This window comes from Cenococcum geophilum, assembly GCF_001692895.1.
Source record: "Cenococcum geophilum 1.58 unplaced genomic scaffold K441scaffold_57, whole genome shotgun sequence".
Lineage (NCBI taxonomy): Eukaryota > Fungi > Ascomycota > Dothideomycetes > Gloniales > Gloniaceae > Cenococcum > Cenococcum geophilum.
The window spans coordinates 646,138-748,177 of NW_027137615.1; the positions used below are offsets into that span (position 1 = coordinate 646,138).

Consider the following 102,040-nt stretch of genomic DNA (forward strand, 5'->3'; position numbering starts at 1 on the left):
AACCTCGTCCGCTTTCGCGTTTGTTAGGCAATTCTTTGCATAATAACCTTTCTGTCCGTAAGAGAAGCAAGCTCCTTAATTACTAAAGGCCTGTATACGGGGGTTACTATATATAAGCCGAGTATTCGCTAGACCTATAGCAGGGCTAGCCGCACGGCTAGCTGCTGAATTGGCGGTAGGCTATACGGGTGGTGCTACGGGGGTTGCCGATCGTGCCAGGGCATTGTGGGCCGTTCTTGTATTGCTTATGGTCTAATTTAACGGGTTTCTGGCTTTGTACCGTTTGGCGCGTGCCTTAATTCGGCAAAGGCCTTAGTTAATAGCCAAGCACTAGTCCATAAGTTCCTTTAGCGTCTATATAGTAGTAAAAACTAGCAGTATGGCTTGCTATAGGTCTAGGATAAGCTTATCAAATAGGTCTGGCATTAAATCTTCCTAGGGAATTCGAGCCTGGCCGGCTAGGTACAGAAAGCGGGTCTAAAAGGCTAAGAAGGTCTCTATCGTTTTTATATTTAGGCTTTTATAATTAAGTTAGGCGTTTTATACTTTAAAGGGGTCCTTATAAATAGAAGACAGGTAGATAATTATCTCTTCTTTAGAGAGGAAGGGCTCTGCTAAGTCCTATGCATACCGCGGACGTAGGTGCGTCTATACATCCCTACCGGTACGGCCGAAAACGTAGGCCATTTTAGCCTAAGTAGTAGGGAAGTAGTCCGTATTAACTTTAAGCTTATCCTATAATTAAAGCTTCCAATTATTAAATATAGGGTTGGTTCCGTCTATAAGTAATAGGGGGTTTATAACCTTTACGGACCGTAATAATGCTAATACTATACGTTAGGCTAGAGCCTTAAGGACTATAGTAAGTCTCTAGGTGTCTAATAATTCCTTACTAGGCGTAGGGGGTTCTCTGGCTTTAAGCAGCTCTTAAAGTTATTTAATTTCGGCATTGGCTGCTGTAAGCTCCACTTAGGAGTTTAAGTTAGTTGCTATTTCACTATTAGAGGTATTTAAGGGTCCTACAGCTGCTTTGCCGGCTGCTATATTTCTTAGCATCGTGGTATAGTTATTAGGGTAACCTTTAGTAGGATTCTGCAGGGGTTTTAGTCTATACGTATTCTATAGGTCTTGTTATTCTTTTCTATTCTTCTAGTTCTAGTAATATTCTTTAGGTCTAATTCTGTGTTCTATTCTGGTTCGTGGTCCGTAGATATATTTAAGTTCCTTCTTAGGAAGAAAGGGTAGTTGAGCTTTAGATAATATTAGCGACTTAGTTAATTAAGGCACGAGCACAGCAAGAGGGACGCGTAAGCTTGTACGATTGGTAGTCTATAAACGAGGATCTAAAGCTAAAGAAAGGAAAGGAGAAGAAGAGCAGCGCTAGTCGAAGTAGGGTTCTTTTTATGCGGTCTTCTAGTTACGTGACCGCGAAGTTCTGCCAAGTTCTGCCAACCAAGTTCTGCTAAGTTTCTGCCAGTGCCATAACATTAACACCCTTTAGCGTCTTCCCTATTAACGCAGTTATAGGCATTAATAGCGGCTAGCGAAGGCGCGACAGGATTAGGAATAACTTTTTTATAAGTAATAAGAGCTAGGAGGCTAAATAAGGGGCCCAACCACTAGCTAGTAATTAATGTTAACTAAGCAGAAAAGGAAGTAGTAGAAAAGGTAGTAAATATAGAAGTAGTAAAATAAACTATTATATAGGGTATAAGTAATGTCCAGAGGCTTACGGAGGCTGCAATTAAGGACTTCCGCGTATGGCGAGCGAATGATAGCGCGAGCGTTATTAAATTTTCGGTGGAAAAGGAGAAAGAAGCCGCGTTCCGATAGACCACTACTTATTAGCTTAAATCACATATCCCTAGGGCGAGGCTTATTGGACGTAAGTGGCATACCACAATCGGTTTTAGGTAGTTGTAAGCAGGTAGGTAATTAACGCAGAAGTAAGAGTTGCTGGCTAAAGGAGGAAGCTGGTAAGGAAGCTTTTGCGGGGGCGCGTAAGGAAGTTACTAGTTATGTATAAGGCTCGTCAAATCGCCCGTGAGCGAAGTCAGGAGGGTCGCACCTTGTTCTAGGCCACGATCTCGCAGTTTACTGTTAATCAGTTAGTAAGCTGATTCGAAAACGGGTATACGAAAGGCGTCTTGGTCACACCAATTCTACATACACCATGGCTGACGGCAATAGAGAAGGGGTGACAGCTGAGACCCAAGCGCGTCCGCCTCGTATTCTTTAACGAAATAAATAAAAGTGGATCCTTTTCTACCCAAAAGGAGTTCAGGCCCATGATTTGGTATTTAACATACAGACAAATTTTGAATGTAGAGCGCGTGGTTGTAAAGTTATTAAGCTATAAAGTTAATTTGAGCATTTTATTCAACTTGGTCTCGACGGGAAAACGGGAGATTTTTGCGCCAAGTATTAAAAGGATTAACGCATACGCCAAATCACTGATGCTCCAAAAATCGCATCGCGTCCCGAATAAATTCAAACATTCTCATGATCGTACCATGATCACGATAAATCTCAACGTCCAACCAATGCGTAAAATGCTTCTCCACCGACTCGAACCTCTCGTCGTACAATCGCGATGTATCTTCCACGATAGTAATATACTTCCCATCCGAATCGTAAAAATTCTCCTCGTTCCACACAAACGGAAGTTGGAACTCGTCCACGAACGCCATAAACACCGCCCGATTGAAATCATAGTTATGCCAAAACCACTTCCCCTGATTGATCATACGATGACAGACAACACGCAACCGCGACTCAAACAACACCTTATTAGCAGCTGATAGATCATCATAACATTTCTTTGGAATGTTACCCCAATACCATCCCTTCGGTACTGGTACTGGCTGGCTCTGTAAGTCGTCCAGGTCCTTCTTCAGCTTCCTGATGTCGCCACTGGCTTTCGCCAGATCTGCAGTCAGAGTCGCGTTCTCCGCTCCCAACCGCGTCACTTGCGCTTGGAGTCGTGCGTTTTCCTGCTGGAGCTGGATGCTGCTGGTACTACCTCCTCCTTGGTTCGGATTGTTGTGTCCTACAATCGGCACTTCAGCATGTCACCAGGTCCATCGGGATCAATCGTTCTACCTATGTCCCGGCCGAACGGGAGTGTGGAGATAGGATGTTGTGTGTTGGCTTGGCCTGCAAGAAAACAACTTTTAGTAGCCATTATGCAGCGAAATTCATAATTATACATAGCAAAAGTTCTTGCATACTAACCCTCTCTGCCCTCAATAGCATCGTCTATAGTACGTGCTTTAGCTACCTCAGATGCAGGTATGATTGACATAATCTCCTTTGTACATGCAGCTGCCGTCGCGGCGGCATAAGGTTGCCAACGCTTGTTCTTGTGCGAGTCCGCATAGTCGCAGATGCCCCGGATTACAAGGCACGGAAAACTGTTCATTAGCCCCGCCGCTTCCATTTCAAAGCAAAGAATACCACCGAGCTCCCCGCTGAGTCGATCTCTTGTAACGCCATCTTTTACGACCTGATTACCGGAGGCTATCGTCCCGTAATGAATTACAATCTCCTTACTTTCACGTGCATCCCGCTGCTCGGTGTTATCCTCGTCACATCTAGCGCATGTAGGCCCTCCCGTATGATTGTAGGTCGATTTAAATAGTATATCTGGTCCTGTATTCTCGTATGCAAAACGTGGTAGGCGAGTAATCGTAGATAAGTACGTTGAAAGTTTGCCTCTACCCCTATAGTGATTTGCTGCTAATTTAGAGACTGCGTGTAGTAGGACTGTTGGTGGCGTATTAAGGTAACCCGTCCGTATAAACCCATTTGGTCCAGTTTTCCCAAAATCATACTGGACTACTCCCCCATGCTCCATTAACGGTTGGCTGATTACCACATCTCCAAGCCGTACGTCTGAGCTAGAGCTTGGGACCCCGCCGCCAATGCCTACCATTAGACTGAACCGGATCGCTGTGAATTTTGACTTCATCTGAACGGCTACTGCAGTCGCAGCACCAGGACCAGTTTGACCTGCTGGTAGACATGCGATAACAGTATTATGTTCGCCGATACGCCCGAGTGTGTAGAGGTTGGTGTCGTTAGGGTCTTGGGGTGGGTCTCTATGCTCCTCATCTAGCAGCTCCGCCGCCGCAGCTAGCTCGATCGGCAAGGCACAAACCCATCCCACCGTATAGTCTTGAAAGCGGAGGTTTCTTTGGGCCATCTAAATGTGGGGGGAGGCGAGATAGCTGAACGGCTCCAGCACGGTTACAGCCTGTAATGTAACGTGGTACACGGGGTTTTGCATGAGCCCTAAGTTTTGCTCGAGCTAGTAGACCGCCTCCCTTTTTAGGCTAATTGATTTCCTAAAGTAGAATACTAGTACCTCCGAGCTTTAAACATTAACTTTTTAATATACTTTTCCACACCTTAACTCCATAAAATTTATTACTAGATAACAGCTATACCCTCCAAACCTCGTGTACTAGATACAGAAGACCGTCTGCAAGCTGCTTTAACGGCCTAGCAAATTAGCGGCCTTTATCGCAGCCAAGAAGCCTACGCGAACGCCCATGTAGTTACTCCCTCTACTTTTCAAAGACGTCTCCAAGGTAAATACCAACCTTATTAAGTCACCCACGTTAACTAATATCGTATTATATTAGCTGGCAAAGCGGTAATTATTTAATACTGTATCTATCTTTTTAATGCTAGATTTCTATATCAGATCTATATAATCTAGATAATAGCCTCTATTATCCTATATCGCGAACACTCTTACCTCCCTTAGTACTTTAAGATTTAACCACTAGGTAAGAACTAGGTTAGTTACTTTCTAAAATAATAGGCTAAGCTTTAAATCTACTATATATGGTTAATTAATTAAAAACAAGCTATTACTAATAACAGTCCCGCCTTTATTAGAAAGTTCTTTACTAACTACTTTAATGCTAAGACCTAGTATAATATTAAAGACAATAATACTTAAAATATAGATAAGATAGGTACCTTAATGGGCTATATATATAGCGCTAAGGTTATAACATTATAAGGTAGGGCCATTAATTTTAAAACTATTAATAGCTCTAAGGAGTAGGTCTTATAGATTAATTATATTAGTATAGGGGGAACGACTATACTATATTTTATTGTCTTTAAAGGCTATATATATAGTAAGGGAATATAAGATAACGCTTGCGAAGCTCTTAGCAACTATTTAATTAGCCTTAGGAAAAACAGCTAGTTAAATTAAAAAATTGGACTATTAAGCACTATACCCAACAAACTAAGGTATAGGAAAGGGTAGTAGTAAAGACAGTAAAAGAAGGAAGAAATAGTAAATTAATTAGCTATTAACAATTAGTAATAAATGGCTATAGCAGCTATATTAACGTTAACTTCGTTAAGTACTACTAGAACTATAAGATTATACCTATATACCTACCTCCGTATTTAACGCGCCTACCCTAGCCACTAGATCTTGTTATATATTTTACTTTTTAAGCATATATACTTTACTTAAGTTAATAAATATATAGCTTATAGTATTACTAGTATAAATAAAGGCTATTTTATAAAGATTCTTAACGCGATTTAGCCGCAAATTTATACTAAACCTTTAATAAAAAACGCCTTTAAGGCAGTAGGCCTCCTCCCCTATAACCTAAATTAACCCCTTATACGCTGCTCTACTTAGCTACCTACTCCTCTATCTTACCTAGCCAAGGCAACGATTTTATTATTACCTCTATATCCCCCCCTCCTAATAGCGCCTTTACTTAATCTTATTACTAGTAAGTAATCCTTTATTTAAAAACAACTCTAGAGGCCTATATTAATTTGCTAATATAGTACCTAGAATCTTTAAAGGATAATCTTAAGTTGCTATAGGTAGAAAATAAGGAGCTATAGCAATATACTAATAAAAGGAGGGAAAGAAAGAAGTGGAAGTAGACAGTACTCTTTAAAGAGTTAGTTTTTATACTAGCGGTAGCTTAGGAACTTACTACTACTAAAAAAGCTACTATAAAGACTAAAAAGAAGCTAAGATAGCTAGAGATAAGCTATAGAAAAAGCGTTAAATAGTAATTACACTTAAAAGAGAATAGGTAGAAGCCAAAAAGGAAGCTTAAGAGATTACCGCTAATATAAAAAGCTATTTATGCTTTTTTATTTTTTATTTTTATATCCGTTGTATTATACTATGTACAATACTGCGCATACAGCCTCTAGGCTATGGCGCTATAGTTCTATATACATAAATCCCTTTAGGTAGCTTAATATATACTAGTAGCTATGTCCTAATAGTTTACAAACCTCTAAGCTAGGGGTTTACCACTCCCTAGTAAAGTACTAGGTTGCTAATAACTAATAAGTAGTTTAAAAACAGTAGAAAAGACTATAAAAAATTACGAAATTACGAACCCCTAACGCCTACTCCTGTCCTATTTATAGCTTATTTCTGTTTTTTTGCTCTCTAATATCTGTCTACTAAGAGCCTAGTAGGAGTTATCTCCCTCTAAGGATCCTGCTGTTATTAGCCACTTTTTAGTAGCTATTCCTATTCTATTTAGAAATGGAAAAAGTGCCTCCCTTCCTTTCTTTGTATAAAATACTATTTATACTTTATAATAGAGAGGTAGGAGACATAGTAAAGGTAGCAAAAAAGGTATTTAAAAAAAAAGGCCTTAGATGTTACTGCTAAGATTACTTACTAGAAGAATACTACTAAGACCTAATTAGCGGCTATTAAAGCGGCTAATTAATAGTAGTTATATTAATTAACGGCCGAGACGCTCTAGAAGTAGGTAAAAGAGTCTTTTTCTATATAGGCCGCAGCTTAAGTCGTTATTAAATAACTTTAGAATATAGCTAAAAAGACATTAGATCTACTAGATCTACTAAATAACCTTTAAAAAGACTAGGACGCTAAGCTAATTAATAGTAATTAGGGCTAAATTTACTAGCTAATTAAGTCCTAAAATATTAGAATATTACGAACTATATATTAGCAGTAGTATAACTACTAAGAAGAGATATAAATAGGTTAGTTAAAATAGTATAAAAGGCGCTAAAACTAATTAAGCTATAAAATAAGGGGTAGCTAAGTTATATAGGCGGTTATATTATAGGGTTAGTATATAGAAATATAGAAATATAAAAACGTGGGACGTACTAACGTACTAATATACTAATATACTTAGTATATTTCTTAGGCGTAGTATTATAAATTTAAAGGACCACAGTCCCTGCCTAGATAGTTCTCTTCTTTATAGTAAATCTTAGAATATAATTAAAGTAAATCTATTAAGTAACCTACTCTACTAATTATATTTATGTTATTAACTTCTTATTTACCTATATACCTAGCCTATTAATAAAATTACCGTAGTATTTCCGATAAGGCTTCGTTATATATTTACTACCTAGTTATAGTATTAATAAAGTTAAATAATATGCTATTTAAAGCACTAGTTATAACGCTATCTACGGCAGTAACTACTTTAGGCTTAGGAGGAGATACTAGTATAAGGGATAATAACTTATAAGTAGTTACAATAAACTAACTTAGAAGTATTATAAAGTAAATAATTACTGCTTAATAAGCTATCTTATTTAGCGCTATTTAATAGTTAGTTATAAAGTAAAGCTTTAAGAGAGCTATAGTGAGCCTATTCCTAATAAAATCTTTATAAATTATAAACGTTTTACTAAGTAGTAGAGGTATAAAGTTTCGCGACTTTATAAGCAAGCCTTCTAGATATATAAAAAGGCCTAAAACTTAGGCCATTTAATAATCGAATAAGGAAGATTATAAGTAATAATAAGGTAATAGAGAGAATCTAGAAAGTCCTTCTCGCTTATAACTTCCCTAAGGATTTTTATAATCTTTAAATCCTTTCCATTATTATCTTGCTATTACTTTATAAATAAGGCAGCTAATATAGCTTTAGCCTTTCTTGGTATATAAAGGAATCCGTGCTTATTTTTTAGGTAATGCCCAAAAGTAGTAGTGCCAGAATTATCCCTAAAGCACCGCTTATAGTAGAAGATCTCTTAACTAGAATTGCCCCGATTAAGCTTACTAGGTAGAGGCTTTAATAGGGTATAGGACTAGAGCTCCTCGTCCTCTTGTATCTTCTTCCTTTTAGCTTTAGGTATATTAATTTAGTAGTAAGAATCCTCGCGGGCAAGTATTATATTATTAAACTTACGCGAATCGTAATCGGTAAGGAGGGAAATAGTCTCGGTTTTTTCTTCTTATGGTCGCTTTCGGGTAGAGGCTTACAAGCGTAGACGTTATAAGGAAGACATGGTTGGTATATAGATATAAAAATATAGGTAAATAGTAATTAAAAAGGTGCTCTAGATAAGATACGCGTCGGCGCATTTTAGTAAACGCCAATCATCATAAAGGAAAATTAAGAGGGAACTTGATTAATACCAAAGCTTTATTACTACATTCTATTCCTACGCGTTCTTACCGCGGGTAATTATATTGATTATCATAATCACAAGGTTTAATTGTGATGATGATTAGTTATATTATAAAATAATCATAGCTTATGAAACTAATCAAATGATTATGTGCATCCCTGGCCCTTCCTTTAAGGAGCCTACCTCTCCCCGCAATATTGCACCACTAAACAACATGGTTGGCAACAGTGGTCATAGTCAAAACCTCGACGATCCCGTCAACGACTTGGCCGAACATGACGATGACGGCGATGATGAAATGATGAGCACAGCAGCGACGAGGACGACAGCGACAACAAAGACAGCGACGACGGGGACGATAAAGATAACACTGATAACGGCGATGATGACGACGACAAGGGCAGCCGCAAGGGCCGTAGATATGCGGAGCGACAGAGACTGTCTGCATCCGTCCGCGGTGACTCAGCCCCGAAGCATGCTGCAAAGCATCGTGCCCGGCGGCATCGCCGTTCCTCTTCAACTTCATTCATAAACGAGTCCGACGTGAGCAATGCGCATACCAGCAATCACCAGCTGATGAGGAAGCGTACGATAGTTGCGCAGAGGCGTTGGTTGGTAGCAGCAACGAGTCGGTCATTGGAAGCGATGAGTCGATCAGTGACTGCAGCGAATGGACCAGCAGCGGCAGCGAAGAGTTATTTAGTGACGTTGATGAAAGTCGGACTTGGCTTGACTCTATTTCCTGGAATATGTAAGTTTTGGACGCTAAGAAGAACCAATCTAACAAGAAACAGTAAGACCCGCGTAGCCATCTCAGACAGTCATGCGCATGCTACTCTATCGGTTTCACTCCAGGTCTATTACGCACAGCGTTTAAACTATACCAGAATCACGAAAATGGCCCAGGGTTCCGGTCGCAAATTAGAGGAACTGATATACTGCGTCAGAGCTGCTAGTGGAAACGAAATGCTAGCAGATGACACAGCGTTTATTCCTTTCCTCAGAGACCGCTCTCGCTTGCCACTTGACCCAATAGTGGTGGTATTAAAGCCTAGAGTGCATTTAATCTCCTTCCAAGATATGGGAGCGGACAACTCATTCTAGCTTCTACGCAGCTTATATGCTTTACCTGCTCAGCAGCGTCATAATCTTGCTATGGTATGGTGGGAAAGCATTGTCAGCAATTATGAGGACTTCAAGTTGTAGTCAGGGTTATAGGACTTCTCATGTGAGATATTTTCCAAGCTTTCTAGATGCGTATCAAAATGCTCCCGCTGCCAACGCATGCATGCCCTTCAATGCTGGACATGTCCCTCTCCTATTCCCTATATGGGTCCGTCGGGACTTGAAACCGCTTGTGCCCGCTAATGAACCAGTCCAGCAACGCCGCAATAAGAACCGCGGCCATAATCGGGCCCGCGTAGTTGAAGTTCTTCGCCGTAACCGGTAGCATGGACGGAAACGGCAGCCAGATGATCATGAAGATGCAGTAGCAGACCGCAAAGGTATTGATTGGGATCCCAAATCGACCTAGCTTAAACGGCCCGTATGAAGGATGTCGCCCCTCGAGCTTACGGAGGAGGAAAAATAAGATCGGAATTAAATATGAGAGGTATAGCGAAATAGTAGAGAGAGATAAAAGAGCAAAAAAAGCGGCTGTGCTTCCGACGCTAATGAGGCCAAGCAATGCGCAAATAACTGAGACCAGCCCGAGCGCTCTTATCGGTATGTGAAGGGTAGGGTGAATCTATGTAATATTAGTAATAGTTTAACTTCATCCTAGAATTGTTAGACCTACAACGCTAAAGAACGAGGAAAACGGAAGTCCGTTGTCCCTTGAAAATGCCCATACAAGACGTGTTACAGATGCGAATACGTTAAATAGACACACCGTTTCCGGGATAATTATAAAGCAAGTCAATATAGTAGCTCCTGTAGCCGAACCGGTTGCTTGGAGGTAGATCTCTATTACCGGATATCCAGTTGGAGTCGTTAGTGCCGCTATAGGATCACCTATACAGAACAACAGGAGCAGGATAAACCCAAATGCCAGAATTGAATTCATTATAACGCCGATAACCATGCTTCGTGGGACGTTCCTCGGTGCATTTTTCATCTCGCCGCTCATATGGAGCGCTCCATCGTAGCCTAGTCACGGATAAGTAAAGTGAGCATATTAAGGGAATTTTCCCTACCTTACCAGATAGAACAGCAGTACTAGTTAACAAACCAAGGAACCACTGAACCGACTGGTTCGACCAGCCACTCTGCCCGAAGAAGGATTCGGTGAAAACGAATGACGCAGAACTCTTGGGTGCCATAACCGCCAGAGCCACGGTTGTCGCGATAAAGAAAATGATGTGTAGAACACCGCCAATCAACTCGATTCCCACTAGAACCTTCCTCGCATAGATATTTAGAACAATAATTAATGTAAGGAATGCCCACATTATCAAAGTGATCTGCCATCGCTCTGGAATGTATGTTGGGTTGTTCAATCCAATTAATCCTTGTGTCATTGCAGCACAGGGATACACTGTTGCGGTGAGGAATGCGATCCAGGCAAAAATCTGTAGGGTTATTAACTAATTCGGGCTTAAATGTTGTGCGGATACGTAAAGCGCTTACCGTTAACCATCCTAGAGTTTATCAGTTAGGGATCCATAAGAAGTCTTGTTCATGACTGAACTCACCTTGGATTAAGCTCCAGAAAGCGGGCGTCATAAAGCTCGGGGCGTATAGGCCTGACCAACGATATTGCGCCCCAACCACAGGCGTTCTCCATGCGATCAACAAACAAGAGGTTTAGGGGGGCTCATAGAGTTACTCACATCGACGCCATTTCAGCAAGGCTCAGGGCGATACCTGTCGCTCCTACGGACGCAATAAGCATTCCCCACGCCAAGGCAGTTGGGCCTCCATTGAGTAAGCCGGCACCGAAAGATATGCCAACAGCCTCCCAGGAAGAGAGGAGCGTGAGTCCGAAGGCCACAGCAGGGAACAAGGTAATGAACCTCTACAGAGCGATTAGAAGCTGCAGGAGACACGAGGGGTCCGTATTAACTTACATCCAGCTGCTGCGTCCACGAACCTCCGCGCGACTCATCCTCTGGGGGAGAACCCGGGCCGTTGTGCACCGCGCCCCCGTGAATTGCCAGCTCAATTGGCGTGTCCTTAGCCATGTTGAGAATAACAGTACATGCGCGACAAAGTGGGAGACGAGAAAGTTTAGGCTGTCTTATAAACGATGGACAGAGGCTAATAAGATATATCTCTGTGGTGGAATCAGGTGGTTCATCGCCTGGTCTAGCTCCGCATGCAGGGTTGGCCTGCAATTAGACTTTTGCGAGTGGAGCTTCCCCGTTTTCCACGAGGGACCCGGGGAACCGGGACACTTGGCTAGTGGAAGGAAAATCAGCCGCACGGCCCGGGCTTTGTGACCAGGGCACACTAGCGCGGCGAGGTCAATTGGCGTGTCCTTAGCCATGTTGATAATAACAGTACATGCGCGACAAAGTAGGAGACGAGAAAGTTTAGGCTGTCTTATAAACGATAGACAGAGGCTAATAAGATATATCTCTGTGATGGAATGCAGGTGGTTCATCGCCTGGTCTGGCTCTACATGCAGGGTTGGCCTGCAATTAGACTTTTGTGGCGATCACCGAGTGGAGCTTCCCCGTTTTCCGCTATAATTGACGAGCACTGGAATGCCTGCAGAACAGGGAACCGGGGAAGCGGGACACTTGGCTGGTGAAAATCAGCCGCACGGCCCGGGCTTTGTGACCCGGGCACATTTAGCGCGTCGAGTCACGCGAACCATCCTGGAATCTGGAGAGTTGGGAGGGACGGAAAGATCTGGCCAATTCAGTGCCACCTCCCTTTCTCTCCAATGGCATCCTAAGAATTTTGTGCCGCATTTTCATTTTCGAGGACGATAAATATGGTCGAGGGATGGCAACCATGTCCAACACCGGGTTTCTGAAACCTCATCGATTTCTTGCAGACATTTGTCCATTTTAAACTGGTCCGGCATGAGCGAGTATGGCACGCCATATCTGGAGAACCGTCTGGGAGCTGTTGTGCTGACCGTCACGTATACACTCATCGCTGTTACAATATTGCTTGCCATAGCTCGCTTCTACGCATCTCTACGGTGGAAGTACAAGGTTGGATTCGATGGCCTTGCCTTCCTACTCGCAAATGTAGGTCATTCTGCCTGTTCAACGTCGGACAATGAAAGACTCTAGATGGGCCGCTAAATCATCTTTAGTTTATAGCCCTAGTTCAGTCGATTCTGCTAGGCCAGGCGATCCACTATGGCCTCGGAAAGCATGTACGAGACCTGTCATCTACCTCGCTAGATAGATACTTCAAGGTATGTAGGCTCAAATGCGGCTATTAACTAGTTGTCTGGTTTGCTGACTGCGATCCGTCCGCTAGTATGATTATATAGCTCAACTACTAGCAGTCGCAGCCCAGGGCCTAGCGAAAGTGACCTTCGTTAGCGTAATTGCTCGAGTGGATAAGAGGCGGCCTACGCAACGAATATGTTATAGCATCCTCGTTCTGTCCCTGGCCTGGATACTCTTTGCATTCTTTACGATCGCCTTCCAGTGTGGGCTGCCTCACCCTTGGGTGTTCAGTCGTAAGCGATGCACTGCCGGAGGCAATCTCTATTACCCGGTCATCGTACTCAACATCCTAACGGACGCCTTCCTCGCTCTCTTCTTCCTCCCAGTGATATGGAGGCTGCGGATGGACAAAAGTGAGCGTTGGAAGGTCATAGCACTATTTGGCTCCCGAGTCTCGTAGGTCCCTTTTCACGTATAAAGGAGTGGGAGGAAATCTCTAACAAGAAGTCATAGCGTCTGCGGCTTTGCTATTGGTAGCGCATGCGTCCTGCACTCATACATCTTCTCTTCGGACATAACTTGTAACGTCTTTCCATCTCCTAAGGCTTGATCCCGTAGAGCTGACAGAATGATGGGTGTAGTTGACGCTGTTGTTCCTACTATCCTGAATCAACTAGTCATGAACGCTTCGATAATTTCTGCGGCCCTCCCTAACATCCATCGTTTACTCGCACAACTCCAAACCGGGCAGCTTATTGTGGTCATCCCAGAAAACGAGTTTAATATGGCTACCGCCCCAAAGTATTGGCGTCGGCCGCGTCGACCCCGTCGGCCCGCGAATTATACTAGCACGAATGACAGTTCCAAAGCTACCACATCACAGTCCTCGGACCGGCTTAATCTCACACCTGATAATTATGGTCAAAGCTCAACGCACATTTCTGTAACAAGAGATCCCGAAAGTCTTAATGGTGAATCGACATATACGGACTATATCACCGAAGATGATGTTACTGAGGATGGCAGCACTCGGACTTTAAATAGGTATACTGTTCGCAGAACAAGAGAAGTCGTAGTTAGATATGAGTAAGAGCCGACTTGGAGTGTCAGCTATGCGGATAGGTGGGTATACTATATTACAGGATGTCAATCAGCCAGAGCTTTAGATATGTTACGCTAGCGTCGCAGTGCTGTTAAGTGTCTATTATGCGTATTGGGAATATCTTTGTATATTAATAATTGATTTAATTTACCGCCCGTCCCGGTCCCCCTAATGGGTCCACGCAGGCGCTTTTAAATCGGGCAATCAAGCAAGTAGAGGGGTGTTTTGCTTACTTGCTTGCTATAAGGGGTATTTTATCCCTTAGGTGTATCGCCCAAGGGCCGCTTAGGGGTAGCCAAGGCCTATCCGTAAAAGTAGATATAATTCCTTCGCCCAGAAGTAGTTTTAATATATGGTAGGAGGAATATATATAGAACAAGCTGAGCTGGGGCGTCTACGGCGTGAACTAGGGCGATTTTAACGTGGTGTTAAGGTTAAAAGCCTAGGGGAGTTAACCACGTCCTTTAATATTGCTATATCTACCCACAAGAAGTTAACTTAGGGTAGCTTAATTAGACAAAGCCTGCCTATTTAGCTAATATATACGTTAATATACGTTATATAGAATCAATCTAAAGCAGCTATGGTTCAACTATATTAAAAAGTAGCTATATTCTATAATACCTGACTGCCCAATCAAGAAACCACCTCATATTAAATTACTGTGAATGTGGAAAATGGAGTTCTCACGGCTTTACACGTAAGTTTGGGTGCAAAAAACGGGGATCTGCATGCCAAGGATTCTAATTCGTTTTGACAACGACAAATGGCCCACCATACAACGCATGCAGTCGAATTAACCGTCCCGAGAACACCCTGATGCCACGGTGTGCTAAATTTCATGTTACACCGTTTGCACACTAACAAACGGTTGGCAGCGAGCAATGCAAGTGGTCGGGTAGCTGCAGACCAGTGATGTCAGCGGTTAGGTTAGGTTACAAAAATGAGGCCAAAACCGATCCAAAATTCGGATTTAGGCTACTAACCGGTTATGTAACCGGTTAAACCAGATCAACCGGATAAAATATATAGATTTTGGAGTAATATAGTGTATAAAGCGGTAAAGGTGCTTAAGGAAGGTATGGAGGAGTTGTATAAAGTAATGAAATAGTATATAGAGGTCCTATAAAGCTTGCAGGACATCAGCAGTAATATTAGCGATCAATGAGCAAATTAGAACGTCGTACTTACTATCGCGAGTCTTGGCATGGTGTTAAACGACGATTAGTCGTTAATTATAAAACAATAAGGGCAGTATATGGGCAGTAATAAGGGTAACGCGATAAGGGCAGTAATAAGGGTAGTAATAATAAAGGCGACGCGTTATGGGCGACGTGATATAGGCAACGCGATGGGGATAACGCGGTTAGGAATAACCACCATAACTTCATCAACTCCATCAAATTAACTACATCCAATGGATCTGGTCATCTATAAAGCCTCAAACGGATTAACTAGGGCGTTACTACACGGCAATTTTAAGCCAATAGACGAGGCTTGGCTCCCTTAGGTGACGTTCGCCCTTACCCAAATCCTTACCACTAAGGCCTTACTGGTTCCTGGTTACCTGGTTATCGCTAAAACTTCAAAACCGATCCAGATTAAGCCAATAAAATCGTCTAACCGGTTAGGCTTTGAATTTTGGTTTAACCGAACCGATCCAATGAAGTAACCTAACCAGTGACATCACTGCTGCAGACAAATCTCGTCTTACGTTCCACCGGGTCTCACAATTGATCCAAGCTTGTCAAACAACAGCCAACTCCCTTTGATGGGCTCTAACTAGAGTTTCAAAGGTAATAAACGCTATAGCTCATCACCTTGGAACAATTCCAGCCCCATCACAGATATATGTCTGCATTAAGCGTTGTTTACCTCACGCATCGAATAGTGCGGGTTTTGAGCAGTTGATCATCATTATCTCGGATCCTTTTCTGGACTTCCTCCGGCGGCCAATGGTATCAGCTATTGTACATTTAATTTTCCTTTTAGATCATGTGATGTAACAGAGCAAATCGTAGTGCTGCTTAGATTTCATCAGGTTAGCTACACTGCTCTCCATCACGAGGAGGAGAAAGATGACGAACACGTCGAACACTCCGGGAGGTCAGTTCAGCCCGTAGATCTCATAGCCTTAGGATACATTGGTTTCGACTGGGCCTCGCGGGTGGCTGCGAGGATTGTAGAATGGTAAATGAATGAACAAATAGCGTTGCAGAGACCACCCCTTTACGTTACTCGGCAACGATTAAGACAGCGCTATTATTCATATCACGCGGCGCCTACCTAATCATCCAGACTCACCGTCTGTTTCTTTTGCTTCTTCCAGCTAACCTCTCACTACTTAATCTCGCACTGACTACACACAGCACCTTCAAGCCACCGACCGACTATTTCGACTGCAAGAAGAGATGCGGTGAATTCTGGAAGTCAGAGGGTTGACATAGAGCATAACACGAACAAGACCTCGGAGGTCCTTCTGCCAAATCAGAAAATTGGCCTCGATAGTTGGCAATCACCAAAACCTGTCACATTCCAGGCTTGTCGCCGTGGCCGGGCATCGGTGGTAGCGCGACTTACTAGGAAAGGGAGGAACGCTTCACATCAAACATTAACCTTGTCAAGTGCTCCCACACACGCTCGGTCGAGACGTCAAGTCCTAGGCTTTAGCCTACCAGCGAAGTATCCTAGGCCAAACAAGATAGCTCTATTAAAAGCCACCCACCCCGTAACCCAGATTCCAACCAATAACCCCCACACTGACAGCCTAGCAAACCACAACAATCCTAAAGAACCGAAGACCACACCCAAGATAAACCAAAGTGGCACCATGAACCGCTCCGTTCCAACCGGCTCAGCGAAGCCTCCAGTTGTTAATCATCAAGGCCGTCAGAATAGTCAGCCTCAGTTTGGTTCGTCCTTAGCTCATAGAAACACTCGGTGTCCCTTAAACGGTCCGTATGCTGCTCGCGGTACAATGCCAGCTCCTCCCACTCGACCTCGGGGGCCTTCTAGCTCACCTATAATTCGATCACCACCCCACAATAACACCGCGAATGGAATGAGACGTGAAAGCCCCCCTCGCGGCAGACTGGTTATGCGGCAGGATGATGACTGGCGAACATGGCAGGATTTGACAGTCAAGCTGATGAGACTGCCTTTGGGCATCATGACACTCGATGTCTACAGGCTATGCTCCACTGAAGGAAGCATCCAGAAGATCGATCTTCAGGTCGGCAAGGCGGATTGCAGTGCTTTCGTGGAGTTTCAGTAAGCTTTCTCAATCATGTCAAGATATGTTATAACTGCGGGTACTAACTTCGTACTAGCCCTCCACCGCGGAGACCATTTTGGGAATCCAGGTGTTACATGAAAACTCCTGATGGTCAAGTCCCCGTGAGGGCAGATGTCATACCGAGGAGGAGAGTCTTGACTCATCCGAGCCCTGTCGACCCACAGATTAGGTATCCTGAACGTACTGTCCTCCATGCGGACTCTTTGGATTTCGGCTTCATGTATGATGAGACGTCTATGATGCGAATGAGGACCATATACCCAACTCGTTCCAGGCCCGTTCAGTTCGTCCTAAATCTGCTACGTAGGGAAATTGACATCCAGTTCCCTCTGCATCTTGAATTGTCACGAGAAGCAAGACGGTATCAGAACAGACAAACTGACGTTCACAACTACCGCTTTCGTCTGCCAATTGCACAGTTGCAGCGCATATACGAAATCCCTGACGGCGAAGAAAAGCGCACTCTAATTATCCCATTTGATCTGCCTCCTGCCTTTTTCCGGCAAGTGCAAGATATCGAATCAACCCATGACACAATGCTGCACTGGAATAATTGGCAAACCTGGCTCCGTCAGACAAATGTGCTCAGTGATGAGGACCGAAACCCCGTTGCCATTGAGCCTGTCATGCTGCAAAACGAAAGGGCTATTATCGATATTGGTACGTTTTAAATGCACTTTATTAGCTGGCACTAACAGACACAGGTCGATGGACCACATACCGCTTCGTATTTAACGGTTCTAAGAATGATAGGACAAAATATGCCGTTATTCGTCGTGCTCTTACCGACTACAACATTCAATTCATCACAGGCCGGAAATTTGACCTCAAAGATAAGCGAATGGCTGACTTTTGGGATATGTTAGACATGTCACGGACGAAGCCTTCATATGGCCTATCCGCATTAGAACACCTCAATAGCAGTACTATACCGTTAGATTTCGCTGTCAGGTACCAGCTGGAGGTATGCTTATCCTACGGCTGGTTGAATGAACACAATATTACAAAAGAATTCCTAAAGAAACTCTCAGCCATGAAGCCAGAAGGTGCTAAGTGCATCCTGGAGAAGGCTGCGGAGAGGCAATGCCGGATCTACGACCCAATGGAGGTTTTCGATTTACCGGTCATCGAAAACTCCATGCGAAATATTCCTAAGTACTGCGTTTACAATCGTGCCGCCACAGTCACCCCATCTATGTTGTATGTTACCATGCCTACGGTGGAAACATCGAATCGAATAATCCGACAATATATCGAATATGAGGACCGATTCCTCCGCGTTAAGTTTACCGACGAGAAGCAAGAAGGAAGAGTAAATAGCCAGGACGACAACAAATTCGATGAAATATTCACCCGGATCAAGCGTGCGATGACAAATGGCATAGTTATTGGGGATCGCCATTACGAATTCCTGGCCTTTGGCAACTCTCAATTTCGTGAGCATGGTGCGTATTTCTTTGCCTCTACTGACGACCTAAATGCAGCCGACATTCGCACTTGGATGGGCTTGTTCAGCCATATCCAGATTGTTGCGAAGTACGCTGCACGTCTTGGTCAATGCTTCTCCACTACACGTGCCATCAATGGAACTACAGTCAAAGTTGAGACAATGCCAGATATTGAGAGGAATGGGTATAGATTTACCGATGGGGTGGGTAAGATTTCTCGGTTCTTGGCTATTATGATCGCTGGGGAGTTCGGTCTTCCCAATGCTGCTGACGACTATCCTTCTCTTTTCCAATTCCGGCTGGGAGGATGCAAAGGCGTCTTGGCAGTAGCTCCGGATGCGAAGGCCAACGAGATCATTATTCGCAAGAGCCAATACAAGTTCGCGGCTACTCATCAGGGTCTAGAAATCATCCGTTCTTCAGCATTTGCAACGGCTACGCTGAATCGCCAACTTATCATCGTCCTCTCTGCCCTCGGAGTCCCTGATCAGGTATTTGTAGTGAAGCAGCAAGAGATGCTTTCTGATTTGAGCGCTGCTATGACGGATGAGACTCTTGCTCTCCAAAAATTGCAGAGGAACATTGATTTCAACCAAATGACATTGACGGTCGCCGCGATGATTCTAGAGGGATTCATGGAGTGTAAAGAGCCTTTCGTGATGTCAGTGTTGCAATTGTGGAGAGCTTGGAATATCAAGTTCTTGAAAGAGAAGGCGAGGATTGTCATTGAGAAAGGAGCGTTCTTGCTTGGATGCGTTGACGAGACTGCAACTTTGAAAGGGCATTTTCATGATCCACAGTCCCGTCACGACGCCACAAGAGATGAGAAACTTGCGACGCTTCCAGAGATTTTTATCCAAATTTCAAATACGGACAAACGAGCCACATACAGAGTTATTGAAGGTATCTGCATCCTCGCTCGGAATCCTTCGTTGCATCCAGGCGATATCCGGATTGTTCGTGCAGTGGATGTCCCCGCGCTGAGACATCTGAAGAGCGTTGTTGTGCTTCCGCAGACGGGAGATCGAGATGTTGCCAATATGTGCTCTGGAGGTGATCTTGATGGAGATGATTACCTGGTTATGTGGGATATGGATCTTTTGCCGCCTGAGATCAACCATCCTCCAATGGATTATACCGCAGCAGTACCAACCGAAGTGAAGGGTGAAGTTACTTTGGACCAGATCACAACATTCTTCGTGACATATATGAAGAATGATAGCTTAGGTAGGATCGCCAATGCACATCTTGCGCAAGCGGACTTCAACGACCTGGGCGTGCGGGACCAGAAATGTAAGTTTGTAATATTCCACCAATCCCTCATGTTGCTGATATATTACAGGCTTGGACCTTGCAGAATTGCACTCTTGTGCCGTCGATTATCCTAAGAGCGGCGTGGCTGCGAAAATGCCGAAACATCTAATTCCTCGCAAATATCCTCACTTCATGGACAATAAATATCGCTCAAAGGATAGAGTTTACCAATCAAAGAAGGTCCTGGGCCAACTATTCGATCAAGTCGAACGAGCAGATTTTGTCCCACAGTATGAAGCTTCATTCGACAAGCGCATCCTAGAGGCTTATGATCTGGACGAGGATACTCTCAAGCGCGCTGCAGAAGTGAAGCTGCTCTACGACGCAGCCATGCGCCGAATTATGGCACAGCATGCGATCCGAACCGAGTTCGAGGTCTGGTCAACTTTCGTCCTCGACCACAACCGGGAGAGCAAAGACTACACCTTTGCCGAAGAGCTCGGCCGCACCAGCCTAGCGCTGAAGCACCGCTTCCAAGAAATCTGCCGCGAGAAAGCCGGCGCGCCCTATCTCACAGACTTCGACAAGCTCGGCCCGTTTGTAGCGGCGATGTACACCGTGACGGCGAGAGACATGACGGAAGCGCTGGAAGAGTGCCGCAAAGTGAAGATCGTGGGTGACAGAGAAGTGCCGGTGACGAAGATAGACGTCAAGCACATGCCGCTCATGAGCTTTCCCTGGATCTTCGACAGAGACTTGGGCAAGATCGCGAATGGCGCCGCAGGCGGAAGGGGTGCTGCGACTGTCGCTCTGCAGGGTATCCGGCGACGTGGTGGCAAGAAGGCTATGTTCGCTGAAGTGGTTCCTGGCCAAGATGTTATTGAGACCCAGGGCGGGATCACGCATCGTGGAGAGATGCTGGAGCTTTTTGAGGACGCGAGGGTGCCTGAGGAAGTGGATGATAAAGTGGATGATCATGTTGCTATGGTCGAGAGAGGGATCCAGGGACCTGCACTAGAGAAACGACAGATTTCCGAGCCGTTCATTAATCGGACTGTCGAGCATGAGGACTGGGCTCCTGAAGTCGACGTGCTTGAGCAGTTGCAGACGACGAGTGAGTACAATGGTAGTGACGCTGGAAGCGCAAAGAACGAGGACAGAGCCGAGAGCCCTCGGAAAGAGCTGGCCTTGGTTGAGCTTGAAGAGTCCTCATCTTTGAGACAGAAAATGTGGGAAGCGGAAGGTGGTACGTTATCCGAGCCTCCGGTCAACAAGACAGGCTATTCCGGGGAACACCTTAGGCGGTCAGTCGAAGAGGCAAAGGCGGCAGAACCTGAATCACATCATGAGCATATGAGCCAAGAAGCTTCCTCTGGAGACAGACGCCTGGCTGAGGATGGACCTGGCGAGATGCAACTAGACCCCATCCAGTTGCCTTGTACTGTGGTGTCTGTAGACTCCGTCTCTACATCGTCTGAAAGCCTTCCTCCTCCAGCAACGCCTTCGAGGTCTTCAAGTAGATCCGCACATCGTGCCAGTATTGACAGCGAAAGCTTTTCTCCTCTGCAAGAAACCATGGTGGACTTCCTGGACCTTGATGACGAAGAATGTGAAGACCTCAATACGATTCAGCCACAAGTTAATGGCTCAGAAAATCTTGCGGAAAGGCTTATGAACCTTGTGGAGACTGATGCTGAGGACGACGAAGAGTGTGAGGAGGTTGTGCTTGATGATAAACCGAGTGCTTTGGAGACATTGGCTAGGATTGTCAACTAGGGTTGCTGGAAAGGGATGAAGGGGGAATCTGGAGAGAGGAATCTGGAGAGGAGAATCTTGGGTTTGCGGGGGCGTTAGGGGATTGATCCTTATGACTTTCTGAAATTTATCTTAGGGGGTTTGCACATGGGGAGGTAGGGATATGGGGCGGCCATGTCCACTATGGGATAGGGTTGGGGGTTGCATTGCAGGTGCGGGGAATTAGTTCTCTGGATGGTGACTTGATATTCTTTATGGCGTAGCTTAGTAGAAAAAGCCGGTCGTAACCTCATCCCCTAAAATAACTGTGAGTATTATGTTTGCACTTTAGTGGACATTGCACTTGCCTTCTGTTGAAGATGTTTAATTCATCAAATGCTCCTCCAGATTGGCATTTTGCATAATCTATTAACGACTTCCTTAATAGCTCTTGAAACATCAAACTATGTCATTTCTCCACCCCAAAAAGCTTTTCTGAACTGTAAAAATTTTAACATCTTCTAGCCGTCACAGCACCCTCACTAGCCCAAACGAGCTCCAATTGAACCCCTCCAGCCGAGAGCGCCTCCAGGCCTCCCCGCTCCCCGAAATAAATAAAAAACTCCGCCATGCCACCGTCTCGCATCCCGCCACTTCTGCAGCCCTACACGCGGCTCCCGACGAAAGACTCTCTGATCCTGCTCACAAGCGTGCTGGGCGCGAGTACCAACTGGCTCGTTATACGGTTTTTGTGCGGCGCGCTCTCGAGCGCGCATGCTAGTAAGGATGGTGGAGATGGCGTAGGCAAGTTGAGCGATGAATTTTCCGGAGCAAGGGAAGAGGAGGGGGAGAGTGCGGTGGTGCTCGCGAGCTGGATGCGGGACTGGGAGTTTTGGAGGGCGGAGGGACGGAAGGCTGGGGTGAGTAGCAGTTTTGCGATCCTCTTGCACAGACACAGAAGGGATAGAGAGGGTAGAGAGACACGCAGTTCAGCACGCTGATTCGGTTTCTTGGGAGATTGTAGGGCTTGGATCTCGCACGGCTGGCGCAGCAGAGGCGGTTCGCGTTCGTCGACGGACTGACGCATCTGTTCATGCCGCCGGTGGAGTCTCCGCCGTCTGCGTCGCCCGCGATGCCTCAGCAGCAGCAGACGACACCACCTCATACCTCACCACTGCCGCTCCGCGCCCCCAGAGCCATCCCGCCGCGCGCACCACTCGTCCCGGGCAGACAGCCTGCCCCAGGAACCCTAACACCCGCTGCATCGAGGCCTACCGCCGCCGCTACTACCACTACTCCCACTCCCTCGCCGCCGCAGTCCCAGTTCAAACTCACATCCCCCTCGCTCCACCACACCGAAACCGTCATCCAACAAGCCATCGCGCACGTTACGGCCCCCTCCCCCGGCAAAAGCTCCCCGAAAAAAGTCCTCCTGGTCCTCGATAACCCAGACCTGCTCCTCGCGGCCGCCGGGTCGCTACCCACAACCTCTCCCTGTCGGCAGGATCACATAGACGCGCCTTCCCTCCTCGCAACCCTGCTCCACCTCCGCCAGCACGTCCACGCGGCCGTCGTCGCGCTGGCAGCGGACGCGCCGCTCGTGGCGCCGTCGTTGTCGTCGGCGGCGGCGGCCCCGCTACTGCCGCTCGAGACGCGGCATGCGGCGTTGGTGGTTGGGGTTGGGCATGTGGCGGCGTGGACGATGGGGTTGAGGTTGTTGGATACGGGGGTTGCAGCGGATGTGAGCGGGGTGGTGAGGATTACGAGGGGGGATGCGGATCTGGAGGACGGTGACGAGGAGAAGGGGGAGAAGGGGGAGAAGGAGTTGTTGTATTTTGTTGGGTGGGATGGGGGTGTGAGGGTGTTTGAGAGGGGGGCTGGGGTGGGGGCTGGGTAGTGGTAAGGCTGGGTTTGGTGGATGGGTATGCACATAGATAGAATGAATGGCGTCAGTCGGGCTTATTCGGTGCCAATTGTGAGAATTGTCAAGGCCATGCAGTTCCAGCTTGGGCTGTCATCAACCTCACTCACTCACACAGTCTATCCATCACCGGCAAAGAGAATCTCTTCTTCAATATCTCGCGCAAGGCGAAAGCATCAATGAAAAGAAAAGCCTGAGGCAGGCGGACCAGCAAAAATTGCGCCGGTGAAGCCCCCGAAGGAGATTCATACCAACCCATCGCCGCGCTGTGCAATGCAGGATAGTCTGGCAGATCGACCGTCTTCTTGATCACGATGATCCCAACAAGGTCTATGGAAGTCAGCAGGTGTTCAAAAAGGTGGCTGGTGGGCTGGGGAGAGAACTCACAAGTATGAAGAAGAAAAGAGGAAGTTGGGTGGGCGGACGAGATTTTATACTTGTGTGGATGCGCTAATCGCGGTAGTGGCTTGGCACTCGCTTATGCGAACTCCGCCAGAGCCTCGGGCCGCGTCTTGGAGGCTCCGAGTGAGGGATTTTACCTCAGCAAGCCCAGACGCTTACCTCAGCAGGCTCAGACGTGATTCTGTTGGTGCGGATTTTCAATCGGTCCGCAAGCTGACTAACTACATTTATGCGAAACCACTAGAATCACGTCTGAGCCACTTTTACAACGGCAATATCCGCGTTGCGGAGGTTGCGGATATTGGAATAACTCAGCACCAATATTTTATATTATTTCCCAAAGTTCATCAATTGTACAATAGAACCTAGGCTTTTAGAGTGCATTATTTTTATTACTTAGGTATTTTTAGGTCTTATAATCATTTTTGTTAAAAAAAAACGCGTTATTAGCATTCCGTAACTATATATAACTTTATTAAACGCTAGCTAATATATATATAATCTATATAAATCTATAATAGCTACCCTAGAGAACCTTAGGTAGTTATTGTTTAGGTAGGCCGTATAGAGGCTCTGTGTATAAAAGCTCTACACGAAGCTCTGCGTAGGAGGCCCCGCACGAAGCTTTACGAAGCTCTACACAAAGCTTTTATAGAGCCTCCGTAGTAGAACCGTTGTACGCAGAACCGTCGTACGCAAAGCCGTCGTGCAGAGCCTCCGTATATAGAGCTTCGTGCAGCGCCTCACAGAGTACTCCGCAGCCCTACCAGTTAACTTAGGGCGATCTTGAAGGTATTACAGGTGGTAAGAATGGTGGTAGGAGTTAGGTACTACTCCATATAGTACTCTAGTTCTCGGCGATAATATTTAACAGGCTTTGGACGGTCGCATTGCTTCGCCCTTTTAGATAGGCTTTGCTAAGGGGTCCTTTGGTGCATTCCAACTTTAATTTTAACTCTCCTACCTATACTATAATTAAAATCAAGACTTGATTAAGGTGGCGCAGTCACAAAAGTTGCTTTTTACTGTAGATGCATACAAGTCAAACACACGTGATATTCTAACTTGAAGTGGAAGGATCTAAGCTTGTTTGCGTAGGGGGTGTATGCGTATCAATTGGGGGGTGTACGCGTATCAAAAGAATGGCGGATGAGGTTCGCATTGATTACTATGGCGGAAACACGGAATCCGCCACATGTGGCTAGAACACAAATCGCTGCTCAGATTGGTCAGCACCCACCATCGAATACTTTATTCTCACTTCCTCCATCTCCACAAGGGTATGGCCAGAGCGGGTCGGCACCCTCCCTGCTAGCGCAGCCGAAGCTACAGTAGCACCACTTAATCTAGCACTAACAAATTCCGCCACTTGGGGCGTGTAGGTTAAGCCACTGAGAATATTGCCTATGCTACGATGCTATATAATAGGCATGGCGTTAATATCCTCGCTTAGCAAGGCGACCTAATAGATTAACGCCGGCCTGACGCCAGCATATCTCCCGCCCAGGGGGGAAACTTATATTCCCTACCTCTATAAACAAACATGTGGCCCTGATAGAAGATACTAGAATCGGAGTGGCAAATAAGACGTCTATATAGGTACACGTTCCCCTTAACCCTCTATAAAATAGAGATATAAGGAAAATAATATATATTATTTATAAGACCATTATAACCTTAATATATCACTACTCTACTATAAGCTTTAACCCTTTAACCCTTCTTTAAATTGAAGAAATGATATACCCCCTGATGAGTGTCCTAATACAACTTTTGCATCCCAAACAGCCACACAAGTTGCTCGATAGTTAGGAGGAAGCCAAAGAATATTCCTCCCCTTCTCCTTTACCCAATTATTCGACACAATTAGAGTACGCAACCGCTCTAAAGAATCTAGCGATACCTTAAGAGAAGTTATATCCACTACTCCCCTATCTGTTTTTAGGTATTGACCCAAAGTGGAGAATAAAAGGTTATTAATAACCACACCAATCTTGAGCGTCTGTAGGGCCGCTCCCGTAACGGCGTCCCAGAGCCTGACCGTCCCGTCGTGCGAGCCTGACGCCACCAGCTTGCCGTCCGGCGAGAAGGCCACTGACGTGACCCAGTTTGAATGGCCCTCGAGCGTCTGCAGGGCCGCTCCCGTAACGGCGTCCCAGAGCCTGGACCGTCCTGTCATCCGAGCCTGACGCCACCAGCTTGCCGGTCCGGCGAGAAGGCCACTGACGTGACCCAGGCTTGGAATGGCCCTTGAGCGTCTGCAGGGCCCGCCTCCCGTAACGGCGTCCCAGAACCTGACCGTCCCGTCGTCCGAGCCTGACGCCACCAGCTTGCCGGTCCGGCGAGAAGGCCACTGACGTGACCCAGTCTGAATGGCCTCGAGCGTCTGCAGGGCCGCTCCGTAACGGCGTCCCAGAACCTGACCGTCCTGTCGTCCGAGCCTGACGCCACCAGCTTGCCGTCCGGCGAGAAGGCCACTGACGTGACCGAGGTCTGAATGGCCCTCGAGCGTTCTGCAGGCCGCTCCCGTAACGGCGTCCCAGAGCCTGACCGTCTCGTCATGCGAGCCCGACGCCACCAGCTTGCCGTCCGGCCGAGAAGGCCACTGACGTGACGGTCTTGAATGGCCCTCGAGCGTCTGCAGGGCCGCTCCCGTAACGGCGTCCCAGAGCGACCGTCTCGTCGTGCGAGCCCGACGCTACCAGCTTGCCGTCCGGCGAGAAGGCCACTGACGTGACCCAGTTTGAATGGCCCTCGAGCGTCTGCAGGGCCGCTCCCGTAACGGGCGTCCCAGAGCCTACCGGTCCTATGGAGCCTGACGCCACCGCTTGCCGTCCGGCGAGAAAGGCCACTGACGTGACCGAGTCTGGATGGCCTCGAGCGTCTGCAGGGCCGCTCCGTAACGGCGTCCAGAGCCTGACCGTCCCGTCGTCCGAGCCTGACGCCACCAGCTTGCCGTCCGGCGAGAAGGCACTGACGTGACCCGGTCTTGAATGGCCCTCGAGCGTCTGCAGGGCCGCTCCCGCAACGGCGTCCCAGAGCCTGACCGTCCCGTTGTCCGAGCCTGACGCCACCAGCTTGCCGTCGGCGAGAAGGCCACTGACGTGACCGGTCTTGAATGGCCCTCGAGCATCTGCAGGGCCGCTCCCGTAACGGCGTCCCAGGAGCCTGACCGTCCTGTCGTCCGAGCCTGACGCCACCAGCTTGCCGTCCGGCGAGAAGGTCACTGACGTGACCCAGTTTAAATGGCCCTCGAGCGTCTGCAGGGGCCGCTCCCGTAACGGGCGTCCCAGAGCCTGACCGTCCTGTCGTGCGTGCGAGCCTGACGCCACCAGCTTGCCGTCCGGCGGAGAAGGCCACTGACGTGACCGAGTTTGAATGGCCCTCGAGCGTCTGCAGGGCCGCTCCCGTAACGGCGTCCCAGAGCCTAAACCGTCTTGTCGTACGAGCCTGACGCCACCAGCTTGCCGTCCGGCGAGAAGGCCACTGACGTGACCGGTCTTGAATGGCCCTCGAGCGTCTGTAGCGCCGCGCTCCAATTTACTTGCACTCTTGGCTTCATTTGGATCCAGGTAGGGATACACTTCTCAAATCGTCTCCGAATGATACTCTTCTCCGGAGCAAAGATGAGGGCCGAGCAATATAGCTGGAGGGGTGCCTGTTCAATTACTAATCGATTATATAGGACGAATCGCTTCGCATCATGGACAAACATGTATAGATTGGGACTTTTATCGGCCTAGGTATAAATTAGTTAGAATCACCCAGTATACTCCAAAGAGTCTTAGACTTACTGGAATTTGAGCCTCTAAGGACAATATCGCAAGAATCCCTTCTGAAGTCTTTCCCATCCAGCTAAGGGCCTCAAGCCAGTGAAGTAAATGCTCCTGTAGAAACTGATGTACTTGGTCGTCGTCATAGGGTTGAGTACCACTCCTTTGAAGATGCTGGACCCAGTACTCACATGCATACTGAAGCTCTGCCGGAAAACAACGTGCGAGATTCTCGGGTGGGACTTGTGCCACTCTAGCACCGGGATCCCCTAAGCCACACAAGTCTTTTTGGTTGAGCTTCTGAGACATGAGCTGAATACAGTGATTTACCATCGCTTTATGCGCCTTCTTTTCATCAACCCAGAACTGCGGATCGCGGCATCTCTGCGGGCTGAGGAGGAAATCGCGCAATGAAGGATGGTGGGGTCGGACTGGTTGGGTTGGATCTTTTGGGAAATCAAGGATTGAGTGGAGGTCCCCTAGCGTCCGCCCAATCTCTTCTGTATCAATGTGTAGCAATTTAGCTAATGAAAGGGTAGGCAGCGACGAAAAGAGAATAATAATAGTTCCCAGCGTCTTTCTAAGAGAGTAATATACCTCTTCTTTATCTTGCTCATCAAAGTAATCTCCGACAGAACTCTTAAGGACCGTTGTGTATATTCTATTCAGTTCTTCTTCAGGCTGAGTGGTAGGAGCGCCTTCAAGGACCAAAGAGAGCCTGTTCGAAGCCAATTGTCTGCCTTTACTAATGAACCGACACGCAGTTGATGCCCAGATAAATAGACCGGCGCTCTTCCGAACTAAATGCTTGATAGCTTCATCTCCTGGCCAATTCTTAGTAAGGGCGAATTTCTGCTGAATATCTGAAAGAGCATGCTGCAGAAAGGTAAAAATATCACCGTCAACAATGGACTGTGATATGTTGTGAAGCACGAAATCCTGACGATCCTGGCCAGGGACGACTAAAAACCCATGTCGGACAGGTATGTCTGGCCTGCTTGTAATGAACACCCGGAAATGGAGACGACCTAAGTGTCGGGAATCACTCAACAGTTGAAGTACCTGTCTTACGTCGCTTTCTTTATCGCACTCATCTAGCGCATCAATTATGAGAAGTAAAGGGGCCTGAAACGAACCAGCTTCCAGCTTAGATAGTGGTTGCAGAACGAGCTCATTCCATTGATCTTTTAAGACCGTGCCGGCGATGACTTCGTTGTTTGATACCGCGTTAAGGAGTAAAGACTTAAAGGCGGCGCATCTCTGAGCCAGTTGTAAAGCAATAGTGCCAACAAACTTCCCTGTATGGCTCACGTCCCCGCCGCCTCTTGAGAAGAAAAAGCTTGCCATAAAACATTCTTTGTCATAGTATTCGCGGGCTATTGTGCGAGCTATGGTAGATTTCCCTACCCCCGCCCAGCCACTTAGCCAAAAGATATATCTCCCGTCATCTCCATTAGCCCATGTATTAATCTGCTTAAGGATTTCGACTCGCGTGTTATGAAGGCAGAGTGAGTCATCGTCGTTTCCAGCAGCGTTAAAGGACGCTTGCGGAGCGAAAGGGAGCAGTTGAAGTGGATCCCCTAAACGTAACAACCAACATTAGCCAATTCTGTCAATAATTGCACAGCAGTATACCACTAAAGACGCTAAATTACCTTGGTTTATGTTATAAGTTGTCTGCCTGCCTGATTCCGAGGTTAGCATAATATCAACCTGCTTGAACATGACACGTACCAATGATCGTTGCGGGGCCCGAGACATCTCCACCAACCACAACACCGCTGTTGTCGGGAATCGGGCCAAAATTCTTCGCGCTTAAGATCTCTATTGGCTGGTCGCTCATTTTTATTGTTGGAAAGCATAAATATTAGAGGTAGAGCCGCTTCTAATGAACGGTAGCTGGGAAGACAGCCACGAAGTGTCTAAGGGTCATCTAGTGCCCCACCTTCAAGGCTGCACCAAATCACGTCCATCGGCGTAAACACGTTATTAGATTCCACTCTATGGCGAATAAGCTTCCCTAATGGACTTCTTTTTTATTCTACTCTTGTGGGGACGGAATTTAGTATTAGTACTTCTTAGGGCTGGAAGCAGCATAATAAAGCGTTTCTCTATACAAACAACGGGCATCGCGAGCGACGGAAGCAAAATTATCTCGCAATTTTTCAAATAATTTGGTGCGATAGGACAAAATAGCGGAGGCGCAATGGTTGCCGCAAACGTGGTCTGATTATGGTGGGGCATAGCGCCCGCCTACCCCACCATATAACTTCTACCTAGGTAATACCTAACTTCCTGCGCTGTCAGTGTTTTTTTGCTATTTTGCTACCAATATGACCGAACAATATGGATTGGCAGACCCTCTTTTCAATACCCCAGAGGCAAGCATAGAGTATGTACAAGGCATCAGTGCTCCCCTCAAGCTTTAACTAATGAGAGCAGCATTGTCTTCATACATGGACTTGGTGGCGATAGGGTTAAGACTTGGACATGGGAGGGCCATGACAGAGTGCTATTTTGGCCCAAAGATCTCTTGCCTCAAGCCTGCCCAACAGCTCGCATACTTTCTTTTGGTTATAACGCAGATTTTGCTCATTTCTATCCGTTCTACGGGCCAAAGTTTATCTCAGGGCAGTTGACTATTGACGACCACTCAACTGCACTCTTCCAGAGCCTTATCGGCTTGCGTGAGACAACCAACACTGTAGGGAATAGGCGCCCATACCTCCGTGCACAGGAGGCAAGCTAACAATATAACTACCACAGTTGGAACGTCCCATTATTCTTGTCTCACACAGCTTAGGAGGTCTAGTATGCGCCAATGCATTAGCACGGCATCACGGAACGGACCTGGCCAGCACCAGCCTTGTGGAAAAGACAATTGGAGCCGTTTTTCTTGGAACACCGTTTGAAGGATCTTCGAAAGCGAAGTGGGCAGGCAGGGCGCTTAAGATTTTAGACTGGATTAGCACGACACATAAGGAGGATGTGAAGGATCTTGAAGAACGCTCAGCAAAGCTCATGAGCATCAACGATAACTTCCAGAAGTTCCTGAAAGCACGAGATCGGTCGGAAACAAGGCAGTTTATGGAGGTAGCTTGTTTCTTTGAGCAGTATGCCATATACAAGTTGGGGAAGAAGATTGGGACCATCGTACCTAAGGAATCAGCTTGCCTGCCAGGGATTGACCCACAATCGATCCAGGCAAACCATGTTGACATGTGCAAGTTCGAGGATGAAGACAGGGAGGGATACAAGAACATTTCACAGAGGTTGAGCCAATGGATCTCGGACCTTGACAGGAGACTTAGAGGGTCTGCAGAGGAGAGCCAGGTTTGACATGTCTTCACTACACCTAAAGCTAGCTAAGAACGGATAGAAATACTCGGTCCACATGGGGGACGTTAACTTTAGAGACAAGATTGACAACAACCGAGGAGTGGTGATGGGCCATGCTTATAGCACAGCCACAGACGGGATTAGAATAACTGGGAGTAGTACCAGTGTACGGAGTCACCTATTCTCATAACAGCGAGATATCAACTGACGAAGTACATAGAACACGTACCATGGCATTAACCCAAAGGATTTTAGGCAGACCGAGGGATAGTAAAGTGTCGGGAACAAGAGTGATTGTACTTATAGAGACGCCGCAAGGTTTGCCGTTAAGCCGGAGTTTTTAAGAACTTTAGAGCTTTATCAGATTTCCTATTGGAGAAGCTTCTAGATACATCCATAACACGATGCCTACATACGTAGTTGGGTAATTTGCGACTGTACAGAGCAAAGCTTCTAAAATTCTTAAGATTAGTGACAAGATAGCTAGTAACAGAACCACCTTTAAGCTTAAAGATTTGCCACCCTTAGGTTTCAAGGGGTAGACCTTAATCACGCTAGCAGGGAGGGCGGCCGACCCGCTCTGGCCACACCCTTGTTTAAGAGGCGTGGAGGCTACGTACAAGCATCAGGCGTAGAACTTTTGAAAGAGGAGGATATTCATCTCGGACATTCTTTTAATCGAATCCTAGTCTTTCGTTTAGCTAGTTCCCGCTATAAGGCGGCCCCTGCGGCCCACCGAACGAAGCCCCGGAGCCCTAATGGCTGCTTTAACCCCTAAACGCGTATCAGCAATACTACCTCTAGACCCGCCAGCAGCTCCACTAAGACGTACAAAGAAACCAAGCGTGAAGGTGTAAGAGGCCTAGCAGTTACTAAGGACATAAGCCTAAATATTAGCACAGTTTAAACAGTAGACAACTACACTATAAACCGGACTATAAGCTATATAGCATATACTGCCTCTATTCCCTATAGTAAGAGTCTCTACCTTACCTAAACGTAAAGGAGGAGGTATTAATTATAATAAATTTTATCGACTTATTAAAAGCCTTAAAGAAACTATAGTATAGCAGAGTAATATTATTACAAACCAGAATAGCATTATTAAGAGCATTAGAAATAACCTTATAGACATTAAATTAGAATAGTAAAGCCTTAAAAAGTAAAATACTAAACTCTAAAAGGCTATCTGGTCCTTATAAGCGTAACTAAACACTCCCTTAGCTCTAATATAATTATAGGTATTAGTAGCGGCTAGTAGAGGTATAGTAGGGTTAGAGATAACCTTACTATAAACAATAAGCGCTAGGAACCCTAAGGAACCCAATTAGTAGCTAATAATAGACGTTAGCCGAGCGGGTTTAGAGGCAATAGAGAGGGTAGCTACTATTAAAGTAGTAAAGTAAACTATTGCGTAAGGTATAAAGGATGTTAAGGGGCTTATAGGAGCTATACTTAAGGACTTCCGTATATAGCAAATAAGCAATAGCGCGAGCATTATTAGATTCTTAGTGGAAAAAGATAAAAAAGCTACATTTAGGTAGATAACTGCTTAATGGCTTAAACTGTATATCCCTAGGGCAAGGCTTATTAGACTTAAGTAGTATATAGTTAAGGCGGACTAGGTTAAAGTACCTTTAGCAATAGATATTAATAGCAAAAAAGTAAGTAAGTTAGCTATAGAGCGCTTTAGGGTAGAGAATGGGGTAGAGGTATATATAATGAAATAGCTGGGATAACTAAGGCCGCGCGGCTAGCACGTGTTAGTGATTATTAAAGTAGCAATAAAGGAGGATGTAGAGAAGCTGCTTATGTTAAACAATATATTATTTAGGGAAGGCGCAATTATTATATCACCATTTAAGAAGCAATATACCCCTATAGCATGCTATAAATATAGAAGGTTTAGACATAGGGCTAGAGACTATATACGACCTAATACGTGCGAAATATATAGGCGGGAAGGCTATCTCCGGTATAAGACGGTAAATCTATACTATGTAAACTATTAGGGTCCTTATTAAGCCTTATACCGTAAATACCTAGTATATAGGAAAGAGATAGATAGGATTTTTACACAATAGCGCTATAAATAAAGAACTTTAAATCCTCTAGGCGAATATAAAGAAGTATAGGGAGGCGTAGTATGCGCTATATAATAATAAAGCGCTAGCAGACTTTTACTTTATTCTAGGCTAGGAGCCTTACTACTTTCTCTTAGATAGGGAAGTAGTGCTAGCTAGCTTAAATCTCTAGTAGATAAGGTTCGTCCTAATAGGTAGGTAGTAGCGGTATCCCCTAGTTAGGTTATATATTTAGGCATCTAAAGAGCTGGCAGCTATATAGCTATAGGTAGATTTAGTAGATATTACGGTAGTAGTAGCGCATATTAGCTAAAGGAGACTTATAATTATGTCGGTATATATTTTAGATAGATATTTAAGGAGAACTAAGGAAGAGAACTTAGAGAAGCTCTCTAGTAGACTGGAGATAATTAATAGGCTAATTTAGGGTAAACTATTACGCAACCTACACACTAAGGTAGTAATTATAGGTGACTTTAATCGGTATAATCCGCTATAGGGAGGAAGTTATATTAGTACTATATTAACGTAGGAAGAAAGCGCACTAATTATTAACTTTATAGCGGACCGGTTACTCTAGAGCCTACTTTTAGTAGGAATACCTATATTTAAAAGTAATATGGGGCGAACATTAATAATTAACCTTATGCTTGCAACCCTAGGCCTAGCAAGTAAACTAGTAAAGTGCGCTATTTAGGAGTATAAGTACGGATTAGACTATAGAGCTATTTATACTAGCTTTTGGGTTAATATAAACACGTAGGAGAGCTAGGAGAGGCTACTTATTAAAAATACAAACTAGGACAAGATATAAGAAGACGTGGAGCAATAGAAAGAGATAGGATTCCTTATAGAAGATATAGACAAAATAGTTAACTGCTTTAATAGGTAGGTTAATAAAGCCCTTAAAGTATACTGCTAATAGGCTAGACTATTACCGTATATAAAAAGATGGTGAAATAAAGACCTTATAACGCTGAGGAAGTTATATATATACTAGAGGAATAGGAATAGCGTAATACGGAGGTAAGAAAGGGATAACCCTAAGCTATATAATATCGCAGTAAGAGCAAAGAAGCTCTTTTATAGGACTATTCGGCGATATAGGAAGCTCCATTAGGACAAATTCCTCGGTAATAGTGACAATATATAGAAAGCGTTAAAATACCTTAATCCGTAGGCTATATCCGCGTTTACTAAAATACCACTAATTAAGAAGGATGGAGGATAGGGAGAAGTTATTATAGAGAACTATAATATTATAAAAGAACTACTCTAGGCATTCTTTCTAGTCCCGCCGCTATATAAATAAGAGAAGGAAGCTATAACTAGCTATAACTAATTGCTATAGGAGCCTATCGCTAAATATAAGGTTAAGGTAGCTGTATTTAGGGCTAGCCTAAATAAGGCTCCTAAAAGGGACGGCCTACTAGCTAGGGTATAGTAAGAGCTGTGGCCCGTACTAAGTAGTAAAATTACTACTCTCTTTACCAAATTACTTAAGATAGGAAAGGTACCCTAGGAATAGAAGGTAGTAAAGATTATACTACTATAAAAGCCAAAGTAGGGGGACTATATGGTAGCAAATAACTATAGGCCAATCTCCCTCCTTCTAACGCTAGGAAAAGCACTTAAATCGCTAGTAGCGGAGAGAATAGCATACTTAGTAGAGGAACATAGCCTACTACCTAAGACGTACTTTAGAGCTAGGAAGTAAAGGTTAATAATATATACGCTATTATATCTCTATAAGGACGTATTTAGAGCGTAGAGAGGAAAAAAGATGCTATCTCTAGTATTATTTAATATTAAGGGTGCGTATAATAATATAGCTATAGAGCCGGAAATTAGGAGATTACGGCAGCGTTAGATACCTTAGACGATTATATAATAGGTATAGGACTTTTATACAAACTGTTAAGCCTATATCCTAGTTAATAGATATATATTAGAGGTATAGGCGCTTCCGTAGGCAGGTCTCCCATAGGAATTAGCACTAGCCCTAATACTCTTTTTATTCTTTAACGCGGATCTTATATAAAGTATACCTAGAAATGGTAGCTCTATAGCCTTCATTAATAACTACTTAGTATAGGTTATAGGCCCTATAGCGGAGGAAAACACGCAGATTATCTAGGGCAAGATTATACCGATGCTTGAGAAATAGGAGAGGACTAGTAGAGCCTAATTTAAAGCGAAGAAAACATTATTTATTTACCTTACCAGATATAAAGAAGTAGGTAGGGATGCTACTACGCCGCTTCAATTTAAAGGAAAAGGGATCCCCCTAACTTAGGAAGTTAAAATCCTTAGGGTAATCCTTAATAAGGAGCTATGGTTTAAGGCGTACCTAGTAGATAAGGCAGGCAAAGCCACTAAGGTGGCGCTAGCGTTGCGTAGATTAAAGGGACTATAGTTTAAAAGCGTTAAGCAGCTAGCTAAGAGCTTAGTTCTACTAGTAGTAAACTATACGTCGCTAATATAGTACCCGCTTGTAATATAAGAGTTAATATAGCTCCTCTAGTAGGCGTAGAGGATTACGGCATAAGCTATTATTAGGGGGTTTAGCTCTATTATCCTGCTAATAGCGGAAGTAAAAGCCGGCTTACTCCCTCTTAAGCAAAGGCTGCGTAACTAGGCTATTACGTTCTAGGTGTTAATCTATAAACTAGGCAAATTACATCCTTATTAAATAATTCGAAGACAGAGGCTCTATAGACGGCACCAATCGCCGCTTTAGAGGATAGTAGAGATATGCGAAGATATCTAGGTAAATAGGGTACTGGAGGTTAAACCGTATATATGCCTGCCGTGGGTAGCTAAGCCTAATATAGTAATATATAAGGACGAAGATTATACTTAAGCTATTATTAAAGACTATAAGCTAGGGCAGGTTAATATATACGTTAATATATTAGTACGTAATAGTAGGGCAGGAGTTGGTGTATATACTACGCTATCTAAAGTAACGCTTTTAAAAATGGTGGTAAGCTTTAATTAGGCCGACGCCTACCTTATAGAGCTTCTAGTAATTAGCGAGGTAGCTAACTAGCCATAGGACCCTATATATACGGCTATTAACTAAATAGGTTTTCCAATACCTATATCTAGTATAAGAATATTCTCTAACTTATAATTAGCGTTACTATTAATATAGAGCTAGAAAGCTAAAGCCTGCTAGGAAATAGTTGCAGAGATCTTAAAGAAGCTTTAGCTAAATAATATTACGCTATACTAGATTCTAGGCCACTTAGGATTTATAGGAAATGAGAAGGCTAATAAGCTTACTAAAGCAGTAATAAAACTAGAGAGCAAGGAGCCACTATAAAGAGACGGCCTTCTATAGTACCTTATAACGCAAGCGTTAAAAAGAGCTAAGATAATAATAGGACCGCTTTTATTAAAAAGATCTAATACAGGTAAGTTTATAAGGAAGATTAACGTAGTACTCTACCTTAGAAAGGCTGTAGGATTATACTAGCAGCTAATTAGCTTAGAAGCTGCTATTTTTACGCAGCTATAGACCGGCAAGTTATTTCTAAAGGAATATCTCCACAAAATTAATATATTAGAGACGGCGTTATGCGACTATAGGCTTATAGAGTTAATACAGCACTTCCTCTTCTCTTATAGGAGGTGGGCGTAGTAAAGGATTAAACTAAGAGAGTAATATAGAGATCGATTTGGGGATCTATTATATATATTAGGAGGCTACTCACATAGATAAGAAAGAGGCAGGAATATTAACGGCCTAATTAAGCGCTAAAAGCCAGACATTAGCGTAGTTAAAGCTACAATTAAATTTATAAAGGAGACTAAATATTTACACCTAAGCGTATAAGATATAGAGAGTATAGAAGCCGACATTAATAAGCAAAGACTTTTAAAAATTCCTTCTTTAATTATCTAACCGAATATACCGCGAGCCTTCTCTATATATGCCTCTACTAGTACGTCGCTAATTAAGAAGCGTATAATGCTAAAATAGCCCTATGGATATAAGGCATTAAAAACTACTTACTTAGGCTCGCCTTTAAACTTTAACTTTCTTTAATAGTAACATATTACTTTTCTTTATTTTTTCCTTAGTTAAGTATAGTATTAGGTAATAGATATATAGTTCTTATAGTTGGCTTCTAAACTGGAGTAAGTATATTAATAGCAGGAAGTATTTAGTTAGCGCTTTGTAACGGCCTATACCCTAAATGGTGTATGGCTATAATAGAATATATATATATATATATATATACATACGTTTAAGAGGCGTATACGCGAAAGGTAGCGAGGAAACTTTTAAAAGAGGAGGATATTTATCTCGGACATTCTTTTAATTAAATCCTAGTCTTTTATTTAGCTAGTTCCCGCTATAAGGCGGCCCCTATGGCCTACTAAACGAAGCCCTAAAACCCTAATAGCTGCTTTAACCCCTAAACGCGTATTAGCAATACTACCTTTAGACCCGCTAGCAGCTTTACTAAAACGTATAAAGAAACTAAGCGCGAAGGTATAAGAGGCCTAGTAGTCGCTAAGGACACGAGCCTAAATATTAGTATAGTTTAAATAGTAAACAACCGCACTATAAACTGGACTATAAGCTACACAGCATATACTGCCTCCATTCCCTATAGTAAGAGTCTTTACTTTACCTAAATATAAAGAAGAAGGTATTAATTATAACAAATTTTATTAACTTATTAAAAGCCTTAAAGAAACTATAGTATAGTAGAGCAATATTATTACAAACTAGAATAGCATTATTAAGAGTATTAAAAATAACCTTATAGATATTAAATCAGAATAGTAAAGCTTTAAAAAGTAAAACGTTAAACTCTAAAAGGCTATCTAGTCCTTGCGAGTATAACTAAATACTCCCTTAGCTCTAATATAATTATAGGCATTAGTAGCGGCTAGTAGAGGTATAGTAGGGTTAGAGATAACCTTACTATAAATAATAAGCGCTAGGAACCCTAAGGAACCTAATTAGTAGTTAGTAATAGATATTAGCTAAGTAGATTTAGAGGTAATAGAGAGGGTAGCTACTACTAAAGTAGTAAAGTAAACTATTACGTAAGGTATAAAGGATATTAAGGGGCTTACGGGAGCTATACTTAAGAACTTCCGTATATAGCGAATAAGCGATAGCGTAAGTATTATTAAATTCTTAGTGGAAAAAGATAAAGAAGCTGCGTTTAGGTAGATAATTACTTAATAGCTTAAACCGTATATCCCTAGGGCGAGGCTTATTAAACCTAAGTGGTATATAGTTAAGGCAGACTGGGTTAAAGTACCTTTAGCAATGGATATTAATAGTAGAAAAGTAAGTAAGTTAGCTATAGAGCGCTTTAGGGTAGAGAATAGGGTAGAGGTATATATAATAAGATAGCTAGGATAACTAAGGCCGCGTGGCTAGTACGCGTTAGTAATTATTAAAGTGGTAATAAAGGAGGATATAAAGAAGCTGCTTACGTCAAACAACGTATTATTTAGGGGAGGCGCGATTATTATATCACTATTTAAGGAGCAATATACCCCTATAGCATGCTATAAATGCAAAAGGTTTAGATATAGGGCTAGAGACTATATATAACCTAATATATACAAAATATATAGGCGGGAAGGCCATTTCTAGTATAAGATAGTAAATCTATACTATGTAAACTACTAAGGTCCTTATTAAACCTTATACCGTAAATGCCTAGTATATAGGAAAGAGATAGATAGGATTTTTATATAACAGCGCTATAAATAGAGAACTCTAGATCCTTTAGGCGAATATAAAAAAGTATAGGGAGGCGTAGTATGCGCTATATAATAATAAAGCGCTAGCGGACTTCTACTTTATTCTAGGCTAGGAGCCTTACTACTTTCTTTTAAATAGGGAAGTAGTGCTAGCTGGCTTAAATCCCTAGTAGATAAGGTTTGTCCTAATAGGTAAGTAATAGCGGTATCCCCTAGTTAGGTTATATATCTAGGCATCTAGAGAGCTAGCAGCTATACAACTATAGGTAGATTTAGTAGATATTATAGCAGTAATAGCGCATATTAGCTAAAGGAGACTTATAATTATATTAGTATATATTCCAGATAGATATTTAAGGAGAACTAAGGAAGAAAACCTAGAGGAGCTCTTTAGTAGACTAGAGATAATTAATAGGCTAATCTAGGGTAAACTATTACGCGACCTATATACCGAGGTAATAATTATAAGTAACTTTAATCGGCACAATTTGCTATAGGGAGGAAGTTATATTAGTACTATATTAACGCAAAAAGAAAGCGTATTAATTATTAACTTTATAGCGGACTAGTTATTCTAGAGCCTACTTCTAATAAAAATACCTATATTTAAAAGCGACGTAGGGCGAATATTAATAATTAACCTTATACTTATAACCCTAGGCCTAGTAAGTAAACTAGTAAAGTATACTATTTAAAAGCATAAGTATAGATTAGACTATAGAGCTATTTATACTAGCTTTTAGGTTAATATAGGCACGCAGGAGAGCTAGGAAAGGCTACTTATTAAAAATGCAAACTAAAATAAGATATAAGAAGATGTGGAGCGATAGAAAGAGATAGAATTCCCTATAGAAGATATAGACGAAATAGTTAACTACCTTAATAGGTGGGTTAATAAAGCCCTTAAAGTACACTACTAATAGGCTAGACTATTACTATATATAAAAAGATGGTAGAATAAAGACCTTATAACGCTAAGGAAGTTATATATATACTAGAGGAATAGGAATAGCGCGATACGGAAGTAAGAAAGGGATAACCCTAAGCTATATAATATTATAGCAAGAGCGAAAAAGCTCTTTTATAGGACTATTCGGCGATATAGGAAGCTCTATTAGGACGAATTCCTTAGTAACAGTAATAATATATAGAAAGCATTAAAATACCTTAATCCGTAGGCTATATCCGCGTTCGCTAGAATACCGCTAATTAAGAAGGATAGAAGATAGGGAGAAGTTATTATAGAGAACTATAATATTATAAGAGAACTACTCTAGGCATTTTTTCTAGTCCCGCCGCTGTGCGAATAAGAGAAGAAAGTTATAACTAGCTATAACTAATTGCTGTAGAAGCCTATCGCTAAATATAAGGTTAAGGTAGCTATGTTTAGGGCTAGCCTAAATAAGGCTCCTAAAAGGGATAGCCTATTAGCTAGGGTATAGTAAGAGCTATAGCCTATACTAAGTGGTAAGATTACCACTCTCTTTACCAAATTACTTAAGATAGGAAAGGTACCCTAGGAATAGAAGGTAGTAAAGATTATACCGCTATAGAAGCTAAAGTGGGGGGACTATACGGTAGCAAATAACTATAGGCCGATCTCCCTCCTTCTAACGCTAGGAAAAGCACTTAAATCGCTAGTAGCGGAGAGGATAGTATACCTAGTAGAGGAACACAGCCTACTACTTAAGACGTACTTTAGAGCTAGAAAGTAAAGGTTAATAATATATACGCTATTATATCTCTATAAGGACGTATTTAGAGTATAAAGAGGAAAAAAGACGCTGTCTTTAGTATTATTTAATGTTAAGGGTGTATATAATAATATAGCTATAGAGCCAGAAATTAGGAGATTATGGCAGCGTTAGATACCTTAGACGATTATATAATAGGTATAAGACTTTTATATAAACCGTTAAGCCTATATCCTAGTTAATAGATATATATTAAAGGTATAGGCGCTTCCGTAGGCAGGTCTCCCGTAGGGATTAGCACTAGCCTTAATACTTTTTCTATTCTTTAACGCGGATCTTATATAAAGCGCACCTAAAAATAGCAGCTCTATAGCCTTTATTAATAACTACTTGGTATAGGTTATAGGCCCTATAGTAGAGGAAAATACGCAGATTATCTAGGGTAAGATTATACCAATGCTTAAGAAATAGGAGAGGACTAGTAGAGCCTAATTTAAAGCGAAGAAAACGTTATTTATCTACCTTACTAGATATAAAGAAGTAGGTAGGGATACCACCACGCCGCTCTAATTTAAAGGAAAAGGGATCCCCCCAACTTAGGAAGTTAAAATCCTTAGGGTAATCCTTAATAAGGAGCTACGGTTTAAGGTATATTTAGTAAATAAGGTAGGTAAAGCCACTAAGGTAGCGCTAGCGTTGCGTAGATTAAAGGAACTGTAGTTTAAGAGCGTTAAGCAGCTAGCTAAGAGCTCGGTCCTACTAGTAATAGACTACGCGTTACTAATATAGTATCCGCTTACGATATAAGAGTTAATATAGCTCCTTTAGTAGGCGCAGAGGATTACGGTATAAGCTATTATTAGGGGGTTCCGCTCTATCGCCCTACTAATAGCAGAAGTAGAAGCTGGCTTACTCCCTCTTAAGTAAAGGCTGTGTAACCAGGCTATCGCGTTCTAGGTATTAATCCATAAACTAAGTAAATTATATTCTTATTAGATAATTTAAAGATAGAGGCTCTATAAACGGCACTAATTACTACTTTAAAGGACAGTAGAGATATATGAGGATATCTAGGTAAATAGGGTGCTAAAGGTTAAACCATATATATGCCCGCCGTAGGTAGCTAAGCCTAATATAGTAATATATAAGGATAAAGATTATACTTAAGCTATTATTAAAGACTATAAGCTAGGGTAGGTTAATATATATGTTAATATATTAATATATAATAGTAGGGCAGGAGTTAATATATATACTACGCTATCTAAAGCAATGCTTTTAAAAACGGTAGCGAGCTCTAATTAGGCTGACGCCTACCTTATAGAGCTTCTAGTAATTAGCGAGGTAGCTAACTAGCCGTAGAACCCTACGTGCACGGCTGTTAACTAAGTAGGTTTTCCAATACCTGCATCTAGTATAAAAATATTCTCCAACTTATAATTAGCGTTACTATTAGTATAGAGCTAGAGGGCTAGAGCCTGCTAGGAAATAGTTACAGAGATCTTAAAGAAGCTTTAACTAAACAATATTACGCTATACTAAATTCTAGGCCACTTAGGATTTATAGGAAATAAAAAGGCTAATAAGCTTACTAAAGCAGTAATAAGACTAAAGAGCAAGGAGCCACTATAAAGAGACGGCCTTTTATGGTACCTTATAACGCAAGCATTAAAAAGAGCTAAGATAATAATAGGACCGCTTTTATTAGGAAGATCTAATATAAGCAAGTTTATAAGAAAGATTAACGTAGCACTCTACCTTAGAAAGGCTATAGGATTATACCAGTAGCTAATTAGCTTAAAAGCTGCTATCCTTATATAGCTATGGACTGGTAAGTTATTTCTAAAGGAATATCTCTATAAAATTAATGTATTAGAGATAGCGTTATACGACTATAGGCTTATAGAGTTAATATAGCACTTCCTCTTCTCTTATAGGAGGTAGGCGTAGCAGAGGATTAAACTAAGAAAGTAATATAGAGATTAATTTGGGGATCTATTATATGTATTAGGAGGCTACTTATGCAGATAAAAAGGAGGTAGGAATATTAACGGCCTAATTAAGCGCTAGAAGCCAGACATTAGCGTAATTAAAGCTATAATTAAATTTATAAAGGAGACTAGACGTTTATACCTAAGTATATAAAATATAGAGAGTATAAAAGCCGATATTAATAAGCGAAGACTCTTAAGAATTCCTCCTCTAATTATCTAACTGAATATACCGCGAGCCTCCTCTATACGTGCCTCCACTAGTATATCGCCAATTAAGAAGCGTATAACGCTGGAATAGCCCTACGGACATAAGGCATCGAAAACTACTTACTTAGGCTCGCCTCTAAACTCTAACTTTCTTTAATAGTAACATATTACTTTCCTTTATTTATTCCTTAGTTAAGTATAGCGTTAGGTAATAAATATATAGTTCTTATAGTTAGCTTCTAAACTAGAGCAAGCATATTAATAGCAGGAAGTATTTAGTTAGCGCTCTGTAACGGCCTATACCCTAGATAGTGCATGGCCATAATAGAATATACATACATACATACATACATACATACGTTTAAGAGGCGTTTAATTTTTTAACGCGAATGAAGAGAGAAGTGAGGCCTTATCTCCCCCCGAGTCACGGAAATAACAAGTTAATCGAAATTCCAGAGAACCTGGAGTGCTGCTAATGTGAATGCACGTGCCATCGTGAACATCTTACCTATTTGGGTTGTGCGGCTGACCGCGGGAGAGGCCGCACGGAAGGTCAGCTTCACTTCCTGTCAATCCTGCCGCTACTTTTTGTGGACAAGACTCTTTCCCCAAGGAAATATACTCTTATCGTTTTGTTTCAACTCCAGCGTATTCTGCATGAATCCTGATATCCCACTCACTAGAAGTGCCTCAAATGCACCAGCTACCAGTTGAACTACTTCATGACATCTGCGAGAAGCTCCCCTTTTACCACGTCAATGAATTCCGTTTGGTGAATAGGGCATGTGCTGCCGTCGGGATAAAATACCTGTTGCCAGAAGTATTTTTCTTCTCCCATCCTGACGCTTGTGAAAGACTACGAGAAACTGCCCATCATCCAGAATTCAGACTTCACGTTAAATCTTTGCTATACGATGGCCGCCATATCTATCAAAGGTTCGCAGATAGAGGAGAGTGGGAAGCTAATCTTAAGCGGCGGGATCATCTTGTCGCGAGGGTAGCTGGCCAAGAGGCGAGGTGGCAAGAGACATTGCGGAGGGAAGCTGAACAAGCTGAACAAACAGACGAAAATTCCGAGATCGCTCCAGGAGAATCATTGGAGGTCTCTTCTGCTGCTTCTTCGGATGGACCGGACGGGATGTATGCGTTTGAATCTCCCGCAGATCGTTACTTCCGCAGGCACCCCGAGCGTGTGACCCACCGAACAGAAGAGGAGCTGGAAAAGCATTACAACTTCTACTTAAAGACGATCAAACAACAAGATGACATGTGGGAGGAGAATCGGGACTTTGAGGCCATTGAATATGCGGTCAAAATTTTTCCAACGTTAAAGGGTGTTCGATTGTCTACCGACCGTTTCATTTACGGGTGGCATCGCCTGAAAGACGGAGCCGTTAGAAAAGCCTTCGCAGACACTTTCTGCAAACCAAGCTCCCGCAATCGAAACGGGGTCGATCCTCCGCAGGGACTCCGCCAGCTGAATGCTCTCCTTACGGCTGTTTTCAATGCAAATATCAAACTAGACCGGGTCGAAGCGGGCTCCTTAAGCTGGCGTTTCTTCGCGCAAGAGAAGTCGGTAATGCGAAAGATGATGCAAGCCACCCACTGCATCACGCATATCAATCTGCTCTTGGACACCGCCACCGATGAGGAAGACATCGAGATGAACTTTGAAGGAGCGCAGTGTCGAGAGTACCTTAGTCACGGATCACTGCGCCGTTTCCTCCAGAACATGCCGAACCTAACTTCACTCAAGGTAATTTTTAACATAGACTATGAGCTTAATATTGTTTTGCCTGCCATGATTCAAGACCTTGTCGGAGACGGCGTTAAGTGGCCAAAACTCAAAGAGTTCGGTGTTGGGGGTATTGAGGCGAAAGAGCCTGATCTTTTGGCCTTTTTGGACAACCATAAAGACACACTCCGAAGGCTGGAAATAAACACCATGATGCTAGATGCCAGGGAGTCCTGGATATCAATGCTTCCAAAAATACAACGGATGCTAAAGCTGGACAAAGCCTTCTTGTGTGGTGTGCTCTGCGCTGGGGGCTCGACCCTCCAAGTCGATGAATCCTGGGATATCGCAACGGACACTTTCAATGAAGATCCTGTACGGCAGGAGCTGGCTAAGTATATGGTAGAGGGAGGACAATGCCCCTTGTGCCTCAGCAACATGCAATTTAGAGATTGAACGCTCCCTAGATCCTTCTCATGCTTCAGCGAAACATTCGCTGTCTGGGTGGCCAGGAGTAAAATGACCCAAACTTGGGGCTAGAAAGTAGAATAGAATTTCACGTACCGAATTTCACAAGTCGTGGAAGCCCCTAGCCCTGTGGCACGAATTACTGGGGGTGTTTTAGCTTGAACACTGAATTCTGACATACCACAAGAGCTATTCATATTCGATGAGACCTCCATTCCCAGCTATCATATCCTACAGCACGGGTATCATCCCCACCCCAAGCCCAAACCGCAACCAAACGCCGTCCCAAACCCAGCCGCACCAAACCCCACCTAACGCCACAACCCCAAAGCAGAACCCACCGCGCTAACTCACCCCTCCACCCCCAACATCCCCACCAACCCTTTCTCCGCCGCCCTCAACCACCTCCCCCTCTCCTCAAGCTCATCCCCGATCCCACCCCCCTCCTCGCGCCGCCGCCGCGCCTCCCTCGCCGCCGCCACCGTCCCCGCCTTCTGCGCCTCCAGCGGCCGCAGCTCCGCCTCCAGCCGCTCCAGCTCCGCCGCCTTGCGCGGCACCGCAGACTGCAGCGCCGCCAGCCGCGTGTTCAGCGTCGCCAGTTCCGCTTCCCGGGATTGCAGCAGCGAGAGCGTTTCCGGGAGCGGGAGCGAGAGGGCGGGGTCGGTTGGGTGGGGGGCCTGCGAGGCGCGGAGGGCGGCGATGCGGGTTGAGAGGGCGGCGAGCTGCGCGGGGAGGGATTGGAGCGTGCTGGTGCGGAGGTGGACGGAGTCGTGGCCTGGGTGGAGCTGTCAGTCAGCGCGTATGGCGTTGTCTGGGTAGTTTGGGAAAGGGTGATGGGGGGTGGTGGTGGTAGTGCTCACGCTGGCTGAGTTCGCGGCCGCGCGCCTCGAGCTGCGCGATCAGCGCCGCGACTTTGGCTTTCTGCGCCTTGAGCGCCGCTTTGGCTTTCCCGAGCTGCGTTTCGAGCGCTGTGTTTTCGGACTGCTCGACGAAGAGCGGCGGGTTGTCAGTTATGGCGCGGAGGAACTTTTCTTTGGTGACTTGCTCGACGTAGGAGAAGCGCAGTTTTGAGAAGAGTTCCTGGATTGGGTAGGGTTCGTGGTTAGTCAATGTACTCCGCGGCAGGATTGGCGCGAGGTTTTACTTTGTAGTGTATGAGATCCGCCTCTAGACTTGCGGGCGTTGCATTTTCGAACGCATCGGCGGAGACGTCGGATGCGCCTGAGGAGCGCTTTTGCGCGCTTTGTGCATCTTTGGGGCGGATGGAGTCGGAGAGCTCAATTAATTTGAGTTGCTGAGATTGTTGGAGTTCGAGGAGCACGGCTGAGGCCTCTGCTGCTGAGGATGCCATTGTAACCCTTGATGCAAGTTTGTAAGTTGTTTGTTTACGATGCTGTTTCTATGAGAGAAACAGAGTCACCGCCTTGGCAGAATATATAACCGCGCGCCGTCGTCGTGCATGCTTATTTCTAAAGGCTTTAAAACACCACCAAATTGATCCTTCCTTACCACCTATGCAGCGAGCTGTCAGCGCGCTGCATAAATATACGCTGACTGACTGCTTGCATCAGCAGCTCGCTGCCAGCGACGCTGCCTGTTGGCCACACTGCATTGGTTACCCCAGACAGATCAGTCCTCCACAGATGATTGACTCGAAGTTCAAGCTTTCCTAAATCCTTATATCACTTAAAGAGCACATCTTTTGGCCTAGGCGATGCCTTCGCTGCGGCTTTCTCTTTAAATTCTTTAAAACTTTGCATTGCTACCTTTCGCCCCATTGTACTGTATCTCGTCTCCTCTTTTCGAGATCCTAAGATTTCAAGCCACTAGTACAATCTGAATTTATGCGCCAGGCCTCCGCCATTGTCTCAGTATGCGGGCCTATATTATTCCATATTCCATATGATGGAATCTCGCGGTGTGCTCTCAAAACAAAAGTATTAAACAAGTGTCAATTACCAGACTTGACGAGAATTTTAAGATTAGGCTATATCTGATGCTCACGTATTAGTGCAGTTGTTTGACGCCAGGCTATTCAGGAAGCTAGTTTAGGAAACTAGAGCTTTGACTGTAAGTAAGGTTATTTTATATTAACAATTTAGCAACAGTCAGAACCGCATGACCAAGGTTCTCATAAAATTTTTATGAAGGCCATTTCTATTGCATACAAAGAATACCGAAACAATGAAACGGAGTTTTACCCTACGAAATGTAGCGGCAGTTGGTTGAGTGTTTTGAATAGAAATAGGTTCATTCCCCGTTGCTCTAGATTCCTAAAGGTGACGTCTCCAAACAAAACCCCGAAAATAGTTAAAATGACTAGATACTGCAATAATCGTTGATATTGTAGCTAGGGTAGATGTGACTAGTGCGACAGGACGGGTTTGCTCCTTTGACATAGAGGCTCGTAGCTATTTTTTGTTAGATTCCTGCTTCAAATTATTCATTTGAGAAATAATGTGCTAAACTCACTGTCTACAGGATAGGTGCTCTCTGGTCTCCGAACGATAGTCTGGCTGCGTTCCGCAGGTGTCAAAGCATATTCGCAATTAATCTGATCTTGGCCGCCATTGACAGTAGTACTGCCAGTCCAAACATCAATATGCCGGATGCCATTTGACCAATCTATCTCGCACTGTTCGCACTCGTCCTCCATGCGGAGATACTTCTTCGTATAGGGGTCGTAAATAATTTCGCACCAGGAGAATTCCTTGGTTGCAGAGGCGAAAGTCAACGGGTCAGAATATGTGCCTGTCCCCCCAGCAGTATACCCACGACCGCAGTCATGGGCGATTGCTGGCCCAGCTGGAGAGTTGTCTGGGTACCCGTAGAATGTGTGTGTCATGAAGCCCATCTTAGTGCATGAAGCTGAGGCAGAAACAGCCAACGAGGCGATGGTAGCGATTGCTGCGAAAAGCATAATGAAGAAAGTTATAACTAATATCGAAAGCGAAGTGCAGGAAATGTGTGAAGAGTGAGGTGGATTGAGTGCTTGGTTATTTTGCAAGGACAACAAGCAGTTTTTATATCCCGGGAATGCCCGCTTAGTCTCGCGCAAGGCTGTCACGAGCTGGGTTTATTTCGAAGCCCTTCCGTGAAGTCGAAAACAGCCGTGATGAGCTGGAGGAACGATGGGCCAGCACACGCAAACGCCAAACTACGGACTAAATTGCGTGTAAGATGTGTCTTTGATCATCAGCATGATTCAGCAGCCGCTTGAATATAGGATTTTCTGTGGCCCCTTTCAGGGCAGCCAAACGGTTGGTTCGCATAGGCAATTTTTCATATTCTCATTACAAGCTACTCCTATTGAGCTTTGTGCTCAGCCCCAATGAAATGCGTTCTTTATCTGCGCTCGGTATACAAGGGGGTACCACAAACGGGTCAGACGCCCCCCCTACTAGTATATATGTCAGAATAAGCGAGTCCAGAGGAGTGTACTACGGTATCGGGCGTAAGTTTCGTCTGACATAGATTAACCAATGAGAAAAGAGGAATTCTTTTGCCAAGCTCTACATATGCTAACGAAACTTATGCCCGATACCGTAGTATAGGGCTAAGTTATTTCGCTTACCATACCAGCAGGGGTGTCTGGCCCGTTTGTGGTACCCCCTTGTAGTGCGCGGCTATATATAGGGTCAAGCCAGGGACAGACCAGGTACAGACCGGGAGCCTAGTTTACCCGAAATCCAGTGAGTTACTCGTGGAACCACAGTCACGCTTTTACTGAACGCAGAATTATCAATTTCCTCTAAGGGATAGTTTAGTCACAACTTCGAGCAAATTCTGGAAGAAGTGAATAGCGTTGCAGCAACGTTGTATCCCTTACATCTTATGAACTACGAATTTTAACGGCAGCGAGATGCTAGCTCAGCCAGAGTAAGGCATGCCTATTTCTGTAATGAATGTGTCGATTTAGGTTGGATTTAGCCTATACCCCCTATTTCAGTTACATACCCCCCCCTGTACCTGCATCTACTTTATGTATATATAGCCTCTTTTTCTACATAGATTAATCTTTATATGAGTCTTCCTTTTCTTACAATCGGTGCACGGACTACCGATCGACAGAATGGAACAGAGCAGTTGGGATCAGATAAACATCTAGTTGCTAAAGCAAAGAGTTATGAAGAGGTCTAATTTCGTTGTCACTTTACTTTCATGACGGCAGCCAATGGTAGTCGGGCGAAACTACCAAGTGGATCCCTCTGGATCTTACCTGGGTAGGTAGGGGGTTAGTTATTGTGCATTCACAGAATTTCTGCCATTCCACTTCATATGGATGTTTCAACAGCCCTGGTAACTGCATGATCATACGCTTGACTGGAAAATATACTAGGTCCGAGCCGCAAGACTAATACGGCGGGGGGCTAAAATCGCGGCCAAAATGCCCGGATCTAAGTGGAATTATTTTGAAAAGCTGAAGATAAAAATAAACACTCTGATTGTGTGGAGAACCACAGAATAGGCTCCAGCACTCCGTAAACAGAAAAGAAGCCTTAAACAACTTGGATTTCCACGTGAAGCATCGCCCAAACAAATTTATTCAGCCCTTAAAAAATATGTTGAGGAATCGTATGCTCATTTTTTTTTCTCTAAATCTTGTACAAGCCCTCTGCGGTAACCGGCGGTCTAAAAGTACAACGCGAGAGATCCGGTAATGAAGACGTACACGAGATAGCTACAGTCAGGACTTTGTTCTGTGGCCTTCTACATTACCCACAGTATCGTTGCCCGGAAGCCAGCTGTCGTTACCCTGCATTTCCAATGGTGTTTCGGGCCGAATATCCTCTTTTGGCTTTTCAGCCTGTTCAGCATGTTCTCCATAGTCTCCGGGAAGCTCTGCGGCAGTAATGTATTGGCTATTACGTCCTAGCTCCGCTGTCCCTTGGGGTGCGGGGAGCTCAGGCTCCGCCTGTTTCGCATACATCTCAGGGACATGCGTGTCGGGCATTTCATGGGGTTCATCGAGTCGTTGGCGCTGCCACCTGCGCCTGCGGACGAAAAAGAAGATGGCGATTCCAACTAAGACTGCCACGCCAGCGATACCAGCGACAACACCACCCACAATGGCACCGGTATGATTACTGTGATGACTTTGAGGCGTGGATGAAGAAGTTGGGCTTGACGAAGCCGAGGAACTTGAGCTTGGAGGTATGCATGCATCAATGCTATAGTATACCCAGGAAGAGTTATAACACGTTGCTATATTAGCAAACTGAAGCACCACGGCCGAGCAAGGCTGTTCCGCATTGGTATCGTTGGCGTAGATTGTAACTTTGAAGCCATCAGCTCTAGGCCTGATCATAGGGAATAGTAGTCTAAGTATTCTCACCAGTGCATCCATTGTCCTCTCCAACTACCTGAAAACTGCCGAAGGAGCCTTGAGAGTCGAGACTTGTGCACGTTCCGTTGGGATATCCATTTGGGCCATTGATAGACCTGTAAGATTTCTGGCAGGAATCATCCAAGAAGGTTGCGATGCTAGTAGCCTCTATAAAACGTATGGAATTATAACAAAGTAGGAAGAGAAGGGCGGCAAGTAGGTGGAACGGTAGTCTTGCTCTTGACATGGTGGATCACGGTTCGAAGATCTGGGAGAAGAGATGAAAAGCCACATATCAACTCATGTTCGATTTCGGTGGAGGAGGCCGGCCCTGAGGAGTCGAGGAGAGGACCCGTGAATATCACCAGCACTGGAGCCCATTGAGAGTCAACGTATTTCCCGATTGGACCGCATTCAGGACGAGCTGAGCCAATAAACTATCTTGCGCCGAGGTTTCAGCTTACTCAGGCTCAAGCATTCCCAAAACTTCCCCTACAAAAAGGCCGTGCAGAACGTGGCTGCGCTAACCACCGGAATTGACGAGAGGGTGTACTAACTGTAGCGAACGGCTGTGGCTACGCGCAAGGATCTTTTTGGTTGCCCTGGAGAATCCTTTGTGGCCGCCAAAACGCAAATACAACGCTGTCTCTGCAAAGAGGTCGGCAATATCGCACGGGTGGAAACTTCACGATATTTGACAAAGATCACGACATGCGGAGGAAGGCCGATCGCAGCAAGGTTCTTGCAACCAAGCATACGTGAATCCTCACCCGCGGGGACACAGTCCGTTCCGAAGAATTGCAATACAAGGGGGTAACATCAATGCCTCAGGCGCCCCCCCTGCTATTATGGAGAGGAAAATAAGCGAGCCCCAAGTAATATAGCAGGGCTAGGTTATTTTGTGTACAATACTAGCAGGGGGGCGTCTGAGCAATTCGTGTTACCCCCTTGTAGGGTACTTGGAACCAAGCGATCCCTGTGGCGCTTTCTTTCGCCTGTTCTCAGAACAGGGTTCTGCCTCAGACGAGCGGGCTCCGTACGCATCATCGGTTAAAACACCCCCTGGGCTAGCTGTTCCTTCACCTAACTGTTTTGCCCCAGTGAGCGACAAGGCTAGCCGCGAATGAGTCTGTGCCAGACATGGCTGTACTGAGAAGACCCCATCCAATCAATTAGTAGTCTCAGCTGCTGATGTACTGTGCAATTACAGACTTACGAACTCTCATATATAAGCGCCATTCCTGTCTCCAGCTCCGGAGCCCACGAGTTTTGGGCAACGAGCAGTCAGCAGTAAGCAGTAAGCAGTAAGCAACAGCAGGCCGATGGTAGCTGAGCTGGGTACAGTCAGCACTAGGACGTGACACGTTCAGAGAGCCTTCGTCTCGGAGATGGTTGCTTGTGGAAATCTATCCAATCAGAATTGATGGGGAACGTCTAGGTGCACGAACTGTGCACAAGGCTTCAGACTGCTGATCTTTTGTGTCCAGCATGAGAGGTTCGCGAGACTGTCGTGCGTCAGCACAGCCAGCGATTCGTCGGACCACGCCTAGCCCTCCACGTCGAATCGAGACCTAGTGCAAAGCTTGAAGCGAAGCTTGAAGACCGACCGACCGACCGACCGACCACTTTGCTCTTTCGCTCACCTTGACCCCTCTTCCGAATGTCGCATCTGCAATCTAAACTGGACACCGCGAGCCTAAGGTGGACAAGTAACATTCCAAAAAAGGCATGTAAGCAGTGTTCAGAGGCAAAGCGTCGATGTAGCCTTGAGCGACCCATCTGTTCAAGATGCGAATCCCGGAAGCTTAACTGCCAATATTATGCTGCGAATACACCTGGTCCATTTGTTGGCAAAGCTTCTACGTCTGCCTTCACCCACCAACCTTTCGCCGAGGTTGGCTCTGCAGGCTCTTTGGAAATAGATATGACCTCTGCACAAATACAACACGTAGGTACCGGAGAGGCTACGTTGGACTTTACAAATATTCATTTGGTCCCAATTACCGACAGCGCTCAAATTGGCAACCGCTGGATGGGATCTTTCATTCCAATACCACACCAAAGACCTAAATCATTTCAACTGTTCACCGTTCAATATCTTTCATGTGTTCTTCAGACTTATCACAAATCCATGCTATGTCCCGGAGGGCTTCCTCCGATTATACATCCGCTTCAAATCGTAAATGAGCAACTGTCTAAGCCTCTTGCAAATTGTTATACCCTTGTGCATCAGTGGGAAGAGCATGACAGTGGTACTGTGGTCTCACTTAGCATACAGCAAGAAATGAACAGGCTACTTGAGGAGGTATCTATAATTGGCCTTCTCCTTAGCAGGACCATAGGTTGATTTAAAGCAGTATCATTCATACGGCCACCTCGAGCTTCTGGCAGCCTTCCAGGCTTACCTCCTGTACACTTTGATGGTATTTTTCTCACCAGCTCCAAGCGTAAACCTAGTTGATCATACGGCTTTGGTGCATCTGCAGGAAATAGCCAGTCACGTCTCCGCCACCGGACTTCTTTGCGATGCGGAAATTTCTCGTACACGCCTAAATGGGAGTCCTGGATTATTGCTTCTGCCAAGAGGCGAACGATTTATGCTATGTATCTCTTCAGTAACTTATTTAATACAATCAGCCAGGAGCCAATATATCTTGCAGAGGAGCTATCAGCCCTTCCAGTTCCATGCGGCAAGTTACTATGGAATGCTCGAAAAAGAGACATCTGGGAACAAGAGTATGATTATCATCTTTCGACATGGCACGATGGTGAGCTCCAGATTTCAGAATTGTGGCTGTCTCCCGAAACCGGTTCTGCCCAACGGCGAAAGAGGATCGAGAAATGGGTACAGTCAGTAGATGAGTTTGGCATGATGTTATTTGCTGTATGTACTCATATTCATGGATGCTAATTCTCCCCTGTAAGTCCGCCCACCAATGCTTATCCACGGGAGGTAAATTTGATTTTTCAGCCATTACCCTCACTCTCTTCTCTTTTCCGTCTTTTCCCGGCTCCGTACCGCATCTGCACGAAAACCAACACTAAGGAAGCCAGCATTACGCTCGTAAGCGCCGTGAATGTCCATCCCACTCCAACAGCATTCGCGATCGGAAGCACTACCGCTGTACCAGCCGCTCCTAGCAAACACCGGGACAAATTTAACGCTGCAGCCGCCGACGCACCTCTCTTAGGGAAAACATCCACTAGAAATGTCGTGATCACACTTTGAGTTGAAGTTGACGCCCAGCCAATAAAAAATGTACATGTGATTGGCACAGATATATGCACGTTTTCATTTAGTGTCCACCCGAATACCACCATTGAGGCGCACTGGAGCACACTCCAAAGCCAAATTGTTCTCAGGCGAGCCCGTTCAAGAGGAAAGTCTTCTATGCGGCCAGTATAATGATGCTTGATCCGATGATAATCAAAGTCGAGGAACTTTCCGACGAAAATAGTACCTATAATACTTCCAAAGCCGTTGGCAATGAAAGTCAAGCCGATTTGAACGTCGCTAAGGAGATAAGCGCGTTTGAAAAGTGTGGACATTGCCGTGATGGTCATTTGCCAGACTGTGTAATAAATGGAGAGGTAGAGAATTATCCAAGTGACTTCTCCGCCAAAAAGAATTCGTAACGGGCCCAAAAAATCTAGTCGGAGTTTTTTGTTCGGGCCAGGGCTTGGCAAACCCTGTGGAGCATTGGATTTGGTGCATCGGCCTTGACGCCGCTGTATGTAGGCCAGTGGAAACTTTGCAACACCTTTAGCAGGCACGGAGCCGTTGCCGACCAGCGAACGCAGTGTCTCCGGCAGAAAGAAAACGAGCGCAACCAGAAAGATGCCGCTATATATGGCCAAAAACCAGAAAATTGCTCTCCATCCGAGAGTCCCCGAGAATATGCCACCGAGAATTGGACCTGCGGCTAGGGGGAATAGCAAGCCTGCTTGAAAGAACCCCATATATCCTCCCCTCTCTTCCCTCGTTGTAATGTCCCCAAGCACACCAGCGCCAATTGCCACCGTACTGGCACTCCCTGTGCTCTGCAAGCATCTTAGGATTACCAGTTGGTAGTAATGCCGAGTCTCGGCAAGCCCGATACACGCCCCTAGGAAGATGAGGAAAGTGCAGACATAGGCAATTCTGCGTCCACGCACGTCAGCAAAAGCACCCCAGAAAGTCGGTGAAATGCCTTGGAAAATCATGTAAGATGTTACGGTCAAATTAATTAACTCGGTGGAAACGGAGAGATCGAACGAGATTGTAGGAATTGAGGGGAAATAAATATTTGATGCGAAACCAGAAAATGTAGCAGCCACGGAGACAAGAACTGTGATGACGATTTTCTGGAAAGACGTAAATATAGTATAGGGGATAGGCTGTGTATGAGCAACACGATCATCTATATTGATTGGGTTAAGAGACATCTTGAGGCAGTAGATTTGTATGGTTCTAGAGGATGTGAGGACTGGAAATACTTCAAGAGATACTCACTGATTTGGGACGCTAGCGGCAATTAACTTAATTAGTACTAGGGCCCGCAGATTTGTCACTAAATTTCCAACTACCTTAGGTATCAACCTCTTTGCTCCAAGGCGTGACATACAATAATGGGTCAGACGGTGAATGTAGTGTACGAAGAATTATTTCGGTAAAGAGCTCCATACCAAATAGAGCTCTCATGAGGAAGAAAAATGAACTGAGGTGGATTACCATAGGTATTGTATCTCAAATCTACTATCTAATGATCAATGATAACGCCATTCATTATGGGACATGTGTAACTCCTTGGTGAAAATTGTGCGCCTGGCCTATTTTATGCACCCTAAGGGATTTACGTTGTCACAAGCAGTTGGCATGGCTGTAATGCCATTTTAAAGATGCTCCGATCGTGCCTAGGAAGTACCGCTCTATTCGTGACTACGTCAACAATATTGCAATAGCAAAAGCGGTTTAGCCCAACAGATAGCTTGGTGAGCATCAATGAGTAGGTTGTATTATGCACTTCTCTCATCTTTATTATCTAGTCTGTAGGGTCTTCCTGCTCTCTGGCCATTTAACTAATCAGCTTATGATACTTCTGGCAGAATCATGAGCCAGACGTTTAAAATCATACCCCCTGTAGATTCCGGTGGTGGGCGGGCCTGAATGACATGTTTGCTTGGTCATCCCGGTGGCATGTTAGTCGAGCTACCACATTTCTCCGACCTGACGTCAATTACTGGACGATAAGGCGTGCCAGGCCAGAGCTAATGCGTCTTTCCGATGCCCGGCAAAGCTGGCATAACTACCAACCACGAGAGTCGGACTTTATGGCCCAAAATTCCCGCTGTGTTAATATTGGAAGCCAAGCTCACGCTCTGCAAAGGTAGCATTTTTCGCGCTTGGTGTAGATTTGACTTTTTATGCTACACAACGTGATTCATGTACAATCACTTTTGTTGCTCCCGCCGAATCTCTAGTGTTGCTGTCAACAAAAGCATCAGAAACATGGCGTCCTTGTGACAGCCCCTCAAATAGAAAGACTCCAAAGTGCCCAGCATTCCCAAACTAATAGTGAGCGGCGGACAGCCTGATCGCTGTTGGTCATACAACCCCGAGTCCGTCCACCGGTAGTCGGTGTCTTCGCAGGGTTGCGGAGGATAGATTATCCTATCCGGTCGGGCGGATAATAATCCTATCCGAGGATAGCCCGGATATCGGATAATATCCGGATAATATCTGGATATCCGCAAAATTTTAACTATAAAACTAAACCTTTACCCCTATCGTATAACGCTATAAATATGGCTAGTACTAGTGAAATTCACCCTAAAAACTTTAACGATAATAATTCCTCTAAAGTTAATACACTTTCTACCCTTTTAAGCGGCGTTAAGACCAAAGCTGATACTAGTTCAATCCTAACTACTTATACAACACAGATCTCAAGATAAGTCTCCTTAATTTATAAACATACTCGTACGGCAATAAAGGAAGAAAAGGCTCATACAAAGAAACGCTACTTTTGCAAATACTGTCCTCCTTAAGACCTAAAAGGACACTATTCCTTAACCGTTGGATTATAAGGCCATCTTAAAAAATATAATATTAAATGGAATCTAGTAGAGAATTAGGAGCGTACGACAGTAAAAAATCGGGGGGAAAGATCTCTTTTAGAACTATATCAAAAGCTTTTAGCAAGAGGAGAAGTTTAAGGTCTTAAGGGTGAGGTTCTAAAGCGTATGGTATATTAAAATATTGTAAAGCAAGCACTTCTAGATCTGATTATTGTACGACGGCTTCCCTTCTTATATATAGAATGGCCAGAGTTTTATACTTTCGTAAAAGCATTAAACCGAGAAGCACCCTTAATTATCCCTATACACCATTTAACAATTATAGCCTGGGTTCTTAAACACTTTACTAAGAGTTAAGATATTGTATAAAAAGTACTTTAATTTATAAAAATAAATATTTACCTTGCCGTGGATATCTGGACCTCTCTAAGTTATTTCCTTCTTCTCGGAATCTATGCTAGCTTTGTTAATATCCAGGATAAATACTAGAATCCCTTAATTGCCCTTTATACGGTATTTAGCCAGAGTGGTATAGATTAATAGGAGGCGCTTTGTCCGGTTCTTATTAAGTACGGCATTAAAACAAAGATTGGAGCTCTTGTTGGCGATAATGCCGGATTAAACGATGTTCTCTATCGTACGATTGGCTAATGGCTTAGCCTTAAGTATAAAATTAACTAGATCGCAATATATTAAAGAATTCGCTATTAGGGGCACGTTATTAATCTTATTATTTAGGCCTTTCTATTTAGTTTAAAAAAGGATAAGAAGCTTATAAACTTATATAATAAAGAGGATAAAAAACAAGATGAAGAAGAAAAGAAAGAAGAAGAAGAAGTCGTACGATAAGCACTACCGCTAGTTAAAAGAAAGAAAAAAAGGATAAAGAATTAGAGCTAGCATTAGACGAAAAGCGTAAAAGAGGTAAAAATATTCGAAATATTATGGGCCGATGGGAAAGCTTTATAACTATATTGTTTATATCCGTAGCTTAGCTAACCATACGACATAGTTTATTAAATATACTAGTAAAATAGTTCCTCTGGATAATCGTACGAGATAGAATAGCTAGTATCTTATGCTATGTATAGCTCTAGAGGATAAGATAAAGGCTAGGCTTTAACTCTACGTGGAGCACTATAAGGATGACTTAAAAGATAATATCCTCTCGACAAGCGAATGGATACATCTTTATACGATTTGTGATTTCCTTTAGTCTTTCTACGAAGCAACTCTATTTCTTTAAGGAGATTATACGACACTAGAGAGGGTTCTAGAATTAGTTAATATCCTTAAGGATATAATATAGACCACATTAGTAAATTATACAATACTCTTAACGTTTCTTTAGCTAATTATTTTCTATAGGTAATAGCTACTAAGGCTAAGGATAAGTTTATAACTCCTTAACTCTAACGTGCTAAGGAAAAGCTTGTAAAGTACGCTAAGAAGCTAGATAATTCTCCCTACTATTTAGCGGCACGAGTTCTTAACCTAGAGTGTTATACGGCTTTCTTAAAAGATCAGAATAATTGTATTACCGTTAAAGGAGAAAAGAAGCTCTTTAGCGTATAAAAGCTCTGGGAGAGATTCTGTAAGAAAGCAATACTTTTAGGTTTAACTATATTGTACGCAACTAAGAAAGCTTAAAAGTCGCCTTTAGAGTCTAAAGAAAAACTCTCTGCCTTCCATAAGGCTCATCTTTAGCATTATTTAAAATATACTCGTCCATAGAGTCTAGATAAGTTTAATAACTATATTAACGAGAATCTAATTCCGCTTAATAGCTATACAATAGCTATTTAATAGTGGAATTAGCCTCTTTAGTATATAAGATTTCCACGACTTTTACAGCTTGCAATTAAAGTTCTCTTAATACCTGGAATAAGTGATAAGCCAGAGAGAGTATTTTTAGGTTCTTAACGCCGTATTCTATAGGATTATACAAGAATTACTCTATAAATACTTAAGGCATTAGAGTGCGTAAAGGACTGGGTAGCTTATAAGATTTTAAGTATTCTCTTATAGTCGTACGAGGGAAAGTATATAAGGGGTGTGTTGTACAACACTAAAGGGGGGAAGGGGGGCATATAAATAAAATAATTTTATGTAAAAGGTAACCACTAAAGGCGTGTAGGTGGCGTAGGTAAATATATGCTAACTTTAAACTTAATAGATTATAAGTTTAAATCCCACCGACGTCGTCCTTTATTGAGAATTGGGAAATATAATTGTCTGGTATACTTCCCGTCCTGCCGTATAATAGATTCTCCGGCAACATTACCATACTATAAGTAAACTCTCCTCTCCGTACGATATACCTATATAACTAACTACTCTTAGGATAAGTAGGAGAGGGTAGAAGCTTTACTAGCAATTAATATAGAGGCTTAGGTAGGGGGTGTATTGGAGAGGTAGGTACGGATAGGGAGGCCCTTATATATAAATGCAATTCTGATTTAGAGCCGTGGGTCTCTAAATATAACTGTAAGTAACCTATATTACTTGTATAAGGCAGAGAGCTAATTAATACTAGCCTTGTAAGGCTTATACGGCGACTCTACATTATCTAGTAGGCCCTTGCCCCTTTACTAAATATCAGAGTCTCCTAGGGTTCTATAGTGGGTGCTGTGGAAATTATAAGTAGCGGGATTATAGAGCTTGATGTTCGCAGTGATCTTATTGGACTGGACTGGAGTGGATTTGACCCCCAAATCCACTCCATACGCTGAGGAGGCGGTGGAGCTCCAGGACTCCAATATGGCTCTAGATCAAATATATACTATAAATAGTAAGTCTTGGCAGAAGGTGAGGAAAAAAGGTAAGGAAGGAGGAACGTACCAAATTAACCCCAAACCACAAGGCCTCTATATAAGAAGCTTCGTGATCTTCTACCTTAATCGCCTCCTTAAGGGCGGCATGTGCGCCCTCATCGTGGCTCTCACTCTTGTCATTATCTGACTCTACAACCCCTGGCTCACCAGCCTACCTGGCTCCCCCGGAGGTGCCTCTACTACCGCATTTACTACTGCATTTTAAATATAATAGTACTAATATGTAATCAAGCCGTCACCTTCCTTTAGCTGTAGATCCTTACCCCAAAGTCATATAGGTAACGTGCGTTGCTTTATATGCTTCGGTTTCTTCGTTAAGGCGTTATATTGAATGTAGTTCTTGCCCGCAGCTTAAACTCAACCACCTCCTTCATGTCGTCGGCTTTCGAATCGATCAATTTCGGGGCAAGGATAACGTCGTTAGATAGTAGAGGTAGGCGTACTAAGAGAAATCGTTCCATTGCGGAGGCAGGAAAGTCAAATATAACAAACAGTAGGTGTAGATGCAGAGCCGCAACAGCATAAGCGACAGTAGTAGGGGCAGGATAACAAAGTTCCTAGATTCTATGACTAATACCACTTATTGGACAGTGAGCCAGTGGTAGAGTTTTAAGAGTTGCCGATTGGCTTTCTCTTATGCACTGACTCCTTAGCGCTCTATTCCTCCTCAGCCGCAGTTCGAATTGGGTATAGATCTGGAGCTCCAGGAGTCAAATCAAACAAGATCCACTCCAATCCACCAATTAGAAGGCCCAATCCAAATCCACATCGACTTTGAATCCACACTGGAGCTCCAAATAGACCCCAGTCCAATAAGATCACTGGATGTTCGTCGTACGATATAAATTCTCAGCCTATAGTGGCGGCAGTGGGAGTACTAGAGGGTAAGGATCGGATTGTGGAACTGGAGGATAATAAGGAATAGAAAAAAGTTACTAAATTTAAACTGCTGGGTCTCCTCTCTTTTTTCCTATTTTTATTTTATTGACCCGAGGTACAAGTGGTCTAATCGTTCGGTTCCTCTCACCCAATTCCTCGGCTAAACCGCCAATTGGGTGAGGGAGCTCAATGCGCAAAAACCAGCAATACACAAATAAATTAAAGATATATATTATATGTAAATCAATACGGCCACACAGGCTCATCTAAACTCCATAAATCGTACCCAATATACTTCAATTTGACCTCTATATAGTCCTGTTTAAACTTCTTCACTATTACCTTATATTTGACCTTCCATGGCTTCATTAATCGCTGCTCTCTCATATTAATTACCTCCTTCTTATTATCTTCGTCGGCAGCAATATCTTTCCTAGCTTAGTGACCATATATCTCTCCATATTTCTAAACAATCTTACCACTAGCTTCCTTTCTCTTTTAACGTGCGGCCTCTGCAATACTTAAATCGTGTATTTAATTCGTCGCAAGAGCACCAGCGAGCATTGACCTTTGAGATGCATTTTCAACTTTATCTACAACTTAAATTACAGACGGTGTAATAGGTGTAACTCCTTCCATTGCTGCTATATTACGCTCTTTAACGTAATCAAAGCCTTGCTTTTGTATTTACAGTATAAGAGGTGTCGAATATTCGTTCCAATTTGGAGTTTGCGGAGGTGGGGTTGCAAAAGCAGGGGAGGACGACGGGAGTAATGACGATTGTTGAGAAGGAGGAGTAGGTGTTCGTAGTCGAGATTCTTTAAATATCTTATAATATTCCTTCATTTTTGTAAGAACAACCGTTGGATTAAGGGGAATTAACCCAGTCTTACGGAATGCGCTAGTTGCGATTTGACGATTCTTAAAGACTTTATCATAGAAGGTTTAAAAGAACGCAAAGAAGTCGACCTTTAATATCTCAGTTACGCCATTAAAAATCTCTTTACGTATCTCTTTCTTAAAGGAATGCTTTAATGCTTGAAATATACCCACATCTAGAGGTTGTAAGAGGTGAGTTGTATACAGTAGGAGTTAGAAGGGTCGAATTCTATGCTCCCAGCAGTAATCAATAAATGGCTGGTTTAAATAAGATCTATAGCCATCAAAGATTAACATACAATATACCCCTTTTATATAGTCCTTTATAAATCTATTAAAATGCTCTAAATATTTTAATCCAAGCTTATTGTTTAAGAAACCAGTTAGGGAGCGCGCAAAGAGAGTATCACCATCTATATCGTTCTAAAAGTGCTTCCGTAGATAATATGCGCCCTTAAATATAATTATCACAGGAACCTTTCTACCACCATAATTAATTGTCTCCATAGAAGTAACAAGCTCCTTATTATCGGGGTCCGCTGCGTAAACTACCTCGCAATTAATTGGGACAATAACTACTTCCCTAAAGACAACCCTAATTTGGAAGCCGGTCTCGTCAAAATTAGAGACATCGTCGTCTTAAATAGCCCACTTCTCCTTACACCGTTTAAACTCCGTAAAGTGTACCTTTACATCCTCCACAATATATATACCTAATCGTTTTGCGGATATAGGTTTCGTCTTAAGAGTCTTAAGGTAATTAAAGTGTCGAGCCATCCAAGCTTTTATCCACCTTTGTGATACTAAAGACGTACGGTCGCCTGATGCGTAATAAAGGAGCCGTCTAGTGGCTGTTTGTATTACTTCGAGGTTCGCCGCAGTCCCTGCTCCATAGAGCATAAAGATATAATCTTTTAGGGCATAATCTTGTGGTGCTGCGAGTTTTTTATTATGTCCCCCTCTAGTATTACTTGCTGGACGACCCCGCCGGCGAGCCATTAATCGATGATAGGGGGCTAGAAACTTAGCTGCGGCCGCTGTCCCTGTTAATTTAGGATCAGCATCCATAGCCTAAGAGGCCTTAATAACGGCTTCTTCGATAAGCTCTCCTTTAGTAGGCATATTGGTGGTAGTAATAAGGAAGGTGGGGTAAGATTTGTATATTGCTGGTTTTTACGCATTGAGCTCCCTCACCCAATTGGCGGTTTAGCCGAGGAATTGGGTGAGAGGAACCGAACGATTATTACTTTCAGGTGTATAGGTGTCTAAATTTTCAAACCCTCGCCAAGCCAGCCTTTAATTGGTTAGAAAAAAAACTTACGCGCGGTAAGTTATGGCAGAATCCACGTGACGAACATCAAAATATTATAAACATCAAAATATCCTAGTATTGCGCCTTCCTTTTTATTAACACCTTTATTAATACCACAATATATATTATAAATATAGCAGATCCTACTATAATTAAGTGCAGCAAGTGCTATATCTATAAGCCCCGCCTTAACTTTATTAAAGACGGCCCTTTAAATAAGATTTTAAAGCTGTGCCAGTTATATCGGTTAAAGGCGCGTCTTCCCTATATATTACTTCTACTTTTACTTACTTTTCTAGGCCTCTAAATATAATTTAAATAAGCGAAGAGCTCTTATAGAGTTAGGTTTTACTACTAGGAATCGTCCTACAAGGCGCTAGCGAACTGCACCACCTAAAAATAATACCGAGAACGCCTTCCTGCCTCGCGGCCAGAACAGTTAAGATACCCCTAAAATAGCTTAACGGCGGAAGATAATTAGGGTAATATAACGGGAGCACCGCATTCTTAATTAACGGGGTAAAGCTCACTCGCCTACTCCTCCGCTATATACCACAGATAAAGCTCCGTATAGTAGAAGAGGCACTCTAGATAGCCTAAATACGTCCTCGCCGGAACTAGCTCCTATGCCTACTCTACCGCCAATACCTACCCTACTACCAATACCACCTTCCTTACGGTAAGCTCCCTCGCGGCAAGCTCTAACTACGGCCACACTACTACCCGTTTCGGCTGTCGATTGGGAGCGAATTAAGAAGTTTAGGAGTATACTATAGGCTAAATATATAGAGACGTGCAGTTATTATAAGGAGCGATAGTTCCAAATAGGCCTAGCTATAGAGGGTAATAATATAGGTATATACAAAGCCTATATTAAGAACGCCGATAGCCTTAAAGATCTAACCCTTTCTCCCCTATTTAGTGAAAGCAACGGGCTCAATCCAGGGCCTATTCCTAGCTTTCTACCTACACTTACCGCGGTAGAGGAGCTTCTAATTACGCGCGTATACATTCATCTGCAAGTCGTGCGTATACGCGGCCAGCAACATCGCTATACTAGCCACGTCTGCTGCTTTGGCCAGAATATACCAAAATTTAAAGGCAGCTACTATAGCTACCTACTAAACTTAATATACTGGTTATAAGGCCTACGGCAGTAGAGGGTAGCAAATACCTAAGTTAGTAGTTTACCAAGCGGTATACTATAAGGCGCTTTACTATAGTACAATAGCTTTACTTTCTAAAGGTTAATTATCCTAATTATTACGACGTTAAAATATATAGCATCTGGCTTACTAGCTTACCTAAAAATGGCTCTATATTAGATTAGCTACCTTATATTAATAAGTCAGAGTCTAATTCTAGTAGCCTAACGGCTTACCCTACTACTCCTATATAACGTCCTCCTATTATTAATCCTCTGCCTACCAAGCTTAGTAGTAATATACTAGATAGCGAATTTAATAACAACGTACTAAATACTTTAGTTTCTAATCTAGTACCTAACCTTAATAAATTGGAACTTTTAGGTCGCGAGGTTTAACACTAATAAGACCTATAAACGGGCCTAGAGGTTCCTACTATGTAGTAGACACCTTTCTCCAAACAATTAGCTAGTTTTATTATACGCGGCGCCTTTCCTACTCTATTTCCTTATAGTAAAGCCAACTTTAATATACTACGAAGCCGTATAGTTACCCTAGCTGCGTACGCCAAGCATATACTTAAGTATCAGGACGGTCGGTTTAGCCGCTACCCCTTATTTTGCTACTATGTGTTTAATTAGATTATAAGAGAGCAAGCCCTTAACGCTACCCGCTTCCTTTATAGCCGATTAAATAAAAATAGTCTATCTTTAGATAAGCTTAGTAATCTTATAAATAGTAATAGGGGTGGTTAGGTTCTAAATAAGATTATACAGCATATATAGAAGCTTAAAGGCACTAGGCCCTACTAGAAGCAGAAGAGAAATAAGCTTATAGCTTATACTAAAAATATTAAGAGCGGGTCTCTATTCTTTACACTTAGCGCAGCTAATCTATATTAGTATAATCTACACTCTTATATACCTCTATTTAACGAATATAAGGCTACTAATAAGGCTTAACGCTACCAGATTACTTCTCAGAATCTTAATAATAATCCGCATATTACTGCTTACTAGCTACATTACCGCTTTAATCTATTTAGGAAGCACGTGCTTATAGGTCTATTTAATAGTACTAACTTTTAGTCCTAATATAAGTGGTAGGTGTAAGGTAACGGCTATATACATAGCTTCTTATAGAGTTCAATAGCCCTAAGGCCAGATCCGTTAACTAGTGAATTAAGGGCGGCTTTTACTAAGCACTAGGCTGCTTTTATATCCGTAATAAATTCTAATTAATCTAGGCCTCCTAATCTTTAACATCCTTCTACTCTTAGCTATAAGGAACACCTTAACACTAGTAAGCTTCTTACTGCCTACCTTAATCGATTTTAACGGCACCGCAATTGCACTAAATCTTACTACTTAAGACTAAAGAAAGGCTCCGCTAGAGTAAAGGAGTGCCACTTTTACTTTCCACGCTCTCTTCGCAATAAGGCCGCTGTATTAAAGGATTAAAATCCATATTACTAGACGTTCTGTCCATAGCGTAACAATAAGCTTCTTAATAGCTACAATGCAGCTATAATACTGGCGTAGATAGCAAATATTAATACGTCGCCTGCTATAAGTATATTAGTAATAGTCAACTATATAGGCAAATATTGCAGTAAGGAGGAGAAGAAGTCGACTTCCTACTAGGAGTTACTCTAATTAGTACAGCTGTACGCCAACAGTCTTCATGCCTTTAGTTTGGTAGTAGCTAAGTTTATAAACAAGCTTATTACTAAACGCGATTAGTTAGCGCAGGAGGTATACCATCTACTTTTTAACATTCCCCTTTCTAAAGGCTTAAGGACTATAGTAGCTTTAGACTACCGCCAGGAGGACGATTAAAGCGCTATATATAAGCTTATAGATAGGCAACTAAGAGGGTACGGACTATCTAACTATAAGAAATATAAGCGCCGCCTAAATAGGGTAGAGAATATTGTTTTCCTTAATTTTCTACTCCATTTTAATTACTTTACTTATAAGTATTAACTAAGAGCAAGGCCTTAAGTTATATTATACTTTCTATAATATAACGGCGATCCTTCCTATCCGTAGTATCCTAAGTTCTACCGTATAAAGCTCATTCTTTATTACCCGTAGAGGGAGTATAAGGAAGTGGCTACTTATATTAATAGATTTAGGGCCCCTAATTATATAGCTTCCTATTAGGCTTATATTGACTCTTATTAGCACCCGCCCAACTACTTCTACAATTAAAAACTAGAGAAAGGTTACAAAACTACTAATAATATTAATAAGTTTAAGGGAGATTTCGCAGACGACTTGGAGTTATATTAGTCCTTTAAGGCCCTATATACCCACGTTTAAAATACCAACAGAGTTAAAATTAAGGATCCTAATAGGCTTAGTAATAGGGAGCTTAATTATAACTATAACTAAAGTACGTATTAGGGTATATACCCGCAGCTTAATAAAAGGACTTATTAGTAGGAAGTATAGCTATAGCCTCTACTATAGAGCCGCCTATCCTAAATAGTAACTCCGTCCTCCTTATAACCAGGTCAGCGTTATATCTATAATGTTATAGTTAATTACTACAGGCAGATCCAAGTGGGCCTTAGCCCCTCTCTACTATAGATTAACGTTAATAAAGAGGCAGAAACTGGCAAATCATATCTTATTACTGTCCTCTCTATTACGCTCTATAATATAGTAAGAGCTAATAGCAAGCCAATACCATTAGCTTAAGCGGCCCCTACTAGGGTAGCTGCCTTTAATATTAACGGCAGAACTACATACGATCTATTAAGGTTGCTAGTAAATCGCCTATTTAAGGAATTACCTGCTACCAGTTTTACGCCTCTACAGCAAGCTTTTAAGGATATTCACTATCTCGTCCTTAATAAGAAATCTATAATCAGGTAAGTACATCTAGCCTAGATCGATCGCCGCCTTTGTTAGATCTACCCTATATATAACAACGACTACTTTAGAGGCTTAAACATCTTACTAGTAGGCAATTTCTATCAGCTTCCCCCTATAAATCAGACGGCCTTATATAGTAATCTACCCGCTAGGCCGTCAGAGCTCGCTAGCTATAGAAAAGGAGCCTATAAGGCAATTAACCGAACTGCTATCCTAAATCAAGTTATGCGGTAGGGCGGTAATAACGCTAAGAGCTCTGCATTTAGGACCGCCCTTATAGAGCTATATAGTAATTCTATAAGTAATTCGACCTAGAAGCTTCTTTTAACTAGGTATAAGCAGGGCCTATCCACTAATAAGGTTGCGGGCTTTAATAACGCAATTCGGCTATATGGCACACGCGCTGCTATAAGTAAGTATAACACTATTTAGCTTCACGACCTTTTACAGCCAGTAGTAGCTATTAAGTCAGTTAACACTAGTATAGGTATACAGAAAGTTACTCCTAATTAGTGCGATACTATAGAGAATCTAGCCCTATATATTGGCGCAAAAGTAATACTAATATAGAATATCTAGGTTAAACTAGGCTTAGTAAACGGTACTACTAGTACAGTTAAAGATATTATATAAAAGGGATACGCGGATATTAAAAAGGATCAGCCTTAGTTACTACTAATTGCAGTAGATAGGTATAACGGACCTGCCCTATTTACTTAGCAGGATAGTAAGAAAGTCGTCCTTATATTTTCCGTGCTTTGTAAATAAGAGGGTATAAGAGGCTCTTACTTATAATATCAATTTCTAATTACTCTAGCTTTTGCTCTTACTGTATATAAAAGCCAGGGCCTAATACTTAACTAAGTAGTTCTAAATATTAAGGAAAAGAATAAGATAGCCAGGCTAACCTATATAGCAATCTTACGAGTTAAAAAGCTTTCAGGGCTTATATTCGAACGTAAGTTCAATATAAAACGATTTTAGTTATCTATAAGTAAGACTAAAGAGGTATAATAAGAAGATTTTACACAGAGGTAGTAGCAACTACTTATAAACGACTTTTCCTAATTAGGAAATTATATACTGGCTTAGAGGTAAGCGGAGAATATAGTATTCGTCTTAGTTTCCTAACTTTTAAATAGCTTAACCACGAAATCCAATTTTCTAAATTTCAACCCCCCTATCCATCCTACCTTTTTACCGCTTCTAGAGCTATTAGATATACATATAATAGTATATAAGGAGAATTGGTAGTATTACCAAATCAATATTGCTGCTATCTATAGCGTTAATCAATTTTTGGAATTTTTCAATTTTTTTTTAAAGGGCGGAAATATCGCTTATATAAGGAGTTATATAACCTCCGAGAATACATACTACTTAGGACCGCATATTAGCAGCTATAACTTCTCTACACTATAGTTAAGATTTTATATATACCGCACGTAAAGCTACTTAAAATAACTATTACCTATAGATCTGCCGATTTACAAATTAAAAATTAGACGTGGTTAGAGCTATTAGTAGGGGTTATTAATCGCGCTCCCTATAACAAAATCCGACTAACAAACAAACTAATAAATTAAATTAAAAGTTCGGAACGTCTAAATAAGGTTCTGCTAAGACGCTAGCTAGACCCTAACCTAGACCCTTCCTAACCTATTAAATTCTAAAAATAATAACCTCTACTGAATTAAAAATTAACCTTATCCTTAACAAGCTATCTAATTAAATTTAATAGTTCTTTATTATCTAAGACATAGCTAAAACTAATAAGGTATGGCAGTATATCGACCCATTTAAAAAGAAAGACGATCTTCCAAAGCTAGAACTACCAAGTCGGCCCACACTAAGGGACATACTACCTACGGCTATATCGATAGCAAAGCTAGACCCAAATCAGCTCACTGCCTATAACTAGCTCTACGCCAAATACAAGGATAATCTACGCGTATACTAGAAGCAAAAACAGGCTATAAATGATATTAACAACTACATCGTTCGCACCACATGGGTAGCCTACCTTTCACTTATCAACAGCCTCAGTAGTCGGTTACATTAAATATTTAAGGCGTCTCTACCACTGTAGTAGCCACTGCAGTAATAGAGACACCCCGTATTTTGGTAAGCAATTAAACCCATCTTATACAAGAATCTCGTGCTTATTAGTACTTACCAAATCACATACTCGTAGGGCCTCCTCCCGTCTATAAATACTCCCTTCTCTATACCTTCCTCTCTTCTTTTCTTCTTCCTTATAAGAGCTAGAGGTGCTCTAATACCCCTCCCTAGTCCCCACTAAGGGATCTATTAGTCGACGTGGCGATATAGATAGTATCTAACGAGGAGACGGGTAAGAGAGGAGTCAGGAAGGACGGAGGGGCGTCCGGTAGGTGTTAGTTGAGCAACGTCAATGTCTATATTATAGCTGCCTAATCTCCCGTTTATAGGCCTCCTCCCATCTATAAATACTCCCTCCTCTATACCTTCCTCTTTTCTTCTTTCTTCTTCCTTATAAGAGCTAGAGGCGCTCTAATACCCCTCCCCAGTCTCCACTAAGGGATCTATTGGTTAACATGGCGATATAGATAGCATCGGACAAGAAGACAGGTAAGAGAAGAGACAGGAAGGACAGAGGAACCTCCGGTAGGTGTCAGTCAAGCAATATTAACGGCGGTTTTCGTCACCCAAAAATTGCGTCACGTAACGACAATTGGGAACACAAGGCGCCTTAACCTTACTACTACTTCTAAATTAAGTAAAAGCTCTATATAGGGGGGTCCCAGGGGGTCTCCCCCTGGAAAACCTTATCTCTATATATATTAATTAAAGTCTATATAATAAAGCTCTAAATTAAAGCTTTGGGTTAATTGATTGGCTTATTACTTATAACCTCGGGTTAAAATTTTCGTTAGGGGGCTAACGATCCGCATGTTTTTATAGTATTTTATATAAAGAGAAGTATAAATAAAAAGGTAGAAAGAAGATATCTAATTAGTAGAAAAGCTAAAGGTATTTACTAAGGCTCTGTACAAAGCTCTGTATAAAGCTCTACATAAAGCTCTACACAAAGCTCTGCGGAGGCTCTATACGAAGCTCTGCACAAAGCTCTGTATACGGAGGCTCTGCACGACGGCTCTACGTATGACGGTTCTGCGTACGACGGCTCTACTACGGAGGCTCTATATAAAAGCTTCGTGTAGAGCTTTGTGCAGAGCTTCGTGTAGAGCTTTTGCAAAGCTTTGGTAGAGCTCCGTGTACGGCTCCCCCTGAGCCTTATTCCGTAGAGCTCTCGTGAGCTTTACGTCTGCGTAATATTACTTATCCTTAGGATATTTAGATAAAAGTGGTGCCATTTTAAAGCGCTTTATAAGCTCTATAAATCTATACCAATATAAATTTTATTTATTTAATATTGGGGGGTGTATCGCAAGTATAAGCATATCGAGGGGATTTTGCCAAGACTATCCGGAGACTATCCGGATAGTCTCCGGATACTATCAGCTGATAGGTCTATTATCCGAGAGGCCTATCCGGCCTATCCTCCGCAACTCTGTGTCTTCGTAGTAGCTAAACGGTTTCAACGTGCGCGTCCCTTCATCATCCCGTGAGATCATATGAATATATATTTATTCCGTATACTTTGTCATTTTAGCTACGCGAGCACAGGATTATCATTGCACACTTCGGTCCGCTTATATTCCACATTTTTACTTAAGAATATCCTCACCACGTATCCGCCCCACGTAAATCCGGCTAAGCCCTCCGGGCTTAGCCCTACGCAGTTTAACGGAAAACCGAGTTCAACGGAAATGTTCACCCCAAATCCCATATACCAAATTCCTTATATATTTTCTTTACCCTAACCATACCTATAGAATATAAAATCAAAGAGGCACGCGTATAAGATGCAGTCAATTTCTATTATAGTATAGATAAGCCTAATATTACTAAGGCAGCTAAAGTAAAGGCCGCGCCGTATAAACGCGTCTATAATTAAATTAATGGTATTAAAAGCAAGATAGAGTAACGCAGCCCTAATTATAAGCTTAGCCTAGCACAGGAAGCTACTCTCCTTGCATATATTAATTATATAGACCGTCTTAGTTGCTCTACTCTTATCCACTAGGTGTATAGTACCGCTAAACGGATTCTTTACATAGTAACGCGTAATAGCGAAGAGCCTCCTACTCTTAGGCGCGACTAGACTATAAGGTTTATTATAAGTAATCCTTTTTACTATAAAGTTAAATAAAAGCCTCTTAAGATTGATCGCGCCGTTACAACTAACCCTATTACTATTAACGAGTGGTATAAGTTATATTATAATATAGTGGATATACATTAGATCCAGGACGCGGATTAATATAACTTTAATAAAAGTAGATTTCGCATTAGGATTGGAGGCAATTAGTTTATTATAACGCGTCTAAAGGAGAAGTCTAGATTCCAGTTAGCTAGTAAAACAAATCGCGATTTTACATCATGCTTAAAGGCTATTAGTAATAATAGCTGCGTGCTTCTACCGGCGATTATACTTAAGGGAGAATAGATCCTCTACCATTATATTACACATATAGATCTTCTAGATAATTACGTATTAAGTACGCAAACAATAGGCTATTTAAATAATAACTACGCGTTTAAGTGGATTAAGCATTTTAATAAGTATTTAAAGGCCCGGCAAGTAGGTGTATATTAACTACTTCTCCTTAATAGGCACGGCTCGCACCTTATAAAGGAGTTTATAGAATATTACAATAAGAACTATATTATTCTATTTACAATTCCGCCTTATATAAGCTACTTTCTATAGCCTCTAGATGTTATTCTCTTCTAGCCCTTTAAGTATAACCATCGTAAGGCTATTAAGATGGCCACTTAAACTAGGTGCACGGATTTTAATAAGGTGGAATTTTTATACCATCTAAAGTCTATTCGTAACGCTATATTTAAAGCCTTATCTATTAGATTAGTATAGAAGAAAATAGGGCTAATTCTATATAATCTAGAGGTTATACTGTCGAAATTACGCAAACGCGTATTTATACGTCCTTAAACGCCTTCACCTATAATGCAACGACTACCCCTTCCTAAGCCGCTATTAATACCAACAACCCCACGGAGCGTTAAGCGCTTAATTACGCGGCTATATATAATCGCTAGTACACTAGATAGAAAGGAGAAGTGGCTATATAAGAAGCTATTACGTGGGGTATACTAGAATGCCTATTACCGGAAGCTAGCTAAGGACGACCTCTATAATATACAGGCAGCTATTTAAGCCTATTAGAAGCAACAAAAAAAGGATCAACGCGTTATTAGTAAAGAAGGCTTAATATCTACAAAGGATAGGCGCCTTAAAGTAAGCCAGAGGCTTAAAAAGGAAGCAAAGGCTACGGCACGGAAGGCTGCGCGAGAGGTAAAGAAGAGGGCTTAGAAAGACACAATAGCACAACCAAGTGGCTTAGGTACGTAATAATTGATATATAAAAGCTTTAATATTACTGCTTTAATTACTCCTCCTTTAAAAGTTAAATATACAACGTCTATATATAAATCTACAGCTTCAAAATCACGTAGTGGGGCATATTTCCGTTAAACTCGGTTTTCCGTTGAACTGCGTAGGGCTAAGCCCGGAGGGCTTAGCCGGATTCACGTGGGGCGGATAGTAGCCACAGTTGACCCTTAAATTCTGATTAGTGGGGAAGCACGTCCAATTCCTTTCGCATTAATCCTCATATGCATACAATTAACCAAGTTCATTTCCTTGTGACACAATGAGAAGCTACGAATGTCTTTCAGCGGGACATCTACCCTGGCCAGAGGCCCCAATAAGCAACCATAAATACACTAAAGCTGCTGTTGTTATTGTCGGAGGTGGTATATCCGGTAGGTTGACTAATCCAATTATCCAAGACTGTCTTTGTCTTGCTAGATCTTGTTTTAATAGAGGTTAGTCCTATGTGTGAAGCCAGTACTAGCTGACACCACCTGATAGGCATGTGCTAAGCGATCAGTTTACGCCGAAAAGGCCACCTTCACAACATCATAATAGTCGAGAAGAGCGGTGGATTTGGAGGGGCTTGGAGAGACTCTCAGTAAAGACTTTGTGAAAGCATTTACCATTGGGCTACCTGTATTCTGACTTCCCATCTTCGAAGCTACCCTGGCAGTTGCTGTGACGTTTTCAGCCACCTATACTGTTACTCCTTCGAACGAAGCCCGGACTGGCCTCGTGTCTATCTAGGTCGAGAAGGGATCCTCAGTTATCTAATAAGTGTTGCCAACACCTACGAACTCTACAAATATGTGCGCTTAACGCAACAGTAGAACGACCCGAATAGGACAATAACGAAACGAAATGGAAGATTCGGGTCAAGGTTGCCGGCGGAAAAGATGCAGAGTATGGCGATAGCTACACCATCTTGTCCGACTACCTTGTTTCAGCCGTCGGCCAGTTAAATTAGCCTCAAACTCCTAATATCCCTGGAATTGATTCTCTTAAGGGTAGAATAATGTACTTAGCTCGCTGGGAGTGTAGCGTCTCTTTAGAGGGAAAAAAAGTAGCCATTTTGGGTCAGGTAAACGTGACTGGGAATCAGGTTTGCTCAAAATTAGCCAATTAGGACCCACGGCAGCACAAGTTGCTCTAGGGATAGCTAAAATTGCTTCGAAACTTATAGTGATTCAAAGGAGTCCGGCGTAGGTAATTCCCCGCAACGATAGCTCCGTCCTGGAAGAGAAATCAGTACGCAGGGGGCTAAAACTAGTTCGCGGTTTTGATTGGTTTAGGAGTTCGCTAGAGTTAGCAGAACTTGGCAAGAGTTAGTGTGCGGCCCGTGCGTGCCCCGAGTCACCTGAATCTTCCGCGGAGCGTCGGATTTATGAGATAACCAGGCAGACGCTGCGCCGGACACGATTTCCTAGGAGGAACATCACGATGCCAACGGAGGATCTAGATGACGACTATGTCGCGAACCTGCTCAAGAATGATGCGAAAGCCAGCTCGAAGAAGTACACCATGGTTGGATTGGAGGCCTTCCTACCCAAGAGGTTTGCGTTTTCCCGCTTATTTATATTCAACCCGCTTGCTGACTCTGCTGTCTTTTCGTAGGCCTACTGTGAAAGCGCCGAAACCCAACACAAGGTTTTTACGGAATATTTTGCGCGAGACGGATAATCATAATGCGGCATTACTCGCTAAGGAGGCTGAGGAGTCTCGAGCGAGGCTGAGGGCACTGCATAGAGAACGAGACGGACGTTTGACCCCGTATCAGAGCGATGGGCATACGAGCAGTCGAAGCCGTAGGGATGATGCACGCCCATCAAAGCGCAGGCGCTTGGAGGGTGGCACGGAAGAGAAGGCAGATGAGAAGAGGAAAAGATCTACTGGGGAACGTTCAAGATCTCACAGGCACCAGAGGGATCGAGGTAGTACACGAGAAAAGCGACGAAAGAGGGAGGAGTACAGTGACGATGAAGATGACTATCGATCGAGGCATTCGCATCACCATCACCGGAGTCGAAAGCATAGACATCGGAGCGAGTCTGAAGTGAGGAGTAGACGCTATAAGGATACCCATCAAAGCCATAAACGACGCAGATCGTATTCCAGGTCTCTATCTCGCTCAAGCTCACCTGAAGGTCGACGCCGGCATCACAGATCCCGTCGGAAACGAGAAGAAACTGGACCTCCATCTAGTTCTCCAGAACCAGCGCGATCTAGGGCGTCGCTCTCAAAACCGTCCTCTCACACATCATCAAAGCTAAAGCACTCCTCTAACAAACCCCGCTCTCCTTCTGCCGACTCCTCCGACCCTCTCGAAGCAATTGTGGGTCCTGCGCTACCACCGCCGGAACCTGAAGTCCGCTCTCGAGGCCGCGGCGCTTTTACTTCGTCGTCGGCTATGGATGCCCACTTTTCTGCGTCCTATGACCCCAGTAACGACGCTCAACCTCGCTCTGACTTGGAAGATGACTGGGACCAGGCGTTAGAAGCGTTGCGCGATCGGCAACGCTGGAAACAGCAGGGCGCAGATCGGCTTCGCGCGGCTGGCTTCACAGATGAGGAGGTAAAGAAGTGGGAGAAAGGGGGCGAGAAGACAGAAGAGGATGTAAAATGGGCAAAGAAGGGCGAAGGGCGTGAGTGGGACAGGGGAAAGGTGGTTGATGGGGATGGGCAGGTGGACGTTAGGGCCGAGTGGGGTAGGCTGAAAGGGACGTGAAAGGGGTAGTGAGATGCGCAGACGGATGGTGTGTGGGGAAGAGTGATATCTGATAGTATGTATTCTTGCAATTGCTGTACTTGCATAGGCGATATCCCTGCCGTGGAACTGAATTTCTATCCTTCAATACCGAGTCTTTACGCATGCTTGTTGATTGTTGAGAACCGTTTCAGGCTGTCGTGGATGTTACATCAAGGTGCCGAGGTATAACCGGGCCAAGTATATGTACTTGTAGAAGAAATTTCTTCTCGTCCTTTGGAAGGTTCGTTGGAAGGTCTGTTGGAAGGTCCGTTGGAAGGTCCGTTAGAAGGTCCGTTCGTGCTAGCATTGCCTCCACATCTTCGTCCTCACCTACAATATCATCCCCAACCCACTGACGACCACATATCATGCCCGCCGGAATTCGACGACGGATAAGCCAATTTACGACTGCTATTCCGTATACACTGTTGAAGAAAGGCTCAGTCTGATCATGCCCCATAACATCAACGGTCATCCACAGCAGACCTATCTCGGTAGAAAATAGCACTCATCTTCCACCGCTGTCGTTTGAACGCCACTTTGAGCCAATCCTAGCAACGACAATGCGGCCAAAGATGCATGTTCGGCTGTCCCTCATTAAACCACCATTTGCTCTTACCGTGTGCATTCAAGACCAGGCGAAGAGGGGTTTGATAGCGTCCCTGCACCATCCATCTTATATCGGCTGAGTTCTCTACATGTAAGCACATGAGAACTAATATAGCACCATTTATCTCACCCAACTTCCAATGAAGTATGCAATCCATTCCATTATGAAAGTGGTCTTAAAACGCTATCTGAGGCTATCTCTTAACTAAGGCCAATATGTTTCCTTCAGCAAGTTATATATCCTTTTTACAAGGTGGAAAAAGACAAAGATTTTAGGCTGGTTTGCTGTGCTAATAATAAGGTCCCTCAATTAGGAGATATTAAACTAGTTAGTACGTTTTCTGATATAAGGCATATATTAAATATATTAAGATATAGAATAGCATAACTAACCATACCGTCGTTTTTATCCTTCTAGGAAATATATACTTTTTATTCGTGCCTAACAACCGTTCTACCTATAAAGGGAAGAATTTCCCCTAGACCTATTACTGCTAACTGTTACTGCTTAAGCAACTGTAGTCCCACCACTAACTATAACCCTAGTCACATATCTACTTCATTGGAATCTCCTCCGCGCTCTTTTACTTTAAATCTATATTATAATGACATCGTCTGGGTGTAAGTATCTATTATTTACGAAAGACTAAAATCATTCTAAAGGAATCGTACTTTATTAACTAGAGGACCAGCGTCTAGGTGCTTTCGCGAAAAGGCGATGGCGAGGTCGGCTTTTTTACTAAAGGGAAGGGATATAGATTTCGAGATTAAAAGGAGAAATGGTTTAATTTACTAGGTTTATCTAGAGGGAACCTATTAGCACAAATAGACGAATACTTTGGATAGAAGGAGGCGTGATGCAGGAGGGATATAGCTTATATTCTATTTAATTCCAGCACGCTCCTACCTTATAGCATATTAGGAAATAATAGGAAATGCTTATCCTATCTCAATTAAGAACTAAATAATGCTAATATATATAAGGTGCATAACTCTTATTATTCCCCGATTTCTTTTTCAAACTTTACTTAATGATTTAAATTAGACCTAATACAGTAAAATCTCCTTAATATGATATGGGGTATATAACGATAACCTCTACATTACGATCTATACCCCTTAATCAAGCCTTTTTTGGTGTAATATTACGATAATCTGACTTTTGGCAATATCGTTAAGCACCTACCACCAATATCGGTATAACCAGTAGAGAATTTGTATGGGAGAGGGCCCTATTTAGCCCGCGAGGTAGACATCCTAAGCCTTTTTAGGTATTAAGCTCCTCTTTTTCCTACTTATTTACCCAACACGTGACTCTTAATATAACAATACCATTGGTATTACGATACGCTTGGCCGAACAAACGGTATCGTGCTAAAGAGATTTTACTGTAGTAGATATAATAGAGAGCAAAATAGGGTTTAGTTTAAAAGATAGGCATAATGTAATATTCAGGCCTTCCTCAAGGTATTTGATATAAGTCCTAGGGTTTATTTACTAAAACCAAGATCTTATCCAATCCATCGCGTCCTTACCTTCTACTCACCCTACCAACTATACCACACTCCCCCCCTCCCACCCCCAGCACCCCCCTCAGTCCTCCCACCTCTTTACCCTCGCCGGCATCCCCTCCCTAGGCTTCGCGCTTGCCAACAATACCTGATACGCTTCCTCACCCCAAACCTCCTGCACGCCCTTCCTACCTCTCTCATCCTGCGCCCACATACTCCCATCCCCCTTCAACTTATCCAGCTCCGCATATGCAGCCCTAACATCGTATCGCCTTATCGTCAGCACCAGAATAATCTTAACCTCCAGCAGCGCCAGCTCCTGCCCAATACAATTCCTGGGCCCCTTCTCGAACGGGCGAAACGCATTCGGCGGGACGGCTCCCGCGTTCTCTGCAAGGAAGCGCTCGGGGCGGAATGCATGCACGTCGGGGCCCCACAGCGCGGGCGAACGCTGCATGCCCATCGTGTGCGGCCAGACCATGAAGCCGTCGGTCGGGAGCTGGGCGCCGGAGACCGGGTCGCGGACGAAGTAGCCCGGCAGGCCGGTGCGGATAGAGGAGGCGGGCGGGAAGAGGCGCAGGGTCTCGCGGACGACGGCGAGGGTGTAGTCGAGGCGGTTGAGGAGGTGCGGGGAGGCTTTAATGAGAGCGGCGGCGGCGGTGGGGTCCGGGCCGAAGACGGCGGCGTGCTCGGCGCGGATGGCGGCGAGGGCGGCGGGCGATTTGGAGAGCAGGTGGTAGGCGTAGCACACGGTTGACGAGGTCGTGTCGTGGCCGGCGAAGAGCAGCATTTTGAAGTTGTCGATGGCGTAGCGCCGGAAGGTAGCGTCCATGGTGAGGGCGCGGGCTTCGTCGGGGGTTTGGCCGGTTTCGCTGAAGTAGGTCTCGAGCGCGAGGTCGATGCTAGTTTTTTGCTTACGGGGTTTCGGGGTCGCGGTATCGTGGGAGGAGAAGCGCGAGTCGAAGATCTGGCCGATGTATTTGTTGAGCCGGTAAGTGTTGATGCGCTGTACGATTGGGCGGACAGGGTTCCAGATGTGGAAGGGGTTGAGGGACTCAGTGCTCGGTAGCCAGCTTATTTGCTTGCGGAGCAGCTCTACGAAGTCGTTGTGGGTGCTTTGCGAGTTGAAGGAGTGGTCACTATGGGATCATTAGCATATGTTCAAAAGAACACTCGGATTTTTTGGCCGTGTGCTCATTCGGAGCATATATTTCGTAAAATTCAAGATCCGTTTTCGGTAGAGATGAATATGCAAAGAGAACCATTGATCTGCGTCAGGGTGCCTTGCTCTGGATTGGTTTTGGAGGATATTGATTCATCCTAAGAGTTGGGGAGTGGACATCTAATGCTGCACAGCATGCCAAGAATGTTTAAAATACCTACATGATTACTTTCCCAATGATGTCGATGGTTAGTTTAGTTGCTGCTTCTTCGAGTCGGAAGACCTCGTTCCTCATAGCATATCCGTCAAGTATCTCTGCGAATTCAAGGGCACAGTCCACCATCACAGGGACCTGCGTCATCAAATGTGCAGCGGAGAATCCGGGATTAAAGATAGCCCTCCATTTTTTCCATAAAGGTCCTTCCATGGTGACAAGATTTTCGGGTCCGCCCAGCGGAGTAAGAAATTTCGATAGCAATGGATGCTTGGGTAAAGGACGTATGGCCGAAACTTCGTGAGCAATCTCTGGATCATGGATCACCATCATAGGGTTATCCACTGGCCAAGGATCGACATAGAAGATCGGAGGCAGCTTGTAGTCTTCGTTTAGGAAGTTTGGAAAGGTATGGGGGTGCACACGTATCGGTTTGGTTTGTCTGTATCTGCCCATGACAAGGAGGTGACCCCATATCGGATGATGGGGTGGTCCAGGCTGAAAATGAATTAGTTTTCATTGGCAAACTGACCATTGTTGTAGTGATGAGGGTGTAAGTGTCATGAAATGCGGTGTGAAATTCAAAGAAGGTATGTGAGGTATTCGTACTCGAAATAACTGCGACATTGTCTCTCAAGAGATGAAAAACCCACAAGATTTTTGAACTTCTTTCGATGCTGAATAAGCCGGACGACGAAGCTACCAATGTAACTAGCAATGAGAACCACGATGGCTGTCGCCGTCGGATGAGTTTTCAGTGCATCCATGATCTGCACAGAATTCTCAGAAGGTCAGAATAAGGGCTGACGCGGGCTCGAGACGTTCTTTCAAGACGCCGCGACGCCACAATTACTGAAGCGAAAGGATCGCCTTTTCCATTCGACTGTTGCAAACACACCAAAAGCACTAATGGGATAGAAACTGCATTGATTTCAGCATTTGCTTAATGGGAAAAAGAGAGCCTTGGCGCCAAGCGTGAAGCGTTTTGTGAGGGCTAGTCAGGCTTGGAGGCTGGTGATGGACGAGTGTAGCAGAAGCTATTTGCTGAACTTCTGTATTAATAAATAACGTGGGTGATAGGGTTATAACGGCGATAGGGTTACGACGGTCAGCTACTACCGCTGTTATAACCCTATCACCCACGTTAACGTTGACCTTACGTTTCACCTACTTTCTCTAGAGCAAATATTCTACATTTGCATCTGAAACTACACTGCAGAGGTTTAAACCCTTTAAACTTGCAATATGCAGCCTGGGAGACTTCCTGAGAATTGGAGAAAATAGATTTTATAGTCGTTAAACAACGTTAACTATTAAAGTGCAAGAGCCTCTCACCGGGCGCTAAATGGCAGACGATGTTAGCGGCTCAATCAATCGAGGCACGAGCACAGCAAGGAGGACGTATGCAAGCCTGTACGATTGGATTGCATATCAACGGTCCAAAGCTAGAGAAAGGAAAGGAGAAGGATGGCAGCGCCGCTCGAAGTTTTATACGATCCCCCAATCACGTGACTATAACAGCCTGCCATTTTCTGCTTACAGTCAAACCTCCTTAATGCGATATTGGGTATATAACAATATCCTCTGCATTACGATCTACACCCCTTGATCAAGCCTTTTTTGGTGTAATATTACGATAATCTGACTTTTGACGATATCGTTAAGCACCTACTACCAATATCGGTATAACTAGTAAAGAATTTGTATGGGGGAGGGCCCTATTTGGCCCGCGAGGTAGATATCCTAAGCCTTTTTAGGTATTAAGCTCCTCTTTTTCCTGCCTATTCACCTAACACGTGACTCTTGATATAACAATACCATTAGTATTACGATATGCTCGGCCGAACAAACGGTATCGTACTAAAGAGATTTGACTGTAGTACCATAACAGACGAGAGTGGCAAAAGCTAATTGGCTCTTGCTCAACTTCTGTATCAATACACTGGCATTGGTGTCTCCCATGTGACCTGCTGGATACAGCCTGTACGAGCTCCGGCTTCTCCCCGTGTGAAATTTCGCTTCTTGCACACTAGAGAACTTTAAGTTTAACTCTTACGATTAAGCTTAAAAATTAGAGACGTTACCTTTCTTGTAAAGTGCACATACCTTGCCTAGGAGTGCACAACCATTTTTGTAAGTGCACAGTGTCTACGCTGGATGGTGCACTTGACTAATTATTAGCGAAATTGCGTGTGTGCCGTCACGCGTACGAGGGGGGGGGAAACCGGGGCTCGTACAGGCTGTATGCGGTGCGCGGCTAAAAGTCTTTTGGCTTTTAGGATTGTCAGCGGAACTAAACTCTCTGTTGCCGTCCTGCCTGCATATGGCGCCTGCGGGGGATTGCAGATCCAAGAGAAAGCCCCAAGAACAGCAAGCCAAAAAAGGCTCCCGTGATCTCTGCATCTCTGATTGGACAGCAAACGATGCTTATGAATTTTGGTGGGACTTGACATTAAAGATGTTTTGCTTTGCAAAGCTATTGACCTTGGAGGCTCGGTGCTCTCGATGCTGACATTGCCGATTACCCATCTCGTTATATCCATTGGGGCTTTGTCCTGAAAGGCTGAACTGCAGAGTTGAAGCCAAAGTTTGATTTGCCAAGAAGTGCCCTAATAAGTGCTCTTGGGTGGTATGCTCTCCCGTGATACAGGTGCGACGTGGATGTAGGTATCTATAGGTGTACATCTTCTGATGGAATAGTCCGAGATGTTCTATATTTAGACCTGAGATGATCGGAAACAACGATGTAAAATTCCAGAAGCAATCATAACCTGATTAGAAGCATACAGTGCAACAACTCGGAAGCTGGCTTGGTGAAGGAGTGGATGGCCGTGGCCAGAGAATTAGTGGGAGAAATGCGCTCTCCCCCCTTTAGCATGCGTCTCTCCCCGTGTAACAGAGGGCATCCCGGGGTTGGCACCATTCAAGTTCTCTCCCGTACAAGGTTTCGTGGGGACGGTGAGCATTCGGCTGCTCGCTACAGTGTCGGGGGAAAGAGGCGGAGAGACGATGTCAATATATCTGCCATGGTTCCGTCCTTCCAGATGCAAAGACCCCCGAAGTTGTATTATCGTTTTGGCCGTTGGAGAGTTGTGGCGGTTTCAGCGTGGAGAGTGGTCCGTGCAATACTGGTCCGTTCATTGGCTCCGGCAAGATGCAGTATGGCGGCGCCCCTGAAGCATCAGAAGCAAATCGGCCATTTTCTCGAAACCCTCAGCTCCCGTTCGCTGAATTTTGGATCATCTGCAGCAATCAATTCCCCTCAGTCGTGCGGTGTGCGTCACTCTGTACTCTTCTGTACTCCAACGTGTCAAGTAGGCAACGCGCGGGTGAGCAGGCCCTCATTCACACGCTCCCCTTCATTGTTTGGGGCTCTCTTTCGGTGCATGGATCTCCCTTTTCCAACGCGCCTCTCCAGACCATCACGAGCAACCAGCGGCCTCAAAGTGGGACCTGTACAGCAGCTAGCTGCTGTAGTTGCACTACCACCCATCGTCCCGCCGTGTTGGGCCCTTCATTCGCCGACGGCCGCCCTTGAAGGTACTGTTATTACCCGCATCCCTGGAAGTCGAGCGCTCGTTGGTGAAAAAGCGCGTCTGAACTGACCCTTTGGCAATGCGCGCAGTGAACCCCCTTCATCTCACATACTGCCCCCCACCGACCGTGTAATTTCGTCCCAGGTCGGCGTAACCTGCGTCCAGCCTGAAGCGCCTGCAAGACTGAGAGACCGAACGAAACCGATCAGAAAACCTTCCCTTACTTTCTGTGGCATAGTTTATCCGCGCGCGACGAATAACGTGACGCTGCCTCTGGAAGAACCATGACGAGTTCGACGCCGCCTCGTCAATCCTACTCCACACTTGTCAAGAACGCATCGCCCGAGAACACTGCCCTGCCGCAGATAAAAGACCCAAACGGAGAGCAGCAGTCGCGACGGTCCAGCTTTAATTTCTTGCGACGCCAGCGATCCAGTGAATCCCGGCCGCATGCCAATCGAAGTGCATCCGGAGGCAAGATGAGCAAGAAACAAAAGGCGCTCGCTCAGGAGGAGCTCCTTCGCCAACAGCGCGAGGCTGCTATACTTCCTAAGCAGCCTCCGCGACTTCCTTCGCATTCTCCCCTTCCTCAAATAAACACTTTCGGTGGCGAAGACGCACGACCAGATTCACTCGCAATTGTCTCCAATAGAGTCGGCGAATACGGACAGGGAGGCAACTTCAGCAGGCCATCGGGAGAGTATAAAATGGCTCCAGACCAGGCTGGCAGAGTCCCAATCCCACCCATTCCAGGCAGCTCACCTCCCAATGGCGAATTCGTCGATCCCTATGCGAGAACTGAGAGCATGACCCACCGTGGCCGCTACAGCTACGCAAGCAGTGCTGTTAGTACCCTGAACAGTCCTCGAAGAGTGAGGAGAAGGAAAGACCCGACACCCTTCAAGTAAGTATATCTGAACTGTAACTTTCGTTTTGGACTCGTCACTGACTTAGAACTTGTAGCATCCTCGTTGTTGGGACGAAGAGCTCCGGCAAGACATCATTCATCAACTTCCTTCGTACTTCTCTAGCACTACCAGCTAAGAAACGCGGTCACACCCCCTCTCCTCCGTCCACAGCCTTACATCCCGACTCTCCTTTTACATCAGAATACTTGGAAACAGAGGTGGACCATGAGAGGATTGGCGTCACGCTTTGGGATTCGCAAGGTCTGGAGAAGAACATTGTCGATCTTCAATTGCGAGAGATGTCGTCATTCCTCGAATCTAAATTCGAGGAGACGTTCACTGAGGAACAGAAGGTCGTTCGCGCTCCTGGTGTCCGAGATACTCATATCCACTGTGTCTTCCTTGTCCTTGATCCCGCTCGTCTGGATGCGAACGTTGCAGAATCACGCAAGAATCCCAACACGATCAGCAAATTTAGTTCCCACCGGGTGATCGGCGGTCTCGATGAAGATCTCGATCTACAGGTTCTTCGCACGCTCCAAGGCAAGACCACGGTTATTCCCGTGATCAGCAAGGCTGACACTATTACCACGGCCCACATGGCTCACCTCAAGAAAATTGTCTGGGACAGCCTCAAACAAGCCAAGCTCGACCCACTCGAAGCGCTCAACCTGTCCGAATCAGACGCTGAAGATGATGACCGTTTGGATGAAAGAGACGAAGATGAATATATTCACTCTTCTGATACCGAAGAGAAGTCCGACATTCTCAATAAGTTGCTCGATCGTTCCTCCTCTAACGCTGGCCGTTCCACAAACTCATCAACATCCGCGTCATCAGCACCTCAAACTTCTCCTAGCTCCCCTCCCGATACATCCAAGCGTCCCGCTGAGGGTCACCGTCGCCGCGTTTCAGCAATGTCTTCTTCTTTGGAGAAGGATGACTCCGAGCTTCCATACCTCCCATTAAGCATCATCTCACCTGATATATACGAGCCCGGCGTCATTGGGCGTAGATTCCCTTGGGGCTTTGCAGATCCTTACGATGACAAACACTGCGATTTTGTGAAGCTTCGGGAGAGTGTATTCAGTGAGTGGCGCTCAGAGCTTCGCGAGGCAAGTCGTGAGCGATGGTATGAGGGATGGAGGACAAGCCGGCTAAAGAGGAGGGAAGGCACGCCAAAGAGAGGCGTGACATCGGATGGGCTCGCGAGCAAGAGTCTGAGCCCACCCAACGGAAACAGTGGCCGTGCAGTGAGCGCTGGATATACTGACGAGCGCCGAAATCTCTATAGGGGCGTAGGACCGTACTAGTGATGCTGAAAACACCACAAAATCCAACGAGTGGCACATCCAAAATGAATCAGAGCCAGCCTACCAGACTGAATTGCTGTACAACTGGAACTAGGGTGGAAACGGCATTTCTTGCGTAAAGACATGAGGATTTGTTTTTGCAGGATATCCCATTCCTTGTTTTACTTTTCATCTCTTCCCTTTCTTAGCACACGCGAGGTGCGAAAAGACTGATCACGAATTACTGCCATATTGGCCGGTGGATACCAAACTTCAAATACCGGAGAGCCTGTATTGCAAAGCATTTCCCTCCGTTCATCCTACTCACGTATCCCCGTTTCCTTCCTACTTTCTACGATATTGTTGGTCACATACCCCCTCTTCAGCTCATCAAAGCTACTCACTCTCTGCATATTTTCTTAGTTAAGATTTACGCACTGTGCGCATACCCCTTCGTCTTCATGTTTTTGATATGCCCTGGTTACTACTCCTCACTTCTACCTAGCTATTTTATTCTCTTCTCGCTGTACCTTCGGGACACTGCGGATGAGATGTAATGCTCGAGCAAGCACAAAACATTCTGGTGGACATTGGACTGGAAGTACCCTGCACCTGTCACGCGCAGAGCACCATTGTGGTTTGGTGGATTCTCTTTGTCCTTGAAGCAGTGTGTAGGCATGCTATGTGGTAGATCCAATTAGGCGTCTTACTTTGTCATCTTCCTCTCTAACTACCTAACTAACATGATTCTGGTTTCTTCCTCAGCGGACTAGTGCGGCAATATTTCGCTTCGTTCACCGATGCCAAGCCCATTTGCAGCTAACCTCTGTCAAACAGCTCCCGCCTTTGGTATGCTATCGGTTTGTTCCATGGTTGCTTAGTCCGAAGTTCTTTTGGTAAGACCACGAAGAGGAAGTAGAACCTGATTAATAATCCATCGCCGTTCATAACTCGAAAGGAAAGGCTTGCACTCAGCTTAATGAACGAAAATCTTGAACTCTCGTGAGACAACAGGACATGATTCAGCTTTGGTTTTGATGGGCTCCTATGTGAAAGAGGATGATTTTATAAGATAATCTGAAGTGCTTGTTTCATTGCCGCGAACAGTTACAGCCGGAAGTCGTCATATTAAAAGAATGCTCGGTATAAAGGAATTTCAGGTACAAATGTACAATATCAAGGTGTTCATGGTTGAGTAGGGTCCATGAAAGAGTTGCGGGGAATTCATCGGCCTGAACCGTTTGCGAGGATGAGGAAGCCGCCTACATTCCAAACTTCAACCATGAACCAATCTTTATGCAAAGAGCATGACAAACAATGAATCTGATGATTGAGACCTGGCCTCCTGTCCTAACTTCACTGTACGGAAACGCGGCGCGATAAAGCAAACAAAACATGTTGGAAACGTGATGTATACCAATCCACCAATGGAAGTGCGATTTGGGTCGGCCTCTGAGTAAGCCCGGAAGGAACGGGGGGCTGGAACGCCATGCCCATTTGCCTTTTTTTAGGATATCAAGAGAAAACGTGGTTTTAATTCCCCGTTCACATGTTGTGTCTTTGCTTTTCTCGACCCCTCTTTAGCAGCCTCACCTTTTTACGATACAGGCGGATATCTCCGCGACGCAGGGTGTTTGTTTTCTTCCAAAGTGAGGCTATGGCCCTTTGGACTCAGACACCCCTATCGACGGGAAATGTGAGGCGATCGGCAGCTTAGTAAACTCTTTAAGATATTAATACGAAGGGGAAGCTACCTAGGGAAAAGCAATTTTCGAATTGACCAACTAACACCTCCATGCAGTTCCTAACGTATGTTAAATTACGGGGCGACCATTGACCCTTTGGTACAGCGACGACGCGATACATGTCGCTCAAGCTATCTAAAGCCATGAACGGGTTTAGCCCTTTGCCTCTTTGTCGGTTTCACTGGGTTCTACCCTGCGCGAGGTCCTCGAGGTCTCGACACTTCCACACGGCCCAGACCCGTCGTCGGCTACCCCATTAGCGGGTATTCGGACAGCCCCGACAGCGTTATAAGGCTGGTGGCCATTTGGTTCGTGGTACCAGCGCTGCAAGTTCAAGCTCGCCCCGCCTAAGGCATGACCCCCCAGGGGCCGAGAGGCGACCTCGTCCGAATCGTTATGACGGTCGGGCCACTCGCGCCAAACGACGGCGTATTTGGCATTCTCCTGGGAATGTTCTTCCGCAGCTGACGTCTGCGAAATCTAAGTAAGTTTGTGCTCAGATGCGCAGTTTTCTTCACTTCTGCTCCAGCGCACTTACATCGTTTTGCTGCGGCTTTGCGCCAGTTGCGTTCCTCATGCCTGATGATTTTGTACTGTTCATATTTCTCGTGATTAGGGTGACTTTTTTAGAGATTCTGTTATAGAATTTTGTAAAGAAACTCCACATAATACTGCAACAAGAAGAACTATTGTCACAGGAAGGAATTAATAACAACCGCTCAGACACTAGAGAAGGTATGAAACTCTGGCCGGTTTGTCTTTGTGAGTTCTTTCTCAACTAAATCCTGGCAGTTGGGAGAGGATCAAGCTCTATTTATTATAAGATTACCTCTTAGACACTACAGTAGGAATCTTTGAAGGCATTTCTCAGGCAAAAAGCAGGGCGCCCTATACAGGCTCGCAGGACCATGAGACAACGCCACCAGAATTCAGCGGTAAGAGTATCCAGACGCCAAAGCGAAATACGCCCAGTCTCCTTTAGAGGGCGTCTGTGTGGCTTTGGAAGGACCGTATAACTAATATGCGCGCTTCACGAAGTGGGCTTGGTTTGGGTAAAGCTTACCGCCTAATCAAGCTCGATGCAGAGATGTAGTTTTTTCTCTTCTCTATATTCCCAGGTTAAACTATTCATATTACACCAAGTGGTGTTAGGAGTTCGTATTTTTGGTAGAATAGAAAGTTGATGAAGAGACTCATTTAGAAAACGTCGAGGAATCTGGTAAGAAACGTTTGGGATATGTTGATTGGATAACCGAGAGTTGTAGAAGCCGCCATATACTGCGGTACATGATCAGAGGCGCTTATTATGGACGAATGGTTTAGATGGTCTTAACCCCCACGAACTAAAACCGGCAGTGTTATAACTAACTAGTCGTATTTTTAGTTAGTCTAGAAATGTCGGGTAATTACGGGTAGGACACATTCATTAATCCGACAGTGAATCCAACTCCGTCGTGTTGCGGCATTATTTAGTGGTTGTGGGGGAGCGTGTCCAGGCCGGAGAGGTGGTCTGGGGGAAAGTTACGCTAATGCTTGTAGGGAATCTTCCAGCCCTGTCAAATAGAGGCCAACGGTGGAACGGATGTCCTCAGAGGGAATTTCTCATGCTTAGAGTTGCTTAGCTCTGCTTGGCTTCGCTCTGCTTGGCTTAGCTCTGCTTGGCCTGGCTCTGCTTGGCCTGGCCTGGCCTGCATATCAGCTAGTGAGCTCCAATGCAACATGTTCCCCCCACACTGTCTGAGTATAGCCCACCGCATCGCTGCTCGGCGATTCGGGGACTGCAAAGGCATCCCCTGCCTCACAGTCTGGCTGTGTCGTGTGATGTCGAGACTTCACTTGCTCTGACTGGATTGGTTAGCAAAGGCGGTTATTTAGAGTGCATCGTTGGTCACCTCTTGGGCCACGTTAAGATGGTCGCGGAGGCATTGCATCCTTCGCCTTTTTGACCCCACTGAACGCCAAATAATAGAGATGAGGCTTTCGAAAATCTCGGGCAAACTTCTTAATATCCAATGCATCCTTCGCAGGATACTGCGGCGAATATTTCCTTACGCCCCGGATTTTGGATTGTATCAATTCGCCAGTCGGACTACGATATGAATTCGGTTTTCGCAACCCATTCCGCCCTGTTAGCCTAACTTTGAAGTTCCTGTTCTGGAACCTAATCGACCGCGAGAAAAGCAATATAGCTCGCAACATTTTCCCTATGAGGATATCGAATGCGAAGAACAATTCTCAAAAACCAAAGAGCTGCACATCAGCTAAACCCAGATGCATTGACTAGAAGAGAAGATTGCTATATCCATGTATGAGGGATAGAGATGAAGGAAGTAACGATAAGTCCAAATCATAGTGTTGATATTGTTTGATGGACTCTACCATTGCTTTGCTCTGCTTACTACTGGTAAGATGCACACTTTCGTAATGGCTTTACGTACCCAACGTCTTAAGTTATTCTTCATCACCCGCATCAGGCGTTCTAAAAAATGACTTAAACAATAAGACTACTAAGCGACAGATATTGAGCTTATCGACTAGGTTTGTCAGATATGTGGCGATGTCGCAGACATTTAGAACAGACCGGAATTTACATTAGACTTCTTATCCATATAAGAGAAGGAAAGTGGGAAGAGACTAAGCGGAAACACACGAAAATCTGATATTAACGAGCCCTTTTTCCTTAGACGAAGAGTAATAGACTGGAGAACGGACTATAAAGCATAACGGCACAATGACTATAGAAACGCTGCGCAGACACTGTAACCTTTGTAGGAATACTAGCACACCAGATATCTTATTGTACGGTATATCTTGCATCTTTTGTTTAATTTTTATCGCTTGGTATACTGGACCTCTTTCGCCCGCGGGAGCCTCTCTATCCACAGCTGTCGCACTCTCTGCTGCAAGCCAGGCTCCATACCTTTCTGGTAATCCACTGTATGGTCCCATTAGTCTATCTTGTAAGGGCCGTACGGCACACGTTTCGAAAGACGTACGGCTAGTATTTTCAGACTGTTGCTCGGAGAGATGATATGGTCTAAAGTGTAGTGAGATGGAGGAGGAAGTTCGAAAGGTCTGCGGAGCGAGCTAATAAGGTTTCCCCACAGTGATGCGTTGATACCCAACGCTACGTATGTCAGGCACATCCTAGTCTTGGCACTGTGAAACGTTACCCGACCCACTAACAAGCACTCTGTTATAGACCGGTTTTTCTGGTGAAGTGAGGATCCGCGAAACACCTGCCGCGTAGAGTTAGTATACAAATTAGTCACAGACGCCGTCGATTGAAGTTCTACTGGGGTCCCTTACTAGTGTACTATACCCGATTGATTAATATTAAGTCTCTTATCGCGTCGCTTAAATTCGACGTGCGTAACCAAAGTCGTGTACAATAACTAAATTAATAAGCCGCTTTTATGAGTAGAGGTATATGCAGAGGAGGGGGGGCAGCTAGGTGTACCGGCGATAATAAAAACTCATATAACCGGGGCATATACAACTTGCCTTTGAGGACTCTGGCGGCGACGATATTGGCTTAATATCGTACATATCCTTATACACGAAACCCGTAGAAGGATCCTAAAAGTACGGCTCTAAGTAATTCGAAATCGTTGTATGCAGAGGGGGCAGCTAAACTTCAAAGGGACTCTACTGACCGTCCCTTCCTCCCCTACGTGGCCGCGAGGCTTCTGCAGGCTTAAATTTGATATTGCGAGTAGTAACTAACGAAATTGTAAGGAGAGAAAGGGTAGGCGCGATCGCGTTGTTGTGGCTCTCTTGCGTGCCCCCCCTGGGGGGTAAGGTTTGAATAGCCTTATCGCTGCGAGCACTATGAAATTAACTACTCCTCTTATGGTAGGTATTGTGGGTTAGTGTATATCCACCAGGTGTTATAACTGATCCACATCCACCTCCTTGGCAAGAGTTGTACAAGCCACCTCATTTTACTGTGCAAGCCTTATAAGGGGGGGAAGGGGTGAGAGCAAGCGCGATGCTGATTCGGGCAGGTGTTGCAGCAGGTGTTCTGCCAGAAAAACCGGTCTATAACAGCTTGCACAGGTTCTGGTGTCTCCCCCCTAGTGTGCGTGCGACACACCACATCAAGTGTGCATAATCCAGCGTGGACGCTGTGCACTTACAAGAAAGGTAAAGTCTCAGATTTTTTAAGCTTAATTGTAAGAGTTAAATTTGCAAGAAAGTTAAATTAGGTGTGTGGTATTGCACGCACACTGGGGGGATACCGGAGCTCGCGGAGCGTCTCCGGGCAGAACCTTACCTCAGCGAGCTCAGACGTGATTTTTTTAGCTAGCGTCGGAATAACCTACGCCGTCTTCCGAATTGCAAAATCACGTCTGAGAGGGTTTGGCGAGTTTTGTTAAAAACGTAAGCAAAATCCGCAAAACGGATATTACGGATATCTAATTTATTCATTCACACAACGCGTTATTATTAAACCCCATAGTCACATTTTTTTTAAGACTTAGGGCTTCTAAATGGTATTAATTTTATTATACGGCTATTGCTTAGTCCTGACATTAATTTCGTCAAAGTTAAAAAACGCGTTGTTAAAAGCGTAAGCATATATTATATCTTATTGAATAGTCTACTAATATAGATAAAACTATACAGATATATAGATATCTACTACTTAAAGCTATTGCAACACCTAGTAGGTGCTATAGTTGGGTCCTTCCTTAAAAATATCCTCCCTTGGCCCGGAGTGTCTCTGCTACTACTAGGGGGCAGAGCCTCGTGCAGAGCCTCGTGCAGAGCCTTAGTAGAGCTTCGTGTAGAGCTTAATGCAGGGCTTCGTGTAGAGCTTCGTGCAGAACCTTAGCAGAGCTTCGTGCAGAGCTTCGTGTGGGGCTTCGTGCAGAGCTTCGTGCAGAGCTTCGTGCAGAGCTTCGTGCAGAGCTTCGTGCAAAGCCTCGTGCAGAGCTTCGTGCAAAGCTTCGTGCAGAGCTTCGTGCAGAGCTTCGTGCAGAGCCACGTGCAGGCGTACAGACGTGTAACTGTGCAGACGTGCAGACGTTCGTACGGGCGATTAATTGCAGAGACGTTTGTAGAGACGATTGTATGGGCGCTCGTACGGGCGTTCGTACGGGCAATTGTAGAACCTTCCTAGTATATTAGCGCTGCGTGTTAGTAGAGCTTTGGAGCTCTATATAGGGCTTCGAACAGAGCCTCGAGCAGAGCCTCGGGCAGAGCTTCGAGCAGAGCTTCGAGCAGAGCTTCGAGCAGAGCTTCGAGCAGAGCTTCGAGCAGAGCTTCGAGCAGAGCTTCGAGCAGAGCCCCGAGCAGAGCTTCGAGCAGAGCTTCGTGCGGAGCCTCGTGCGGAGCTTCGTGCAGAGCTTTTGCAGAGCTCCGTGCAGGTCTCCCCCTGAGCTTCGTTCCGCAGAGCTCTCGCAAAGCTCTACGCAGAGGGCTGGCGGCGTGGGCGTAAGCGTTCAGCGTTGGTGTTTACTGCGCGGCTCGGCGGTGCAGAGGTAGAATTAGGGCCTCTACGGCGACGAATTCCTCTTAACGTCGCGCGCGTATAAGGAGCTGAAGATCTCATAGCTTTATAGAGTAGGCTTTTCTCTATAATTTGGTGTAATTTTTATGTCGACAGGTATTGTGGGAGGGTAGATCAATTTTGTCAAAGTTGATGAGGTCTTCTCATATAAACGATGTTTAGGTTTTCTACAAATCTCGCCAAAGTCCCTCAGACTAAGAAAACGATTGCCGTCCTAAATCAGCTTAGCGGACGGTGCGGATATTCCTATATCCGCACAATCGATTTCTCAGTCTGAGCTTCTGAGGTAAGGCAGAACCATCCCACAGAACCAGATTACTTAGCAATTAGTAAGCTCGCACGGGCCACTATCGCCAGCGCCAAATTGAATTTGAATAACTAAGCACTATTTACATATATAATACTCCAATATTCGGCCGTCTATTTCAACAGGATCCTTTCCCTTTTTACTACCACGCGTGCGCTTGGCCTTAGGGGACCTAATAGCAAGTGCGCTAGCTTTATGGGCCTTATGCACGTCTACAGAAGCTCCCTGTCGCGATCGCTTTAATTTCAACGGAATGCTAACCTCTTTTGGCTCAGGATCACTAGGACCCTTGTTAGTATCACTTATAATTAATATAAAATTACCACAAGCTAATCGAGTATAGGTCTTTTGAGCTCTAGTGCGCGCCGCTCTGCCAGATTAATGGAGTAGGAGAGGTGGCGGCTCTTAATAATTGGCAGGTGCCAAATAGTTCTTAATAGGCTCCTTCTTACTAATATTTTGGTGAGGGTCGTCTAATATAGTACCTTAGAGTACTTCCGCGTTATTAAGCCACGAGTTATCGTTCTCCCCCGCTTCTAAAATAACCACCTTGTCCTCTAACCCCCCTAAAACTTCGTTATATAGTACCGACGGCTTGTTAAACGGTTGCTGCTTATCCTCCTTAATATTCATATCTACTTCGTCGGCTGGCTCTTTGTTTTGGATTAGAAATTGGCTAAGATCTACGCCACCGCTTAGTACCTGCTCCTTCTGCTTCCAGGCCTCCTCCTGCCTTTCCTTTTGGAGCTCTCGTACAGCGACGTCAGCAGCGCGTTTAGCAATCTCAGCGCTTATTTTGCCCCGCTGGTTAGCCTTGCCATACTTCTTTTTAGGTGGTGGCTGCCAGCGAGCCTTTAAAGGAACCTTAAATGGAGCGCCCTCGGGTAGCGATCAAAGCTCTGCCTATCTACTTAAAATAGCTATTTAAGCCACCTTAAAGTCTTTAAATTTACCAGCGAGCTCGCCTATTTCTTTAGTAGGAAGGTCCTTAATAATATTAAGGAGGCGGAGAACTGATAGCTGGATCCTAGTAAGAGCTTCTAGGTGCTCTAGCAGAGGGTCGCCTTAGAACGCCATATTCTTAATATATCGCGGTTGCTAATCTAGAGCGGCAATTAGCTTTATTGCGATACACTAGCGAGGGTGGATTAAAGCCGGCGATATAGGAAGCCTCTGTATTAAGCACCGAATAAGCATATGGCGATAGGGGAGGCCATATCGGTAGGGGTCCTCGCAGTTGTAGTTGTCCTGCTTCTACTCCCGATTAGCCTACTCTTGCTTCTCCTTATTTGTTAAAGCTCTCGCGCTATATATAGAGTTAAAGATTCGCTCAAGCGCATAGTGCGTTACTACACCGTTAATTTATGTAAAGTGGTGCTAAAAGAGATCTAGGGTAATAATTCGGGGGAGGGACGTTTTGGATGTATATTCGGATTTAATCAACTCCTTACATAATATTGAGATCCATTTCTTTAGCTCAATTATAGTATCCTTAAGGCTTAATTGATAATTGGTAAAGCATTTTAACCCTTTATTAATACCCTTACCTTATTAGCTTGCTACTGCACCTAAATTTAGAAGGTATCTAGTGAGGGAGTAAGCAGTTAAGGAAAAGTCGACGTTAAAATAAGGTTTTTAAGCTGGGGAACAGAATGTCGCCATAATGCACTTGGATGAGCTTTACTATAAGGCAGCCTATAGTAAAGCTCATCCGAATGCCTTATAACAACATTCTATTCCCAGCTAAAAAGTTAACCTTAATATTAAAAGCTTACTAAAACTTACCTAATATAGCAGGTAATTATCTAGCTCTCCTTTTTAATGTATATAGTCTGAAACTACACCTTATCGCATGGGTGTAGCTTATTTAGGACTGCCTTTTAATTAACTTTAAGCTCTACTACCGTTTCGGATTTTAGGTAGGGCTAAAATAGTTCTTTTACTACCTTCCTCTCTTCCGCCGAGTAGCTATACGGCCTCTTAGCCTTTATCTAAATCCCCTTATTAATCCGCTTCTTCATTGCCTTTATGGCGTGCTACTGGCAGTACTAGAGAACAACTATAATTAACTGCCCTACTAATAAGGCGGCTGTAAGGCCCTTACCAAAGTTAGTAATAATAACTTTAGGTGGCTATTTCTAAAGCTTCTGCTAAGCAGACTCTAGGAAGAAGGCCTAATCTAGCTAAGACTCGCTCTTAATAAACGACTGCATTACTAGAAAAGAGGACCCCGTATTAGTAACGCCAGTAATAATAGCTAATAAGAGCTTAGATTGATTGGTATTAAATATAGCGTCTATTTAGCAGCTAAAGTCAGTAATAAACCTTTACACTAAATCTACCTAGATAGGAAGCTAGAATATAAGCTACTAGAGACTCCGGGCAATTAGACGACCTAATTCTGGATTAATTATATAGGTATATTAAGACCGGTACTTAAATCTATGCTAGTAGAGAAGCAGCTTAAGCACGCTAAGCGCCCGCGGCTGGCCCTTAGCTCTACTAGGAAGGCCGCTTAACAATCGCGCTAAGCTATAGTATTTCTTCTTGCTTATATGTAACTCCCGGGCAGAAAGTTAACGCTGCGCAGTAAAATAGGTCTTTTGTGTTACCCTAAGAGTATAGGCTTCTGCAGCTACCTTTCTAGCCTCTAGTAGTTGATCCTGGTAGCTAATATAAGCAAGAGGATTAGTAATAAAGTCGTGTGGATAGGCCTCTGGATTGTCTAGATCGCCATGCTTAGTGTAGGTAAGAGTTGCTACCCATCTATATACTAAGCCTATATGCTTAATAAGCTGTTTCCAGGCCACCTAAATAGTCCAGCCGCACCTTATCTGGTGCACCTTAGTGGCCTCTTGCTAACGGTTGCTGTTTTCGCCGTAAAAGTTGTCTAATTTACGGTAGTTTCGGGTATACTCGCCATAGTGCTTACAGACGAAAATAGTACGCGGCCGTAGAGTATCTAGGCCAGATACTAATAATTTGATAATAAAGAAACCTTTAGAGAATGCATAGTCCTAATATCAATTAAATGCGGTGTTAATATCCTTAAAAATTTCACCCGTATATGGCTCTAAAAGATATTAGGCCGGCATTAAGTTAACTACCTTTTTTACTACTGGTACTAAATCTGGGTATAACCAGGGGTTCGGCTTCCACTCTAGACGCTTAATTTTAACTTCTGGTAACGGTAATTAAAGCCACGGTAGAAGAGGACTTATAGTATAGTGTTCTAAGGCAGTAGAAGCAGCCCGACGTTTACGGCGGGTATAGGGTGATATTCCAGGTGGTGGTAGAGCAGGAAAAGGCTCCTCCGCAGAAGCCTGCATATCTACTTAAGACGCTGTCGGATGGTTCTATACTGTAAACCAGGGCTTGCGAAGCTATAAAGGACCTTAAGTAACCTTATATAAGGGAGTAGGGACGGTTTAGCGAGGTAGTGGTGTATTAAAGAGCTTAATTAGATTACTCTGGCTGTCGCTAAGTTTTCGAAAAGGTGCAGCTAAAGGAGCACCCGAGGGGGCAGCGGATGCAGTAGTAATAGCTAGACGGGCCCACCTAGTCTATAGGAGCTCGTTAAGGTCAGGAAGGGACGAATTAATATTAAATAAAGAGCTATCGGCCATATTATATAATAGGAAATTAATATAGGCTTAGAAGAGGTAGATTTAATATAGATTTGCGGTAATAATCCTTTAGAAATTAACTATTCTATACTCCGACTTCGGCCTTTAATTTTTTACCCCATACGGATATGTTCTCCACAAGCCGTTTAGGGCTTATTATTAGTATACTAGACTGTTAATTTATTACCTTAGATAAGCATATATGCTATATGGTTGGTGGAATATTAAGCTATTTGGATTGCGGTAGACACTGGCTTTTTTGAAGTTGATTATGCGCTGGCGATAGTGGCCCGTGCGAGCTTACTAATTGCTAAGTAATCTGGTTCTGTGGGATGGTTCTGCCCGGAGACGCTCCGCCGGAGCTCGTTTATGCTGTACTCAATCACAATACTACAGAAAAAACACTTTCGATTTCGGGCTCTGTCTCCAACCTACGAACTCTTACAGTATATCATGTAGGGGAAACGAGATTTATCAATGAAATTATCTCGAGACAGGCGTTCTACATGGGGATAAGTGGCTTGGCAAAGTCAGGCCGACTTGGGGTTGTAGCTGTTCCCCTCAGATTCATCAATTTTCATAAATATTAACGCCTCTTTTTCTTAAGTGATTGAATATATATATATAGCCATTATTTTATAAAGTAAGAGGTTTAACTTAATAGAATCTATTAAGACAGGCATGCTTTACTGTCAGGTGGGTTCGTGCGATGGCTGTGTGGTGCGGAGCTTGTCACGTCATATTTATTAAGTTTACGCGTTATTTTTATGACTTCTATACAAAGCTCTAGATAAAGCTTAAGACGAAGCTCACTGTCAGAGGATCACCCCATAACACCTTACACACGCCACCTGCCATATTCTGCCAGCCCGTTTCCACCGTAATACCCGTAACTTCTGCCAAATTCTACCAAAATCGCTACCTAAATCCTTCGTTATATATTATTACCGCTTATATTCGCTCTATAATACTATATTACATTAAACCTATACCCTATACTATCCCGCCTAGTATATAGAATAACCTGGTCCTCGAAATCGGACTCTGCACCTGTACGTGGTGAGGCCTACGAACCTACTGGTCTTCGGACTCAGTAGAGCCAACGCAGAGACGTCGCACAGCTGCGGGTAGGACCTGGTGGTGGTTGTGAGCGTTATAGGCGGTGGTGAAAATTTTTCAGATGGTGAGATCTCGAAAACCACTACTATTGGCCCTCTACAATTCAGCTACCACTGTTCTCCTATTCCAACCCTGTGTAATCCTCGCGGATATATACAAAATCCAACGTCCCCCGACCCCCAATTAAAAGCATTAACGACCTTACATTAACGGACAAACAACGCGAACGAACGAGCGAACAAGCAAATATACAGCCCCTCCTAACCCCCAGGGCGATCGCCCGCGGAGCATGCGGTTACTCGCCATCAACTATCAAATACCAAAAAAAAACCTGGCAGCCTGGACGACACCGTACGGTTTTCCTGTCTCCTCTTAAGGAGTAGTAACCCTTGGCGAGGGCCTAGTGACTGGGGCCTAGGCACAAAAGATACCCAGGTATATACGTCCCGCTCGCCATAGTATAGTGTGGTAGTAGTTTATAGATGAATCCCCCTTACGCCTTTAATAGGCCTTAGGGGGAAGGGAGGCATGGTGTATATGGCAATGGTTAAATAAGAGATAGCACATAGGGGACGGTTAAGATATGGGAGAAATAACAATAAGTACACGGCGATTAATCGGCAAGGCCTAGCTAGGACATAGTAAACCCCAGCTTTGGATAAGCTGGAGAAGGAAGCAGTAGTTCCTAAGGAGTTTAAATAATCCAAGGAGGGCGGTACAGGACGTAGCCGTAGGCCCGTAGGGCCGCTGCTACGTGCGGACATGGCAAATCGGGGTTTTTTATCCGACTAAGGTAGCTTATAGGGTTTTTCCTCCCCCAAACTGCAGGGTTTTCTTCCTGTAAATACATAAGTTTTCCCCCTGTGACGGAGTAGTCTGCGTGGGCCTAGATAGGATCCGTATCAGACGTTAATTAAAGAACTACTACTATATAGAATAACCTAAAAACTGCTATATTTATAACTAACCTATATACTATATTTACTAAATAAATAAAGAGCCTATAATATGCCTTTATGGAAACCTTTACCTACTAAAAGGCTTAGTATTATAAGATAATTAAGTCTCTAAAAAGGAAATTAAAGAGATATATTAAAACTAACTATCTGCTATACTATCGCCTTTACTTATCTCTACTAGTATTAATATAATAAAGCCTTATAGTGGATACTACGGTAAACTTGTTATTGGGCTAGGTATATAAATAGAAGTAAACAACAAAATCTAACTATAGAGTATATGCCCAATAGATAGGGATGTAAATATACTATATAAGTTAGAATATTAAACGTGTACACCGTGTATTATATAGTATAATATACAGTGTAAGTATAAGCTTATATAATATATAATATATCGTAATCCTTAACGTCCTCCTAATTAACCTCATCGTCGTCAAATTTATATACATCCGGCTTAAAAAGAGCCTCTACTAGATCCTTATCCTCTTTATTATTAAACTAAGTATCCCTTTCGTCTCTAATTCTCTCTTATATTTGTAGATTTCAATATATATATACTAGCTTATTCACTTAATTATTTAATAAAGATTTTCTATTTTTACTATAAATATAGCTAAAGGCTAACTAGTTCCTTTCTGCAGCACCTATAGTAGGTAATATTAAAAGCGCCCACTATGCCAATTAAATAAGCTCCGTATAAGATAAAAAGAGACTCTTTTACTATAGAACTATATCCATCTACTTTATAGCTGCCTAATTAAGAGGCTTACTAAAAGGACCTAATTTAGCTCGTAATTTAAGAAGCTCTGCGTATACTATAGCGGTCTTCTTTTCATCGTTTTTATAGTGCTTTAATAGCCAACCTCTAACACCTTTTATTTGCTTGCCGGTGACGTTAATAGGCCTTTTATTACGGGCAATAGGATTACAGAGGTAGGCAATTATTATAAGGGGGTGGTAGAGCTTTTTGAAGCGCTAGTTAATAAGCTTATATACCTCCAAATTGTAATAAAGCCTTGTAGGAAATACTACGGTGGACTTATTAATAGGCTGGGTATATAGGTAAACAAGAAGTCAACAACGTAATAATAACTAGTAAAGTGGTTGCCTAATAGATTAACTCTAATATATTCTAAGATTCACTATAAAGAGAAGAACTATCTAGGTAGGGACTGTAGTCCTTTAAATACACGACTGTACTCCTAAGAAATCCTCCTTATACGTAAAGTACGTCTTATATATAAGGTACGTAGGTTCCCTCCGTTCCTCTTATTTAATACGTAGCACGTTATATAACCTTAGTTACTATTCCTCATCACATAGTTCTATCGGCTCCATTCTGGACCGTGCCTCAATTAGCTAACTAGCTGCTTCCAACTCCTCTCCTAGTAGTTATAACATCGTACTTAAAGCGTTCGTAACACAAATAAGTAAATAGAGAATTTAATAAGGTAGCCGTCTCTTTAAGTAAGAAGGTGTAATAAGCGTATAAGCGCGAGAGCTTTAACTTATTAGTTTTAAGTAATATTGTTACTTAAAGAAAAGGTATTAATAGAGCCCCCAATTCCTTTGTTTTGGCCCAGTATTACTTATTAAGGATTACGTTCCTTATCCTATTATACTTCTCCTTTGCATTTACGTCTAGCTTACTACCTTGATAAGCTTATTAATTAAGAATAGCTTATTATATTGCTTTAATATTGCTAATATTTAATTAGACGGTGTATAATTTGCCCTACTACCTTATTTTACCTAGCAGTTATAAAGTGATAAACTTTTAATTAATTTCTTTAGCAGTAGCTTTAAGTAGGCCATTTAATACACCTAAATTCTTCCAATATTAATTAACCTCTTTAACGGCTTTAAAGTGTTAATAAAGCTTTAGCATCTTTATAATTCAGTATGGTTTTAAATAAGCCTTATCGCGATAAGTCTTGGCATACCCTAAATAAATTTTCAGTTACCTTCTTTTTTATTATTATCGTATAAAATATAGCTTTAGAAGTGGAATCAGAAGCTCTCGACTCTATTAATACCTCTAAATCGAAAAATACAAGAGGTTGCTCAGCTCTTTTAACATAGGAGTATACCTGTCCACTAAGTAATAATAAGCCCGTATAAAATAAAAAAGCCCGTCTTTTATTCTATTATAAACACTATATAAAGCTATACGCTATATAGTTGACTTCTAACTTCTAAAACTACTTAGTGTTAAAGCATAGTATTATAATTAAGCCTAAAACTAGTTATATAAAAGAAGCAATACAGGATTAATTAAAAGACCTTTACCTTAAAGCGTCGTCTTAAAATAAGATAGAAGAGCTAGATTTAGAAGTGCTCCGAGCAGTCTTAAATAAGAAAGTTATTAATAAGGCCCTTATTACATTAATTATCGTATAAAACCTACTATTTTGGATAGTTAAGTAGCTAGAATTCCATGTCCTTCTATAGTTAATTAATCCCAAAGTAGACGGCTATATAACTACAGCCTATTTAGAAGTTAGGAAAAAGATCTATAACTTATAGCTATCGCAAAAGGATATTATATAAAAGAGGCTGCAGTCTATATTAATAAGTATTTACCTTTCCGTTAATATCTAGACCTCTTTAAATAATTACCTTCTCCTCGTAATTTGCGGCCATTTTATTAATAGCTAGGAGAAGCTTATAAACGCTCTCCTTGGCCTTTATACAGTAGCCTCTTATAGCGGGGATAAGTAATAAAATACTCTCCTTTTAGTGCTTAAGGACTATAGGATTATATAAAAGCTAGGTACTATTATATCTAATAACCATACTATAAATAATAAGCTCTGTTATACGATAAGCAACTAGCTTCTTTAAAAAGAGGGAATTAAATAAAATCCTATCTACTAACGGATCTGTTATTAGGGTTATATTCTAAACCTTACTATATAGGCTTTCCTTTTTAAAAACTTAATCAGTTTTAATAATATTAAGTTATACAAAAAAGATAAGATAAAAGGAAAAGGGTTAGATTTAGAAAAGGAGAAAGAGAAGAGTAATATATTTTAGAAACTTGGCGCACTTAAAAAGCTTTATAATATTACTATACATACCTATAGCTTAGCTAGTTATATAAGCGAGTTTAAAAGTCTTATAGGGAGAAGAATTCCGCTTAATAATTATATAAGATAGAATAGCTGGTATCTTATACTTAGCGTAGCAATTTAAAAAGAGTCTGCCCTTAATATGTATACTAAGCGTAACCTTAATATACTTAAAAAGGACTATCTTAGTCCAAAGGACTGGGAGGCTCTTTATACAATAAAAAATTTTCTTTAAATATTCCACTAGGCAACCCTAAAATGCTAGGGACATAAAGCAACGCTTAAGAATGTGCTCTTTATAATAGATATTATAATTAAGCACCTTAATAAATCCTAGGTTAGTCTATCCTACCTTTTTATTTCCTAGCTAATATATAATAGAAGGAGTATATATCTAATAAGGAGTTCTTTAAACGTATTAAAAATGCCTAGAATACCTTTAATAAGTATTACTATAAAACAGATAACTTACCCCTTTACGCCGCTGCGCTTATTCTTTATCTAGCCCGTTATATAAGATATATTAAGTAGGTTTAGAAGAAGGAGTAGTATAAGCCTACACTTAATAGCGTTAAAGAGCTTTAGGAGAGATATTGGAATAGGAGTTCTATGTCTAAAAGTATACTGTCGTATAAAAAGCTAGCTCTAGCTTAAGACCTTAATAAGTTTAATAAGATCGCCGAGGATCTTAATAGCATAATGTTTTAACTAAAAAGTTAGGACGAGTATAAGGACTTTATCTCTAAGATACTATATAAAATTTCAACAACTACGCTTTAGTGGTGGTCTTAAGAACAGCAACGAAAGCGCTAGCTATGGCTCTCGCTTATAGCAATCGAAATTCTCTTAATTCCGGCGATAAGCGATGACCTAGAGAGAGTCTTTTTAGGAGGATGTTGTACGGTATTATAGGATAGAATGCAGATAGATTCTAAAACTCTTAAGGAAACAAAGTGTTTAAAGAATTAGTATTAGAGAAGAATTACAAGAGAGATAGGGGATTTTTCTCTAAGTATTTAGCTATTATATAGTTAAGGGGGAGACCCTATAACACCTTATATGCCTATTTATTCCTACTATAATATCCGCTATATCCGCAATATCTGCAATATCCGCAATATCTACCGAACTTTACTAATAACCGTCTGCCTAGTTAGGGTAGAAAAGCTCCGTATAGGGCACTTTTATCCTTATTAATTGCGATATTTTATGCATTTTCTATTGGATAAAGGATATTTTATGCTCGCTTATCGCATAATTGAAAACTATACTAATTTATAATACCCTTAACCAAAAGGTTTGTTATATAAGAGCCGCAGCCAAGGCAGAAAATCTTAGGATACTCCTTTTATACACCCTTCTAAGACTTATATTACTAGCGTTTTTAGTAATTATAGCGACAATATTCTTAGGACCAATTTCTTTAATTGTCTTATTTAAACCGTCTGCAATATATTAACTAGTATGGCGATCCTTTTCTATTATAATTAACTTTAGAAATATAGCCTCTAATTAAGCAATTAACAGATAGTTAATAATACTCTCGCCCTAAGTATTTAACCAGCTATTAGATACTAACGTTAACTTACCTAAATATTAAGCAATTAGACCGTTTATTCTAGCCTTAAGCTTCTTATATAATTAATTAAGAAAAGGATTAGCTAGCTAGTAGCATAAGGGAGGCTTATAGGCAGGTTAAATTTAATAGAGGAACTTAAGGAACAGCTTATTCTTAACTTAGAATAATTAGTAAGTAATTAAAATATTAATTAAACGGCTACTTACTAAACTTAGAGCAATTCTAGCACTAAAAAAGAACTTAGTAAGAAGCTCGTTAAGTACAGCTACTTCCGCTGTCTTAATTCTATTATACTAAGTTCCCTTACACAGTCGCTTATAATTAGGCTTTAATAAAGCGCTTTCTAAAGCCTCTAATAAGTG

General features: G+C 43.5%; 21 protein-coding genes across 21 annotated transcripts; 9 read left to right on the forward strand and 12 right to left on the reverse strand.

The window, feature by feature from the left end:
* Positions 1-2,925: 2,925 nt before the first annotated feature.
* On the reverse strand, positions 2,926-4,259 carry K441DRAFT_280923 (purine and uridine phosphorylase). Its single transcript, XM_067640927.1, has 2 exons — positions 3,235-4,259; positions 2,926-3,156 (listed from the first exon to the last, which is right to left on the reverse strand). Exons 1-2 carry the CDS (start codon positions 4,202-4,204, stop codon positions 3,050-3,052), a joined length of 1,077 nt encoding a protein of 358 aa, XP_067498830.1. The 5' UTR covers positions 4,205-4,259; the 3' UTR covers positions 2,926-3,049.
* A 5,477-nt stretch (positions 4,260-9,736) lies between these two features.
* Positions 9,737-11,434, reverse strand: K441DRAFT_584220 (putative amino acid permease; the record flags this gene model as incomplete). The annotated part of the gene is made up of 6 exons (XM_067644537.1): positions 9,737-10,165; positions 10,217-10,566; positions 10,619-10,988; positions 11,047-11,057; positions 11,112-11,197; positions 11,250-11,434. Coding segments are annotated over 6 exons (1,431 nt in total), but the record flags the coding sequence as incomplete, so codon positions are not given.
* Positions 11,435-12,264: 830 nt separating this feature from the next.
* On the forward strand, positions 12,265-14,059 carry K441DRAFT_280945 (uncharacterized protein). The gene is made up of 5 exons (XM_067640928.1): positions 12,265-12,620; positions 12,689-12,793; positions 12,859-13,226; positions 13,284-13,351; positions 13,412-14,059. The coding sequence occupies exons 1-5, from the start codon at positions 12,450-12,452 to the stop codon at positions 13,858-13,860; spliced, it is 1,161 nt and encodes a 386-aa protein (XP_067498832.1). The 5' UTR covers positions 12,265-12,449; the 3' UTR covers positions 13,861-14,059.
* Positions 14,060-16,969: 2,910 nt separating this feature from the next.
* K441DRAFT_619706 (RdRP-domain-containing protein) lies at positions 16,970-21,866 on the forward strand (the record flags this gene model as incomplete). Its single annotated transcript, XM_067645885.1, has 4 exons — positions 16,970-17,142; positions 17,202-17,827; positions 17,872-19,908; positions 19,958-21,866. The coding sequence occupies 4 exons, from the start codon at positions 16,970-16,972 to the stop codon at positions 21,643-21,645; spliced, it is 4,524 nt and encodes a 1,507-aa protein (XP_067498833.1). The 3' UTR covers positions 21,646-21,866.
* A 191-nt stretch (positions 21,867-22,057) lies between these two features.
* On the forward strand, positions 22,058-23,726 carry K441DRAFT_699893 (uncharacterized protein). Its single transcript, XM_067653204.1, has 2 exons — positions 22,058-22,523; positions 22,628-23,726. Exons 1-2 carry the CDS (start codon positions 22,233-22,235, stop codon positions 23,498-23,500), a joined length of 1,164 nt encoding a protein of 387 aa, XP_067498834.1. The 5' UTR covers positions 22,058-22,232; the 3' UTR covers positions 23,501-23,726.
* Positions 23,727-25,631: 1,905 nt separating this feature from the next.
* K441DRAFT_708332 (WD40 repeat-like protein) lies at positions 25,632-29,580 on the reverse strand (the record flags this gene model as incomplete). The annotated part of the gene is made up of 7 exons (XM_067653767.1): positions 29,434-29,580; positions 27,721-29,279; positions 27,360-27,665; positions 27,291-27,319; positions 26,728-27,025; positions 25,916-26,624; positions 25,632-25,819 (listed from the first exon to the last, which is right to left on the reverse strand). Exons 1-7 carry the CDS (start codon positions 29,540-29,542, stop codon positions 25,632-25,634), a joined length of 3,198 nt encoding a protein of 1,065 aa, XP_067498835.1. The 5' UTR covers positions 29,543-29,580.
* Positions 29,581-30,032: 452 nt separating this feature from the next.
* On the forward strand, positions 30,033-31,228 carry K441DRAFT_681166 (putative ribonuclease p/mrp subunit; the record flags this gene model as incomplete). Its single annotated transcript, XM_067651440.1, has 4 exons — positions 30,033-30,091; positions 30,142-30,403; positions 30,466-31,032; positions 31,079-31,228. The coding sequence occupies 4 exons, from the start codon at positions 30,033-30,035 to the stop codon at positions 31,226-31,228; spliced, it is 1,038 nt and encodes a 345-aa protein (XP_067498836.1).
* Positions 31,229-44,552: 13,324 nt separating this feature from the next.
* On the forward strand, positions 44,553-45,311 carry K441DRAFT_667758 (uncharacterized protein). The gene is made up of 3 exons (XM_067649894.1): positions 44,553-44,961; positions 45,056-45,086; positions 45,141-45,311. The coding sequence occupies exon 1, from the start codon at positions 44,558-44,560 to the stop codon at positions 44,945-44,947; it is 390 nt and encodes a 129-aa protein (XP_067498837.1). The 5' UTR covers positions 44,553-44,557; the 3' UTR covers positions 44,948-44,961; positions 45,056-45,086; positions 45,141-45,311.
* On the reverse strand, positions 45,310-46,310 carry K441DRAFT_690073 (uncharacterized protein; the record flags this gene model as incomplete). Its single annotated transcript, XM_067652355.1, has 3 exons — positions 45,310-45,734; positions 45,820-46,039; positions 46,104-46,310. 3 exons carry the CDS (start codon positions 46,308-46,310, stop codon positions 45,310-45,312), a joined length of 852 nt encoding a protein of 283 aa, XP_067498838.1.
* Positions 46,311-47,001: 691 nt separating this feature from the next.
* Positions 47,002-48,002, reverse strand: K441DRAFT_645104 (uncharacterized protein). The gene is made up of 2 exons (XM_067646782.1): positions 47,432-48,002; positions 47,002-47,370 (listed from the first exon to the last, which is right to left on the reverse strand). The coding sequence occupies exons 1-2, from the start codon at positions 47,877-47,879 to the stop codon at positions 47,279-47,281; spliced, it is 540 nt and encodes a 179-aa protein (XP_067498839.1). The 5' UTR covers positions 47,880-48,002; the 3' UTR covers positions 47,002-47,278.
* A 1,294-nt stretch (positions 48,003-49,296) lies between these two features.
* On the reverse strand, positions 49,297-50,830 carry K441DRAFT_708339 (uncharacterized protein). Its single transcript, XM_067653768.1, has 2 exons — positions 50,295-50,830; positions 49,297-50,236 (listed from the first exon to the last, which is right to left on the reverse strand). Exons 1-2 carry the CDS (start codon positions 50,530-50,532, stop codon positions 49,647-49,649), a joined length of 828 nt encoding a protein of 275 aa, XP_067498840.1. The 5' UTR covers positions 50,533-50,830; the 3' UTR covers positions 49,297-49,646.
* Positions 50,831-51,935: 1,105 nt separating this feature from the next.
* K441DRAFT_708340 (uncharacterized protein) lies at positions 51,936-53,196 on the forward strand (the record flags this gene model as incomplete). Its single annotated transcript, XM_067653769.1, has 3 exons — positions 51,936-52,590; positions 52,643-52,786; positions 52,846-53,196. Exons 1-3 carry the CDS (start codon positions 51,946-51,948, stop codon positions 53,194-53,196), a joined length of 1,140 nt encoding a protein of 379 aa, XP_067498841.1. The 5' UTR covers positions 51,936-51,945.
* A 56-nt stretch (positions 53,197-53,252) lies between these two features.
* On the reverse strand, positions 53,253-54,907 carry K441DRAFT_708341 (MFS general substrate transporter; the record flags this gene model as incomplete). Its single annotated transcript, XM_067653770.1, has 1 exon — positions 53,253-54,907. The coding sequence occupies exon 1, from the start codon at positions 54,708-54,710 to the stop codon at positions 53,253-53,255; it is 1,458 nt and encodes a 485-aa protein (XP_067498842.1). The 5' UTR covers positions 54,711-54,907.
* Positions 54,908-61,702: 6,795 nt separating this feature from the next.
* On the reverse strand, positions 61,703-61,966 carry K441DRAFT_487004 (uncharacterized protein; the record flags this gene model as incomplete). The annotated part of the gene is made up of 1 exon (XM_067641947.1): positions 61,703-61,966. A coding segment is annotated over one exon (264 nt), but the record flags the coding sequence as incomplete, so codon positions are not given.
* Positions 61,967-72,438: 10,472 nt separating this feature from the next.
* K441DRAFT_619718 (uncharacterized protein) lies at positions 72,439-72,606 on the forward strand (the record flags this gene model as incomplete). Its single annotated transcript, XM_067645886.1, has 1 exon — positions 72,439-72,606. A coding segment is annotated over one exon (168 nt), but the record flags the coding sequence as incomplete, so codon positions are not given.
* Positions 72,607-73,173: 567 nt separating this feature from the next.
* On the forward strand, positions 73,174-74,882 carry K441DRAFT_645110 (uncharacterized protein). The gene is made up of 2 exons (XM_067646783.1): positions 73,174-73,329; positions 73,391-74,882. Exons 1-2 carry the CDS (start codon positions 73,217-73,219, stop codon positions 74,499-74,501), a joined length of 1,224 nt encoding a protein of 407 aa, XP_067498845.1. The 5' UTR covers positions 73,174-73,216; the 3' UTR covers positions 74,502-74,882.
* Positions 74,883-76,712: 1,830 nt separating this feature from the next.
* On the reverse strand, positions 76,713-78,812 carry K441DRAFT_619723 (cytochrome P450). Its single transcript, XM_067645887.1, has 3 exons — positions 78,672-78,812; positions 78,026-78,516; positions 76,713-77,781 (listed from the first exon to the last, which is right to left on the reverse strand). The coding sequence occupies exons 1-3, from the start codon at positions 78,783-78,785 to the stop codon at positions 76,725-76,727; spliced, it is 1,662 nt and encodes a 553-aa protein (XP_067498846.1). The 5' UTR covers positions 78,786-78,812; the 3' UTR covers positions 76,713-76,724.
* Positions 78,813-81,838: 3,026 nt separating this feature from the next.
* Positions 81,839-83,775, forward strand: K441DRAFT_584425 (uncharacterized protein; the record flags this gene model as incomplete). Its single annotated transcript, XM_067644547.1, has 2 exons — positions 81,839-82,458; positions 82,518-83,775. 2 exons carry the CDS (start codon positions 81,839-81,841, stop codon positions 83,773-83,775), a joined length of 1,878 nt encoding a protein of 625 aa, XP_067498847.1.
* A 1,779-nt stretch (positions 83,776-85,554) lies between these two features.
* On the reverse strand, positions 85,555-86,161 carry K441DRAFT_699904 (uncharacterized protein). The gene is made up of 2 exons (XM_067653205.1): positions 86,038-86,161; positions 85,555-85,970 (listed from the first exon to the last, which is right to left on the reverse strand). Exons 1-2 carry the CDS (start codon positions 86,098-86,100, stop codon positions 85,653-85,655), a joined length of 381 nt encoding a protein of 126 aa, XP_067498848.1. The 5' UTR covers positions 86,101-86,161; the 3' UTR covers positions 85,555-85,652.
* A 2,464-nt stretch (positions 86,162-88,625) lies between these two features.
* K441DRAFT_667766 (uncharacterized protein) lies at positions 88,626-89,709 on the reverse strand. Its single transcript, XM_067649895.1, has 4 exons — positions 89,384-89,709; positions 89,156-89,328; positions 88,809-89,078; positions 88,626-88,738 (listed from the first exon to the last, which is right to left on the reverse strand). The coding sequence occupies exons 1-3, from the start codon at positions 89,440-89,442 to the stop codon at positions 89,053-89,055; spliced, it is 258 nt and encodes an 85-aa protein (XP_067498849.1). The 5' UTR covers positions 89,443-89,709; the 3' UTR covers positions 88,626-88,738; positions 88,809-89,052.
* Positions 89,710-91,417: 1,708 nt separating this feature from the next.
* On the reverse strand, positions 91,418-92,383 carry K441DRAFT_667768 (uncharacterized protein; the record flags this gene model as incomplete). The annotated part of the gene is made up of 4 exons (XM_067649896.1): positions 91,418-91,614; positions 91,651-91,725; positions 91,817-92,200; positions 92,255-92,383. Coding segments are annotated over 3 exons (588 nt in total), but the record flags the coding sequence as incomplete, so codon positions are not given.
* Between the last annotated feature and the right edge of the window lie 9,657 nt (positions 92,384-102,040).

Bases quoted from the DNA above. Each gene is read 5' to 3' on its own strand.
- K441DRAFT_280923 (XM_067640927.1), bottom strand. From the start codon at position 4,204: ATGGCCCAAAGAAACCTCCGCTTTCAAGACTATACGGTGGGATGGGTT. The intron at 3,157-3,234 runs GTTAGTATGCAA...GTTTTCTTGCAG, and splicing joins TGCTATTGAGGGCAGAGAGG to GCCAAGCCAACACACAACAT.
- K441DRAFT_280945 (XM_067640928.1), top strand. From the start codon at position 12,450: ATGAGCGAGTATGGCACGCCATATCTGGAGAACCGTCTGGGAGCTGTT. The intron at 12,794-12,858 runs GTATGTAGGCTC...TCCGTCCGCTAG, and splicing joins CGCTAGATAGATACTTCAAG to TATGATTATATAGCTCAACT. The intron at 13,227-13,283 runs GTAGGTCCCTTT...AAGAAGTCATAG, and splicing joins CTATTTGGCTCCCGAGTCTC to CGTCTGCGGCTTTGCTATTG.
- K441DRAFT_699893 (XM_067653204.1), top strand. From the start codon at position 22,233: ATGCCACCGTCTCGCATCCCGCCACTTCTGCAGCCCTACACGCGGCTC. The intron at 22,524-22,627 runs GTGAGTAGCAGT...GGGAGATTGTAG, and splicing joins CGGAGGGACGGAAGGCTGGG to GGCTTGGATCTCGCACGGCT.
- K441DRAFT_667758 (XM_067649894.1), top strand. From the start codon at position 44,558: ATGATTCAAGACCTTGTCGGAGACGGCGTTAAGTGGCCAAAACTCAAA.
- K441DRAFT_645104 (XM_067646782.1), bottom strand. From the start codon at position 47,879: ATGCTTTTCGCAGCAATCGCTACCATCGCCTCGTTGGCTGTTTCTGCC. The intron at 47,371-47,431 runs GTGAGTTTAGCA...AACAAAAAATAG, and splicing joins GAGCACCTATCCTGTAGACA to CTACGAGCCTCTATGTCAAA.
- K441DRAFT_708339 (XM_067653768.1), bottom strand. From the start codon at position 50,532: ATGTCAAGAGCAAGACTACCGTTCCACCTACTTGCCGCCCTTCTCTTC. The intron at 50,237-50,294 runs GTGAGAATACTT...ATGGCTTCAAAG, and splicing joins AGAGGACAATGGATGCACTG to TTACAATCTACGCCAACGAT.
- K441DRAFT_645110 (XM_067646783.1), top strand. From the start codon at position 73,217: ATGCCAACGGAGGATCTAGATGACGACTATGTCGCGAACCTGCTCAAG. The intron at 73,330-73,390 runs GTTTGCGTTTTC...GTCTTTTCGTAG, and splicing joins GAGGCCTTCCTACCCAAGAG to GCCTACTGTGAAAGCGCCGA.
- K441DRAFT_619723 (XM_067645887.1), bottom strand. From the start codon at position 78,785: ATGGATGCACTGAAAACTCATCCGACGGCGACAGCCATCGTGGTTCTC. The intron at 78,517-78,671 runs GTGGGTTTTTCA...ATTCATTTTCAG, and splicing joins GAAAGAAGTTCAAAAATCTT to CCTGGACCACCCCATCATCC. The intron at 77,782-78,025 runs GTAGGTATTTTA...ATGATCCCATAG, and splicing joins ATCATTGGGAAAGTAATCAT to TGACCACTCCTTCAACTCGC.
- K441DRAFT_699904 (XM_067653205.1), bottom strand. From the start codon at position 86,100: ATGAACAGTACAAAATCATCAGGCATGAGGAACGCAACTGGCGCAAAG. The intron at 85,971-86,037 runs GTAAGTGCGCTG...TAGATTTCGCAG, and splicing joins CAAAGCCGCAGCAAAACGAT to ACGTCAGCTGCGGAAGAACA.
- K441DRAFT_667766 (XM_067649895.1), bottom strand. From the start codon at position 89,442: ATGAGGTGGCTTGTACAACTCTTGCCAAGGAGGTGGATGTGGATCAGT. The intron at 89,329-89,383 runs GTGGATATACAC...TTAATTTCATAG, and splicing joins TGGATCAGTTATAACACCTG to TGCTCGCAGCGATAAGGCTA. The intron at 89,079-89,155 runs GTCAGTAGAGTC...CCGTACTTTTAG, and splicing joins ACGTAGGGGAGGAAGGGACG to GATCCTTCTACGGGTTTCGT.